Here is a 144179-nt window from a genome sequence, read left to right as displayed (position 1 = left end):
AAATGTTAGTTGATAAAGAAACTGATTTAAAGTGACCATTAAAACTGAACAGGACGTCACTGTGCCTCCAACTGAACAAAATTACCCACAAACTCAAAGATAAAGAATTTATAATCTATCAGCTAATGTTTATGAACCCGTTTTTTTATGTATACTCATCCATTTATTTACTGTCAAGCAGATTAATGTAACTCAATATTCAGTCTCATCTAAGCTCTGGTTCGGCCTCCACACTTGGTTTACTTGGGTTTTTAGGGGCTAAATGCTCTTTAGACAAACGGCTTTGTGTTTCTACCTTTTGGTGCTGGACAGTGAAGGTGCAATTATCTGGTCTACTGCAGGAAATGACTGTCTATGGTAGTGGTGCATTGTGGGATTGGTGAAGGCTGATGTCGTCTCACATTACAGTGATGCATTAGATCACCAAAAATATTGCTCAATGATGCTTAAAGTCTCAAATGAAGTAGAATCTACATAAAGCCTCAAAGGACGGTGGTCAAAGTAGGATACAATGTCCCACAGCATCATGATGAAAAAATGTAGAATCACTGGGTGGCCTCGAAGCAGCTCTGTGGTGGAAATTAGGCTAATTGAACAAACATGGTTTAAGCCCAGATGTGTTTTTCAGAGAAACACGGTTCAGATTGGCCCTATGTGACACTCGGATCCCTGGGGCTCAAGGTCAAGCATGAGCAAGCAGCTCTGTCATGGGTCCTTCTGTAGCAGTACTCAGCCGTTCAGCCAGGCCCCGTATACATCGTTTCAACTGCACAGACTGGCTCTCTACTCAGCCACTCAGATCAGGGGGACCCGCTGCAGAGTCTCACACTTGGAGCCATTTAAAAGACATGAATCAACGAATGGAGCCACTAAGACAGACTGGAAGCTGGCTGCTCGACAGCGGCCCGACAGATCACAGCTCGGTGTGGCGCCCCGCCTGGCCCAGCGGGAGAAGGTCACACTGGACATATGGTGAGGAGAAAGCTGGTTGTTGGCATAGATTTAAGGAAGAGAAAGGAGACGGGCAGGGGAATGCCAGCGATTCATTCCTGAGAGAGGGAGAAGTGTTTGCGTATAAGTGTGGCTTGTGAATTGTGTGGCTTGCGACACAAAGTCTTGCTTTTTCTCTTGGATTTAGGTGCTTGTCACAGTGTGTGTTCTCCTCGGTGCTATTTTCTGCCTTCCTCTCAATCTGTCATTGTCAGTGCGGTTTTTGGAATCTGGGTTTTTATGGCACATCGTGAAAAACTGCACACGCTTTCCTTTACTTGTGCTAAATAACTTTGAGCGTAGAAATGGTATACAGTGTGTGTGTGTGTGTGTGTGTGTGACGAAAAGGAAAAATTGAAAAGATATGAAAAGAAGTCAGTAGTATCCTGTATATACAGTATTATAGAGCAGATATCTCATGAAAAAAGTAGGTTACCTGTTCAAACCCAAACAGACCTGTAGGAAACTTAGGAGCTGAAGTGCATGAACGTCTTAACAAAGCATTTGAACTGCATTTGTGCTGTACGTTTTTTTTTAACGATTAATTCAAATTTGATATAGTGATGGTTTAACACTATTACTCGAGGCTTACATTGACTTTCACGCCTGCTTCTAAGGAATAGAACCACCCACATTTAGTCAGACAGCCCTTCATCAATAACAGAGTTTCAGCCATGTTTGGAATTGTTGTGGTTGGAATTTCTGAGTCCAACTCTGTAAAATCTTGTGTTGTTTACTTGTTCCTGATAGTGAAGATGGTGCAGCTCTCTTCACAGACATTGCTGTATTTGTTTAATTTACTCCAGGGAATGTGTGTATGTGTTTCTGAGGGAGAGAGATGAAGTGTTTGTGTCTCTATAGTTGCATAAACAGGTGTGTGAAATGATTAACAGGTTGTGTGACTGTGTGTGTGTGTGTGTGTGTGTGTGTGTGTGTGTGTGTGTGTGTGTGTGTGCGTGTGTGTGTGCGTGTGTGTGTCATCACTCAGACCACAGCCATGTCCTTTCAGTTGGTCAGTGTGTCTCTCAGGATGGACGACACCACAGGGAGCCTGTTCATTTATTTAACCAATCGTTAACTGGTGGAGAACACACACACCCGTCTGTTTGTCTGACCTCCAGGGTACAGAGGCTGCGAGCCCTCACACTGGACTCTGGGTGGGATGAACTTTGACCTCCTACGTGTTTCATCTCAGTTAGCGGCAGAAGCGCATATACTCCCTGTGACTTTCTCATGCCACCTCTGTCTTTCTGTCTCGGCCCTGTGCTGCTGTCGCCAAACGTGTGAATGTTGCAAGAAAAACTGTGCGCAGTGGGTGCAGCTGTGTTGGATCAAAGAACCAGACACAAACACACGCAAGCAATTCTTCGACAAAATGTATTAGTATTGGACGAGTTGTTATTGTTCTCTAGTGTTTCATGCAGACATGTAAACTAAGAGACGCATTCAGTAGCAACCTAGTACACACATCAATTCAAATATATTCGTAATGGAAGGAAATGTCAGTGGAGTTTATGTTTCTGGTTTCTCACATTTAAAAGTTATTGTGCACTTAGACTTAATCTAATCTCACCAACCAGGAAAAGATTAAAGCATGTTTCTTTATTTTTAAGAACCATTACGTTTTCTGATTGTTTCGCTTAATCTTCAGCACATGGTGGTCATCTGATGTCCTGCAAGATATAAATGCATGATCTGCATCTTGAGTCTGGGTTTCTCACTCAGATACACACACACACACACACACACACACACACACACACACACACACACACACACACACACACACACACACACACACACACACACACACAAAATGTCCTTAAAATGGTCCTCACAAAGTAAGAGGTACAGGAACACACACACACACACAGAGTTAAGAAAAACAAATGATACAAACTTGAACATATAAATATGCAGCGGTACAGACAGAAACCCACATAAACATGATGAAAGACATGCACATTCAAACATAAATAAAAATGCACTAAAACAAATTTGCGGACACACACACACACTAGAACACAGAAAAGAGCCTTTTCTCACAGACTAGCCTGAAGCAGTTCAGATGCTAAATTTTTTAGTAAAAGCCCCTTTTTCCTCAACACAGCAGCTTTTTTTAGATTTACAAAGTCACTTACTAAGTCGCTCACTTCCTCACAGACGTCCATTACAACCACTTTTAAGTGCTTGGATATATGGGACGCAGGAGAAAGGACAGAGAAAGAACACTCTTCAGCAGGGCCCATAGTGCAGCATTAATATGAATAAAATATGGACTAAAAATACTTCAAGCATACTGGCCAGTTAATTGCTCATGAATCACTTTTTTATTTCTCCCATGTATGTTGCCTTTGGATCAAAGCCCTACAAACTGGAGATGAATGAAACCTCTTTCATGATTATTTTACTGCTTTTCATTTTCACTCCATAATGTTCCTTGGCATTATGCATCAGATTTTCCCAGTTATGATCTCCATAACTCCTAATCTGTCCTCGTCCCACTACAGTTTACCACCGTCCTTTTTTTTCTGCCTTTAACTGTCTCCCATAATTTGTCTCAGACACTCTGTCCTTTTCTGTGTCCTCAAGAGTGAAGAAGAGTGAAGAAGGAAAGATATATATATATATATAAAGATATACAGTATGTTGTATATTTATATTTCTTTATATTCCTTCACCCAAGTACTGCATGCTACTTGATGTCTTTCTGCTGCTGGAACATTGCAAATTTCCCCATTGCGGGACTAATAAAGGACTTCTTAATCTTAATCTTCTTTAACAGGGGACAGAGATTCTCCGGTTTCCTAAAATTCAGAGCTGAGTGAGGGGAGATGGAGCCCAGCCATTATGAGCAAAAAGACCAAACACAACAGCAAGAGGTCTGTTGGTTGGTCAAGATGCCATTAAGATAAGTCCAGACTGAAGACCAGTAGACATTTTGCCATTTAACATTTTTTAAATCAAATTTGGTTTAGAGTTAAATGAGACAGTATGGACAGTTTGAAGACAAACCTCAGGGGTTCTGACAAATGATTCAAATCATTAATTTGAAAAAGGGCAGGCACACTCGTCTTCATCAAAGCATTAACAGGGAGGGAGGACAAGAAGGGAGGACAATGAGTACAAAAAGTGGATGTCTGGTTTGGTTTGTTCAGTAAGACAGAGGTCGAGAGATAGGACAGGCAGTGGAGCAGCCGCCAAGAAGCTGTTTTGTGACTGGGTTGTTTGATATGATTCAAAGTGAAAGTTTAATTCTCCTCCTCCCTGTCCCTCCTGTATTATGTTTATCTTATAAAACAGAATGGAAGGGACATTCTGTCAAGATGTCAGTACCCCAACTCCATATTCCTTCTCAGATGTAATTATGTGTAGGCTGAAAGATGTCCAAAGAGTCGATTGTAACTGCTGTCGGTTTTTAGTGTTTTATAACGGATTGTTGCTTTATAAACCTTGCTGTTCAGCAGTAACTGTTGCCAAAAGTGACAACTACAGGAAAATGGTAACTGCTAAAACATAGTGTAACTGTAGTTTAAATGGAAAGAGTCATGTATGTTTGCTAACATTACGAAACGCACAAACGCTCAGAGTCAAAATAATAACAACAAAGATACAGATATTAAAAGTCACAGACAGTCAACGATGTGTCTTAAGAAGTGAGATTAAAAGGGAAACCAATTCTGGAAGTCTCATCTCTTCTGGCAGATTGTTTCAAAGTGTAGCTGCCCTCATGGCACAGGCTCTGTCTTCTTTGGTTTTCAGCCTTGATTTTGGAATGGCTAGCAACGCCTGCAGAGGATCTCAGACTGCGGCCTGCTTGTAGAAAGAGACAAGTTCTGAAATGTAGGGAGGGGCCAGCCTTTGCAATCAATCCTAAAATAACATGCAGCCAGTGGAAGGATGCGAAAACAGGGCTGATATGGTTACACTATTTGGATTATGTTCGAAGCCCGAGCGGCAGCACTTGGAGTGGTCATATCAGACGGAGTGAGGCTGTACAGTAGCAGGAAACCTCTGTAATATGATTGTTCTGCTAATAAACTCTTGTTTTACTTTAAGAGGGAAACTGTGCTGTTGTGTCTTATAAAGGTCACTTAGTTTAATTTTGGTATCAAATGATTAGTGGTCAATATCAATATCATATAGCCAGCATTAGGTTCTGATTTTGGAGAAGGGTCAGGTTATAATAATGTAAGTTATTAGATGAACAAACTTAATGAGGTTTCTCAGTTGAATGATGCAAATGTGAATTTACAGTATTTATGTCAGTAGTCCCTTGTCTTCGTGGTTTTGTAGCAGGGCTCCTGATGTATTTAACTTGGCACAGCTGAATACAAAGTAGCTTCTCTTTCCACGTCTCCCTCTTTCCCTCCATCTCTTTCTCTCTCTCGTTCTCTGTCAATCGCAGCACTTGTGTATATTTGTCTTGGCAGAGTTTGGCCAAAGCGACTCTGACAGTCTAATCAGCTACAGGCAGCCACACTATTCCTTCAGATCATAATGAGATAACACACACACACATACACATACACACGCACACGCACACACACACACACACACACACACACACACACACACACACAGGAGAGTAAGGAGGTGATGAAGGAATAAGGATGACTAATGAGTTCACTAAAAGACGACAGCAGAGAGAGGATGTAGAGCAGAAAAAACAGAGAAGAGAAGAAAATCAGGATTTAGAGAGAATGAAAGCAATGATGAAAATGGAGGAAGGAAGGGAAAAGTTTGGCACATTTTTAAAGTTATCAATTATAAGAGATGCATTCAGTATCTCAGTGATATTAATATGCACAAAGCTATGATCCTCATCCAGGGATTTGTCTGTAGACCAATGTTGAATTTCACATTATTGCAGCGTGCAAGTCTAGTGAAACTGTCAGAAATACATCTTTATAAACTACATTGATTACAGGGCTGGACGATTTTTTCAAATCAGGCCGTGATAAGATTCAGGGCACTTCTGTAAATATCTGTCATCATGTCACAGAAAAGGTAATTAAGTATGATAGAGTGTGTAAACATTGTGCGCTTCGGTTGGCTGCACATGTTCACTTTAACATCTGTAAAAACGTATTCAAGCCTCCCTGTGTACATTCATAAAGGTACATATGGATCAAATGAAATATTTAACCATCTCATTTTATGAAACCTGTTGGCTTTGCCGATGTAGCCTATATATAAATGTTGTGGCTTTTTAACAGTAACAATTTGTTACCATGTTGCCCAACATGCATTATTACACAATGTGTTGGTACAAAGTCTAATGTGCGTGAGTGTGTGTATTGTCCGCTGTGTTTCTTTAACTATTTTTAACTCGCCGACTTCAATGTCATCATCTCCCCTGTGACCTCTGTTCAGTTGAAGACACCCATCCACTGACAATACTCCATTGTCTATTAGAGGAACAGAGACGCAGACGCACAGAGTTCACTGTGAGGACACTTTAATCACCACTGTGGACTTGAATCAAACATGAGGTCTTAGCGTGGGTCCCGTCGCCTTCCAGTCTCTTCTTGTCCCGGAAAGTCGGCTACATTTGGACCCACATTGATCACACCCAGGCAGCTCTGTCAGAGACTGCTGTCGAATAGAAAGGCAAAAAACAAAAGCCCTTTTGTTCGCACTAACCCAGCTCTGACCTGACAAATCACACAACCCGAGGATGTGGCCAGTGTTCACCAGGTGAACTTGACTAACTGTTGAGTGACGAAGAAAGAGCCACTGACTTCGTTTTAATTGCTTCCTTACTACGAAAGGGTTTTGACAGCAGTATAATATTTTTCACTGAAAAAAAAAAATCTGACACCAGACAAAAAAAAAAAAAATTCATAAAGAAGGTGTTTGTTCTGACGGACGTATCAGTTGGCGAAGTGAAGACATTCTTACATTGAAATGTCATGATTGATGACTTTATATAATTACTTGGTCAGTATGTGTTGAGGGAATTTTGACACACCGCTCATAAATAGGTCTTATATCAGCAATCAGCATTATTTTTCTGTTGATAACGTTTGGATTTTTAAGTGTAGTTTTTATTTGATAACAGTGATATGCACTGTTTTCCTTTATTACCCTGATGGTTGCTCAATATGAGAGTCGAAATACACAAGGAACGGGGGGGGAAAGTTTTCTAAACTCTGGCATCTGCTCTGATCCTGCATTTGCTTGTTTCTGAGACAGTGTCTATCTCTCACAGACAGAGAGTTCAGTGGGAGGACAAATAAATCTCCTGATCGTTTGGACAATGGGACAGTGGCCTGATGGGTAAATATGTGGCCAAACCTTTTGGAATTTCCTCACACAAAGGAAACAGCCACAACGGAAGTGAGCGACAACAGTTGTTGACAATGAAATGAGCAGAGTTACTGTGGGTGTGTTCCTCCTTTTTTGGGTGCGCCAAGCACCTGCACCATAACACCTCAAACAGACAAGCGTCCCATTTCAAGCGGTCGCTGGCTTGAACGGGTTTTCACAAACAACTGCTCACTTGACCAAAGTGGGGTGGCTTTTACGGTCGTGTTGTGGCTTTTGCATTCCATTAATGTGCTTGTGTGATAAGTCTTGTCTACCGTAGTAATGGACTCTTTAAATCTCAGATCAGGAACTAAAATGATGAAAACTAATATATGAAGAGCAATTACCTTTTAATGATCTACAGTCTTATTACTTGATTCAATGGAAGCAAAGCAAACATTAACCTGATGATTATTCACATTCACTGTAGATGTGCAGAGGGCAACATTTATATTAGGGGCTAAACTTGTATTATTGAAGAAATCCTGCTTTAATATAACCATGTGTCTCTTTCCTCTCCAGCATGTGTTCACAATGGACCCAACCAATGTGGAGAATGGACGAGGGAAAGTTCCTCATGATCCCAGCCTCTCCTTTGCTAGCACCTTCAGTGGTACGTCCCATGTTGTCCCATGTCTCCATAACTGTGATATGCATATGTTTTATTGAAATAGCTTGGATATAAGATCCAAAGAGGTTGAACCACGTGTTGGATTCTTAATGTGTGCATGTGTCCACCTTCACAAAGTAAAACTTGCTTGGACAAATGTCAGATTTATGTCGTTTCTGTTGCTTTGTGTTCTTTATCTGCCATGTTCAACTATTTAAAATGACATACACAGATCGTGTGTTTCCACACCTTTCACCCCGATCTGAGCTGGATGTTGAAATGATAATAACCCCAAGAAAAACAACTAACGTGAACTTCTTTGGCCCTGACACACGTATACATGTGCACACGCTCTCTGTAGATTAGGTTAAATAGTTCCGGGCGTTTCTCTCCAGATGTCAATAGGTATTTAGCTTTTGAAAGGATGCTGATTTATACCAGTGAATTCTCTCTCTCTCTTTCTCTGTGTGTGTGTGTGTTTGCAACCCGCCACCTTCCTCTGTCTGCAGCTGGGTGATTTCAGGATCAGAATATATCCCAATGCATAGTATTTGCCAGAAAGGGGTTAAAATGAAGCCAAAATCCTGAGTAGTTTGGACCTCAGCTGAGACGTACAGTTGTCACGTAGATACAGAGCAGTGCACACAAACCTGCTGAGGAAGGCTGCTGGCTCTGCAACATCGTAGAGATTCAGACGAGCAGTATAATGACCGATGTAGACAGATCCAAAGCTATAAGATATATAATGGTGTAAATTGCACATGAGCAGATGGTGATTTGTTCCAGGTTTTTTCACCTGCACCAGTTCACTTCGCTCCTCCAGCTACATAGTGGAAAATGTTGAGTCAGGTTGTGTAAGATGATCCGACGCCTCGAGTTCGAGCTCCTGTTACGCGACTGTCCTTGAGTCTGACAGACTTCCCATACTCCCAGTTTGTATTCTGTGTCTGACACTGAACACTGACCTCTTCATGGATTTTTCCTCTCAGGGATCGATGGGTTACAAAAAGCCAAAAGGCCTCTTTTCTGCACAATGCACTCCTATTTCCATCCTCTCATGTTATGTCCCTGACACAACATGAGCGCATCCCTCAGCCCCAAGTAGACACAGAACAATTCTGTACTTATGGAAAAATCTATTAAGTATCAACAATTGTTTAACATAAAGTAATATCTATCTAAGTAGTAATATCTAAGTGGTATATTGGCTCTAAGACTAAGGCCAAAACTATAAACAAACACATCTACATCAATAAAAAATATCAATATAATATGTCCAAATATGAACAAATCAAATTGCAAAAGCCTAAATAATCTTCCCAACAAACCAAAAACAGGAGAACACATGGTTAAAATAAAAAAAGTGACTTCACCCATAATGACTCTCAAAACCAGCACAATGCAGAATCAAAGGATAAAAGGAGGACGTGGCAGGACGTGCAGCTTAACCCCACTCTCTTTGGTCTTCTCATAGGTAGCGGCAGGCCAATCAGCTGAAGGGATACCGTACTCCACCAATCATAACCTTGCCTTGGCATAGTCCTATTTGCATGCATCATCATCACACTTTCACCATGAGGAGGGGAAAAAAAGAAAATGTGTCCACCACAGACAAACGACTGCAGGCATGCTAATAGAGACTGATCATCTCATTACAACACAAAATTAAAAAAAAACTAAGAGAAAAGGTTTTGCCAAAAATGAAACGGTAAAACCTGATGAAAGTAATTGTCATCGTCAGCTATTAACCCAGTGAGGTTTCCCACTCTGAGACTTGTCTTCAGTGTTAGGATCTTGAGCCAAAACATACAAAGCGGAACTCCCCAGGCCCTGTCACTTATTTCTCTGTCTGTTTTTGTCTGCGAGTGTGAATATGTTATCCCACAAGCTGCAAGTGTGTCTGTTGATGATGATGCGTGTGTCTCTAATACCTTTTATGCAGCTGAATGAGATAAGAAGAGTTCATTTACACCCATGAGATCGCCAGGGAGTCGTCCACGGCCAGATTCTGTTTCTACAACAGCAACTATGCCAGGAAAACAAATTAGAAACAGTTGTATTGTGTTCTTAAAAAAAAACAAATGGGCTCATGGCGAAAGACTATCTCTCATATTTCTTCATTATCCGACAGGTATTGTAGTGATTCCTATCATGAGCTGTTTCCAAGCCAGCTGAGGCTGCTGTCTCAGCTAATGACGGATAAGCGTGACTGCTAAAGGTTTTTCCAGCATCGCGTAAGAAACGTGGCGCGAGACAGATTCGGTATTTTATTTCCACTTCCAGAGAAATCTGTTTTCTCAATTGCTGAAATTGAAAGTGAGTCCACTGCTGATGGTGTCAGTCTCAGTGGAGGATGTCTCGTATAAGAGTGTGTGAGCTGTGGTTTCACATTACTCTCCCAGTTTGTTCTGTTACGGATTTGTCCAATTTCTTTTCCTCTGCCTCATTTGCCTGAACCGCAGTTTTTCTTTCTCTCACCCGTGATTTCCTTATTGGTCTTCAGTGCCAAACATTTGTATTCCTCATAATCTCCTTTCCTTTATTGCTGCTGTTGCTTTACACATTGTCTTCCCTCCTGCATTTGTATAATACTTGTTGACGCTCATGCCTCCCTCTCTGCAGGTGGAGAGCTGTATACAGGACTGACGGCAGATTTCCTGGGAAGAGACTCTGTGATCCTCAGGAGTATGGGAGGTCGCTCCACCATGAGGACAGAGACTGACGAGAAACTTCTGCATGGTAACGCTTCACTGTTTCAGTCTGTCTCTTACAGTCAACACACAAAATACATTCTTATGTTACAGACAGAGGGCAAGCTGTCTTTAATCAGCTCCTAATGTTTCTTCATTTTCAAATGAGCTCACATTTAGGTTCAGTTTACGAGTGAGAGTTTCTATAGTCACATGCTGTTTAATACACTGTACCATATACACAACTTTAATCAACACCAGACCACAATATGATGCTTCATTAAACCAGTTACATGTTGAAGAGTAAGAGAATGCAGCTGTTAAAGTCAGATTTTAACAATAAATCATAATCCACCTCCATGTGCCACCAGGTCAGATTTCACAAGAGATCTTCTGAACTGGTTTATGGCTCAAAAACAGAGCTAAAGGTTTCTTGGGGGAAACGAGTGAGGAGGAGGACTCATGGTTATCCTCATCAGTGTGCATCAAAGCAGTGAGGGGGATCTCTGTTGTTTTAGTGTCAGAGATAGGAAATGTGTTAAAATACTGCTAATACAAAGAACACTGCTGAGTCTCTGCATCCTTCCATCTCCCCCTGCAGACCCCAAATTCATCGCCGCCCACCTCATCCCGGACAACGACGACAGAGACGACGACAAAGTGTATTTCTTCTTCACGGAGAAAGCCACGGAGGCAGGGGACAGGGAGGGGGCCATACACTCTCGTGTGGGACGAGTGTGTGCGGTAAGATACTTAAACTGTTTGTGTATTTGTGGGCCAGTGCACAGCGATGTTTCCATTGAGCGTTCATCAGGCAACTTGCATTTATTGCATCTGTTTTGCAGCGACTTAATTAAAGCACATTTTCATAACTGGTATTTAGCAGTATAGAAAAGTTGGACTTGCTCAATATGTAGAGGTCTTTGAAATATGTCTCACTAAAGCAGTTTTCAGACATGAACTCATCTCTCTCTGAGGTTTGGAGGTTTTTTCCCCATGTTAATAGGGGTTTTTTGGTAGTTTTTCCTTACTGTTCCTTACTGGATTTTCGAACAAGGGCTATACAAATTGATCTATATAAATATATACAAATTTGACCGATTGATTGATAATGTTCTGAGCTTTCAGGTGAGGGGTGGTGCAGCAGGCAGGAGGCACGACGTAAGGTTTAAATTCCGTTGCGGAGATCACGTGTTTCTCTCATGAGCTCAATCGGACATTATCCCGACTGACAGGAAAAACTCCGGAGTGTCCGGAGCCTCTCATTCGGCCTTTTGTGTTCCCTTCTGGATCATGTCTGGAGATTATCCGGAGTTCAGTGCATGTCTGAATGCAGTTCAGGATTTATGCTTCAAGGAGATTAAAGGAGATTAATTTGATTAGTGGTGCTAAAAGCATCAAAAATTAACCTATGATTTTATCCATCTATGAGACATTATCCCACATGCCCAGGGTAAGACCTCAGTTACAGTATTCAGATGCACACAGACAGAGTGAGAGATAGGTGGGAGTAAGTGAAGCCAGATGGTCAGGTGAGCTGCACAATACACTTCTTTAAAACATCCTCCAGTCCCTGAGAGGAGCCATCTGCAGGGGTGTTCCACTTGAAGATGAGGTTGTAGAGTTCTGATCTGGGAGAGTCTTTGAGCCCTTTGGGGCTTTTTTGTTATCTGGAAGATCCATTAGGCATCCCAAAATCTGACTCTACAGCAGGTCTTTAAGTCTGATGGATACTGTCACACTGTGGGATTAACTTCCCAGGACAGGAGGTAATGGTTTTAATGGTTTTTCGTCTCACTGTGTCAGTTCCAAACCCTTCACATGGAAGAGACAAATGTCTGAGTCAATCAAATATTTACATTTTCCCAAAAGCCTGTAAAGGCATCGTAATATTCAGAATTATATGAATTCTTTCAACGTGCAAATTGCAAACAGCCTTCAAATTTCCCAACCATAATCCCCATCTGCTGTGTACTATAATTTTATCATGCATCGTGTTCATCGCACACAATCGCAGGTGTGCTTAGAAAGCTACAAGCAAATTGCTGCATTTCCTCTGAGACTTTTGACTCTGCCAGAAAAGTTTACACAAACTTCTAAGACAAAATCCATCCTCAACTTTCAAATAATAACGTTCTTTCAACCTGGTCTCCATCTCTGCTCCCCTGCTTCCTCTCCATCTGTCTCCCCTTCTCTCCCAGTACATATGTTATAGCATTTCCCCCTCAGCCTTATTTTTCTCCCTCAGGCGAATCTAAACACTTTTCATTTATCAAGCTTCCCTTGTGGTGATACTTGCCAGGAAGCCAATTTTCTTATCACTGTTGACATACATACACACAAAGAAGATTTCCATGTAAGGTATCATGAATATATATACTATATAAACACAGAACATTTACCATTCACTTCTAGATTGTTTCAGGACTTTTCCTTTCATCTAGAGCATTAAGTACAGAGCCAAAACAATAAAAAATGTGGATTTGAAAATGAATCTGCAGCTGTGTTTTATAGGTTTTAATCCATTTATATTTATCAGAATGATGTTGGAGGCCAGAGAGTGCTGGTGAACAAGTGGAGTACCTTCATCAAAGCCAGACTGGTTTGTTCTGTACCAGGACCTCATGGCATCGACACACACTTCAACCAACTGGGTAAGATACACACAAGTCTGTTCAAATATTCTTTTGTAAAGACACACATGCAGTAACTTGCAGCAGTGTTCCATGTGTACACACACACACACACACACACACACACACACACACACACACACACATTAACTGGCATTGTCTTTTTCTGTAAAACAGAGGATGTTTTCCTCCTGAGGACTAAGGATGAGAGGAACCCAGATGTGTATGCAATCTTTAGCACTATCAGGTAAATCCACATAAGCTTCGTATGTGTTTTATACCCAGAGACAATAATCTATTGATTCAAGGTTTGGTGGATTTTTTGTGTTTCTCCGCTCCCACTTAAAAAACAACTTGACATCAGCCGAGAATCGTGTGTGGCCGATTTCTCTTCTTGGTGTGGTGATATGAAAGTGAACCCCACCTGTCGATTCTGCCGACAGGGTTATTAACAGTGGGTGTGGTGAGAGGTGATGTGGGATCTGAAACCAGTTAAAAATTCATTAACCTCAATCCAACGATGACGTTATTGCGATTTGATTTCAAAGACACAATGTGACCAACTACTCTTTCAATTTCTATACTCTCTTCTTCAATATTTATTTCCTTTTTCTTCCTCTTTTGTCTCAGACTCTCACATTTCTTGTAAAGTATCGAAACCAAAATGTTGAGATCGTTTGTGGACATCTCTCCTTTCTCCTCCACAGCAATGTGTTCCAGGGCTTTGCTGTGTGTGTTTACCGTATGGCTGACATCAGAGAAGCCTTCAATGGACCCTTCGCTCATAAAGAGGGTCCCGACTACCAGTGGGGTGCTTATGAAGGCAGAGTCCCATATCCCAGACCAGGGGTGGTGAGTGATTTTTCACCTTGTGTAGCCTACAGTATATATAGCTTAATAAATGTGTCTGCTTGGCAACACTATTAGAAGATATAGTGTATATCCTAGCCTCAAAATGATGATACTTCATAAACAATTATCAACGACATTAATTCGTGGATGTCCAGAATGATTTATAATTGAATAAACAAGATTGGGTCCCACAAATTTGAAAAAAGAGATCATGTATTTATTCAGTTGTTTCAGAGTTGACTAGACTTTTAGAATTAGCTGCTACTACACTATGATTAGAGAGTCGTCACTGATATTGATTGATCATTTACTGGGACCAATAACGCTGATTGGTTTTTGCAACATTGCGTCGTGCTTCCCTCAGTGAAGTGTAAAACGCAAAGTTCGCAACATTCACGTCATACGCACCGTTCGCGATGGGCCACGTCTATTTGGGTCTTTGCATTGATGTTGTAATCTCATTGCACGAGGAATTTACATCGGGTTTTGTGTGAACGCACCATTTAAAGCTTGTTGCTTGGACCCAGGTTGTTTGCCGGAGCACAGGAGAGAAAAAGCTGTGTGTCATAAAAACTCTTAAAAAAGGTGAAGAAAGTTTCCATATCAGTAAAGTAAACTATTGTATGTGCTGGTGCAGCTGTGGTGAGTGTATACAGTGCAGACGCTTCTTCTGGTTTACATCCGCGCTCTCAGCGGAGATCTGTCATGTTCTCTCAACCACATCACTGAAATTCAGACTCGTTCTACACACAAACAGACGCGTGTAGGCAACACACACACAAACACACACACACACACACACACACACACACGCGCGCGCGCGCGCGCGCGCGCGCGCGAGAGAGCAAGTCACCCTCATTAGCAGAGAGACGGAGAGAGTATGGAGGCAGAAGGAATATGAATAATGTGAGAAGAGAGCAGACACCTCTGTGGTTTCACTCCACTCACTCCCTGATTAACAGGAATGTCTTGGCCTGAAACTGAGAGAAAGAGGGAAGGAAGGAGGAAATGGAGGAAGCAAGAAAAAGAGGTGATGAGTGGGGGGTAGGCAATGGGAAGAAGAGAGGGGAAGACGAGAGGAAGGAGAAGATAAAGAGGGTCCGTTAATTGTTGTTTGTTGTTTCTGTCTCAAATACACCAGACTAAACATTCAAGTCCCTTCTTATTTCTCGTGATTTTCTATGTAACAGATTTCGGCTTGATGATGCCGATCCATCATGTCTCCTAAGTCGCCTGTCAAACCTCAGCCAGGATTGGAAAATAAAAGTTCAGTTTCACTCTGAAAGGGTTATGTGAGACATTTTGTGATTGTATTGTCCCTGACGTTTGTATGGGATTGAAATATCTGAGTACATTGTTTAAACTTGTGTCAGAACTCATCCTGTAACAGACTGAGTGATGGGATATTGCAGATTTACCAGATCTTTAGTGATCCTACCAGGACCTTGGTTTAACATTTCATTCATCTCTGTACGTTGTTGTATTGTTCTGCTGGTCTCTGTCATTCATACTGACATTGTAAAACAACATATTTTCACATGTTTTCAGACACTCAAAGCACTGGGTTAGGTTCAGGGAATGTCCACGTTGACTTCAGACACAATGTGTATCAACCTTTCACCAAAACCATCAGGTTCAGAGACAGTTTTTACCCACAAGCCATCAGGCTACTGCTAACGCTGTGCACACGACATACACCACTCTACAGCAACACAATGGCATACACATACAACAACTACTACTGTTATCAAGTATATGCTGATAAACATCTTGAAACCATGATCCATTAACATGACTATTTGATAGTTTCTCTTCTATAAAAGACACAATAAATAACATCTAAGCGGTCTTATCTTTAAAAAATATTGTGTTGATATTGTAGTACACTTTTTTAAATGTCAAACACTATAAGACCCAACAATATCAATACCTGCATCACATTACTTATATATCATATTACATTATATTATATTAGTCAGCGAAAACCCTGGTATCATTGTGGTGCTGTGTTTCTGTTTAATATGAACAGGAAGTGAATAATCCCATATTTGGTGATTTAAAGAATGTTTTTGTCTCAAGTGCAAATGAGTGAAACCCCAGTCAGAGGGGTGCAGTGCATGTAGAAGTGAGCAAAGTCATTTCCCAGCCTATCAGCCAATCTCCTTCTCCTGTTCTGGGTCTGTTTGTTGAAATGGATCAACGTCTTATACGCAGCAAAGGAGGGCTTACACATTTCATACAGTGCCTGTAACACACATAAACAGAAACAGACAAGAGTAACATCCACATCCATAGTGATACTAGAGTCAAATAGTTGTCTGCCAAATATGCTCACCCCGTCTCCCTCTAATTAATTCTCACATGGCTCGAAGATGATAATTGAAAGCAGTTGAAGTGCTGCAGCAAAAGTTTGGATGAGTTGAGAATAGACTCTGGAGCTATTCCAGTTTAGGTTTTATGTGCAAACAGATAATGATGAGTGTTGCGAGTGGTTTTGAAACAACTTGACATATCAAGGATGTGCACGGGGGAGCTGCATGAGTGAGTGTGTAATTGTGTGAAAGTTGAGCAAATCTGACAAATACATGGAAAGAAATAGTCTCTTCAGTTCCAAAAAGTGTAAAAGATCACGTTTTCAGTTTTTTCTTTGTGCATGGTAAAAATAACAATTACATTGATTTTACATACAGATTCCCTACAGATTGGGAAGCACATGCGTGCTTGAACTCCCCCTTTGAATTATATACATCGCAATCTATGCACCACTTATCATTAAAAACAAATTGCAAACAAATTGCAAACAAATGTATTTGTTCAGGAAGCATTTGAAGTTAGTGAGTTGGAGAATTGAGCTCAGGTTTGCTTGCACATTCCACATCCTCTGCAATAACGTGATGCTGTGTGGTGAAGCCTACTCCGAGGAACGTTCTATACATCAAAACGTTTGTGCATATTTGAGTGTAACCTCCCAGCACAGTTCAAGTCCCCTCTCTGAAATTGAATCCAGACCATTATAGGGCTATTGTGTGGATTAGTTACTGTTGTTATAAGGCAGAGTAACAGTATTTATACCATATGGAAATACAGTCTGGAAAAGCAATATCAAGCAAATAAAAAAGTTTTATATAAATATTTAACCTGCTCATATAAGATGATCAAATGGCCAACTGCTTTCTCTTCTGCGTAAGATGATATATCTCAATTAAATGTCCCATTACTTGTCCTGATTCATATTTGCCAAAGTTCCTTCATGACTCTGACATATGCTTTCATTCTAGTCAGTCACTGCTACTTTTTATTTTACTAATATAACTTATCTCACCCAAATCCCTCTGTGTCCTCAACCTCCCTCGTCATGTAATGATCTGTTTCTAAGGTCTAACCCAAAACATCATATGGTCTCTGTTCTCTCCTGATTGGTCCTTTGTTTCTTTGAGTGAAATCATCATCCACTTGCACGGAGTAGTCAAGCTTCAAGGAGATCTGATCCTGATCAATATTAAAAGCCTGATGCCCCGTCCACACTAATGGGGATATCTTGTGAAACAAACTTTATCCTCTGCATCCCGACCACGATCCACATTCTAACTATATTTTAAGTCAAACAGCTTCTAAAGTGCAGATTTTTAAAAACTCTGGTGTCTGTGAACATGCACAACAGTGTTTCGGAAACAATGATGTCACTGCTAACTGCCCACTGTTGCTCTGTGTAATTAGCATGCACAAGAAACGACTACAACGATGGCTGATATATACTGGTTTCTATACATTTACTTAGCACTGCCAGGTCTATTTACAAGTTTGCACCTAAATTTAGCCTCACTGCAACACAATAACTGCATTCACATGCATCTGCGTACACTATTACTTGGACCACAGCCTCCTTCTCTGGTATTTGACGGATTGTTCGTGGAGACTTTATCGCCACCTACTGACCGGGCACGCTTGTTTGTAGTCGTCTGGACAGAGCTATTTTGTAAAATTAAGGTTGCGTCAATGGGAAAGTATTCGTAGCACACAAGGGCTTGAGTCTTGCCTGACTCTGATGAATCGAATCTGGTTTTGCCTATAGCTGCATCTCTCCTGTGTATTTCCTAATGACGTGCCAGAAATCAACCCTAACAGGTTACAACATCCTTTATCTGTGACAGGACGAGTAAGTGCATGAGAACCATGAATGAAGACGCAATATTCTGAAAGGAGTAAATCAGTTTTCAGTGGAGGACCAGGCAAACATCACTCATGGTGTTTTTTGCCACCAGCAGAGACAATAGAGCCATTTGCTTCTGAACAGTTGACATCTTCTTCTTCTTACCCCTGCTTCAGTTAAACATGTGTTAAACAGTTGCTGCGCAGACTGCGTGACAAAGACTTTGGCTGCTTCACAAAGAATCACTGATCTCAATCATTTGTGAAGTCAGAGGTCATATGGTTTGTGTAAATTCCTTTCGTTTGGAGAGAGTTCAGCCTCTGTAATTATTTGAGTGACACAACATCTCAGCCAAGTACGAGCACATTTTATTATGACTACAGTCACACATAAAGGGAAGATTTTTTTTACAGACAACAAGCACATAAAGTGATGATCCAAACTTTCCTGACACAATACAAATGAGGGTTCTTTGAGAAGACTTTAAGACCGTCATTAGGGTTAGTTTGGAAAGCAATGTTGGAAAATGTTGGAAATAAAAAAAAATAGAAAATACCAAGACTGTTGCTTTAAGCTCTTCCTTCTGTATCACATCCATCTATTTATCCCTGTCCTTCCTTATCTCCAGTGCCCCAGTAAAATCACCAACCAGCCTGGCAGGGAGTTCGGCAGCACAAAGGATTTCCCTGATTCAGTGCTGCACTTCGCCCGCAGTCACCCCCTGATGTGGCGGCCGGTGTATCCAGCCCTGCGCCAGCCCGTGCTCGTAAAAGCCAACATCCCCTACAAGCTTAAGCAAATTGTGGTGGACCGGGTGGAAGCGGAGGACGGGCAGTATGATGTCATGTTCATCGGCACAGGTAAGTGCATGTGATCCCTGTCCAGAGTCAGAAACTTGATCAATCAGAAAACTGGTCAAATTCTGAATTGTTATTGAAGTCTTAAATAATTATTTAAGAACATGGGGCTAAATGTGGACCATACAATGGGTCTCCTTGTCTTTCAGACGTTGGTACAGTGTTGAAGGTTATCACTCTGCACGGTGGAAACAGTCTAGAGACAGAGGAGGTCACACTGGAGGAGCTACAGGTCTTTAAAGTAAGTTTGACCATGTCTCAGTAAGTCTTTATGCAAGTCAATCACGTCTCTTCATTGTCTCCTCATTTTCAAAGAAATATCCTCAATGAATTTACTCTCAAGAGATTGGAGGCGTTTTCTCACATTGTGAAATTATTTTCACTATTGCAGGTGCCAACCCCAGTTACATCCATGGATATATCCGTAAAAAGGGTAAGTTGATATGACTGTAATTTCTTACTTTCACACTCAATATACTAGATGTTATCTTTTTAATGCCTTATTCCCTTTTTATCCTCTCCTCCCTTTAAACAGCAAACCGTGTACGTGGGCTCTCCGGCAGGTGTGGCGCAGGTGAAGCTGCATCGCTGCGAGACTTATGGGAAAGCCTGTGCTGAGTGCTGCCTGGCCAGAGACCCTTACTGCGCCTGGGATGGCTCATCATGCGCACGATATGCGCCCATTAACAAACGACGCTACCGCAGGCAGGACATCAGGCATGGAAACCCTGTTCTGCAGTGTGTGGATGAGAACCTGAGTGGTGAGTGGGACTACCTCTCATCTTCTGTGACCTCTTTGTTCATTATGCAGGGGACTCGCCTACTTCCTCTGACTTCCTGCTGTTTCAGATAGTTTCCTGGCAACCTCTTGCTGACTGCGAGAGTCTGGAATGCACCCAGCCAAATGTCCAGCCTCAATGTCAAACCACAACTTTACTTTTTAGACCAGCCTTTAGCTGTTTCCCCCTGTTTTCAGTCTTTGTGTTAAGCTAACTGGTAGCTGGCTGTAGTTTCATATTTAAAATACACACATTAGAGTGTATAAAGTGTGTAAATACATACATTTCCCACATTAACTTAATCTCCAAGACAGGTATGAATATATCACTTCCCAGTATGTTTCTTCACATTGTCAAGATTCTAGGACACAAATACTAAATATTTGACTCGTTAGACATCCTTCATGGAGAACACCACTAATACATGCTGACTGAGTTGTCCTGGTTTTAAGGTCATGTTTTTAGTATCAGCTAAAACAGATTTCCACATCCCTTCAAGGACACTACAGGTGCCGTATAGACCAAGGCACAGCTGTCTTGACATTCTATAAACTATTAGGCTATAGGTTGGAAGAAGACCAGTGAGACTCCACTCTGCTGTATACAGTATGCAATGCATGTGTGGTCCAGGGGGGAGACGTGGAAGACCTATGTTGTACTGAAGATTGTTTGTGTTTGTGTCTGTAAGGGTCAGAGCCTCTTTCTCAGGATGAAAGGCAAAGAGTGTTTATGTGAGACGTCAGTCAGTTGATCTGAAGCTGTTTGTTGTGCAGTAAATCACAGTAAAGTACATGTTAACTTTGCTACAACCTAGTACTTATTTCACATGAGATCTTGTTGGGTTTTGTGAGACATTTGTTTTTAATGAACAATAGTGTGTGCATTTGTGTATACCTGATTTTTTCATGCATCATGGTGGTCCCCACCAGTGATGATCGAAATGTTGGTCCCCATGCAACATGAAAACCAGTATGTGTATGTGAGAGAGTGAGAGAGGGAAGGAGGAGGTGAGAGACAAATGACCTCAAACTTCCTCAACTATCACACTGAGAAAGACACATAAGTGGTAGACAATTTACAAAAGTGATGCAGAGGTGAGGAAAGGATAAAGTGAGCACAGGCTAAAAGGAGAGAAACAAGGCTGCACAGAAGCAGTTCAAAAATGGGGGTGTGAAGGTGTCGAATTTGTGTTTGCTCACCTGAGTGTAGGAACGGAGAGCAGGTGATGAGACATGCCTCCATTCAAGTCTCTGGGTGAACCTGAGTTCAACAAGGTTCCTTTGTTCCAAGTGTCAGGATGTTGTTAAAGTAGGATTTCCACTTTCTCAGACAGTCACTGCCTGTAGCAAAGTCTTTCTACTACCAGCACATTTAAAGATCAAGAAGTAACACGTAATATCTGTTTTGCTACACCAAATTTCACACACTCATAGAAAGCAGTTGCAGTTTCATAGAGATCCAGGAATTATTCCCTGGACAAATTGTGAACATTTCGAAAATCACTATATCTTGCAACGTTAAAGAAAGAAATCGGACCCATGATGCAGATATGCAACAAAATTAAATGGGTTCTTATCCGACCCATATAGCATCTTTCCACCAAGTTTTGTGGAAATCTGTGGAGTTGTTTTTGTATAATCTTGATTAAAAAACAAACAAACCACCCAACAAACAAATGGACAGGGGTCAAAACTTCATTACAGTGCCATCTCCCATTCCCAGCCAGGTGTGCTTGCACTTGGATTGCAATGGATTGCTAATGTAAGGACCGATTTGCCGGGTAAAATAAAAGAATGTTTTTCTACAGTTTGCACATGAGAAGATCATCTTTAATGTGTGTAACAAGCAGAATAGACCTATTGTATTACTATCTTGATAGTGCCGCCTCCAAATAACAGTGAAATACTGACCACTGAAATGTCTTTTGTTGGTCAAAAGTGCAATTGCATACAAGCAATCCACCTGTCCGCACCTCATATTTAGATCAACATGGCAATGGGTGCTCAGTTGGACGTACGTTTGCTATGCAAACAAGATTGGCACTGGACGGAAAATGACAACTGTGTCAGTCTGAAACTAGCAAACACACAGCCTCCCTAATTCTCTCTCTTTCACCCAGAAGACCTTGACATGACGGAGGACAGAGTGGTGTATGGGACTGAGAACAACAGCACCTTCTTGGAGTGTGTTCCTCGCTCTCCGCAGGCTACTGTAACCTGGTTCGTCCAACAGCACGACCACAAGGAAGAGGTAAGACAGCAAGCAAATGGCCAAAATCAATATCAAGAAAATGTAATTGCTGCAAATCAAAAAACTGTGTATCTCTGATAGGTAGAAGGGGTGGGGGAAGTTTTGAGAGACAGGCAATGGATGATATGAAACTTCTGGCAAACAGTGGCCTGACTTACTGCCTGAAAAACTGAGATTTGTGAGTGAATTTGGCACTTGGCCGACACATTTGACAGCCATTTGACATATGGTTGAAATTGAGCAGTTATATTTCAAAGGAAAATGCACAGCCGCTCTTTTACTCTTGAATAAACAGTGAATTCTTTGCAAGCACGGCCCACATGCCACTGAAAGCTGTGGTGTCACTCAGTCGCTACGAACCTCTGTGACTTCAGCACGGTGTTGCAAAGTCCTTTTCAAATTACTTCTTTGAAAATTATGTTGTCCTGAATGTGTGCCCACACCCATAGTAATTTTTCATCTGTTTGAGGTTATGTTTTTTCAAGCTTAACTGAGTACCTCAGTGAGCCATGCAAGAATTAAGGCATTACCACCCCTCCTCATTTCCCTGCAAATAAACATGTGGCTGCCACTCTAGCTAACAGGGCAGCCATGTTTGTGTTGGCACCGAACGAATGGAGTGAGATGAGAAGGTAGGAGGTTGATAAAGAAAAGTTCAAGGGAGACATAGTTGAGGCAGGAAGAGGAAAGAAAATACAAAGAGAATGAGAGTAAAGGGAAGGAAAAGAGAGTAAAAACTAACAGTGACTGTTCCTGGTCTTTCTTTTCTGATTCTATTTAACTAATCTCCAGAAACAGATTATGCATGTGAATATGCTGTAGGAGAGGGACAAGATTTTGGAGCTGGAAACATTCTGGTTTCCGTTTCTAGTTTGACCAATCACATTTGAGCAGGCTTCGTTTGTTATGTGTGGAGAGCAAGAATTTGTATTTGTATTAAATTATATTATTGATCTTTGTGCTTTGTGTGGGGGAAATGTTTTACTAGTGTTATAAAAGAAACTAGGTGGACTGTGAATGGTGTACGGCGAACAGAAGACTAAGTCTAGGCCCAGATTTTGGCTGTCATCACCGGATGCCCCAAAACCTAGGCTATTGCCCCCAGAGGCAAATTCATTGTCAGACAAGAGCAGATGAGCTCTGAGATTGGTGGATTACCATCTTTTTTACTTAAATTTCTAAAAATGTATTTAATAAAGTTTTATAAATAATTTAGAGTGGCTTTAAAAGTCTTATTTGTTATTGCATTCATGTTATTCACTTGGCCGCTTAAAGTAATTCCACATATGATCAAAAGGCTTTGGAACATCTTCAGACAAGTATGAGTAAATGAGTGGAGAAACATAACGATTGCAGATGCCTTCACACAGGAGCACTGCATGGCAATATTAAACAGTTAACATCCAATCATGCTCACTGGCAACTGCTGAGCAGTCTCAGCTGATTCAGATTTTGTATCAAGATGGTAACAAGAAGAAATCTAAATAACTTTGAAACAGAGTTCATCGTTGGGGCATAGATGTCACCAAGATTCTCAACGGATTTATGTTGAGTCTCTGAGTCTCAGATTGTTAACTGCACATGGAGTTTTGTGACATTCACAATGTGTAAGTGAAGCAACTAAGTTTAAACATTAAAATATTACACTTGGCTTGTAACTTTGTTTCGTCAATTTTAGATGTCTATAAAATATGATAGACAACTACAGCCTAATGTGAGACAATTGTTAAGTTAAGTAAAAGCTCTCTCTCTCTGGCTTCCTTAGGTGAAGTTAGACGATCGTGTGATGTCTACAGAGCAGGGTCTCCTGTTCCGTCGTCTCTTCCGCCAAGATGAAGGTGTGTACATCTGTCGCTCCCGAGAGCACGGCTTCACACAGACCCTGGCCCGCTTCACCCTCCAAGTCCTCCAGGGGGAGACCGTGGACGAGCTCATGGCTCGTGACAACGGCGGCCTCTCTGACTCGTTGAAAGACAGATCTACAGGTAGCTACAGAGCATGGATGTCGTGCAGCTCATACACCAGGGCTGGCTCATCAAGCCAAATTGGCCAATCGCGTACATGGTTCAAAGATATCATGCAACTGATTGGGCCGTCAAACCTGCCACATGTGGAGGAGTACTGCGAGAGGATGTGGTGCAACGACAAGCTGAGGAGGAAACACAAGAGCATGCTGGAGAAGTACCGGCAGGCACAGGAGAGTGCTAGGAAGGCTCGTAGCAAGAGCTCCGGAGAACGTAACCGGACGCCGCGGGATCTGAGCGCATGGGACGAGTAATGATGACAGTACGGGGGGGCAAAAGAAAGAGGAAATGAAAGACTAAAAACAGAGAAAGTTTAAAGCGTAGGACAAGAAAAAGGGGGAACAAGGGTATCAAGACCATCGTCATAGTTGAAGCTTTGGCACTAGAATTCTTCAGAATAAGGAACCGTTTTTCCGCTTTTGCTGGTCATCAAACCTTCATCAAACAGAATAGATTTCATGAAATCAGTTAATGTGTAGGTCTGATGCTTGAGCTTGGATTTGACTGTAGCCCAAAAAAGACAAGTGTTCGGTTGTCTGAAAAGTCAGCACAAACTGAGACGGAAAAGATGTTGACGCAGATAAAGAGGAAATGAGAGACAATCGTTCACATACACTCTGAGGATGATATTTGAAAATCCTAATCACCAAGGACCCCCCCCCCCCCTCACAACTTTGCCCATGTATACGTTTGAAATTACATGAACTGTTTTATTCATACCAGTCAATCTTCACTGAGAAAACCCTCAACACAAACCTCAGATTTAAAAAATGTATGCATGTCTGTGGATTGACTTTACCAAGAGCAGAGCCTGTTTAATGTCTGCTTTTGCAGCCTTGCTGACTCTTTGATGAACCGTGTGTTGGCTCATATTATTGTGTTAATTGTCTCCTGAGACTTCAAGCTGCACGAGGCAGTTTTTTTAATGTAAAGGTCCAGTTAAATTGAAAACTGGTGCTTGGAGGGAGAGGAAAGGTACATCTACATACTGTACCTTTGAATCTTCGGACTACAGAACAGCAAATTTGTCAAATGCAGTTTGGACACACACAATTATTTACCTTTTTTTCCCCTGACAACCAGATTGGTGACATTTCACACACTGGATTAATCTCTTTCGTCTTTAACAGACCATATCTCCTCGCTTGTTCTGCTCTCGACATAGTTATACAATTCATGCTAATGCATGATTTCATTCTAAGACACATCTGCCTTTGATGTATATTTGTTAAAGGCGAATGAAGCTAATGAAGCACACATATTTAACACACTCTGTAACACACATACACACACTCACTCTCTCTCTTCTCTCTTACATAAACTGACATCCCACTAACCCATAACACTGAATACATAAACTCATCTAACTCAGACTGGAAGCTACCATGAGACGACTGTTGATAGTTCAACAGATTAAAGGCACATTGCTTTATTTTCACTGCAGTGGCTTTCCATTAAACACCATCTAGGGATCAAAATCTCTCCTCACTGACCCTTAGAGGCATATTTCACAGAGGCTTGTTTTCATGCTTTTGGTTTTCATACCATACGCCCTCTTGGAATGTACCTAAAGCTCACACTCAATGCTCAATATTCGCTTTCTTGGGAAACCTTGGTTGGATCTGTTGAATCATTTTTGAACTTCTTCAGTAAAATTTGATTGGTAAGTGTAATGATAATTTGGGTGATAAACCAACTGATGAGTCAACAAGCTAGACTTAACTAACCTCACCTCACATGTGAATCAGCCGCTGAACTCCCTTTCCCACAGTCCCTCTGTCTGCTGTAGCTTTCCAGTGACAGTGGGGGGGACAGGAAGGGTCAAATGTAATGACTAATGCTTCTTTTCTTTCTGCTTTGGAAAAACTGGTTTTAAGTAGGGTTAATGATTTGAACATATGATAATCCACCTTGCTATTGTCATCAGTTTTTATTGTGAAATATAACTTTTCCCGGTTACACAATAAACATAAGGTCTCCCTGTCCACAGGTAACAGGTGGAGCAGAACAGAAAGTGTTTACTTATAAAATCTGACTGAACAATAAGGATAAAGAAAAAGCAAAGAAACTGGTTTAGAATAAGGGGAGATGTGACTATTGTTATATGACGACATATTAAAAACATATATAACCCCACCCTTCACCCCAAAAAAGAAGAATAAATAATAAAAATAATTATTAAAGGAGGGAAGAACAGAAAAAACTATAATAAATAAACAATTATAAACTGTTCTAAAGTTACATGTGTTGTTTGAAATATATTTGAAAACAGCTACATACACAATCAGAAAGTAGCCATAGTAGGAGCCAAAGAACGGAGGATGACCAACATGGCTGCCAATGTGTTACCTCATGTGAAATCATTTTAATGGAGGATGGTATATCTTTTCTGTGAGCCCTATATATGCTTAAAACTAGCCAGGAAGCAACGCTGCACCTATGGTGACCTTTTGTGACCTTTGTGGCGTGCGAATGGCCTCTCAAGAGGTCAAATGAGCCGAGAGGAGGAACAGAGATGAAACAAAGAAAGGAGTGAGAGATTAAAATAAAGGTACTATGAGAAACTTGTGAATGCTGTATTTACAATTCAAAATAATCCTAATTAAATATCCCCCATTTCATCAATATGAAGTGAGAATGAAAAAGAGACACATTCTCCCTGGTTTGTACAAAACACAAAAAAATGTTTTTCTTGTTTTTAGTTCGGGGATTGAGAGACTGGCTGTGAAAATTGCAACTCTGATCATTTCTGTAAAAACAACAGTTACCGGGAAGAAATCAACTTTTTGATCTTTTAAAAAAATCCTTAATAAAAGTTCATTTTCTCTGTAACATTTATTATAGTTTAATTTTATCATAATTTCGTGGAATCTGCTCTGGTCTATTAAGATAATAACAAAATCGTACCTTTTATCTGTATGTTGTGGTGGTGGTACCAGATTTGTTGGAGCTTCTGCCTTTCTAGGTCCTGAATTTCCTTTGTCATTAGAAAAGATTTTAATGTAACTTTCACAACAATGATTGTGAGATGGAACCACCAATAAATGCTGACACTCTTTTTGCTGGAGAAGTCAATAACACATTTCAAGTAGTAGCAGGAAAAACAAGCGCCATCACATAACTAAATATCAAAAGCATTTCAGTACATTTGTACAAATTGTGTTGTGGTATTGCATCTGATGTTTTATATATTTACCTCTGTAGCTAGTTGTGTTCAGTTCAGTTTCTCAATACTCTTTTTTAAAGTTGTTTTGATTTAAAGCACTTGTCTTGCCTTAATGTTGAACTGCAGTATTTTACAGTGTATAATGTATAAGGACAGCTGATAGATGTGTTGTTTGTCAGGGATTCAAAAACTCATGGACGTTGTCGTACTTTTTGTAAAACTGGGGAAGTGTTTCAGTCCTGCTAAACTACAGCAGACGATTTCACTGATCAGCTGATCCTCCTGATTGTGCTGAGCTAATTCATTAATATGTGCACATGCTCTGACATCGACGGCTGCTCTGCAGGAAGCAGTCAGGAGGTTCAGCCAGTGGTAGAATAAGAGCCGCATCACATATACTTAATGCATAGCAAATAACGCTGATCAAAGTTCACCGAAGCATAACTCCAATGCGAAGCCGCGATTTGCCTCGTCACAGGAAGAAACTGTTTTAATCGCTTCCTCGCTCTCACGGATTGAAGGTAAACGGAAGGCAAAGGTTTGTCTCTGAAATATTTGCTTATGTGAGACCCGACCCTTAAGAAGAGACTGCGATAAAAACATTTGAACTTTTTAAATATTCTTCCACAACTCTGGCAGCAGTCCAACTAGCAAACTACAGTTATTATTTTGAACTTGACAGGTTGAACAAGCGTGGTTTCTGTACAGATATTTTTTTTGAATACCAGATACAATATAGAAATTAGACTGAAAGATGTAAGGACGGTTGGATCAGAAATGAACATTATCTTGGTGTAATGTCCCTTTATTGTACTGTAAGAAATGTGTGCTGGCTGTGGGGTCTCCCACACAAAGAGCCTAATTTAAGTGTGTATTTATGTTTTATTTAAGTGTCTTTCTACCATGCATGCTGTGTAGTTGTATGCTGTTTAACAACATTAAAAGTTGATTTTCTAACATAAAGATGGTTCCTGACTGAATATGTTAAATATTTAGATTAACTTAAAGTTGGGGGGGGGGTCTACTGGATAAGACTAATGGCGCCAGTGAGATAAACAGAGACCAAACAACAGCGGCCTGAAATGAGCCACTTTTATAAACTATAGCTTTTACCCCACTGAAAGAAAGACATGCTCTATTTAATACTGAATCAACAATGTGCAGACTGCACACCTGCAACAAGGCTGTTTGGTATTTAATGTCAGGAAGGAAAAGACCGGCTCCATTTCCCATGTCTACTTTAATTTAGTGTGTGTGTGTGTGTGTGTGTGTGTGTGTGTGTGTGTGTGTGTGTGTGTGTGTGTGTGTGTGTGTGTGTTTGTGTGTGTGTGTGTGTGTGTGTGTGTGTGTGTGTGTGTGTGTGTGTGTGTGTGTGTGTGTGTGTGTGTGTGTTTGTGCTAATATCTCTATGAGGACCATTTTGGCCGGTCCTCACTTTCTGACCTTCTTTGGGCTGTTTGAGGAGTAGGACTTGCTTTTAGGTTTATGGTTTGAAGAAGGCTTATGTTAGGGTCAGGGGCTATGGTATGTATACTCACTAAGACTGAAATGTGTGTTTGTGGTCCAAGTTTTACTCATGGGGACACATAATGGGGACTTGTCTTCATAATGGTGACAAACAGCATGTCCCCATAACCTCAATCATTACATTTTAAAGAAACAACAGGTTAGGTTAGGTTTAAGTTAAGTATTATTTGAAGGCCTATGTTAGACAAGTAGTAACTGTGGTCTCCAGGAAATCTATGTAAGTCAATGTAATGTCCTCTGAAGTCCCAGAGACTTACACGTGTATGTGTGTGTGTGTGTGTGTGTGTGTGTGTGTGTGTGTGTGTGTGTGTGTGTGTGTGTGTGTGTGTGTCTTTCTTTCTACATGTCAAAATATTCTTTAAAAAACATTTGGGTTAGAAAATGAATTCAGATCATGTAGGTTTAACACAAAACCTCTTGCTGGTATTTGTGAGATTTTGTGTTCAAACTAGCAGGAAGATGTGGGGGTGTGTGATTGCAGATTTACAGACCCAATTTTGGCCCATTAGATTGCCCAGTTACTGGGTCTGGTCATGCGTGTGATTGGAGTATAATTGGGTTGTAACATCTGTGGAAATGTGCAGTAACAATGGCCGCTTGTTGCTTAAACAGACCATCTCATAAAAAATAAACCTGCAATGCGACTTCACACCCTGACTCTTACTGCAGCCTCATAAACACGCACAAATATAGAATTAACGTATATGGTTGGCACACCCAGATGTGAAGAAGTACGTGTAAAAAGACCCACAAACACGCACAAATGTTCCCACACTTTGCCCTGTGTAAAAACTCCAGAATGTCAGTTGTAATGGACTTTTGATGGATGAATACACTGTGTAAACACTTTTGTTAGTTTGGATCAAGCCTTGTTAAAAGTTTCTAGTTCTCAAAGTTCTCAATGTGGAAATGTGTGTTCACTTGCTTCTCCTCACGTGAGCAAATCCACTGATCAGGGCAAATGCATTGGAATGAACTGACTTTGCCATTTTGGATGCTCATGTACGTGACCCTTTCTGAATGTAAAACCTTTCAGTGTGTAGTTTTTGATTCTTTATCACATCTCCCAGTTTGTCATGCTCCTAACAGTAGCATTACTGCTGGGGATTCCTCAGCCGGTCATGTGTTGCTGCATGTTGTCAGCTCGTTTGATCTCCCACTGTCCATGCACTCGAAGTGATGCATACACCTGTATCATTTCCTCCATAAACAGCAGCTCTGTGGTGGAGAAGAAAAGTACATAAATCAGTGGGACTTGCTGTTAACTGGAGTCCTATAAAGTGAAGTGACCTGCACCAGAAAAAACAGCAGCTGTTATTCAGACATCTGCATCTGTTCATTTATCCCAGTCACCTCAGCGGAGTGTGCAGAACCACCTGTGGATTTTATATTAATAATTGATGTGCTTTCTTTGTGTGTGAACGTGTGTGTGTGTGTGTGTGTGTGTGTGTGTGTGTGTGTGTGTGTGTGTGTGTGTGTGTGTGTGTGTGTGTGTGTGTGTGTGTGTGTGTTCGTCACACATCATTAGGCAGCAGCAGACCTCAGCTTATAGGCCTACCGGTCTTTTGGGAAGTTTTATCTTTCTTTCAGTCTCCAGTAAATTCACTTTTTCTGAGAAAACAAACACTCACCCCGCACTGCTTTTAGTTTTTTCTCACATGTCTCAAACACTCAGTGAATCTTTACTTTTAAATGTTCCATATTTTATACTTTTCCTATTTTTTATTCGATCTTTTTGTTTCCATAAGAAGTTTGCCATATGTCTGTGTTATATCTGCCTCTCAGAGTGACTCTTAGTTCCTGTTTTACTTAGAATTTAAATAGTATCTGTCGGTTGTGTGTTTTATATGTGCATGTACCTGTTCCTGGTGGTTTGATTATATGTTTTCTTTTTTTTTTTTTTTGTTTGTTTGTTTGTTTATTTTTCTTTGTAAAAAAAGCTTCTGCTAGAGCTACTTTACTGCCTGATTGTCATCCACGCTTCTCTTTGGACCTGAGGCCTGCACTACAAAGTGAGTTCAACATACCCCAGATATATTTCTCTAATCCAGCTTGATTTAACCTAACAAACGCAGTCAGGCTCAGCAGTCACACGAAGCTGGTTATCAACTCTTTAAGTCAACCTAGGCTTTCCTGCTTACGATCAGAGTGTAGGGCGATGCAGACAGTCTGTATTACTGTGAGCACATTGCTCCTACGTGTCAGGTTTGTTATGTTCAGCAACAAAGGTTTATCATTCCCTCCGATGAGGATCTATATCTTTCATTAAGATACTCATCAGAGTAGGCAAAAGGATTTTGTGGGTCTCTGAAGACCCTTGTCCTCCCTAGAGACCGTCTGAGAATCCACATCAGTAATGTCAGGAATTGATTGATCATTTCCTTTTTAAGGGATTATCTCTTATCTCCAGCTTAACCTGCTACGGAGCAGGTTAGCTGTTCGGCATGAGTTACCATGGGGATTTAGCCAGATAAGAAGTGAACAAGCTTCGTAGGACTGAAAACCCTGAAGTAAACCTGAAGTTACCCCGATAACCACAAATCCAGCTTCGTAGTAGAGGCCTGTGATCTCTGAGCCTCTCCTCTGATTGGCTGACTGACGAACGGCCAGCACAACCACATGTAACAGATTTTAGCCTTCTGTAGTGTGGTAAAATGCACTATAGACATGGTGATGGCCAACACTGAGGAAAACTGTAAATATTCCGCATGGAAATTATCTGAAAAAACTCATTTGTATTACAAAGATCCAGTATTTCACAAAACTTAAGTGACTGGTCTCTGCAATTACTGCCCCTGGGAAAGTTGTGAAAGCTGTGATTCAAGTGTGCAAGCTCCTCTTGTATTGTAATTTGAAACATCTTTTTGTGTTTGTGGGGTTTGTTGATGTGCACACAGATACTCCAACTAATGATAAGAAGATTCATACCACAACAAAGCTCTAGTTAAAGTTTTGTTGTTATTGTAAATCAATACATAGAGTATATGCAATAGATACATGTGTGTAATCTCTTTTGGGGCTATACTTGCAGGTTTAGGCATTTAGTGTGTCGCATACAATCCTTGTGTGGCTGTCCAAACTGTGAGAAACCATATGGAAACACACTTGACCAGTTTACAGTCATTAGACAATCTGATATAAACACGGCCAACAAGATCTCAGAATAAGTCTCATTCAAAGGTTTAAGGGAATTAAATAAGTCTACACGCATACATTTAATACACATAATGGCCTGACATGAAGGGACCTTAATTACTGTAATGACGCCATTTTCATTGTTTAGCAGTTGATGCACTGTGGGAATTTTTCCAATGACATGGTCTGATAAGAGGAGTGTAAGAATGTGTTTTTAAAGTGTTTTTTAAAACGCTGTTGATTCTATAGCAACCCACTCACATGCACACACAAAACATGACTGTTGTCGTCCACCTCCTCTGTTTCCTTTGCAAAGGCCAAACATTTTGTTGCATTCCCGTGTCTGCTGGGATCTCGAGATGCGTGAAGCCACAACCCTGTGTCCAGTCTTCGTGTAGATGTAATTCAGATACTTTTAACATTCAACGTTGTTGGATAAAGCAGCTTTCTAACCTCAGATTTCGGTTTCATTACAGCACCTCCCAGGAGTGTTATTGTTCGGAGGCCGTTCTCCCAGTCAGCCTGTTAACTTTATGTCCGACTACAAACAATTTCCCTCTTGTTCAGTTTTTCTGTTTTGTTCTGGTTATCGTACCCACTGGAGAAGTCTGCTGAACTCATTGATCCTGATTGGAGACATGAGGTTTTCTTTTTATGTCTGTGTTCTGTAAAGTATCAGCCTCACACTGACTGACTGCAGACCCTGCCCTCTCCTATACTGCTGTAATTTCCACTACATATGTTGAATAATTGCTCTTTGGCTTACCTCAGCTCAGTTCCAGGTTGTGAGATGACAGTGCCTCAACTATTTGCTTCTTCAGTAAAAGAAAAAGGCAATTTAAGCACGTTTTAATCCATAATTCTTTATATCTGTGGGTTAAACAGTGGGACTGACTTACTTCTGCAAAATGTTGTGTGTTCGTCTAACTTTAGAAAAAGAATTGATAGAAACAGCAAAACAATATTTACAATTGACAGTCTTATGCTGAAACATTGACTCCAAATAAAGATGGACTGTATATAAACAGTGATGCCAAAATATCCCAGACACTGAAAAGATGAACACTTGAACATACATCAGTGTGATAACAACTACCTAACATGACATCTTTTGCAAAAATGTGTTTGACGTGAGTTTATAGTTTGGCCCACGTCCCATTACTAACATGGAGGAGGCAGGTTTTATGACCTATACTGCAGCCAGCCACCAGGTGGCAATCGAGAAGCTTTGGTTTCACTTTTGGGGAGCAGTCGTGTCGTCCATCTTTATAAACTGTCTATGTGATAAATATGTAATGTATGGACTTGCAGCTCTTCTTCTAAACTGGTCGGTGAACCGTTGTTATATTGATGTTGACTATGTAGTGGAGCCAAACCTAAATTGCACCTTTAAACACAGCATTGAATTCACCATGATAATAGGACATTTTAGACAATTAGGCAAAGAGGCCATTGCTAAAATAATTGTTATATTTCTTACCAACCACTGCTTTTTTTTTTTTATGCGAGTTGGTGAAGTGGAGCTCAGAGACTCTGTGTGTGTGTGTGTGTGTAAGTAAGTAAGTAAGTAAGTAAGTACAATGACAGGCATGCCTAAGTGATCCACAGGGAGACGGCTGTAGATGTGGAGGCTCCACTTTGACTGATGATGATTAATCTTCAGAGAGGAGACTGGCTGGGATGGAGAGATTTCTCTTTAGAACATTGACATGTCTGTAGAACAATTTCTCAAAAGGAAAACTTCAGCAACAAACGGTTAACACTGCTTGCCTTGGCGTCTTGAAGTCAGGAAAACAAGTCTGAAAACCACATAATTTGAAAGAAATAACATTATTTCATCCGCTTTTCATTGTGAGTCATGTTTTCACTGCTATTGTTGTTGCGTTCACACTTATTGAGAATTGGTGGTGGTTAGATATGTTTGTACTGCTTGGCACAGCGGCTTTCCAAGGATCTGTGTGAAAGGATTTGTCTGAATTTAAAAAAAATGTTTTCAGCTTCTTTTTTCATTTTGATAAAAACAACCTTTATAAGATATATGATAAACTTGGACACTATAGGCTGACTCAAATTTGAGTTGAAGAGGTTGTTCAAACAGACTTTCATATTGAACACAGATGAGATTTTTGCCGACCGTGGTGTATGGTCTGTACATATTGTTACACTTACAGTAACGATCATTTTGTCAGTTTACATACAGTTAAGTGGAAAAAATAAAAGTAGAGAATGACAAAATTGAAACAAGATTTTTGAAAAGGACAGGAAATATATCATCTCATTGTGCAAGCCACTCATACGTTATATGTTGGTGTTTTTTATGGTGATAATGGAGGGAGAGGTTGACCCGAAAATATTTGAGTGGAAATTCAGACATTATCTCAATGAGTGGTTGTAAACAAAATGTGGCCCCAGTCATCTAATAGCACTGCATATTTTGAATCTCCTTTGGGAAACTACTAACAATGGTGGGGCAAACAGTGAGCGATACAGAGACATTGACGGAACTGAGAATGTAAAACGACAAAGTGGTAGAATGAGACCTGAGGAGAAAATAAGGGGAGGAAAAAGAGTGGAAGAAGTGGAGAAGAGGATAGAGAGAGAAGAAGAGCAAGGGGGCACAGTGCACGGTTTACTGTGATTGACGCAAGGAGTGGAAGCTGTTGGAGGGAAATGAAGAAAGTGGAGTGCGAGGGAGGCCTCGTGGGCAAAGAATGAACGTTTGGTCATTAATCTCTCATGTTGAGTCCCACGCAGCCGCTGGGGAAAGAGGAAATAAAGAATACTCAGTTTTAAGTGTCACAACCTGTTACGTGTCTGAACCGAGGATCTTAAGAAATCTATTCCAGTCCTGGTAATAAAAGTCATTACTCACGAGATAGATAGTGTCATTACACCACAATCTCTCAGGACACAGTCCACGCACACACTCAAGCATTACATGACCCACTTTGAGCCGGACTTTTCATTATTTATCTTTCAGTATTCAGACGAGTATCATTTATCACTCACTGACCCCCCCGATGTTCCACAAAACCACAGAGACCTTCTCTCCTCCACGCTGAGGCCCTGAATGTGCTGCTTCCACCAGAACCACACAGGGATTCCCCACCGCAGCTGGAAATGAGGCCTAATTAAAATAGCGTGTAAAGATTTTATGAAGCCTGAACACTCCAAGTTCATCGCGCAACAATGAGGAAAAGATGACTCATCCGTTGTTTTGTTTTCAAATGAGTCTTGCTAAGAACAAAAGATGACCAGGTCGTTTTTTAGATCCAAGATTCGTGACAGGGAAACAGACTGGAGTCAACATTTAAACACCAAGTTGGACAGAAATACCACATCAATGACAACATCAATATTTTCTACAAATGATGAAATGAATAATAAACTGCAGTTGGAATCAAACTTTTAACTTTATCTCAAGTGACAGCAGTGTGGAAAATGGGAGAAGAACATATATTGAGATCAGCCTCCTCTATGTAATAATATTAGTCCTTCAACAACTGTTCAAAATATCTAACTCCCAGTTGAATTGATGGATTATGAGATGCTATTAACTATTCACAGATATAAACACTTTGCATTAGTCAGGAAAATCTGCTTAATCGCCAACAATGACTCTTGCTTAATAATATTTTGTTTCCATCAAGATACAACATCCTCATGGCGAACACATGGTGAAGACATCTTCAATGTGCTCACAACCACAAAGACAAATGCTTAACCTTTTATTTTGTTGAACTGCAATCTCTAAGGAGAAATCTTGATTTACAACACATTAATCTCATCATCCTTTACCGAGCCTTTATTTGTGTGTGTTTTGTCACGCGAATCTAGTTTTAACAGCCACCGATCCAGGAAGGTTTTCTCCCTGCTGCTGCTGATAGTCAGTGTGTTTTTTGTGGTGAGAGAGAGAGAGAGAGAGCAAGGCAAAGAGCACTGTCCTCCTCTTGCCAGTGGGAGACATGGAGAGACCCACACGAAGTGAGACACATGGGAGTAGAGACAGGAGAGACACAGAGGAAGAGACTCAGCGGCCAGCAGAAATAGCTGGACCCTTTCAGTTGAGTTTGTTGAGTTTATGTTTGCACTGTGTGAAGAAAAGGAAATGCTGAAACCCGAATGGTTCGTCCCTGGCTGTTGTGGAAAGACCCCGGTGGCATCGGCATGTGCCACAGTCCTAGACGGAGGTAAAAACAAACTGTAGATCCCGCATTTCAGTTCAGCATTAACTATCTGATGTTTACCTGCACACACAAATTCTCTATCTGCACACGCAGCACTCTCTCCAATAGGAGCTGGGGCGACGGCTGAGAGGGGATGGCAGAATCTACAGGTTTTCAAGGGGTATACATTATTGGTCATTTCAATTTACAGGGTTTAGCTTCCCCCCTCATCACCCTGCAAATCACCAAATGGCACTACAGGTAAAAATATTGGAGCACTGAGTCTTACTCTCGAATAAAATGTGTTATTATAGATTATTGTGGTTTGTTGAAGATTCAGACTGGGTGGATTCCCTCTTCCCCTGCATGCCCTGATCATGGCCAGGATTTTACACAGCGACAAATCACCACTGGCGTCAGTCAAACAAACCATCCACTCGGTGTATTTATGTCATGTCACAGTGTTTTCAGGACCGAGCCTGTCATCAAGGACTGCAGCCGTGGAGGTTTAGGCCTGTAATTTCCTGGCATTTGCTCGATCCTTTTCAACAAATAAAAGAACATTGTCTGACCCTAAAGCAGATGTTTGTTACAACGCAGAAGAGAACATGTGTTTTCATGCTGTGTGGCTCAGAGTCATCCTTTAGGTATTAGAAACCGATTGAACCAGAGACAAAGAAGTGCTGTTTTTACCCAGAGCGGAATAAACAGCTGAGAGGAGAGGGCCGAGCACCTGGTTATTCGAAGTTGGAAGTAAAAAATTACAGCAACGCGTACACATGCCAAATGTTAATTGAATATTGCTTTGTCAATAACGCACGTAGCACAGGTTGTTTACTGTCCCACCCAACTCACTTCCTGTTTTTTTTCCTGTTTGGGGAACAAGCTGAAGCCGGATTTGATCCTTTGCCAGATTGCTTTGATTATGTCAGTGGTAATGACTAGCCTGAAAGGACCGGTGTGTGTGTGTGTGTGTGTGTGTGTGTGTGTGTGTGTGTGTGTGTGTGTGTGTGTGTGTGTGTGTGTGTGTGTGTGTGTGTGTGATAGCTGCAACAGCTGTCGGTAATAGAGCAGGCACTTCTGGAACTACCTTAGACAAAACGTTTTCTTACGCACTTACCAATTATTGTTAATGTTGTAAAAATGGGGAATTTCTCCCTCTCATTCAGTTTAATGACACTTTATTGGCATGACATTTTGATTTGAAACATGTTGCCGCAGCGCAAAAATAAATATTGATGCAATTTGAGTTTTCTAAAGTAAAAATGGTTTAGATATGTAAATACAAATAAATACACAAGTGCTCCCTTCTGTAGTCTGTTTATTCTCCATCTTTCCTTCCATTTTAATGTATGACACACACTGTAAAGTCTCACACACACACACACACACACACACACACACACACACACACACAATAGAGTCTCTAGAGTCCAGTGAAGCGAGTGACTATTCTCGCTGTGTGTTTAATTAGAGATTAACCTTTGCACAGTTTGCGTAATCAGAGTTAATTGATTCTCCAGCCAGACGGGCGAAGTGTGTCTGTGTGCGTTTGTGTTGCAGAGTGTGTGCTGTGTGAAAGGTGGTGGTTACTAAGCAACTTCCTTCCTAAAGCTGTGGTCCCACCTTGACCAGCAGGAAGTCATGCTCCCTCCCATGTGGTCTGACTGAGGTATTGTCAACAGCAGGACAAGCTTCCTACTCTGTTTGTACGTGTGTGTACGTGTGTGTACGTGTGTGTACATGTGTGTACGTGTGTGTGTGTGTGTGAACTGTTTATGAACACAGGTTATTTGTTGACTTATGCAGCTCATTGTTTCTTGGGCTTATTCACATTTATCCTGTTTAACATGATGGTGTTCAACACTTTTCATCCAGAACTAGTGAGAGTGGACAGTGAAAACATGAGGAATGGCTACTCACTGTGTTGTTTCTGTTCCTGTTCAGCTTCATGTACCTGGACTTCCTTCAGTTTTTAGCTCCTGTAGTCTTTTGAAAGTAAACGACTCCCACACTAATTTGTTCAAATGCTTAAAAGTGATTTAATATAAAATGTTCCTGACATACCACCGTTTATTTTCATCATAATAATGGCAGACCTTTCCCCAGAGTGAAAGGTAGACATAGTCATCTTCTTCTTCTTCTTCTTCTTCTTCATTCAAAAACCTAGTGTCTACTGTTCCCATAGTGAAACTCAATCCCCAGCAGTCAGAGTTTCAGGTTTATGATGCTTGAAGTCAAAACTCAAGCAGTGACCAGGAGTCAGTTACAAAGGCAAAGTTCTTACCTCACATCCTCCATATTTTGTTTCATGTCAAACCTTGTAGCTTTGAGCCCCAAATATTAACAGCAGACCTGTGTTAAATCAGGTGTGATCATCTTGAACAATGAACAACGGAGCAGTTAAAGGTGAAAACTTACTTTAACCATACGGTGTTAGAAAACTGTCTGGGTCATATTATGAGCAGTCACATGGGTCGAATTTGGAGGCTACAGGCAACAGAATTTTGTCATTTAGGCGTAAGGTATGAACTCTGCACTCAAGCCCATGGCTTCTGACATAAAGAGGTGGTTAAATGAGGTGTGATTCAGGGACACAACAGCCCCTTCACTGGCATAGGTGCCTGAATGAGCTGATTTTGCTCAGGAGACATTTCCCTTTGGCAGGACATTTACATTATTACCGTGGTCCACACAGCTCTTAACAGAGCTCAATAACGGTTTGATATTTAAACTGCCAGCTCACTGCTCATGATACGTGCCAACACCTGACATAACAGAGACATGGAGGCGCTGGCATTAGACCAGTCATTTCATTACACTCTGCTTCACCGGTACAACTCGAATTAAATCACTTTAGCCCTTTTCAGACATGAACTCCGGAGAATGTTCGCAAATTTGGGAGACTTTCTCCGGAGACTCACAACAACACAGAACTATCCATAGCTTTCAGGTGAGAGGTGTGCAAGAGGCAGGAAGTCCCATTTAAATTCCACTGTGGAGATCACTTGTTTTTGTTTACAGCACACACTCTCTTGACATCGTTCTCAGTGTCTTAGATGAATGGCACCTTGTTATCATTTTTATTCTGTTTTGTTTTTTCATTTTTGCATCTGTCGCATTTCAGAAACGCCATCCACCCACCCACTCGCTCGCATGGATCCCCAGGAGAGTCTCCTTCTCACATGGCCTCACTCTGACATTATCTGGAGACTTTACAAGGGGGCTGGCAGGAGAAATGCTGGAGAAAGTCACTTAGTGGTGGATTCAAGGAAGGGACCAGGGGGGCGCTGGCCTCAGCTAACATCTGATTGCCCCCTGTCCTGTCAGTAATCTTTTTTTTTCCAGCTGGTCCCTTACCAGCAATAATAACAATAATAAAAAATACATGTTTATTTTCTAAGCTTTTGTAAAGTAGACAATGACCGTGAACAAGGAGCAATTTTCAAAAATATATTCAATGAAGTGTGGCTTTGCTCAAATCTGTAGAACTAACATTGGACAAAGAATGACATCAATACATTAATGTGCACCTTAATCACATTTGGATGTTGGACATAAGATTAGCCACTCTGTGTAAATGATGGCTCCGTTATAGCCTCTGATTTAGAAACATCGTAAAGATCCACCACACAATTTTCTTCTTTTTTACTTTGTGACTATTCTTTTTCATGTCTAAATCTCTTGTTTTCATAAGAAACACTTTTCTGTGGGAGAATGGTAGGCTTCCATCACTGAGGTGTGTGTGTGTGTGTGTGTGTGTGTGTGTGTGTGTGTGTGTGTGTGTGTGTGTGTGTGTGTGTGTGTGTGTGTGTGTGTGTGTGTGTGTGTGTGAGAGTGACTAAGGTTAGTTAGTGGGAGCCTTGTCTCCATTGTGTCAACAGACTTTCTAACTCGCTCGGGCTAATCACTGAGGTAATTACTGTTAATTTGGCTCATTAATCATTAGACCTGTCACACTGTTTTACTTCCTGGTAGCATGTGTGTGTGTGTGTGTGTGTGTGTGTTTAGGTTGTTGAAAGGCAGGCGTGGGGGGTACTTTTGTTTCAAACATGTATTTTAAAAGAAAAATACTAAAAGCCAAATAAATTAGAAGTTTTGTTTTCAGGGGTTAAGTTTCATATAATATTTCACCAGGTCACTTTGATTGAGTCATAAAAATTAAACCTCGTATCCAACTTTTTCAGTCACTGTCACATTCGTAAAACTCTAATGGCCCATAAACAAAACTGTAACAGATGGCGTCATATGTATTTTCCAACCATCTAAATACATCAAATCATCTGGTGATTAGGGCAGTTTATTTATTCTATAAACCTGTATTTGTCTTATATATTTGTGTATTTTAGGTTCAGATTTAGTCCATTCTGAAAAAACACCCCAAGAGGGTTGTTCATATCGATTCATCAAGTGACTAAAGGAGTCAGTCAAACGGTTGTGTAACTGTAAATGAGTTGCTTGTATGAAGTGGTTCACAATTTGTTTTGAAAAATGGCAGCTTCGATGTGACTTCGCTTCCCTGACAAGTAACACTAGAGGCCGACCGGAGGAATAAAATATGTCTGTTTATTCAGAAAGGATTTATATACACCATAGAGCTCAATGAGTTGAATCACTGTCATAGCTGTAAAATCAGTGGTGTGTTAGCAGTTATATATTCTAATGGTTCATTGAAACTGCTTCACTCTGTTTAATGTACGAGACAGTGATGAAGTCACAGGGATACACATTCTCCCTTTTCTCATTTAAACAGCCCAGTGCAGAAAGAACAGTGTTTATTCATCCAGCAAATCCAGTTGAAGTTTATATCTGCAGCTCAGACTCTCAAATTGTTTACATCAACAGGTGAGTTACAGTCACAGTGCTAAAGAGACTAATAATACATTTAGAAACTTTACCTGTCATCCCCTTCGCATTGCACATTGTCTTCTGAGGCTGCTATGCCATAACAATCTAATGTTGACGTAAATATTTGAATGCAAACCAAATATTTTGGTTTGGCTACATAGTTAGGGGATTTTGGGAATTTGGCAGACCACCCCCCAAAAGAAAAATGTAACCTTTTTAGTAACTCTGGACTGTTCTATTGTTTTGCTCTCCTTCAAGAAAAAAGGAGGGAGAAAAGGTTTCTAAAAGTTTCATAAATCCATCCATCCATCATCCACACTGCTTATCCTTTGAGGGTCAGGGAAAGGAGGGGGGCAATGAAATTCTTTTCACTTTCTTTTTTTCAATATACCAGGGACTCATTCTTGAATCTTGATGAATGAAATCAGACGTATAAAGTGGACTGATATTCATGACTATGTCCACTTTGGTGCAGCTTGATTGAATTTAAGGGGGCTGTTGGGCCGTGGTGGAGGAATGGGCTCGTTGTAGCTGTTGTTTTTAACGCTGTATGAAGTTCTGCTGATGACCACAAAATGATCTGAGGTCTGGTTGCACTATAGCACACCACTTGAAGAAAGATTTTTAAAATGTCTCTGTTTGCATTTGACCAACACAAATTATAATTTTAATTCTGTGGCATTGCTTTAAGGTCAAAATGTCATCTCTTTAATCTAATTTCTGTTATGAGCTCACTGTGAAGTACTGAGTTTGACCGGCTCCTTATATGTCTATGTCTAACATTGTATTGAATGGCATGGGAATGACTTAAAAAAGCCATCTCTTTTTTTTCATTTACTGGTGCGACAAATTCTATATAAACATACCGGTGTATATATAAAGGGCATTAGAGGGAGAGTGTGTGTATGTGTGTGTGTGTGAGTGTGTGTGTGTGTGTGTGTGTGTGTGTGTGTGTGTGTGTGTGTGTGTGTGTGTGTGTGTGTGTGTGTGTGTGTGTTAGCGTGTGCGCGGGCAGTGGTCTCAGTGATATCATGTTTCATACAGAGGCCACTTTGTGCCAAAGTTACATTCACCCTGTTCTGATACATCTAACTATATATGGAAATATCTTTGCTTTAACTCAGCGAGGCACAGAGGCACCTGCATGACACACACAGTGATCACACACACACAAACACACTCAGATGAGAACACACAAAAAGAAAGACAGATCCAGGCTGATTTAGTTTCCAGAATAGTCCTGTACAATAACAGCGAGAATCACTAAACTGCTCACGTTAAGATACTGAAATGTCTGTAATGTGTGGTGTTGCAAAATTGTACCAGAGATATGTGACTGGAACAAATGATACTGACAGCAAACACAACCATACAAGAAGTCGCAGTGTCTGTGTTCAACGGCTACAGTATGTCCTTCCTTGTTCCTGGTTACCTCCACCAAGGACAATATGATTCTTTGCTGGTTGTTAGCAGGAATACACAAAATCTGCTTGGTGGAGGGTGGGGTTACAAGCGGAGGAAGAACCCAGGATGCAGGATTATTTTTCTTTAAACGTTGTGAGATGGAACATTTTTGGGAATTCCTCGAAAAGCAATACAGAAGTCTTTACAATTTGGTGCGGCTGATTGAATTAAAGGGGATTTGGGGGCTTTGGCATTGGTATGGGCCCGTTTGTAGTTTTCTCCATCAATAGTTTAATCTCTCATGTCAAACATGCACCAACTACAATGAAAAAATATCTTGATTGTAGCAATAATAAAACCCAACCTGTTTGGAAATGATTCTCAGAATCAGGGACAGCTTTTCATGAGCACAGGATTTATCTTGACACTGCTCAAAGTCACTGACTTGTCTTGGTGGGCATGAACCAGCAGAGGGTTTTTTTTGTCTTACATCTCAAACATTTTCCTGGGACACACAAACAAAATGTATGTCGTCATCTCCAGGCCTCAAGGACCCCTAACTTACTTAACCATCAAATTTCCCTTTGAGGAGGCAAGAACTCACAACTGTCTTAACTCTCAAGATCTAAGACTCAGTCCTCAGAAAGACAGAAGTACACGGACACATAAACACACACAGAGAATGGCAAGTGGTACCCAGTTAAACCAGCATACGGAAATGAACCCTCACTTTATACCCCACGGACCACTGCAGACCCACTTAAACACACATGCAGAATACTGAGGGCCATTGAAAACACGGGGGAACTAATGGGTTGCCAGTTTGAGTAATATGGACCCAATTTCATTTCCTATGTGTTTATGGCTGGTGACCACATACTGCATTCACATGTGTGTCTGAGTGAGTGAATGTGTATGCGTCATTGAATACTTACACATATGTGAATGTTTTTCATGTATAAAGGTACACAAGTGGTCTCAAGTTTGTGCATGTGTGTGTGTGTGTGTGTGTGTGTGTGTGTGTGTGTGTGTGTGTGTGTGTGTGTGTGTGTGTGTGTGTGTGTGTGTGTGTGTGTGTGTGTATCTGTGTTCCCAGTGCTGACAGGCAGGTCATGATGATATGAGTATGAAGAATGTTGGTCTCGATGTCAAAGATGGAGACACTGATATACAGATGGAACAAGGGGAATGGTCAAGGGAGGTAAGAGCCACAGTGGGGGCGGGGGCCTCAGATCTAAATCAGGTTTCTGCAAGCAACTTGCATTTCTTCTCTTTCTGTTCCTTATTACGCGTATTAGCCGCTTCATGCTGTGAAGTTATTTGTTCTCCAACAATCAAACCCTGTGTTTGTTCACTTCAGGAGGAAACTAGGGAAACGATGGTGTTTTTTTGCTCAAGCTTCTGACATCCGTCAAATGATGCTTTGGAAACTGTTGACCAAACCAAATGTCTGAGTGTTTGACGTGACTGTGTGACTACAGAATCTCCCTCCGACATTTTTAAATGAAACCAAATTAAGTAAGATAATGTTGCTTTATTTCCTTTTCTCTGACTCTCTAGCATTCCTTGCATTTTTATACAAAAATCATTTATTTTATTCTCGTGTGTCAGATATTAAAAGTCATTAATGGTTCTGTAATGGAAACAACAAAACACTAGTTTATTGATGGCGATGGCGAAAAACAAGTGCTCATCACCCTTCTACTATAATTGGAGGGCGTGTGTGTAGTATGTCTGTTTGCATGGCTGGCTACTGTAAGAGGACTAGCATTAGCATTGACCTTTGACATCTGTGTTTCTTATTCTTATTTTCTTATTTCATTTTTGATGTTGGATATATACTCAACCGTTCTACTTCTTACGTTACTTTCCAAACCTTAATTTTGAAATCCTACCTTTAACTTTGAAAACCTGAAACTACCATGTGTGGCACATGCAGAAGAGGTGTCGCCCAGCCAGAAGCAAACTGTCAGGGGAAGAAAATGGAGAACAGCTTTAGATGACCTGATGCATCACAGTAACAACACTGTAAAACCTAGTACGGGTCTTCATTTATCATAGCATTACTGCCACCATGTGGTCAAAATGCAAATGATGTAATTTAGAATCTAGAGCTGAGACAAAGGATATAAAACCTTTAATTAAACGATATGATTTTAATAAATCAGCTGTACTTTGTTTCCAGCCATCCTTCCATGGAATATGGTATTAACGAATATTAAAAATAGAAATGCAGAATATTTCCAAACGGTGATGACCATCTTTATCTTTAATAAAACCCAAACTGTCATGACTCAGAAGATGTGACTTATTATAATAATATAATAGTAATATAGTAATGAATAACATGCTGGATTGATTATTCTTTTAACAATTTCCCGCCCCCTCATTTTATTAGTGAAGCGATCAGACATATAGATTTTTAAGTAACTGCATATTTTTATTGTGTTAATCAAAAACATGACATTTCACAAAGACCTCTGGGAGAATTACAGTGCACCATGTTAACTTTGGCCTTGACCTTTGAACCTTCAGACCGCTCGACAAATGCACACTGCTGTTCCTTTGCCATTATATACAGAGCTCTGCTTTCCCCCATAATGCTCGCTCACACACACAAAAAACACACACACACACACACTTCTCTCTCGCTCACACACACACACACACACACATACACACAAACACAAGCCTCTCCTTGTGCTGTCAGACAGGGGTGCGTCACATGGCATGGGATATACAACAGGAGTGTTGATTGGAGGGCTGTGTGAACAACGAAGACTCTAATTGGACACTGTTCAGGAAGAGGTTCCCCATTGGCCATCATGTACAAAAAATGTTGAGGATGAGTCCTATTTCAGCAGAACATGAACGATACAGATGTAAATCTACATTTATAAGAAAAATAAAAATCCACCACAACACATCAGCTTATCTTTGCACATAAATACATAGGAATAATAATAATATTCAACATTGTGCTTTCTTTCTTTCTTTTGCTCTTTCTTGCCACCACACCATTGTCAAACGCGATTAGCCACTAACATCGGTCATGCAATTTCAAAAGAGGACAAAACATCAGCTGGTTTAAAAGGGAGACTCTGTCAAGTCTGTCATGACGACTGATGTAAATAATGTTTTGTTAAAAAACAAAACAAATATGCGACTAATTATGTTTAATCTCTCGACGTAATAGTTGTGTGATGAAACGCAGATGGACCAACAAGATCTGCCTTCGATTAAACTCAGTTTTGTTTTTTGTCTCCTTTTTGCACTTAATCCTTTTCCTGAATGTGGTGTCAAAATGCAGAGTGTCCCTTTTACAGGTGTCAGTCAGTCAGTTCAGATCAGTTTAATGAGTTAGTTACATCTCTCTAAAGAAGATATTTAAATAACGACGACTCAGGTCATCTAAAATCCACTCACAGGCCCAGATTGTGCTGCCTCCTTTGATCCAAAGGACATTATCATGTGAATTCATGGACAAAGCCTGATGTGGAAATAAGGACACTATTACAAAATACATTTTGTCTGCGCATACTGGAAATTATTTAAAGCCATTACTCTTGTGAGAAATGACGGCAGCAGCACAAATAAGTCCATTTATCCGTCTTTAAAATCATAATGAGATTTCGTATATGAATGTTCTATCTCACAAGGCCAGTTGCTTTCTCTCATTTCGATAGACTATGATATAATAAAGAATTGTACCATAGGTAAGCTCTTCATCTGAGCCTGTACACACAATGGACACTAGGGGGCAGGCTACAACACACCATGTTAGCACAGACAACCAACAAACAAGGTTTCTTTACAGATAATACACAGAGAGATCGGACTACAGACAGAGAGAAGGGAGACCTTATTGTACTAATTGTCCATTAAGACGAGATGATATTATTAAGCAGCAAAAGTCAATAATCATGACTGTACACTAGTGACCACAACAGTGAATGAAGTCAAATGGAAGGTGAAGGTGAAATGCATTGTGGGCAGCACAGAACCAGCTTTCTGTGCCGAGTGAGGAGTTTACAAATCTGTCATTTTCATAATATTTTGCATATATGTATTTATCACAAACAAACATATGCAAGAACAGTGAAAAAGAGCTAGGAGTAGAAGTACCACTTAGTATACAAAGAAAAAAAAAATCATATTTTCACTCATAAATATCATGCAAATATATATACTGTACTGAAGCCCAGAAACATGGGTTGTCAAACCTGTAGTCCACTAAGATCTTTCCTCCTCCTCCTCCTCCTCATTGTTTTAATGGTGTCCACCCAAACCACTGTGCTCGTCAGTCTCAATATCAACACACTAAATTTTGAACACAGTTTAATAAAAGCAATAAATATTGAAGTTTATCGTGAAGATGTGGATCTTGTCAAAACTCTTTATTTATATGCACTTTCATCGCTAATTGTAATATCTATGTATGTTAGAGATGCTACATTAAACACGATTAACTTCTTTTAGATGTAATCCAGGTTTTATAAGGACTTTTGGGCCTTTGAAGACTGACTTCTGTACTGAACTGTAAACATCTCATCTTTCGCTCACATCATGGAATGCCAGTAGTTTTTCCACCCCTCAATTTCTAGTGGTTTTGGACCAGTAAAGTAATATAATCATATCTGGCCACTTGCGTCTGCTCTCGAACCGTAACTGCATTGTGTTGTGAGATTTATTCTGCTGCAACAAAGCCTCAGTGTGCCTAAGGAAACCGCTAAGAACGAAAGTCACGATACAGTCCACACCACGCTGCTCCATTCCACAGGCTGCCCCACACATCTCTCCCCTCATCTGTGACCCGCATTGTACACCGTGCACACAATGTGCACACAAAACCATGTGAAGAGTGAGTTTAGTGGAAATATGTGCACCGGGAGGACCACAGGAAGTTGATCAATTCATTGATCTATGTAGAAATAATATTTTATAGTGTTTTATCTGCATGCACGCGTCATTGTGTGTTTCCAGTTAGAGACTTCACTTGGTTGCGTATTCCAGTTGACACGTTTCTCCATTCTTTTCCATTATTCACAACACTCAAAAGTCCACCATTTTTCTGCATTGGTATTAAATGTTCGAGTAAGAAAAGGAGATTTGTTTCATGTGAAACGTTGGGGCTGTTTGTTTTTCCAAGTGGTGTAGTCCAGAGAGGAGGTGTTCATGCTGTCAGTAAGGGTGTGTAGAGACACACTTCTGAGCTGGGTCATCCTCCTGCGCTCCATACACAGTCAGTGGTAGAGGAGATGACAGGCGAGTGTCAGTTTATTGCCCACAGATAAAGACGTGTTGACTTCCTGCTTCAACACTCAGCTATGCTAGTGAACAGTGTAAAGGGATCGTGCAGAATCAATTTGGGCAGTAAGGCAGCACATGCAGGGGCTGGCCAGAGGGGACGAGGACTCAGGGATGGGTGTACAATATAGTGGGGGCATCCATGGATAAATATACACAATTACAGGAGGTGCTGTGTGTGTGTGTGTCTGTGTGTGTCTGTGAGTGTGTGTGTGTGTGTGTGTGTGTGTGTGTGTGTGTGTGTGTGTGTGTGTGTGTGTGTGTTTGTCTGTATGTGTGACACCTCCAGAAGTTCTTGGTCTCTCAGTCTCTACCCTCTACTCCTCCTTTCTCAGTCATTCTTTTCTCCCTCCGTCCTTTCTCCTCTACGTTGTTACTCCCCTGCGCTGCGCGGTGCACGAGGGTTCGGTTTCCCATCGTGGGTCCGGCGGTTTCTCCCCTTCCTTATCTCCTGGAGATGCTTCCACTTCTTGTTGGCCGGGCGGGCGGCGGGGCCCGCGGACAGGACCTCCTTGCCGGCAGCAGGAGAGATCTTATCCACCTGGTCACCGCCGGCGTGCTTGCGCGCCCAAACCTGCTCGCAAATCTGGTCGACGGTGCTCAGGTTCGGGTGGTCCACCAGCTGCATGAAGTCCCGGTACCAGAGCTTTTGGTTGGTCACGACCGGCCCCCCTCCGCTGCGCACGGGGGCGTCGGAAGGAAGGTTGGAGGCTGGGGAGGATATGGAGGGAACCACTTCCAAGGTGATGCCCAGTAGAGTTTGGGTGAAGCCGTACTCCATGGCGTGGCACTGGTAGACGCCGATATCTCTCTTCAGGACGCGGCGAATCAGGAGGCCCCTGTCTGTCTGGAGGATGCGGTCATCCAGACGCACCTGGGAAAGAGACAGACGATTTAATAAAATGAAGGAGCTGATGGATAAATATTGATAGGATTCAAAGTTTTATTAAAAATAATAAGTAATAATACAAGTTAATATTAAATGCACCAAGAGATAGAATTACACCGGGTCACCAGGGATCTTAGGGCCGGGGGTTAAGCAAAATTTACTGATGTTTTCAATATCAAAAAATTTGGAGAGATGTATAGAAATTGGATATATAGTAACCCCTGATAAAAGATGTAGTGCGTATATGTTTATTGTTGCATTTAGTGTTTAGATTGTCAGTACCACTTATCATCAGGAGCGGTTCTACTCTCACTTCCCCCTGGCGTCAGGCCTCGTATACACACTACTGTAAAACCTTAGAAGAGAACTGTGACCCCTCTCACCTCTTCTCTGGGGTTCTGCGGATGTTTCTGGAAGGTCCAGGTCACTTTGGCCTGAAGGGACTTGGGGATACACTCCAAGAAAGTGCTACTTCCCTCAACTCCGTACAACTTCTTCTCTGCCACGCGGTGCTTGTGGTGGTCTGCAGGGGGCAGCAGAGACAAAGACATTATGGGTCTGCTGCTACTCGGGACATGTGATCACAGGACAGTGAGCTCAAAAATGGAAAAAAAAGAAAAGTGAAGGACATGGAAGACAGGACAGGGCAATCAGGATGGACAAAAAAAAAGACAGAAGGGGGCATAAACAATAATGATAGTGATAATGTGTGATATCAAAGTAAGCCCTGATCTATAATTAGTAAGTCTTAAAGGCAAATCTATGATGCTAATTATGCTCTTGAATCAAGACAAAACCCATATTGTTTGTCAGTATGGAGTGTTAGTCAACACTGATGACAATGACGGCCTCTGTGAGGTTACTGACAGCAGAGTTCAGCTCACTCACACATAACGACAGCATCCTGCACTGATGGGGGTTCATTTCTATCACATGTTTGATGTGTGATATCAAACAAGGACTTTTATTGTGCTGACCTCGGTTTGTCACTGAAACCTCAACACTCAAATTGACAACAGTGTCTGTCTTCAAAATCGGATTAGCATTCATTATAGTGGGAGCGTGTGCATTCTCACATTTCAAGAACCAGAAGTGGATCAGAGAGAATAAAGTAAAGTTTCTGGAGAACGACTGGTATGAAAAGTGCCAAACAGAGTCCTGACCGGTTCTTTGGGGCAGTGCCACACTCATCAGAGACATTACCCCGGCCTTCATTAGCTTTACACAACATGGCCTCGCATTGCCACATGATGTAATCTTATTACCCAGGAGCTCCCTCGGTTTGAGCGATTAGCCTGATTCAGTTATGTGGCAGAAAGACAGATAGCAGCAGAATGCCGCTATTGTGGTCTGGGAGGACAGGGGGTCAGCGGAGGTGGAGGGAAGAGGGATTTTTGGGGATTTTTTGGCACAGGGACAGTGAAACGTCAGACGAGTCTCAGTGAGTCAGAGCAGGAGCCGAGTGAGGCTTTTTTCTTATTTATTGAACATACCTCTGCTGCAATTCAACACTGGTCGAATGAGGGAGGAATCAAACCTTCCAGAGCTTTTCATTTGAATAAGTTATAGACTTATAATAGAAGCAAATACAAATTACAAAAATGGGATGATGGCATTTGTTTGATCTTCTAAGAGATAAGATAAAACTTTATTGATCTCATGTTGGGGAAATTCAGTCATTACAACATTTTAAGTCAAAAAGAGGAAGACAAGAGAACAAAAAAGGCAATGAAATAAAGAAAATTCTATATATATATATATATATATGCGTGTGTGTCTGTGTGTGTGTGTGTGCAGGCCTGGTTTCTTTGTCTGTTCAGCTATTGCTATTCATTACATTAATACAGTTTATCATCACTTTAGTCCACACAATACAGTGGATGCTGAGGGAAACGTAGAATTACTAGTGTGCTCCTAAAATGTTACCCCAAAAAAGCACTTTATATCAATTTTATAGATTTAAAGTTTCATTTTAAAGATATTTCACATCTTGAATATTTGAACATATTAAGCTAAACCATGGCAACATCGGAGCTGTTAATCAGTACATTGGTAAAAATGAGCTGTAAACCTCACCTCCAGAGCAGAGAGTATTGGGGTCTCCATTCCTCACGTCCTGGCGACGGAAACGTCTGTAAAATGTTGTTAGAAAAGAGTTTCACAATCTACTTTAGGATCATTTTTATTTTTCACCGTTTTTTTTGCTCAAAGTAATAAATGGTGTGTCATCAGTGTATACACGTCACAGACCTCTTGGTGTTTGGCAGATAGCGAGTGCAGGAGGTCCCGTCCCAGGCGCAGTAAGGGTCTCTGGCCAGGCAGCACTCAGCGCAGGCCTTCCCGTACACGCTGCAGCGGTGAAGGGGGACCTGGGCGATGCCTGTGTCCGAGCCCACATACAGCTGTTGCTGTGAAGGGACAGAGGAGGGACACGTTTTAAAATTCAATTTGAATCCAACAATCCAGCTCTCTGTGCATGTGACATTAGTTTGCTGAATGGTGACTCTGTATGTGCAGGAAAAGAAATACCATACACACCATTTTCCTTCAGTACGTTCACAATGGGTTGCTATTGAATTTATATCGCACCAACTTACCCGTTTTGAGGAGATCTGCATGTTGATGATAGATGATGCATCCTGAAGAGCGGAGGAGACAAATGAATAACCGCTATAGGTTGTATATCTATTATTTGTTATTACTTAAGGTAAATTATTTCACATGCACATTATCATATTACAATATACGCTACTGTCAGAGAAAAAAAATGTTTATTGTGGTCTTCTTACCTTGAAGACCTCCAGCTCTTCCAGCAGAAGCTCCTCCATATTGTTCCAGCTTTCCTTGGGGACGTTGATGACCTTTAGTACGGTCCCTTTGTCTGGAATAACACATGCAAAGTGTTTTACTGTGTTGTCTCATTATTTACATGTTTGAATGTCAAAATTAAGATGCTGAAAACAAGTCATTTACCTGTGCCAATAAACATGACATCATACTGTCCGTCAGCGGCGCTGACTCTGTCCACAGCAATCTGTGTGAAGCTGTAGTCCACGTTGGTCCTGACGAAGACGGGCCGGCGGCTCATAGGGTAGACGGGGTTATACATCAGCGGGTGGTGACGGGCAAACTGGATCACATCGTCCGGGAAACCCTTAGTGGATTCAAAGCTTCCGAATGTCTTGCTAGGACACTAAAGAGAGGAAATAAAGTAGAATTTAATTCGTAAGGTGAATGGATAAATAATCTGATTAAATGTGACATTACAGTCGTTTGCATTTATTTTGCTGTTGCGTTTTCCGCTCCACTGTGGTACATATCGAACTGATCTGCAATGGGGACTTTGGCCTGGCACTCTGTGAATGTGTGGACGTTCATTTATATTTATAGAAGGATTTAGCTGCTGAACAGTACAGATATTTAATAGCTGTAAAGGATTTGTTGTAGCTCTGCAGAACAGGACGGACTGTGAGAGTCAAATATTCCATAATGACACTTATCTGAGGAAATTTGTTTCATGCAATAAAAGGCCAGTTGGCCCGGAGAACACAAAGCCGCAGTTCAGCAGGCCACAGAGAGGTGATTATGGTGTGATGGGTCACAGGGACGTGAGAGAGATTTTCTCCAGGTCAGAGTCCAACTTCACCCTCTAATTAAAATTCCAGTCCTGCACTTTCATTCCAGGGAACCAGGATTTTACTGCAATATTCTGCAGCAAGTTTAATAATGATGTTTTCCTTTTTTCTATTTAAAATAATTATGTTAAATGATGTGGGTTTTTGTCCTGCAGTTATCATGAATTATTAAATTTTTGGGGTTTATGCATTTTAAACACCGACTCTGCTTTAAAGGCAGTTTAGCATAATTCTCTTGTAAGCAGGATGGTTTTTCTTTTAATTTCGTTTGTTCTGCTGATTTTACAACCCAGTGAGGTGATGGTGGCGTGAGCGAGGGTTTACTGTAGGCCAAGTACAATTACTATTCTGCAGTCATACAATGGGGATTGTTCTGCTGTGGCAGTAACAGCTGAAGCGCTGCATAACAAATCCTGCTGACGCTATGCTTGTGTGCTTAGCAGAATGTAAGGGCCCTAATAAGCACTTATTGATCGGGAGGATTGCGGAGGGCTTGTGGAGGAAATTAGGACTAATGCAGAGAATTGCAACTGTATGAAGCGCCACAATTATACATCACAAAGACATTGGGATTCATGAATACAGCATTTTCATAGTGGACAGTGTTCCCCACTGAGATGTGAATATAAAGTGGTTCAGCATCCCAGAGGGAAATATTAGAAACATGAGGTGCAGAAGTATTCACATCCGTTCTCTAAGACTTACAGAAAAGTAGCATTACCATAAAATTACTCCATTAAATGTGAAGACTTTACATTATTAATTCGAATTAGAACATCATGCATACAAGACTGAACTTTCTCTGTAAAAGCACAGAAAACAAACAAAACAATTATCATAGTTGTGTGTAGATTTAAACAAGTCTTCATTATGCAGAGGAACAATAAATGGTCTGTATTTATATAAAGCTTTTCTAGTCTTGATGACCACTCAAAAGGCTTTACAGTACAGTTCTGTCATCCACATCATTCATACAACGTCGGCACAGCCATTAGCGGCAATTTGGGGTTCAGTAACTTGTCCAAGGACACTTCGGCATGCGCAGTGGGGGAGACAACGGTCGAACCGCAACACTTCTGGTCAGAGGACAAGGGTAACCAGTTAACTATAGCTGTACAATGTAATATAAAAGGGTAATAAGGACAATGTTTCCCCCTTCATCTAGTATCATAAAATGGAAATATCCATGAAAGCACAGGTACTAGAAGTACAAAACCTCTGTCCAAGTACTTTCATCCTGAATAAAAACTCCTGGCTTTTATCTATTGATGGGTCGTTATTGACATACCATTCCTGGGCGGGGATAGGGGACTTTTCCCTGGAAGGGGACCCACTGGTAGTTTGGCCCCTCTTTGTGAGCAAAGGGCCCCAGGAAGGCCCTCCGGATGTCATTCATGGAGTAGAGGCACACAGCTGAGCCTTTAAATACACTGCTGCTGGGGGACAGGGGGAGCTGGGTTAGATACATCAAAACACACACACACACACACAGTATGACTTTTCCTCCGTTCTCCTTCTCTTTTGTACCCGCACACAAACAATATGAAGGGACTCTGACCTGGAAGTAGAGAAGACAGTGTACACCAGAGGATTCTTTCTGTCCCTCGTCTGCAGCAGGAACACATCGCCTGTGGACGGACATACACACACACACACACACACACACACACACACACACACACACACAGGTCAGGTTGTGGTAGTCCAGAGGTCAAAGGTTGAGAGAAAGAAAAACAAAGCCCTGTGGCCATGTCTAACTATTTAAAATAGACAATTCACTGATAACACAGGGGACAAACTCCACGACCGCTTTGTGCACTGGTATGTAAAACAAATTCTAACGAGATTTAGACCCATTGAAATAAGTCTGTTATGTTTTTCTTTCTGGGATCTGCCACAAAGACGACATATTACTGAGGCTGAGGCCTAAAATGAACAAAACACTGCAGTTTGGAATCATTACACGGTAACATGATGCAGGTGTTTCTGTAATGGTTCAGGTCAACACACATGTTTTCACAGGGAAAATGGATCTGGCCCTCAGGTGTGGTCAGAAACCTCCTGGTCAAGATAATAGACTCATTGTTCATGTGAGGGGCTGTGATGGACACATGCAGCCTGAGGTAGGGGGAGAGCCAGGACTACTTTTTCCACTTAGTTCACCTTTCAGTGCGTCGTGAGATAATGCACCAAGAATCACAGATCAATCAAAAACATGTTCAGAGCTGAAACTGCTGCAGCTGCTGTGCAAAGCACATGAGAGCAGGTTTGTTTGATAATACATCTGTTGATTATTAGGATTTCATCACTACATTTAAAGCTATAAATTTCTTTCTTTTTTAAATTCATACAAAATCCCCAAATAAACTGGCACCAGATATTTGTAGAACAATCACTGTGAGTTTAGAGTAAAAAGGTAAGTTTTAACTTAAAAAAAGTATTGTTTTAACTTAAAATCCAGACTTAAGAATTATGGAGAAAAAGAAAAGGAAACTCATTATTTATCTTTGTCATATGACGACTTAGCAGAGACGAACCTGCAACTTACTTTGAATCCACAGCAGAAATTAATGAGAAACAGAATCTATTACCAACTGCTGAGGCCTGAGTGAGCCCAAAAGTGGGCTGCGTTCAAGATAAAAAATCCTCCAACAATACTTGATGTCACAACATACTTACAGCCTGACATCATTACAGTCATAAATGAGTCGATACTGACAATTATCTGTGTGCACAGTAAACTTACGCAGCTCGTCAAAGTACGTGTCGCTGCCATCGGCTCCTGGCACCGAGCAGATCAGACGGGTCTTGAGGAATGTCGTCCACTTGTTCACCAGACTCCGCTGACCGCCCATGTCGTTCTGAAACAGTCAAGACAACTCAGAATATTACATCAAATTTAGTTGTAGTGTGAAATATGACGGTAAAGGCTTTCGCAGCAGTCATTAATCAGGCACCAGCTATTTCTACTACTACAAGTTTAAGGCCAAAGAGCATTTCTATCATTTTGTTAGGGCATCTGTAAAAGATCCAGGTTGAATGGACCTGGAGAATTCTGCTGGCTTTGTCTTTTCCACGCCCAGATCATTCATAACCTCTCACCCTGCAGAGTTGTCCGATGCGGGAGTAGGTGGATTTTCCAAGTCCCTGGGCCTCAACCGCCGTCTCACGGAAGAAGAAAAACACCTTGTCATCATCAGGGTTTTCACTCTCCGGGACCCAAAAGGAACCAATAAACTTCGGTTCTGGTACAAATAAAAAGAGAGGAACAATGTCAGCTACTGTTATACAGGTATTTTCTCTGAAGAGCAATGACCACATTCAGTGGAACAAGTGAACTGAAGTGTGACACCTGATGGCTTCTCTCACCCAAAACACACAAACACATACCGTTGAGCCAGCGTGAGTCATGCTGCTCTGTGCGGATGGAGGGGCGTTTCCCCAGGCTTCTGAAGATGGTGAAGTCGCGCCCCATTAAGTCTGTGGCCACGCCAGCATACAGCTCATCGCCTATAGGAGACAATCAATAACTCATTGATTGGTCATGAGAGCTTTGATGGTGACAGGAGTTGCTTAAGCACATTTTTGGAATGGACTAGAAAGGAACCAGTTATGATACATTTGAATTAAAAACCTGTAATTAAAGGCAAATTAGCTCATATGGATGCACATGGGTTTAGTTACCAATGAGCACAGAGGCAGCGTTGTGGCGGGGATCATACGGACTCTTCCCTTTCCCGTCCTCCACCTTAGAGGGGTCGATCCTGAACACATGGTCCTGATGGAGAGAGAAGTGAAAAGGTTTGGGTTAAGATGTCAGGTTTGCGATTTTGGCAACATGACGGACACAGTTTGAAACCAGGAACTTGATCTAAGTGTAAGTTGTGTCCCCTCTTTGCCATGACTTTGCCAAAGACTCCAGCTTTAATCAGTGTTGTTGTGTAAAGGTTTCCGAGCATGAGTAATGTCAACATTCATCTCTTTATATACACAAACAATGTGTGTGGAGATTGTTCAGATTATGTTCTCACTTATAAAGAACAGAAAGTTGGCAGTTTGGTTGGCAGAGGACTTGAGGATCACATTTTTGTGTGTGTGTGTTATTGTTGGAGCATGTGAGTGTAATAAAGGAAGTAGTCATTTAAATATCATGTATTGAAATTTCACCTTGACTAATAGCTGACAAATGTAAGTTTCTTCAATAAATTCTACCTTCATGTAGGTTTCAATATTCAGTTTTTTAATCAGTGATAAAGAGGGCTGCTGTATTCTATTACATTATTTAAAATTTTAGCTGGGTCCCTAATAAACTGGTGGATCACAGCTCTGTGTAAATGTAATCACATTATGAAAAACAAAGGGTAGTTGAGATATTTAAAGCATCTCTAATTGTCTCTGTGTTTTGACAAAGAATAAGAATGGAAGACCGCAGTTTAGGAGTATGTGTGTGTGTGTGTGTGTTTTAACTTGTAGAGTGTATTCCTCACCTCCATCCTGTGTCCCACCTCTACAAAGGCACAGGTAGGGTGGAAGGCTCCAGTCCCACAGGCGTACAGATGGGTGCGGTTATAGTGGTGCACGATCTTCACGTAGTTCACACAGTCAGACTGAAAGAAACACAAACACAGAATATCAGTTTACCGATGAAAAGCAATAAAAAAAAGTATTTTTTTACCCCACATGCATGAAACAAATACAGCTGCAGAGATTTGTACACACTCCAGGCTTGCAAGGGGAAATCAGAAATGTTATTTTTCAAATGACTGATTCTAAACTAAAAACGGATGGGGTTTATTCTGAAAGAAAACACCACATGTAGAATCCCCTTATCCATTGTCATCTATATGACAATACAACTGAAGTAAATTAACCAGAAAGCTCCAAAAGAAAAGATTTCCCTAACAAAACTCAACATTCCTCACATAGCTGCTCTCCCTCTGTCTGCCTGTGACAACACTCAGCTCCACCTCCAACAAACTGATGTGACAGCCTTTGTGTCCTGCAATGCCTGCTATGTGTGTGTGTGTGTGTGTGTGTGTGTGTGTGTGTGTGTGTGTGTGTGTGTGTGTGTGTGTGTGTGTGTGTGTGTGTGTGTGTGTGTGTGTGTGTGTGTGTGTGTGTGTGTGTGTGTGTGTGTCTTCTAAGGGTAAGAGCACATAAAAAGTATAGTAAGTGCCTGTGAGCTTAGAGGAAAACAAATTAAATGGGGGGAGGCTTACTGCTTTGTTATCTCGTGTGTAGCTACATTTTTGAAGTGAGTTTTTTATTTGAAGCGGCGAGCTGTTAAACCGTCATTAATATTTCTAGTTCTCAACAGACGTATGTTGACTGATTCAGGATTCAAATCTTTGTCAAACGTTTTTAGCATGAAGGTTGCTACAAGATTTTTCTTGTTTCTCTAACATATGTTAAAATGGTTTTCTATTCTCTCTTCACTATAATTTGTCATTTTAAAGTCGTGCCTGTATCATTATGAAAGAATGGACGTCAAGTGTAAACTGGTTTCATTTAATTATTATGCTGCGTTCACACCAAACGCCGAAATTGAATTTTCACGTCGCGTTACTCGTGCAAGTTTGGCTTCCTCACAGCACTCTCATGAGAAACGCAAGTAAACACAACCTGCAAATATCCACCCATGCTCCTCTAGGAAAGAGAAGAGGGGGACCACTAGCTGACTACTAGATGTTGTTTGTGCATGAGTCTACAAGCTCATCTGGAGGCGTACACAGCTCCGGGGGTTTCACTGTCGGATTTCGTGTCCAGCGCTATCAGAGGCTGATTAGTGACCATGTTGATGACCTGCTAGCTCAGGTCGGGGCCAGGACCTGTCTGCGGTGAGATTCATTCTCAGCACTGATCGGCTTCACACAGAGCAAATTTTTCGCTCAATTTCATATATGTTAACTTGAACCAAGCGAGTGACCTGAAATTGATGTTTGTTTGTGTCCTATATGATCGCAATCGTGTGAAAGATCTATTTTTTGTAGATCTCATCCTGCTTCTTTTCCAGAATCACTACCCCTCTCTCTCCTTTCCCTCGTGCTCTAATGAAGACAGCAGGTTATTGACCCACAGGAACATCTGTCCATCTTGGAGTCTGGTTACAGTGAGCTGGCTCTCAGGAGATTTAATGTACACTACCAGACTGGATGGTACTCCCTTTCTTTCTAACCAGAGGCGCGATGGCAACATCTGGCCTTGGGGAAGATGGCCCCTTGTCCTACTATCTCATAAGTGATAAGAACGTGGACATCATGGTTATCACTGTGATCATCAACAAGATGATCACTACGACTTGGCTTTGTGTTGTCATTACGATGAAACACGATCTTGCAGTCATTACAAACCACTGAAAACACTTTGCTCTCACATCTAATATAACTATCCTTTCTTTTGCCTGTCCTCTTTTCCCCAGACGGGACGCAGTAACATCTGTCTGTCGATCAAGTTACAAATACATCTGGATCACTGGGTGTCACTGGAGGTTTAAAAATGAATCTGTCCATCAGGTACAGATGACTGGATAGTGAACAACCACCCATGAGAACCTTAGTTAAGTGGACAGTTAGAGTCTGATGATAATTCCTAATCCAATTTGATCCAAAATAGAGCTGATTTGGGTTAATCAGAGGAAAAAGGAAATTTCTTCCGTATTTATTTTATTTTTACTTATCTATTGCTCCGGATTATGGATTGTCTTGATCTGGTTCCTTTGAATTTGTTTTTAATTTGTGTGTTTCTTTATTTTTTTTGTTATCTACACACTTACTCTCTGAAATGTCTTTCTTTAGCTGCCTGTTCTGTTTTCAGAGGGTGACAAACAGAAAGACCAGGTTGTGAAAGCAGTGACACAGGCGGAATTGTGGCTCATTAGGCCGGACACTAACACACACACACACACACACACACACACACACACACACACACACACACACACACACACACACACACACACACACACACACACACACACACACACCTAAAACAACCTAAACTCTTAACTCCCTGGTGTGTTTCAAAGGCTGGAAAGCAGGCCTTTGTTGTAAACCACTGAAGGTTGTGTGCGTGTGTGTACTTGTACGGATATCTTTGTGAGGACCATTTTGACCCTACAACCTACAGAGTGAGGACATTTTGGCCAGTCCTCACACTGACCCACTTTTAATGAGCTGTTTCAGGGTTAAGACTTGGTTTTAGGTTAAGGGTTAAAATTAGGTTTAGGTTAGGGTTGGGTTAGGCATTTAAGTGTGATGGTTAAGGTTAGGGTAAGGGGCTAAGGGATGCATTATGCCAATGTGCGTCCTCACTAAGATAGATGTACAAACATGTGTGTGTGTGTGTGTGTGTGTGTGTGTGTGTGTGTGTGTGTGTGTGTGTGTGTGTGTGTGTGTGTGTGTGTGTGTGTGCTTGTGTGTGTGTGTGTGTGTGTGTGCGTGCAAGCATGTAAAGGTGTTCAACCGATCAATGGGCTGATTAAGCCTTTGACAAAAACAGGAGCCCTCTGTTTCTCAAGAAAGAAGAGGTATACACACTCCATCTTTCACTTCACCCTGAGTCTGACACACACATTTACACCATGAGCGAAGACACACACACACACACACACACACACACACACACACACACACACACACACACACACACACACACACACACACACACACACACACACACACACACACACACACACACACACACACAACCTCAACTCCACAGTTTCAAGCACCAACATGTTCCTCTGATAAAAGTTTTTCTCTTCAATACTTTCATTAGGCTCCCCGCTGTGGCTACCTCCCCCCCAATCTAACTTCCATTAGTTTAGTTAGTTTCCGTCCTAAGTGTGTGTGTGTGTGTGTGTGTGTGTGTAAGAGGGCAGAGGAAGGTGAGGGGGTCAGCAGAGCAAAGTCAATTCTTTGATGTGACAAAAGAGACAGGCAGCAGGAGGGAGAAGAAAAGGTAAGAAGAGAAAATATGCTTGAGAGACCTTGAAAAGATCAGAGAGGAAGGAGGAGAGCGTTGGAGGTGAATTACGCCAGCAGCCACATTTCCTCATTGTGTGTGTGTGCGTGTGGTATGTGTGTGTGTGTGTGTAGCTGCCAAAAGGTTCACCGGTCAACCTTTGACCTACTACTGACTCATTAGAAGAAACAGCGAGTGAAACGCAGGCTGTGACCTCACAGCAGCCTGCAGTTTTAGGTCGGGCCCTTGTGTCTTGTAAAGCTGTATTGTTCCTCTGTGGATTTATTTTTTCCCCTTGTCTTTCTTGATCCTTCCATTCTAGAGATGATTAACAGGATCTGCTAATTTATTATATCAGCCATTATCTGTCCACCTGCTCCTTCTGCTGTTCATCTTTGTCTGTCTGCCTCACATAAACTATGTGTTATTACTAAAGCATTTGGGAAAGAAATGTTATGTGATGGGAAATAAAAATCCAGAAAAAATATGATAGGAAGTATTTTCCCACCATCAATATGTATTTACTGTTTCTTTAATATATCAGCAGCCAGTCATGGGTCATCACGAGTTGGTGAATTAGAACAGCGTGGTAACACTGTAGGTTATTTTATTCCCTGTTGTAAAAGTTTGGATAGAGACAGAGCTTTGGTTTATCTTCCTCTTTCTGTTTTGACTATGTCTGCGGAGTTCAAGCGAACCAGGAATCTTTAATAAAGTTAATGGCTGAGAGCCTTTGACTGAACCCAGAGCCGTGAACAGTAGACGACCATTAGATACACAACAGAGCCCAGTGTAATAGCACAGGAATGCCTTTGGTCCCTATTGGATCAAACAGAACAATGGATCAGCATTGATGTTTTGTCTGACATGTTCCTCCAGAAACAGACAGATCTCTGGATTCAGACCTTCCACAAGATGTCCAGATGCATTCATGTCACTGTGTAGCCTAGCGAGGCAGAGGGGCCATTTCCTTTTTGGATTGATGGAACAGAAATGTTGTATCTGTTGTATTTGTGGGTATTGTTTGTGAGTGAGTACAAAACAAAGAAAAAATGCTAAAGACTTAAATAACAATAAAATAATAACAAAAAGAACTATAATTAGAAGAAAAAGGTAAATAAAAGGACATGAAACATAAAATAATGATTCTAGTAAAACAGAAAGGTAAAATTCAAATAAGATTTTAAACAAAGATGAAATAAAAGAATGTTTAACAACCACACTTAATCAAAAGCCAGGTAAAGAGATTGTTTTTAAGCTTGTGTTTAAAGATTTCAACCATCCTGATTCTAAGGAGTCTGTCAAATTATTTGGAAGGGGGGTACCCAGGAGCATTTTGCTTCACATTCATATATTTGAATATACACTTGATAGTGAGAGCTACAGTTTGTAATATTTTAAATGTTTTATCTAAAATATGTGAAATCTATGTCAGGTATATGTTAGGTAGAGGAGTATTGTCAAAGCCTCTGTGACCCAGACTCATTAAATAGCCTGATAGTTCCTGAGTGAGCCTCGCCCCTCTGACCAATCAGAGAAGAGCAGGAGACCAGAGTCGGGAGCTCACGGTTGTCAAGCGATACACGCCTCAGGTTAGTGTGAGCTGCTGGAAAAGATGTGAATGTTACTGGACTCACAGACAAGCGAGCTTTTGATTCTTTCATTAGCTGAGAATAATGTACCTTTTGACTAAGATGTGATGATTATCAATGCGCCTCTCTTCTTTTAAATACTGGTTGATTGTTAATGGAGAAAGTATGAAAAATGGCTGCTCCCATGACAACATAAACACACAATCGATCATCTCCGTAGGTTTAAACAGGGCTCTGGCTGTACAGGGCTCTACAGTGTCGGACTAATTGTCTGGCAGAACTTTCAACTGTTTACTGTTAACTGTGTCTGTGTTTGTGAGTCTGGTGGGTGTGTGAATAATGATGTGTTCATTACACGTCTTTATGAGGGCAACCATTAGACATATCACACACCTCAAACCTATATCTAAGCTGCTTTCAGACATGCCCCTGATGAGGGCCGATGCCGGTGGTGATGTGGTGTACACAAAACAAGTGATCTCCACACTGGAATTAATACATGATACTGCGCCACCCTTATCACCTGAACTTGCCGAAAATTGGTGTTGTTGTGAAGGCACCTGATCGCAGAATCTCCTGCTATATTGTAATTTTGAGAAAGGCAAACTCCAAAGAAAGTCAAGACCCGAATGTTCTGAAAACGGCTCCACTTAGTATCTTGCCCACTTCTTTCTTTGTGTATATGTACAGCATGTTAGTAGGTTAATAGGATGGAAAAGGGTGTTCCGCTGTATTTAGATTAAAAAGACAACATTGTTTCATGGAGAGGAATAAACAAATACATACAGAGGGTAAAGGTCTGAGAAAACATATGTTTCCCAGAGACCAAATAAATAGGAACTACTGAGAGAGCATGGGAAGAGCGGAGGACTGAGAGAAAGTTAGGAGAGAGGGAGAGGAGAGATCCAGTGGGGGAGAGAGATGTTGGCCTCTTCCTCTAGAGAAACACACTTCTCTGTAATTAGGGTCAACAGTGTGAGGTCGTCTCAGTTCTCAGTGTGTGGGTGAGTGTTAAGAACAAGAGGGGAGCGATTGTTTAACAAAGGATAAGAATAATATCTCACTGGCCAGAGAGGCAGGCACAACGACTGACCAGAGGAAAACTGCTTTCAATGCAATATCTGACTTCAAAGTTTCAACAAACTTTTATTTTACTTTCTTATCGTGTTCTCTCTCCATCCCTCCATCCCTTCTTCCTCTGGAGCAATTTCTCTAATTCTCTCACCACTCGCCGTCTCGTGCTGTTACTCTCGCTTTCAAGCACACACAAACGGGACACACACACAAACGGGACACACACAAATGGGACACACGCACACACACCCAGACAGACTCCTGGTCAGGTGAAACTGGAGCCTGCAGTATTGTATGAATGGAGCTCGTTGTCTGTCTGCTACAGCTGTGTAATCAGACGGAGGGGTTGTTGTACACACACACACACACACACACACACACACACACACACACACACACACACACTGGATACATAGCTACATAAAGAAATGTAGATTACATGGTCAAACGAAAGACCGTAAACACAATAAACAGTATGGAGACAAATTTGTGACATATGTGTGCATACTGATGACAAACACACACACACACACACACACACACACACACACACACACTCACACACTCACACTCACTCACACACACACACACACACACAGACTTAGCATTGACTTAGCTAATTGTGTGTGTGATATAATCCTGGGTGGTCTATAGGCTCTTTGTGGCCTCTGCACATCGGTCATTGAAGCCACGCCTGCTCGGCGCAGACTCCATCCACATACAGAAGATCACATTTAGAAACATAATCAGCACATGCAGTATTTACTCGACGTATTCTTAGTAACTAAAAAAGTTTCTTTTCTGTAGATCAAAATAGAAAGTCTGTTTCTGGCAGCTGACACAAAGAACCAAGAGCAGAAGCATATGGCACGTGTTGATATATATACGTTGGCACTGTGCTCACAGTGTTACAGTAGGTCAAGAGTCTAGTGCAAGCAGTAAAGAAACCGGGTTACTTTTTATGAGACTTTTTAAATTCTAATTTCGTGCCATGTCTTGTATCATTTCTTTATGATGCTCCTGTGCATCATGCAACAACACCCTTAAAAGGAGATATAACCTCAGCAATGGCCTCCTTGTGAAATTAAGTTTAAACTCACTGCGACCTCATGTAACATATATTTGTAGTAAGGTGGTTATCAGATACACTTTCTATCTCTGACTTCATTTTGGAACCGAAGCTTCTTTACAGTACTTTGAGAGTGTTAATGATACAAGCTGGTCTCCTGGAATACAGATCATGTACATCTAGAAGATATAAGAAGTATTTAAAGCAGAAAAAGAACGTTGGCAATCTTGAGAATGATGTCACAACATTATGAGAAGAAAGGCACGATATTAGTAGAAGAAATTTCCAATTTCCTCGAAGTTTGTATGGTTCATCCTTGCAAAATCTTTTCAAAGTCCTGATACTTATGATAATGTGGTGCTGATGACCAAAAGATGAAGTAATGGCTGTTTGTGAAACTTATAATAAAGTATAACTTCACCAGATGCACCACATTTCTTATTTGAATGCAGGAGACAGGCTGATATCCCCCCTCTAAAATGATCCAAATCTCAGATTTTTTTCCCCTTCCTGCTCTGTCGTACGTATTAACATGACATTGAAGAAATCATTTTCCTGGATAAAGCCACTGAACAATGAGCGATTGCAAAATGCTGCGGAAAAACCCGATTGCCTCTGGCTCAGCATCAAACTGAGCAGATCTCAGTCAGATAGGGCTTAAAGCAAACAGATGAAGAGGAGGTGATCTCACCACAGGGCAGGTCCAACTGTAGGAGTGTTGCACCTATTATTACATGTTTAAATGTGGTACTTGTGTCTTGTGATGACTCCCATGACTCCAGTGGATTAAAAGGTACCATTGTGTTGGGCTGGGTAGGAGTGGACAGTTCACTTCCTCCACGAGGAGCTCCTCAGTCCTCTTATTAACACCGACCCAGACATATGATATTCACTTCCTACTTCCTATCTCCTGACATCCACAGTGCACGCTATCTTCTGCCACATCTACAGTGATATTGACTATTTTACCAGAGATCATGTATTTATCTTCAGTTGTGTATGACATGTCATTTTTCTATGTACCAATCAGAATTTGACAAAATCTCATTATATTCAATACTATAGAGACAAATTCATTAATAAATATACTGATATTATGGAATGTCTAATATAATACATAGAAAGAAGATTTGTTTTTTTATATCTTAACTTTGGTTAGTAATTTTTGAAGTCTTCAGATTTTACACTGGTATGGTTTCTCTTTTATTTTCAATCCAACATCACCATCACAAGCATTTTCAGGACACATACGCCTGCTGACTTCAGTTAAGAAGAATAACACAGAGTGTGAACTGGATTAGGGTGTAGATAAAGTGAGTAAGAGTAAAGTACAGAGACTTACAGTGATATCCTTTCCAGCCCAGTTACACTCCTCCCTCCAGTCGACAGGGGCAGGCCAGTAGATCTGGAACACAGCAGATAAGGGTCATATGATTCTGTTGCTCAAATCTGATTATCTGGATTCAATTTACTCATTTCAAATTTGCTTCATGTATATTTGGAGAGTAACTTTTATGAACCAACACAAGTGTTTGTCACTTCTAAATTGATAATGTGGCCTTCAGCATGGTACTAGAAGGATAAAGTTAGGGTCTCTTCATACTTTCATTGAAATTGCTCTTTCTCTCCCTCACCTGTCTTCTTCCTCCCCTCTCATCCACCTCACTGAACTACAGCTTTGGCTGTGGTGACTATGAACACAAGGTCATAAATCCAACTCAAACATACACGTAAAACCAACAGCGGTTTTACTTCTAACGCACCAAACATGTAATTTACTCCCCACAGCTGCACTGTATTCTGCTTCTATAGCTGTGGGTTCTCTGTGTTTCTATACAGTGAAGTGCACTTGGTGATTTTGTCAGTGTGGATCTTTCTATAAACGTCTGTTCTGAACCACAGTGCACAGACGTCTGCATGGGCGTCCTTCTGTAACTTAAAACAACTTCCACCTAGTACAAAGGCAATTTAGTTATCAATCACAGCACTTTTTGGATGAATGTTCTCTTTTCATCTCTGTTCCCCTCTTTGATTTTCTACCCTTCTCTATTAATGCCACATTTCTCTTTCTCCCCTTCTTCCACGTGAGGCCACTCGCTTGAGTAGTCTCATATGTGCGAGCATGTTCATGTTCAAAGGGGAATGTTCATAAAAAGGGCATCTATACCTTTGTATCTTTCTGCACCAGTTCACATGAAAACAAACTTGTGGGGCATGTGGTGCCTGACCGTGATCACAACAGTATCAAATGATTCATAGGAAACAGGAAATATGGCACTGATTATAAATGAGAGCCACTTCCTGATTTCCATCTTATGGTTTGAAATTAGCACAAATTAAAGTCACGAGATTATTAAATAATAGAGACACATAAGGTCACTAATAAGAGTACAGTTGAGCTATAATGTAATTCGGTGAATTGCCAAGAAAGATAAAGTCCGTTCATTATGCTTTGTTTTAATGCACTTCAATAACTGCTGAGTCACAGGCAACACCCATAATCTCGTCAGTAGATGCTGTTTGGGATCCACCTTGTGCTCCTGCTTGGCGATGTTGTCCAGCGAGAGGGACAGCAGGAAGTTCTTGGCCCCGACGAAGAGACGGCCTCTTTCTTCATCCAGCAGCAGAGCACTGAAGCAGCAGGAACGCTCGAGCTCGTACCGGCGCACACCATGGAACTGCTGCAACTCTGAAATCAGAACAGATGTACGGAACTATAAAGGGTGGGGGGGGGGGGGTTTCAGTCCTGTTAAATGTGGTACACTGACCGCTTCCAGTTTATGATTGACTTCGGATATTTCATTGTTGTAATGGTTCCCTGCGACGCCCACACAGCAGATTAGATTCTAAGTATTGGATGTCAGTGTGACTGTGAATATGCTACGGCTCATTTATGCTAAACGTTAGATACATATACACAACAGGACAGAGCTTTATGTCCTTACCCTGTGTTCAATTCGTCCATATTTGTGCACATCCTCTGAAGCTTATGGCAGCAGATGAAACAGACGAACTGGAGAGGTACCACCAGACATTGTGGGGTGTAGAACAGCCAATAGTTCAAATGAGACGACCATTGGACACGAGAATGGAATTTTAACAATGGCAGAACTTACCAACTCCCAAGAGTTTGGAAACTGGTAAGGGATTACAGGCATCTATCTGCCTGAGCATTTGTATTTCTTTCTTAAGCGGAACCGTGTCACAACCACTGTCAGTCTGGTCACTGCAGATTAATTTCCAACCTACGATCAACCTCTTAGAATCAGAAAGTCAAGAACACAATCTCTGATATTGTTTTGTCTTTACTGAAGAGACAAGTAACAGTAAACCAATGTCCTGAGAAAAATTTTAAAGAATCAGAGCTAAAACAAACTCAAGTAATCAGAGTGATCAGATCCGAATTGGCCACTGGGCTACAACATGCCATGTGGTTGATAAAGAAGAATACCGTTTCATTTGAGAGTTTAAAGACCATTTCTGATCTGTGTCCCAAGGCCAGGACAAAATCCTCTGTCAGCAATGACTATATTGGTTTCAATGGGGGAAATGGTGTCATTGCTGTTTCCAAACTGGCAAGAACAAGTCCAAGGGAACAGTGCCCAGGAAAATTCAGCTTGTATTTGTAAACTTATGCTCTAATAGTTACACCAGTGGAAAAAAAAAACAGTGCTCTTGGCCTGAGAAGCTGAAAAAATAAAGTGTCTGCATCCTCCCCTGCTGGCCTGGCTTAAACCGAGTGCTCAGGAAAGAAATGACACAGGCCTTTGCTTAGACATTTAAATGGCTTTATTAGTCTTCCATTGTTCTAATGTGAATTTATAACTTTAATTAAGTCCCAGACACCACCCAAAGCCGCCTGCATGACATCAGGGACTTTAGTTCTACTGCCCTTGTTTTATATAAACGTGCCATTTTCAGCAAATGTGTTATTACTCAGCACTGTACTGTTGTGACCATAAAATCTGAGGCCCAAAGAAGAAACATGATTAAAAATGACTTATACGCCAGGTGCCATGAGCCAAGTAAATTCTAAGTTAACAACTTCTAAATGAATTAAAATGGCTTTGTGTTTGTTAAGTTTGCTGCGATGTAAGTTTTTACAACAAAGAGACATTAGCAGGTTTAGAGATTATTTGTGGCAGACTATATTATTAAATATTTATTATTTATATATATTGTTACTGAATACCTTTAAATTAGATTATTCATGGTAACCTACACCATTATACTCTCAAAAATCTTGCTGATATAATGCTGCATAATACAATCAGCAAGGTAAATTGAACTCGTTTGCTCCTAAGCTGAATTATGCTTAGTTAGCATGTCATTATAATTACCCAGTTGTCATGTTCATAACTTCCCAATGTTGTCATGTTGATTTTTAACATGCAAAATCTAGCATGTTAGTATAGAGAGTCAAAGTCATGCCATCATATCGGGGCTCGCCTCTGTTCCATCACATTCTGTAACTCAATGCAATGTCAAATTCAACATTTCATTCATCAACCTTTCAAAAGCTATGAAGTGTGCTCCTGGGGTTTAGTGGCCATATTACAAAACAAACCAACAGCCCTTACAACTGTTTCTTTTAAGAAATTGAAGCCTTCATTAATTTAGTTAAATTAAGTTAAATGGTTCTGTGAGCAACTCTCTCCAATGATAAAACTACAGACATGGCAGCACAAGTACTTTCATCACTGTACCTCAGTTTTGTTCATATAAAACTCACCAACACACAGTTTTTTAGCTTTCAACTTTCTCGTTGTAATCTTCTGCTGTCTAATGATCGCGCTGGTCTGCTCTGCTCTTTTTACAGACATGTCACGACCCCTCAACTGATCTAAAGGTTAATCAACTACAATGGATAATAATTACAGATAGTGTCACTACTATGTTAGCAGTATAATACATGCTAATGTTTAGGATGTAATGGCAATATTTTAGCATGATAATGTTCTTATATGTATCATGTTGTTTTCAAATAATGATATTGGCATGCTTTAATGCTAATAATACAGTCAGACAGGCAGACTGTGGTTGACACAATTGTTATCCCTTAACCTGCACTGCTAAATGAGCCATACACTACTCCCCTGGGACTTGAAAGTCAATGTAAACAGTTATATTAATGACATACCCACTTGCACATTTTTGTGACATTACATAGCCTATTACTGAAGGACTTATTCAATTAAAATAGTAAATGATCCTAGAGTGAAGTTGTTGATTAACCAGGCACATCTGATGCTCAGCAGTACCGGGTAACAGACAGATGTTCTTAGCTGTGTTTCTGTTTTACTGCATAAAACCAATGTTATTTCAGTGCTGTATGATGGATCTCTTTTAGTCCTTCATGTGTCAACCAGAACTAAAATATTGTGCTGGCTTCCAAACCTGACTGCTACATGTTCAGATGAAATTAAAGGGCGCACATATCTCGGCTGGATAGATGGCCTCCAGCCTCATGTCCTTGGTGAGTTAGTTCAGCCAGTAACTGCCAGCATTCAGTGATGGAACACATCCCTGGTTTATGTGGTTATGCTTTGCACTGAGCTACATTCTGCAAACTCACAAAACTTTAGATGAAACACAATACCATTCCTCAGTGTGTACGCTGTTTGTGTGTGTGTGTGTGTGTCTGTGTGTGTGGCTGCCACAAATTACGCTTGGCTACTGTTCAGGCCTGTTTACTTTGAAAAGCGATATGGTTGAACATCTCATGAAGCTGTGTGTTTGTGTATGTGTGTAGGCTTGGTTTTATATCCTGGGGACCTGAACCTAAATACACACTGATTCACAGGGACTTGTGTCATTGTGGGGACAAACATTTAGGTTTCTACAAAAACTTAGGTAGAGGCCACTTTTTGGCGGTTGGGACTTGGCTTTAGAGTTAGAAATATTGTATTGTGATTGTTAAGGTTGTAGTAAGGAGTTAAGGAATGTGGAAAACCAACGAGTTTACTGTACTACAAGTACCTTAAAGAAATCCATAGCTTTTTTGGGCAGTGGAGACATAAACCTCTTTTACACCAAAATAAGCAGGTATATGCAGGTTTTTTAAATGCAGCTATTGGCCAGGAGAGGAGTTTGCCTCTCTGTTTTTATTCCCCCGGAGCGTCTTGCTAACATCAAGAAGGCACCGAAAGCTGAGTCTACTGCAGAGTCATTTGACCCGGGAGTGAATGCCAATTGAATCTATTCCCATTGCAGACATAAGCCAGATGTTAGTGGGTTTTTTGACCAGCGAAAAAGGGGTTATGGACTCATTCCTGTGTGCAAACAAAATTTCCCTCCTTCAGAAAGCTTTGGTTCTTACCTTTGTATGAGAGCTTCATGCGTGGTGAGGAGGATGAGGAGGAGGTGGAAGAAGAGGAGGATGAAGATGAAGTGCGGGTCGTGGTGCTGGAGGACGCGTGGGCGGCAGCCAGTCCCAGCAGGAAGAGAGAGCTGCAGGTGACCATCATGGCCGCCATCATCATCATCATGGTCATCATCTTGACACGTTGAGAGCAAGCGCCTTTCTTTCAACGGCTGCAGTGGCTGTTAGCCTGTAAAGTGATTGTTTGGTAGTTTGTAGTTTTTGTCCTTGATTTCACTGACCATTAATGTCCAATTACTTTCAGCTAGTTTTGTTTTAGTTTTTTATGTTCGACCTTTTGGAGTTTCAGTCTCCGGTCTTCCTTCTTAGCGTTCAGTGTAATCTTCACAATGGCCTCCTTGCTTCTCAAGAGTTTGTTTTGGTATATCCAGTGCTCCTCCGTGAAAGACGACCGAGTTCACCTCTCACATTCAAAATGGGACCAAGACGTCACACATGGAAATCGTAACCTAAAAATAGAGACAGAAAGGGAGAGGATTTAGAAATGGACATCACAAGCATTTGTTTGGTTGTGCCAAGGATGCCACTACGCACACACACACACACACACACACACACACACACACACACACACACACACACACACACACACACACACACACACACACACACACACACACACACACACACACACACAAACACAGACGTCTGAAGTTTATTTAGTCAGAGGCAGATTGATGCCTCTGCCAGGCTGAGTAAATGCCAACCTCCATTGTGGCAACACCACTATAATCCCTTCACATTACAGCAAGACATAAGGGTGTATCCAAAACACACACACACACACACACACACACACACACACACACACACAGACCATGGTGATGAAGACTGTGTATGTGTGATAGAGATATGCCAAGCCATGCACAATATCTGTGTCTGTGGCACTGCCAACTCAGAGTGGCTTCCCCCTCTCTCTCTCTCCCTCTCCCTCTCTCTTCTGCTCGCTCACACTCCCTCGCTCCCTCCGCACTGGCAGAAGGTGTCACCAGATGAGATCTCTTCATCGCCGAGGACTGATGAGACGACAGTGATGTGGATGGATGAGTGCATCGGCTCTGAACAGAAAGTCACTTGTGAGCGAGTCTGGCAGCACACAGCCAAAGACTGTTGGCTTTTGTAATGAGATTTGGTGTCAATATTGAATTACACAGTAATCAATAAACAACATTACAAGTTATTCAAAGGTTCACAATGTTTGTTTTTTTTTATAAATGTGGTTTACACGTGGCTTCCACTGCAGTCTCTGTTTGTGAGTGTGCGGGGACTTTTAGCACAGAGGACAGAAAAAGAATCTCTATAAAGTTAACTGAGAGTCCGATTTAAAGGGACAGATTTCTTATTGTTTCGGGAAAAATCCCCAATAAGCGGGTGTCTCTGTTGTGAGTGTGTCGCTGTAAGCCACAACTCTGCCACAGGAGCAGTAATGAGGTTACTGCCTCATAAGCCTAAATGTAATATAAACATAGTGTCATAAAAAGCTTGCACGGGGACACACACCTCTCTTTCAGTACTTCGGACTCTGCGGTCAGCAGGAACAATAAAGCCTTTGAGTAGAAACAGTCTCCTTTATTCTATTACACCTCACAGTTGGCACTGAGTCAGGAACAAGCAGACTGTCTGTTTTTCTCCCTTTTCACTTTCAGTCTGTTTCTTCCAGCCCATCTAACAATGTGCCCCTCTCCGTAAAATCAACTGCCCTGTCAAATTCAGGCGTAACTCTACCCTTTTTCTTTCTTTATATGGTATTTTTCAACCATGAGGCTTGAGAATACTGACGATGGACCAACAGCAGCCTAAATGTGCAACACTTTCACGGTCAAGGAGCTAAAACACTAGGAACAGGAGCCGATTTTCAAATGATCTCTCAAATCGGCGCAAGTATGCAACCGTTATCCACAACCTGAAACCATATGGGCTGGATGCAGTGTGCGCTTGGACCTCTGGTGACAGGAATGCACTGACACCCTGCTGCCATAGTCTCAACTGAGCTGATACTGTGTTAAACCAGAAGTTAATGTAACATCTGCAATAATATATAGCCCATTGGATGGCCCACAAGATGTCGCCTATAAGCACTGTGGCTCAGGGGGTAGAAAGGGTCCTCCACTAATTTGTTAGTTAATTGGTTTCCTGTTGTATAACACTTTGTATTTTATCCCTTGTTTTCTTGCTGTGCAGCAGCTTGTACTTTGTGTTGAAAAGTGCTCCACAAATAAAGTTATTATTATAAATAAGAAGGTCGGTAGTTCGATCCCCAGCTCCTTTAGTCTGCATTCTGAAGTGTCCTTAGCCACTGTATGAACGTGTGATTGGCTGATAAGACTGGAAAACAGCATAGCCCATTTATTAAGAGTAAAAATGATAACTGTGCATATTCTAACAATGGAGAAACTCTAGATGTCCTGACTTGGACTGGCGGTTGGTGATCGAGCTCTGACAGAAGTGCAGTTTTCATGTGGTCTTTAAAAAAAGTTTTCAGTTAAATCCCCATTCATTTCAAGTTGGCACATTTTTACACCAGTGTCAGAATTTCAAAAAACCACAGAAAGCTGCAGTGTTCACTTTTAGGCACATGCGAAACTGAAACACACAAAGATGAGAGTATATGCACACAAACTCTGCACTCACAGACCAGGCTGTTGGCACAGAGTTTTATAAATAATGGAGCTATTGAGGCGTGGAGACAGGAGAGCTCTCATAAGCTCACGGCTCCCAGGCCACAACACAACAGGACAGTGCTGAACAGGAGCATCAACTCCCACATATACCCTGCAGTATGACACACACACACACACACACTCAGGAATGGACAAAAGCCCAAATGCAAGCCTTGATGGGCACAGAACCTGCCATCCTCTGCCACAACTCACTGTTTCAGCAGCGCACAAAGAGGTGTTGTAGGGTTTGAATGGCAAGGGCTGCTGCTACAGCTCTGGACGACTAAAAAACGATCAACGATCAACGTGACAGAAGTTCTCATATCTGGACAAATGTACATTAAAGTGTGTTTGTTTGTGTGAGGTCAGAAAAAGAAGGCGAGGCTGTGTGTGTGTTTTCACGGTTCTGCACTGAGGTGCAAAGATGATGCAGTAATTTAAAGAAAAGGACGTCAGTGCTCTTGTCAGCTGCAGCGCGGTGACACACAACAGAAACACTCACGCACAATGTACGTCACAGTCCCCGGGAGTGACAAGGGCAGCAGTGAAGCCCTACACTCCTGTCTGCTGCTATAAAAGGAACGAGCGTCCCATTGTTCCTTGGAGTCTCCCCAAGCTCTGTGTGTGTGTGCCTGTGTGTGTCTGTGTGTGTGTGTGTGTGTGTGTGTGTGTGTGTGTGTGTGTGTGTGTGTGTGTGTGTGTCCTCTAAATCATCATGAGTTGAAGAGGCCATTGATGTTCCTCGCCTCATTCCAGAGTCTAAGCAGAACACTCACACACAAACACACACAGGTTTGTGCAGCTTAGGATTGTGCACTGACTTTAATTTATTGTGGGCAGCCTAGACAAAAACCTTATCCTTAACCTAAACCATTACCAATTTATACCTAACCACAATCCACATCTTACACCTAAACTAAACCAGGAGCTCTAATGAGTTTATCCTCATCAGGACTGAACTACTGGTCCTGACAAGGTCAGTGTTTAAGACCCTTAAGAGGTAACACAAATTAGTGCACACACATTAACAATATATTCATGAGTGCAATAATCCTCACATAAACTGCTGTACCTCAACACTTAGATCAGCAAGGAAGCACACACACGCACACACACACACGCACACGCACACACACACACACACACATCCAAGAATACACAAACTCCATAATGCATCTTAATAAAAAGCCATTGGACCCGCTGACACTTGCATTCAGTTCAGCATCAATAGACACAGAGCGGGGCATGCCAAGAGGGAGTGGATTAAAAATAAAGAGAAAGACAGAGAGAGACAGATTCCTGTGGGGGGGGGGGCATACAAAGCGTTCCGCCTGCAGGGTGAGTCGGGCTTTTCAGAGTGAGGTTAGAGTGCAACACTGCAGTACAGCCTGCAATAATGAGGGAATGTATATCAGTAGTTTAACCTGTAGCCCTCCACTACCACAGGTTAGAGAGAAGAAGGGAGATAAAAAGACGCTGAGGGCCTGATGGGAATGACCCGTCAGAGAGAGAGATACCCAAGGAGGAGAGGAGAGAGAGAGGAAGGGGTGGAAGAAGCCATAAAGAACAGTGCTTTGAGGAATCATTGGAGGGTGATGAGGGCACTTTGGACAAAAAGAAGGAAGCAAGAAAAGTTAAATAAGATAGCGAGAGAGAGCAGAGACAAGGGCATTAAGAGAGTGGGAGAAGAATAGGGGAAACCACCCAAATAACAGAAAGAAAAGTGGGAAAGCATGAGACAATGAGATGGAGAAAGAAACTGTGGAGTGGTAAAAAAAGGTGCACGAAGCATCCCTCCATCCTGCACCTACTGATAAAAGAGCTGCACCAGAAAGTAAGAAAGGGGGACATTGGAAGGGAGGGAAAGAGAGGATGGAGAGGAAGAGAAAGCAAAAGGTTACGGCAGGAAAGAAAAGCGGGAGGGAGGACAAAGAATCAGAACAGGAGGGAGGGAGGACATTGTACAGTACCACTTCAGCTCTGCAGCTTGCCTGCATGCATACAGTCCCACGGAAGGAGAGAATGTATAGGAGGGAGGGATGGAGAAGAAAGCGAGCCAGGCGAGAGGTGATGGAGAGAAAGGAGCCAATTGTTTTGCCTGCAGGGAGAAAAGAGTTTCCCTGGCCTTCGACCAACAAGTCTGAGCCTCCCTGCGATGGAGAAATGAAAGTAAGGGAGGGAGGGATAGATTGAGGGATGAAGAGGAAGAATGAAGGGAGGGAGGGCTCGCAGCTTTACAAGAAGAAGAAAATGAAACAGAGGGTTGCTGGTGGCTTTCGCACCGGATTGTCAGGTGGGGGGGGGATTTGAGGAGAAGGACAATTAAATTTCATCATCCAGCACCTCAGGCAAAGTCCTAACATTGTTCTGCCCTGCTGGTCTGATTAAGGGGCGTTTTTGATGCATCTAAATATAAAATTACAAGCTGCAGAGCATTTCCTACTCTGAGACTATTCGTGGGTGGACCATTACGAGTGACCGACACAAACAGTGGAAGGAAAAAAAACACTTAACTGGCTAACTGGCAGTGTGTTTTCCTTTGCCTTACGTCATTTGCCTCGGAAGTTATAGCAGAAACGGGCAAACCCACAGCTAAAGCGGATATGACACAATTTAAGGGTGACCAAAATGAGGTTGAATAAAAATTGTGGATTTGAACATTGTTTGAGTCGTCTTTTAGATGTCTTGCTGAATAATTGTTCGATATTTTATCTGTTAATTCAAGTCAGCTCTGAGGGTGAGCCAGGTTACAACAAGCAGAGACAGAGAAACAGAAGGGAGGGTGAGATGGGTAATTTAATCACCTTTTGAATCCTTTTTAGATCCTTTTTGGATCCATTTATCAAATTATGTCATTTAAATAACAAGGGATGTCATGTGAAATCACTGGAACTGCACACATGAGTTTCACGCCACCAACAATTTTTGTAATTTATGGCTATTTGGGTTTAAGTCTATAAGTGTCTTTCTAAATCTGATGAGTATAATAAAACATGATTGTATAATATACTGTGTATCAAAATGCAAAGGCCTAATGTGAGCTATGAACAGTATTCATCACAATGTCAACACTGACCAGACGAACAAGCACATATTTTTAAAACGTTTGTGACACATTCATCTCAGTTTTAAGAATTTTACGGTCAAGGTTGGGAGTAACAACTAGTTTACTGTTGAGGAAAGTGCTGGTGTTCAGCATGTAATTGTGATGGGTAAGACTGGAAGGAAGAAAGCGTCCAGGGAATAAATGTGAGACTGTTCTCCACCTTAACATTTAAAGTATCGTGGAATTTTGATTCGTCTGTGATTTGTCAGTTCGCTGGCCTGATTTCCCCAAAAAAACAAAAAAACTTGAAAACAGAAACTTTTGATGTCCAGAGAAGAGCAAAAGAGAGATGTAGGTGATACTGGGAAGTGTGGCTGCACGTCAACACACTGCAGAGGGTTACTGACAAATCCGAGATAGGAACAGCAATAAAAAAAAAAAAGTAAAACTGAGGCACATCAAGCAAAGTCTGATTTCTAAAACAAATGCAGCTGTGACAGGATTATCTGCTCGAAGCATGAGAGGGTTTTGCTTATGTCCAGAAGAATGAGCTGAGCTGTGCCTCTGATAACTAGGAGAAGAAGCAAATGCTGATTGGGACAGACCACCAACTGAGGGAAGTAAGTACAGGGTCATATTCTATATCATGACTGTGTTAATATAGAAAGAACTCATAACTGCATTCATCATGCGAGGCAGAGCACAAGACTGAAGGTGAAAGTTGGAAACAAGCCTTTAAAGTGGTTTACACATGGAGAACATGAAGGTAAAAGCTCAGTCATATGAAGGTTCAGAAAAGAGCTCAAGAATAATCTCAATATCCACTGTAATGCAGCTTATAGATGTATGGACTTTTTTCAGTGGAGGGTCTTATGACAAAGCTATGGAGTAAATGAAAGTCACACACACACACACACACACACACACACACACACACACACACACACACACACACACACACACACACACACACACACACACACACACAAAGGAAAGTGACACAGCTAGAAGTGACTACAAGCCTTAATGGGATTTAAGGTAGAAAAAAACAAAGTGAGAAAGGGAAAGCAGAGACTCGGCTCTGAAGGAGCTGGAGAGGCTACAGCTCTCTGCTGGTTACTGGTATCCAGCCATCTGGCCCAGCATCATGAATGGAAAGTTTCCCAGCCTGCAAACCCATGGCTATAGCATTTGTTCTGTTTGGCTGAAATAATTTCAGTGGTCAAAGTCTGAATGGGGAAAAATGGAAGACGTGGAGTCAACCAGACTCATACTGCGCTGATGTCCACAGTGCAAAAGTTTCATCTGGATATCTCTTTGTCCGATCTTTATGTCAGTTCTGCCTGCACCGAGTGGAGAGAGGTGATTTAACTACTATTATTGTGGACATCTTGATATATTACAAAGAAGAAACATAATAAAATCCTATTGGAGACCTGCCTCACAGTGGTCATGCAGCCTAAACCTCTTGTCTGCTGTAGTAGCCATGGGAAGAGACAATGAAGGAGCCACTAAGGCGATGTCAGCCTGCTGGTATCTGGTAGACGGCCATTTGGCCGTGTTAAAAGCAGAAGCCGCGGTAAGTCAGGACCTTACAGAGCTGCCTCTGGTCTCCTGACTGGAGCTGCTCCAAACAGCTCTGTGAGGGGAGACTGCTCACTCTGCTGTATGGAAGCAACAGAGGCAATTCAAACTGGTTCTCTGAGGAAGGAGCCCACATGTCATCGGCATGATTTGTAAAACGATACGTGGGTTTGTAATGGAACTGCTCCGCAATGTGAGCTCAACAGAATCAACTTTACGCCTGAGCAGAAGTTAATATTTCATAGTTGTGCGATTCAGTTTTCCAGCCACATCAGAATCATCTTTTGTGTGCACAGTCATACAAGCAAGTAATTTAAGTGTGTACCACAGAAAAATGTTTTTAGCACAGTTTTTAGCACACTTTCAAGTCAGGATGAACTCACCTCTCCATCCGTTTCCAGGGGAACCAAATTCCTAAAGAGTTTAGAACATTCCAGGTCGGGATCAGCATCCACCTGAGCCCAAAGTGCCTCCAACAGCACTGACCGTTTCCATAGTTACAGTCCTGCTTATTGCTCTTCAAACTCTCAGTTTTTCCATTGCAATGAAAAAGAAAACAAAACGTCCATATGAGGCAATACCTCTTGATTTCTCACTCACATTAGAGAGTGCTTCACACACACCTACACACACTCACTGAGCTCTTTCTATGTGCTTGCAAAAGAGCCATTCTCAAGCTTGAGCATGTCTGAATACAATGTGAATGAACCAAGAAGTTCATCTGGCATCAGGTGGAAATAACTCCTCGTGAAGCTTCAACTCCAGAAAAAGTAAGGAAGAATGAAACAAAGTTCGAGGCAGGTGGAAGTCACTGCAAAAATGTGAAAAAAGTGGTAATTCCGGTGGTGGCGATGGTGCCTGGAGGGCAGAAAAAGAGCAGCAGCGGAGTCACAGTTTGGTGCAAAAGAGTCCAGTGAGACTTTTAAAGAAAGAGAAAGTCCAAAAGGCAGCCGGAGTGTAAGTTAAACGGCAGCGCAGTGAGATCTGAGTATTCCCCTGTCTGCAGTCAACTCCACTGATGAACAGCTCCACTCCAGCTCCACTTAGAAAAACACACAACCCTGTGCACACACATAAAAACGCCTCTCAACACACACGCGCGAAGAGTTCGCACACACACAGTTTTCACTGGAGCCGAGCAGAGAAGTGCTCAGAGGGCGAGCAGGCAGGAATAATGGACTTAATTCAAGAGGGGAGAGAGAAAGAGAGAGAGAGAGGGAGGGGTTGAAGGGAGGAGGGAAAGGTGGGAGGTAAGAGGAGGGGAGTGGAAATGGGCAGGGACATGTACAGTGCTGTTCTCAGTGTGTTTATGTGCTACTGTGTTGGTACCTGTGTACATTTTTTGTTTTTATAATCCATGATTGTGATCGGTGACTTTGTTGTGAACATGAAACCTTGAGACTTGTGATGTAGCCTCGAGTCAGTTTAATGAGACTGTGGGTTATCATGAGAGAAATGTGGTGAAATTCAAAACCCTCAGTCCTGGGTCACACTATCATTTACTGTACACCCAATGCAGCTGATGAAGGGTTTTGGAGACTAAAGACAGTCTGCATCAAAGCTTAGGCCCTACTTCTCTCAATGTGATTGCTGCCATGACCCATGTGATGCAGAACTGCAGAATTTTAATACAAAGAAGAAGCTTCTTTACATTCTGCATTTAAATTTACAATTGAGAATCAAAACACCAGCTACTGACAAATGAGGCAAATCAGTAGGTTTTTATATCTCTTTTTGTACATATTTTCATTTAAAAGCAAAAGATTTATGGAGAGAAAAAAAACAAAATAGGAGAATTTGACTGTTGATTATTCCTGTGAATCTGTACAAGAAGTATGTGACTCAAACGTCCACTGAAGTTAACGCTCCACTGAACAGATGGAATTTGTGCGAAGTGACGAGGAGACTGTAATGTCCTTATTGATTAATACACGCAACAAACTTGTCATATATTTGATTTCCACATAGACTATAAAATTGGACGACATGAAAGCTCCCCAACAGTGGAGCCAAAGCATCTCGATCACCACCTGGTGGCTGGCTGCAGTGTAAGGTCATAAGTCCCGCCTTCTCCATGTTAGTGGATGGGACATGGACCAAACTAGTATTTGATGCTATAAAAACTGGGTGCAATATCATGATTGACAGCTGCTTTGGCATATGTATTGTTAGGACCTCGCTACCGTGGCTGAATGCCCAGACTACTTCTTTATGTGGACCCATCTCAGACAGTGCAAAATGTGATGAACCAGGACATTGTTGTTTGCACAATGTGTAGTTGCCTCAAGTCACAAAAAAAGGTTGAAGACATGACTTTTTCCACACAGACTCATGACTCGCCTCAAACAAACGTAAAAATATTGTTGGCATAGAAAATCCTGATGCATGAAGATAACAGAGTAGTTTGGATAAAATCACTGCAAACACAAACAGAGAGGGATAAATGTGCAAAGAGAGAGATTTTCAGATACAAGAGATGAACTGTATGCTGGTGCGGATGACATAAAGCCTGATGAGCTACTGTACATCCAGTAACAGGGTAATTGGTATTCAATTATACTATATGAGGGTTTACATCACCATCTGCTCTTATCAAAGTTGAAGTATGGGTCAGCTTTTCATGACGAGATTCACAAGTGTAGGAAATCCACCAGGAGAGAAGTTTTTTATGAAAGTAACATGAAGACGAGATCTTGTTGGCTGGACCAAAAGACTGTGGTTTTCACACTCTCGCCCCAGTAGACTTGAAAGCTGGTAATAAAAGTTTGGATTTTCTATTATTTTCTTTCAGAGAAAATTTGCTTTGGTTTGCATCAGCACAGTTTCAGTGCAGCTGAGTTTTCCTTTGATGACAAGTTTTCACGAGGGTAAAAGTATCAAAGAGTCCATTCAACTTGCAAAACAGCTCCTGCAGCATAAAACGCTCCTCCGCTGTCCACTGGTACGGCATGCTCAAGCTCCAGACACTGGCCTCACTATGACTTCGCAGAACAATAAAATATCCTCAAGGAGCTCTAGAGCTGTGAGGAGGATGTGGTTTGTCTCACTACGGCGTCGAAGCTGCACGCTGTCGACATGGTCCATACATACTGCACTGACTGTGTGGATGTGGCAGGCAGATGTGCACCTGGTCCATCAAACAGTTGGGCCTTAATAAACTAAACTCAAAAATTTGTCTTTAATAAGTCACATAGTGTAACACTTATTATTCTATGTATGTGTGGGTGTGTCTCTGCCTATCTTTTATTCCCAGTTGCAGTGCTCCTTTAATCCTCATTCCAATGGCAGGTGCGGCACTGCGCCTGGCAACTGACACACACACACACACACACACACACACACACACACACACACACACACACACACACACACACACACACACACACACACACACCTAGAAACCCACTCTTACTGGGTATGGAGAGGTCATGGGTCTCACATTAGGGGTTGTCCGTGAATGTATTTTTGTGAGCGTGTGTGTTGTATCCAAGTATGCCTGCATTTTTAAACACAATGCACACTTGCCTTCAATCACTTAAACACGTTCATGCACATGAGCATGTGCACAATGAATCTTGCCGGTGAGTGAGGGTGTGTGGGTGTTTGTGCTGTATGTTTTTCAGCCCGTTGGCCGCCCTCCTGCTGACCTGTCTGTCATAAAGCAGTCTGATGTCTCTACAGGCTGCAGTGTGAGCACTGTGATCCCGACAAAGGCTTTTGTCTTAGCTGAAGCCTCTGTGCTATTGAAGCAGATGAGGGCTTAGCCTTCTAATAGCATCTTTGTGAATCTCTGTTTTATTGGAAGTCGATGAACCGAAATGATCTTTAGATTGTGCTGAGACCTCATTCAGACCAGCGTCTCCCACGTAGGGATCTCCCACTGTGGTCTTTTTTTGTCTATTTATGAATGAATTTAGATACATGAATATATATTTTTTAACAAAACTCACTTGAGTTACTGTGTAGCCTACAACAGGTCGGCAATTACATGAGTCAAGTAATTCCACAATATTTTACAGATAAATCAAGAATTTCTACTGTGCTTTGTATGGTGTTCTGCATTGATCTGTATGATGTGAAGGAGGCAGAGTCAGTCTGAACTGATATTTGTTGCAGAAGGGTTTGGACATTGGGAATTGATCCTACACATTAGGAGAGAGTAGGGGAGTGGGGGGTTGTAGGAGGATAAAAGGGAGGTGCCATCCACTTAAACCAAAATACCAAAACTGTATCCCCCTTGCTAACCTGTTAATTCTGCCATCCCCTCTTAACCACCCTCCCATCCCCTATGAGAAAGAGTGCTGCGTGTGCAGAATTTGTATGTGCATGTGAGCATCATATAATAAATGCTACTAAAAAAAAATTGCAGGATCCACAGTTTATTTTTAAAAGTTGAAATTGCCTGCTCCTGTGACGCGGAACAGGAGGTCAGAGCAGAAACATGGTCAGAAGCACAAAGTGGATACTGATGGAGACATCCAACCCCATTGGTGACAATAAAGCTGTTATGGTCTGTGGCAGGTGGGACGGATTCAGTATGAACTAAATAGATATAACTTTGTGACCGCCCACACACCCACCATGACGGATCAGCTCCAAGAATTGATCATCTGGAGATAATGTCTAAAGTTATATTCACCCCAAGCTTGGTAAAAATGCATCCATCCTCCCTGGTAAAAACAAAAAACATATATAGCCTAATACCTAAACAGAAACATTCTATAACAGGTGACTTTGCAAAGTGTGTCGACTGGATTGGGTTGTATTCCCGTGTTCAGTGTTCACTGATTTCATAAAATGATACTATTGTTTTTCATCATGTGTTTTACGTTGTGTAACCAGACGAGCAGTGATGCTCACATGACTGGACTACTTATTGAACACTATATAAGCAATGCTAACTGTGTACTTCCAGAATCTTCCATTTTACCTGTCATAAGTTTATTCTATACATTTTGATGATGTTTTTTTACACCAAAGAGCATTGGTAGTTGATAAGACAATTAACTTATACACTGAATGTGTTATTGTATAATGCTAAGTACGTATGTATATTACACAACGTCATACACCTTGACCACACATGGTCTCACACGATTTCAACTGTCTTACCAAAACCCAACTGTTTATTTAATTCCATAAACATGTCTCTATAGCACTTACAAATTCCAGGGGATATACTGTCCTTGCTGTGTTATTATCTAATCAGCAGCAACAGTAACACTAACGTGAGGGTGAATGCACAGTGGCAGCTGACAAGAAACTCGTCTACGTTCATCTTATGTCACTGAACAGAAATATTTATTCAGGCAGAAAGCTGGCTTCTCACGCTAAGAGCCAGATCTTTCTTAGGTATTTACAATGAGGTATTCCAACTTCCAGAACATATTACACTCATATTTACGTAGCCTTGAATCAATTTTGAAGGTAACCTGAAACAAAACACCCACAATACAAGAACAATACAAGTGCTTCAGTGTTGGAAGGTCATGCGTCATTGAAATCAATGGTAGTTTGTTAACTTTTAACACTGTGCCTATGAACACAACTGTTGAGGAAGCAAAGTATTATGGTTGGAAGAGAATCACTCAGGGAAATATTTAACTCACATTGTAATGTTAACAACTGAAGATGTGTTTTGGATTGTGGCCATGATGCTCACCAGCCTCCAGCTTGAGTTCCTACTCTCCGGTGTAGAAGAGCACAGTGTAGCTGTGTCTGGTTTCGGGAGAGACCTCTTTGAAAGGACCTGGCCAGTGAATGTGTTTGTAACTAGGTGAGGGGAAATTTCCTATGAAGATGGACTACAGATAATTCAACATAATCTGATCCTGGGTGCTGCTCCTAACGTCGGAGTCAAGAGTCAACATGAAATAACGTTTGGGTTTGGCTTAGGAAGACTTTGAATGTGTTTAATGTACTGTGGCAAACCTGGGTGTTCATTTCTCGCAGATGATGACATGGGTGAATGACCCATTCAGGGGACGTCATACATTTTGGTATTCGCTGCTGTTGCCCTTCATTCTCGACCAAATTGTCTGAGTTACTCTTTAAATCCAGCTGCATAGCTGAGAAGACTACATGGGTCTATATTACATATACTTTATTACATTAAGGGGTGTTACATACTGACCCAACATAAAACAAATCAACCATGCAAACTTCTGCTTTTAACCCATCCGTAGGTGGACATAGCCCACTGAACATGGCACAAGGGCAGTGACCAAATGGCAGCACCTGGAGAGCAGATGTTAGAGGGGAGCAAGGTGCCTTGCTCAGGGGCACTTAGACAGGGAGAGGAGTGTCTCTGTGTCCCTCCTCTTGGACTTGAACAGATCCATTGTCTGGTCCATCCTCCGGTCCAGTTATCATGTTTACCGGTCCGTGGCCCTGAACCAGTGACCTTCCAGTCCGATGTCCCTCTTCTCTAACCACTAGTCCACAGCCGCTCCCTTTGTTGCTCATAATGATACTAAAACCTCCAGGACAAATGCAGTCAGGCGGATTCTTCAAAAGCGCAGTCAGGACAATGAATAAAGTTTGCGTGTCTTTGCAGCCGGACAACCGGTGCAGTAAAGTGGGTGTGATACTGAGGTGGGGAGGCACCTGCCAACATTACATGTGTTGCATTGTGAACATTTGCTTAACAGATGCAGAAATCTCTAGGCCTGGATGCCAGGGCTGTAAAATTAGCAGCATGAATAACACTGAGAGAATGCTGAACCTTTTTTTCTTTCCCTGTGTGTTCTGGAGGGTGTTACATACTGACCCAACATAAAACAAATACCAGTACTAAGTGGATCATTAGCATCATTGCAACTATGGAGCCATTTATACCAGCATTAACACTATACTTATCCTCATTGTGCGTGTGTGTGTTTGTAAGTGCGTGCAGGGAATTTTAATAGAAACCACAGCAATGCAGCAGGAACTGAAAACAAACTATTATGTTTGGATGAGGTTAAACAAAAAAGCCATTCGGGTGGTTTTGTTGGGCTTTCTGCATGAAGTGACAACAGTAATGTGATGCTGCATCTGTGCAGCTGGAAATAAAAGAAAAAAAACTGAAAGTGGGAAACGAGGGATGAAGGGTAGAACTGAAAGAAAGAATTTAATGAAGGAATGAAGGAGAACAGATGAGAGAATAGAAAAAAAGGAGAGGAAACTAAAGACACCACATGGAAACATTAACTACTCTTTGTATTCAGGCTGGCTATCCATATCCAGTTGTGCTTTATGTGTCCTGACAGGTCGTCCATGACACGGTCCCCTGACCTCCTGACACCACAGGGATTATGGGGCCTCAGTGGAGAGTGACAGGAGTGGAAAAGAGAGAGAGTTACAGTTAGAGGGGGGGGAGCGAGCGAGAAGGGTTTTGCTTGGGAATCCTTGGGGCTCAGAAACCTGTAATCCTCCCTGTTTCACTTTGATGTGATCACACCCAACTGAAAGGATGGAGGATGCAGGGGCTGTTGGGTTAGCGTGTCAGGAGGGCAGGGTGGGTGGGGGGGACCGACTGTATAGTGCCAGGAGGCTCAGAGGTGGGACACACAATCTCACACACTCTCACAGGCATGCAGTCACACACCATCTGGCTCCGAGGGTCGGCGGGTGGATAAGACCACCTTCAAATATAAGCACGGCTTTAGTGACACATTTCCACACACACACACACCTTAGACCAGGTTCTGAAGGTCACCCAGTGGATTACTGCACCTTGCATGACCGCGGCTTTGTCTTTCACCCCCACACACACACACACACTCACACACACACACCAACTTGCAATAAGAAGTATTTCCCAGTGGAATGCACATTGCTCCACCAGTTCCCACCACTATTAACTCTAGATGGCTGCTCACCAGTTGATGAAGGCAAGTTTCTACTAGCTGTGGATAAGAAAGCAATATATCGACAATGTCTGAATTTTCCTTCTTATAGTGATTTATACGCACAGTGTTTTACTTTGATAGCCGCATGTCTCAATTCTTACCTTCACTGTTTGTTGGTTGGTTGGTTGGTTTGTGTGTTTGTTTGTGTCAAAGCAAGTTTACACAAAAAAAGATCAGGTGGCGGATCCAGGATTTTTGTTTTCACTTTCTCGACCGTTTCAAAAAAAAAAAATGTATCAGGTATATTTAAGGTACTGATACCAATGAGTAGGGCTATCAATATCACGATTATTTCAAACTTTTGTTAAATGAGTAAAGCGGAATCCCAAGAGTTTGTGAATACACGCATTGGGGAAAGTTAGCAAGATTGAATTGGTTAGTGGTTATACATGTCTGTTTCGGTACATGGGAAATTTGGTGCAGCTTGATTGAATTTAAGGAGACTGTTGGGCCTTGGCGGAGGAACGTGCTCTACTGAGTGCCATATATTGACAAAGTTGTTGGTTTGTCTTAAGCAATGATACAGTACACAATACATCTTTACATGGAGGAAATCAGACTAAAGAATCTGATTTACAGGCATGAACTGGTTTCGAGCCAAAAGGGCTGCACCAAACCCTGTAATTCTGAGCTTCACTTTAATCAGACCTGTGCTGTTGGTTCTGTGCTGCCACTCTGAGAGACCTTCAGCAAAGATCACAGTGAGGACGATGAAAGACAGAAACCAGGGAAAACACCTACTAAAATATAGAAGCTTTAAACATCAGCCTTCACAGACAGTAAACTCAGATTTACAGTTTTTAGAAGCCCACACATGCGTTGAACCTGCATGCTGCGAAGGATGTTTTCACACCTGTACATCCTTTGTATAGTATGACAAAGACAAACAGACTGAGAAATTCCTCAGTTATAGTTCCATAAAGGATTAATAATTATAATAATAATATTATAACTAATTATTATCATGACTGATACTTTCTTTGTGAGCTCTTTGTGCCACCACAGTGCAAGTGCAAATAACAATGTGCCACTATGGTGGTTAAAGTCACTGAATTCATATTTCATGGGGACATTTGTAAGTTAAGTATTATAATAAGGGTTAAAGCAACTCAGTGGTAACTAAGTGATGAAGAATATCAGTCAGCAGCTCCTCGACCTGTATTAGTATCTGTGTTGACTCCTCATCTTTAGTTACACTGTGCGGGTTAGAACAGAAAATGGATTAAAAGATATCAAATGTGAAAACCATATCTACAAATCCAAATTGTGGTTGAAATTTTTCGATATGTAAACATTTTTTTACAAATACTTGTTATTGGAAGACATTTTTGCTGAAAAGCACACAGATACAGCAAATAGAGTTGCACGTGATCGCACATGCACACACACACACACACACACACACACACACACACACACACACACACACACACACACACACACACACACACACACACAGTGAAGTGCTGCTGTGCTCCCTCATTAAGGCCTGAGATGTGATAGCAGTGAGCAGACCCAACGAAATGATTCCTGATCCTGATGGGCACTGATCCAACCAGACAGGCTGCTCTCAGCACCAGCATGGATTAATAATACACACACACACGCACCATATACACGAGTACATTCCTCTCAAGGGGTTGTTGAGACACCATATTGTGCAGCTAGTGTGTGAGTGTGCACATAAACTCTCAGGGGAAATCTGGGGCGAGCTCAGAATGAGCAGATTTCTCGGGAACATCCTGACACACACACACACACACACACAGGTGACTCTCCTTGTCACAACATGCAACATACATGAACACACACACACATATGTGCACTGTCTGCCACTAATTTTGCAGCACAGTAGTCTTATAAATCACAAAATATGAAAACCTGTTATTTCATTTTACGCACACTTTTGACAAAATGTAATTTTCTTAAATGTACCTTTCTTTCTCTTTAGCTTTTCTGATAAATCTTAAACCGTCGAAGTAAAACTTGTCATGTGTCATATAAAAGTCACATTCCTCTCATAGTAAGGTGCTATGGATGGAAAAATTACTCTGCTATTAAAATTCTTTTTTAAATGCTGAATGAAGCTCACATTCATTGTGGGAGACACAGAATTAGCTGAAAAATTAGAATCTGTCTGTGTCTGACCAAACTGGATTCTGATAGAAACATGTTTATGAACTGTTATATCAAAGCAAATCAATGTTAGAGCTTAGAGTCTCAAAGGTGAAATTGAGAACTGCTCTGCCTTTATTAAACACTTCTATAGCTTTATCCATACTATTACGTTTTAGTTTGGAAATGGCGTTTTTATCATTGTAAAACTCAGAATTTAACTCCACAAAGACAACAGGGTCATTAACGCTTGTAAAAAAAATCCTCCATGTTGCGTTCTACACTGGCAGCGGAGGCTAATGCTGGTTGTTTTCTTTCGGAAGGTCATGTGATCATGAATCAGTGAAGGCTACTTCTTGGCAAACAAAGACCCAATCACCAAGCGGTTGTGTTTTCGTCCTTGTTACCAATAATATCTGTGTCTGCCCATCCAGACTAAAACGCAGCCCTGGAATTTTCTAATTAAAATGGGATCAGCAGCATTTCCAAACTTCTCAGTTTCTGTGTAGAGTGGACGCCAGCTGATCCGTAGCGGAGTCACTGCTTTTTCATATGAAAATGTAGCAGTATTGATGTAGCACATGCAACCTAATCCAGTCATCTATCTGGTCTATTCTGCACTCTCCTTAAATGTTTAACTAAGACATAAACAAATGATTTCGATAAGGTAAAGACTTCAGGTTTCACGATTGAATTTTTCACTTTTAAGTGTCAAAACATCATAGATTTATCCCATTAAAGGGAAAAGATTACAACACACTCTGGATTCTTTAAGTAACAGACCATGCACACCTTCATCCAGCAGCTCGCTGTCCTCTGACAGACATGTAGAGCAGCAACAACACAAACAGACACACACACACACACTTAAACACACAGTCTGTGATCATAACTGCTGCAGCAGATTACATGAGTGGTTAAGGTACTTTCAGCTTTGCCATAATTGTGATTTCACTTTTAGACATAGGCTGTGCAAAACAGCTGCTCAGACACAAACACTTAACTCCCACAAACACACACACACTCACACATGCCCATATTTCTCAGGTGCATGAGCGCTGTCTGTGTCTGGCGGGCCAGAAATCCCCACCATCAACCGGTAATTGAAGACAGTCAGTGATGGTGGGAGAAAAAAGGGGATGAATGAATAAACAGCTATGAGAGGAGAGGGATTGATGAGTGAGATGTGAGATGTGAGATGATGTGCAGGAGATTTTGTACCATCAAATGTGGATGCTCATTGCCCTAAGTGCATCTCTGGCTACACTGAGTTACAGACAGCAGCTGAGGCCACCCATAGTGCACCTGGAAAGTTATTCCTTCACAACCAAAGTACAGGCAGAGAACAGGGAGGGTGATAAAGGAGTGGAACAGGAACTCCAACTAAAGAAAATGATTAGATGATGAGAAAAGAGCAGGATATAGAGAAAACCACAGAGCCCACACACACTCCTACTCTTTCCTTTTTCCTTTTCTATTAAATGGTTGCAGATTTCTGTCCCTCGTTTGTTCAATCCAAATGTCCACTTCCCTCTGGACGACAGCTCTGGTCACTGCTAGACCTGTGCTCTGTCCATGACACTTGTCCAAGATCCACCCACCACTGGGCAGGTGAGTCGTTTTAACTTTTTTAATGTTCTGTTGACCCACGGAGAAGGAAATATCTACTTTTCCACTGGAACAATGGGACGTTTATCACAAAGCATGATGCGAATTTGGCTCCGAAAGAGGAAAATTTGACATGTTTGGACTTTTAATGCCGCTTAGACCTTGTGCAAAATCCTGACTGGAGAACAAAGGCTTTTTAACAACGGCACTCAGTGCAAATGGCAAAGCTATTGGAGAACACTTGAGTTCACATTTATTCCAGACGAAAAGGAGTCTGTCGGCCAGTTTGACACACACACACACACACACACACACACACACACACACACACACACACACACACACACACACACACACACACACACACACACACACACACACACACACACACACACACACACACACGAACACACAAGTGACACAGGGTGTGATTTCAGGTTGCCGCGGAAACACGGGAAATCACCTCGTTATCACAGAGGCAACAGCTGTCATTAACATAGCCCCCAAATCACAGAGACCGAACACACACACACACTGAAAAAAAGGTCTAAACGCACTGAAATGAAAATCTGGAGTCTTGTTTTTAAATAAGTGTGCAATGAGTTTCATTTTCATCCGGAGCCAACTTCAGCCTAAGACAGAAAAAGCCTGTTCTGCTTTAGACAAGCACACCGAGCTCAAGATGTCCAGTCACAGCAGCTGGCAGTCAGGAGGAATATTCGTGGCCTCGCACAACAACCTGGAGCTTTTCTGTTAAACGTTGAATTTGTATCAGTGTGTCTGCATCAGGAAGTAATCTGTCTTCCCCAGGTTTAAAAAAATAAACCTATTTTTTCATCTGTAAATGCTGCCTCACTGGCGGCTGTGCGTCAACCTATTTTAAGGCTAAAAATTATGGAAATAATGTGCTGTCACTATTTCAAGCAGAACCTGGTAGTTTAGGCTATTTCTGGTGCTAAATTTGGTCAAATATACAACTTGGTCCACAAATATCATGAGGTCATTTCTCCACCGCAGCCTCTTTCTCCAGGCTCCCCCAGGTAGTCGGCCAAGAGGACGAAGATTAGAGCGCTCTAAGTAATGGGCTGTCCTGACCAAACAAACTGTCATTTCCCTCTGTTTTGGCTCAGCCCCTCTTTCCTTCCCTCCCTCCCTCTCTTTGGAGCCAACGTGTCAAGGGGAAAAAACAAAGCTGTTTAAACTGTTTAACTGTGAGCAGCGTGAAGCCCCGAAGACAGATGGAGGTTGGAGAAGGAAGGATGAAAGACATGCTCAGACCAAACGTTAGAGGAGAAACTATAATGACAGATCTTTACATTTCAGCTGATATAGCCACACGTTATTTACATGGCAGATATGCGGTCCTCAAGTCAGTTTGAAAAGTTACAGGCCATATTTATGTAAATCCCAAAATCATATACTGGGACTAACGTCCACATGCAACATCTTGATATAGAGATATATAACTCTCTGTGGATAAGTTACTATATGTATGTTTGAAATGTTCAATACTAATAAACTGCCACTTTTAGATTTTCATAAAAAAAAAGCTGCCACCAGCATCACCACAGGCCAGACAAACAGCCCATTGGGTTTAGACTGGGCACTACAGTACTGATCAAACTCTGGATTTGTCTTGATTCATGTATTTCATGAGATGCATGAATTCAGCCAAAAGTTAAAGACATCCTTACTTCCTGTAAAACCGTTTGCAGAGATATCATCATCACCATAAAGACCATCACAGACTCTGACATAATCAAACTTATGTCTGTGACATTACATTAAAATCTCTCTTCATAATCAATAGCTCAACTTACGTTTAAAGTGATGCTTCATTAATGTCCTACAGTAAAATTGTGTCTCCACAGGAAAGGCTTCACATTAAGAGCATAATGACAGGAAGATTCTATATGGTTCAAAAGTGAAAAGGGAATTTGACCTGAAACTTTCATCTCGACTGTGACAGTAATAAACCTTTGACCCGATCATCATTATCTACATCTCATCTATTAAAGAAAACAGGAGGAGAGGATGAGATAAACGAGAACCTTTTTGAACTTCATTACATTCCATAAAGCAAAAGGACAGCAACAGTAAATCCTAATCTACCGCAAGATCTTACTTTGGATGTTCGCACTTAACTCTCGGGTGCATGTGAATATGCAGAATCCATATCCAAGGAAAAGATTATCTAGTTTCTGTGTCTAGTTTGACCAATCACGTTTGAGCAGGTCTTAGTTGCCAACAGTCCATGTGGAGAGTAAAGGAATCAGAACACGTTGACAAATCCATTGGCTATCGACATTCATATGCAGAGAGCTGTTAGAGATCAGCCAAAATGTCAGCTGGAAGTAAAACACCTACAAAAGGATCACTGTTTGTGTTTTGACAGAAGACACTAGTTGGACTGTAAACAGTGTATGGGAAATGGAAGAAAAGAGTTTTGACCCAGATACCCATTGTCTACACTGGAAGGAATACCGGCCCCTTGCTCCAGAGGCTAATTAGTCGTCACTCCAGGATTGTTCAGTTGGGGACTTATGTCCGTTACACATAACATGCACCACATGAAAACATCTTCCATGTTGCATCATACAAAATGGCTATTATAAAGCGTCATCCTGGACCTGAACATGAAGGAAACATAAGTGGGGATAAAAAAACACTGAGGAAAGGAGACGAACAGAAAGTGAAACGACAATGAACAGTTCTGATCAACAAGTACGGTACATCCACACCAGGACGGGACACATTCAGCCCGACAGACAGAGCAGACAGAATGGTTTGAGTTAATGCTCAGCCAAGTAACACAGACACTGTTCTTTGCTTTGCTCTTAGGTCTTTAAAATGATTAATTACACAGTTGTCATGACTTGAACTTTAAGCCTCAGTGTTCTCCCCGCACTCCCCGAAGACGTAGCTCTTCATGTGTCTCTGAACTTACCGAGGAGCTTTTCTTCAGCTGCATTAAAACTATAAATTGATTATTGATTTAGTTTTATCCTTCGAGGAGGATGTGTCAGAAGACAAAAGCAAAGTAAAATAAATTAGTAGTGATTTGCTTGTGTGTTTTTTTTGACATAAAAAAAAACTAAACATCAACATCCCCACAGGGTCCCTGCTACACTGGATCAACCACAGATCACATGTCAACAGTTTTTAAAGGAACTATTAAATTTGTGGAAAGAATCTTCCATTGAAATGTTTTACTCTTGAAATGAACGTTTCCATTTAAATGCAAACCTCCTTTAGTCCCAAATCCTCTGAAGTAAAAAGGATACTTTAGCTGTTGCTCCCTCCGATCGACGCCTGGTTTCAAAAACAGATTGAGATTAATCAAGAGGCCTGAGTGCTGATACGCCTCATGCAGTAACTGTGTGCCCTGATACACAGTCCTTCTCTCTGTAAACGAAACCACAAAAACATTAACGCCAAGACGCCACAGCCAGCTTGGCCAACGTGACTACTCCCGAACACATTAAGTACACAGCCTGCAGCCTCCTCGCTCTGACCGCAGCAGACCCGCTCCAATAAAAAAGACAACTGTGTAGTGCTTCTCCTCATGTGTTATTACTTTAATGTGATTCCCCAAGTTGGCTGAATTACACCATATATCTCCTCCAAAACGTGCCAAACAGTTTGAGTGAAACAACATGAGAGATAGAGACGATGACGTGGGAAAGAAGATTTGTGAGATACCTTTATGTAGACTTCTAAGGACATTCTTGGAAAGTGGTGTTATGGTTAAGGTCAAATTTAATTCAGGTTAAGATTTTGGCAATAGAGGGACCTCACAAGTTTATAAAAAATATATAGATATATATGTACAGGTATGTGTACTTGATTAACCACAGTGTAGGGACTCATATCTTAATGGATGACAAAAACGTGGTCCCTCAAAGTTAATCCTCATTTTAGGTAAAAAAAAAAAAAAAGTGTGTGTTTGTGTGTGTGTGTGTGTGTGTGTGTGTGTGTGTGTGTGTGTGTGTGTGTGTGTGTGTGTGTGTGTGTGTGTGTGTGTGTGTGTGTGTGTGTGTGTACTTGTGTTTGTTGCCTCTTTAGGACATTTTTGAATATAAACACCAACCTTGTTAGGACCAGTAGACCGCATGGGGACCAGAGCCTGGTCCTAATGAGGTACAACTTAATTTCTGATGTCCTGGTTAGGGTTAGGGATAAGATGTGAATTGGGGTCAGGTTAAGGTTAGGGTAAGGCATGAATTGGTCATGGTTAAAGTTGGGGTTAAGGTTTTGGTTACACTGTCTGGAATGAGAAAGGTTCTCTGTGTGTTGGCCCTGTGAAATTAATGAAAGTCCTTATAAGGATAGTTACACAAGCGTGTGTGTGTGCGTGTGTGTGAGTGTATGATGGATGTGACGTTAAACCTGATGATTTTCTGTTCACTTGAGGGCAACAGAAATACAACATTGAAATATAATCACTCTCTAAGTAGATATGGTATCCTTTTTATCAAACTGTTTTTTTATATATATACCCAGAAGATACTGACCCACATTAGCACTTATTTAGTAATTTAAAACTGATGTAAATTATTCACAGTGACGTTTTTGCTTTGTTTTTCTTCTTCACAAACTCCTGAGGGAACTATCTGGTCTTTTAGCTGCTAACTCTTCACCGTGTAGTCACCAATGTCTGTTTGCTATTTGGTTCTGCACGAGAGTAGTGTGCATTGGGTTTTTAGCACAGTGAGTTTTTTAGTTGAAAACAGCTGCCTGCTGCACCCAAAGCCAATGCTGATGGAAGCAGTGACAGTGAACAAAAACAGTCAAGTTGTGGCCCAGAAAACCAGAGCAATGAGCCGAGAGAGGCTGAAACCCATAGAGCCGAGGCTAACTGCTGAGTCAGGGGGCCAATATCTGAGTTTGTCACCAGAAGTGACCTCTTCCACATACGAGTGGTCCTCCGTTGTTAACATAATAAACTGACGGTCCTCGGTCTAAAGCTGAAGTGAGGCCTGTGTGATTTGTTCATCTGTTGATCATTAGTCAGATTCTGCCTTTGAATCTCTCTCTGTCCTGCTTTCTGTCTCACTGCTCGTTCCTCGCTTTGTTTATAAGTTGTTATCCTAACTTTCCACTTTGGCATCTGTTCTTTACCGTTTATCTTATTTAAATCACTTAATGTGTTATTAAAGTGTTAAAATGTTCTCTTTTCTTTGTGTTTCTTTTTTTTCTATTTGCTCTGACTTCTTCATTTGTCCTCTGTCCTTGTGTTCTGCCCAAACCCTCTGTTGTGATACGTTTATGAAAGGAAGTGCACTAAGACAATCAGGACCAAAGTTCATAAAAATAAATTATTCAATACAGGTTTCTTAGAAATGTTTGCTGACAATAAGAGGGATACCATCTTACAGCTGCCTGGTGTAGGTAAACGCACAAAGAAGGAAATGTAATGTACAAAGTGATTTCTCAGTTGTTTTCACTTGATAAAGTATTGGCAGAAGCCGAGACATGGTAATTTTCAATTTTCCACTCAGGCTTTCAGAGAATATTATGACATAAAAGACACAGCTCTGCTCTCATAAAATCGATTCTACCATAAAACAAGTGTGTGTGTGGTGTGTTTGCACTCCAGGTATTACTGATATTGTGGGGACCTTCTGTTAACTCAGTCACAATATGGAGACATATTTTCCTTATGACGACAAAAATGTATTAATAAGTTACGATTTTGGTTAATTTTAGGTTCAGGGTTAGGTTTAGGCAAGTAGTAACTATGGTCAAGGTTCGAGTAGGTCTCCAGGAAATGAACGTTAGTCAGTGTAATGTCATCTGAAGTCATGGAAACACAATTTTGCATTTGTGTGTGCGTGTGTGTGTGCGTGTCGGCAGCTCTCATTATAACACAACCGATCCGGAGTTTCCAGTGACCAGCAGTGTGTGTGCAAACTGTACGTTTGTTCTGTCGTTGAAGTGTGTGTTGCATGTAACCTCATATAACCCTAGCATGGGCTGGTCTACCAGTGTATTAGGATATTGAAAGAACATAGCCTGTGGTTTACCAAAGCATGGCCAAGCTCTCGAAAGAAAGATTCTGAGTTTTGAATAGAGAAGTAACGAGCCAACATGTTGTAAATGTGCCTTTCACCACGAACTTGTCATGTTATGCAAAATGTTCACGCTGCTTATTTTCACTTGCTAACGTCTTTGGTTTTCTTTTCGCTTCTTTTTTTAAAAATTTCTACTTTTACATATGTTTGAGGATTTACATTTGCAAGCAGACACAAGTGGTGCAGCTCGTTGATTATCCTTCAAACAGTGAAAACTGACGCTAACATGTTCACGTGTTAATGTTTTTTCAGATTCTTTCTTGCAACTCAAAACTGTAACTGTAGCAAAAACAACACAATGGGCTGATTCCTAATGTAAGACAGATGCATGGAGGGAGACGTCTATCAAGGCCACCACAGCGAACCCTGCAGCATGTCGGTCAACAGAGAGCCGCCTCTCTTGCCATGTGTTTGAGGAAGAATTGTAAAATAGGTGGTGCCGTTCAGCATTGTAAATACATGGTCGGGACTTCACTGAGTGCCGGTTAGGGGAAAAAATGAGGGAGTAAAGCTGTGAATAAGTCATCCACTGGTGAGGGAAACCATACACACAAACACACACGCACAGTCTGGCAGCAGCTCATGACCACAAAAGCATGATGCCATTTGGAGGCACTTAGAAAGGGATTCTCTCTTCTCTTCTTTTTCTTCCTGCTCCTTGTTGTTCTGTCCTCCCTTTACCGCCTCATTCAACGAGATTTTTATCTTTATTTGCCTCATCTCGATTAATTGTTCCATTTCTTTCCTCCTCTGCCTCCTTCTTTTTTCTTCGTCCTCCCTTCGTGTTCTCAACCTTCCAACCCACATGATTTTGTATCTCCTTCTATTTCTTTTCCACTAAAAACATAATTGTAAAATCTGATAAAATAAAACTAACTGTGAAGGCGGCCCATACCCATTGTGGTTCATTATTTTTGTCTTTCTCATTTCAACTGATTTTTTCCAAATGCAGCCTCAGTCCAGCACATCCACTCCATCCCTCAGATGGGAAACCCATCAGGCACAATAGGATCTGCTCTCACTGACTACCAGTCGCAGATACGACATCTGCACTATGTCCAAAGCTGGATAAACCCGCTGCACCTGCAACAGAGATCAACAGGAGATGGAAAATCACACTGGTTTTTAATAGGCTACTTCATCTCTAATAAGGCTCTGATTTTGGGACTTTCTCACTTGTTTTACTTTTGGCCACAAATAAATCCAATCATATTAGGAGAATAAATCGTACGGCAATTGGAACGAGTGCTGATCTGCTTATGTTCTATATGTGAAGGCCAGACTAAACACATATGGTATAATAGTCCAGGGGAGTCCGCAGGCAGTAGCTTTCACTTAACTCTTTCCCATATCAACTCTCTGACCCAGAGCCGAGCTAAGGATAACGATATATACACTGTCAACACTGAAAATTAGGACAGTTGTGTATTCTGTCATGGTGCAATGCATTGACTCAAGTGCAAATGGCCACTGCTAGTGTGGAGAATAATGCAGGTGGCTCTTCTAAAACTGTGTTGTACTGTATGTGCAGGGGTATTGTTCCATTCCAGCAGCAGCTTATTACACCTCCTCAAACTCTTCTTTGTTCCTCAAAATCACATATTCAAAATGTTTGTCGTGAAGAAATTCCCCTGTGACCGCGCCCCCATTCCCCATCTCACTACCCTCACAGCTCACCTGCAGCTGAGGAGCTCCAACCACAATTTGACAGGATGGTTCCTTAGGTTTGTGACATCTCAAACCCAGGCTGATTAAATCAGTTTTTGTCAGACTGGAATTTGTGTTGAAGTAGAAATACTCCATGTCAAAATATGTCTTTTATGGGTTTTTCCTTTATAGTCTGAAAGCAGACGTGTCATGTGCCTACCAAAGCAGCGTGAGCTGAAGCACAGGAAACACGTTAACATGTTTGAAAACCAGATTTTCACCAGCGGGGGACTTTCAGGAGACAAAGAGTCGAGGGACTGATCTCCTAGTAAACTTCTGTCAACTCCAATATCTAGTGTCTGCAATTCATCCACATCCACATCCGCCCTTCATGAAAATCTCAGAGTACAAAGATTTTCACATTTTTATGTGTCACAAGAATAAGCTCAAACTCTGCTAAACTGTATTATTCCGTATGTGGGATGTTGTGATTTTGAATTGATGCATTCCAGAAGAACTTCTTTCACCTCTGCTGCATCTTACTAACCATAGCTTTCCTCTGTAATCTGATTACTGGTGCCTGTTTGGTAGTGGCTGGTGGGTGATATAATGGAACTTCAGTGACTCCTCCATGAGAGTGTGTTTCAACAAAAATCGGAGCTGTAGGGCCAGACACACTTAATTAGGTTAGTCAAACAACATGTGCACTATAGACAGAGAGCAGCAGCAACAAAAACACGGAGCTGGAAGATGAGACGGAGCGAAGAGAGATGGATGATAAAACCACGAGAGGAAGAGGAAGAGAGAGAGAGCGCAGAGGGAGGCAGGACACAGAGGAAGGAATAATACTGCAAACTCATAAACCGCCTTGTTTCTTTTTTTCCTTCTCTCTTCATGACACTTCTCACTCCTCTGCCATCCTGCTGCTCTCATCCTGCCAAATACCAGGGTCCCACTTGGAACGTCACAGAAATACATCAGTCAGAGTAACGACCTGTGACATTTTACTGTATATCGTAAATGTCTGGATTCCTGCTCACTCTAACCACCAGCACATATGGTGTAACAGCAGCTGAATGTACACCCGTCTATGACAGCTTCTGTTTGTCTAATGTTGGTTGTGAGACTCACAGTTTATTATTTTTGCTGGCAAGTGAAACTCTCACACATTGTCAGACTATTAAAGAAAAACAACATTTGTAATTGAAGTAAAACAACAAGCTGTAAGTGCAGCAGTCGCCAAGTGTCTTCTACTGGTTAAGCTAAGGGGGGGAAAGTACGGGAAGAAAACCAGTAGGTAAGAGGTTGTGCCACTGAGTTCACCCGTGTAGAAACACCTTTAATCAGACTACTTTTATGTTCCAGTTTCTTTTCTTTTGTCCCGAGTCAACACCAACCCCAGTGGAGTGTTTATCCCAAACACTCAGTGCCAGGCACAGAGCGGAGAAACCCCACGATGACCTGGTGGCTGAACTGTTGAGTTGACCAACCCCAACTTGAAACTAATTAAATGTAGTTCACACACACAGAAGAGAGCAGAGTCACACATCTTTCTCTCAGATCTCCACATGAGTAGTTCACAAAAGATCCAGAGTCCAGAAACATGGATTTGTCTGTCAAATCACTCAGGTCAACTAAGTACCTGTCAGGAGACCCAAATAGAAGTTAACATTTTTTCGGATCAGTTGGAATAAGTAAAGTCCAGGTATTGTAATGTGTATTGGAAAGGAAAAAATGGATACAGTCTTGGAGCAGATATATCAGCTGCCCATAGAAAAGTATTCACTTTATACTGTACAGAGCATGTACACAGACAGAGAGGCCTCAGCAAAGTGTCTGGTTCTCAGGCAGACAGAGCAGTGGGAGTGGTACACCATCCACACTGCTCCCCTCGTTCACCCCGCCTAATTAATTAACACACTTAACGAGTTCATACTTAACGAGTTCGGCCTCAACACTGCCACTAATTGGCCATGTCAGAATGCATGTGTCCCGTGCTAATTGGCTCTTTGATTGGGGCTTCATGGAATTAATTAGCCAATTAACCACTTCAGTCTGCCAGTTCAGCCTCACTGTGGCTTATGCTCCCGATTTGGGTTGGATTAGTCAGTGGTGCAGCACAGATTAGAAAATACACCACTGTCTGTCTGCCAAACTCAAGCTATAAAAAACACAGTGGGGAACTGTAATGTCGTCATGTTGCTGCTTTAGATTCTGAGAGCATCCCGAGTATGGTTAGATATAGTTTGGGTTGTACAACGATAAGAACGGCTGTTTTTGTTTTTAGGGCAAATTGGTTGTTAAAATTTAACATATAAATGGTGTTTACAGTATACTCCCTGGTCCGGGAGCAGCAGCTGCCAGGTTCCGAGGCTGTCGGCTCCCCACTCTCAGTTATTGTTAGGACATTTGCCAAATGCCCTAGTGTTGTGATTCTTTTATGTTTAATGTAGCCACACTTTAGACCATTTAGCTTTGGAGGTTTGTTGTTGTGTTCTATCGAGTTTGAGCTATCTACTGGCTAACTGCAGGCTAATGTTACACACTGCCATGGCCATGTAGAGAGTGAGTTACAACAAGAGTTTAGTGTAATGCTAACTAGACTCGTGTGGATTTGTACATTGCCTGTCAGCAGGACAACTGTTTCAGTACAGAGCTCAGGCACCGAAATGAGACACCGAGATCTGTGTTGTGATTCGGTCCAGTTGGCACCGTCCATGTAGGAACCTTTCAGCACCAACCCTAAACCTGAAACACCAGGAACAGAGACACAGCTAAATATTGACTGTTGAAGAGCATGGCACGGTAAAGGGAATGGAGCAATCTAAAGGTGGGTCAGATGGTTAGACAAACTGTCCTCGTTCTATGAGGTTTGTAGTTTACATTCTCAAAGCAGCCCCAAACTTCTGAGAGGGAACAGTAAGTATGTGTCCAGTTGTTCTCATGCCTCCCTTAAACATTATCAAGATTCCTTGTTGAAAACAAATGGGACAGCTACATAGACACAACTGTCTCTGTGGTCCCGATGAGGAATGCTATCAATGAGCTCAAGCCTTTGTAGGCAAGCAGAAGGTCAACTGTAGATATGTCTGGCTGTAAGTGCCACAATGTAGAAACACAATGAGAAATGTGTCTGATCTCTTTCACACCCAACAATCCCCTGCGGTGAATTCTTTTGATTCTGCTGTCAGGGAAAATTAGTTTCCCAAAATCAACTCTTTGGAAACAGGGTGTCCAATCAATTTTATTGCCATGTGATACTACACATGTTAAAGCATCAACAATAGAACCAGGTTCCTAACTTCACTAAGGCATAAAAGTGTAACTGCTTCAGAAAGGATTCAGATATTTGAATCTGAAGATAATTGAGAAGATGACAGATGGGCTTGGTTACAAATCCAACAGCAGCTTTGGCTCATTTAATTGACTAAACTAACAACATGTTTAAAATATTTCCGTGGTGAATTAGGAATAAACAACTGTGCTTCAAGTTAATACTCTCTCCAGGCTTTAAAGAAAAACTGCCACTGAATTTACCTGGACACTATCGTGGATGTAATAAAGTACATTCATGTTTTTGTCTGTGTTTGTTAGTTAACAGGATTATGCATAAAAACTGCTCAACTGATTTCAAATGAAACTTCGTGGAGGGGTGGGGCATGACCCAATGATGAACCCATCCCATTTTGGTGTGGGTCCAGATCAGTGGGCGGATCCAGGATTTTTTTTAAAACTCTTTTTAACAGTTCAAGATCGAGCGTTTCTCTGCATTTTCGTTGATTTGTCAGATCTTGATGGAAAAATAGGAAATGTTTAGGGGACTGGTGCAGATCCAAATAAAATTTCAGATGTAGTGAATGTTGTTTTTTAAGGAGAATGTTGGGCCTTGGCAGATGAATGCACTCTATTGAGTGCTATTCTAGAGTTTTCATTGATGTCTGTTTGTTTGTTAGTTACTTAGCAGTATTACCCATGAACTACTGACCTGATTTCCATGAAATGTTATGGATGGGTGGAGCATGATAAAAGGATCCAGATAAAAGGGCAGATCTAGAAACTTTTTTCACTTTCTTTAACATGGTGAGATAAAGCGTTAGCTTTAGTGTAGGTATTTGTTCTCCGAGTGCCCTTCTACTCAACAGATGCTCTACAGCTGAATAGCTGATGTACTATAAAACCACTCTTAAACAATCCCTTGTAACAACTGCTTAGGTGACGAGAAATAGCTTTAGTTTAGGTTATTAGAGCAGTGAATGGCTGTCAATGGCTTCAGTCCTAGAGTAGCTCATCATCCTCTCAGAAAAAATAGTGTATAATCCAACGGTGCAAGCTGGGATTTGAGACCACTTAGGAAGATGACAGATGGGATTGGTAACAAATCCCCTTATCCCCAGCTCACTTCATTTCCATAAGTGTCAACACGCCTGGAGTCGCGTAGAGAGCAGAGAGCAGAGAGAGATGAGTTTTGTGAATATGCAATAAAACATGCAACTCTCATTGCCTCATCGGTTAAAGTTGCATGCTGGGAAATGCATCCCACAGTGCAACGTTGCTGAGTCTCAGCAACGAGACAGGGTGTTTGCTGTCAGCAGTTTGGGAATATGCAGGGTGCAGATGAGCATGTGTTAAAAGATAAAGTCTCTTTAGTATGAGAGTGTGAAGGGATTTGAAATCCCCCGCTAATAACACTAATAAATTCACACACACACACACACACACACACACACACACACACACACACACACCAAGGCAAAATACATGAGCAACACAAGACACCAAAAGAGGTAAGCAGCAAGCTTCACTGTGTGAGGTGTATTCATAGTGAGAGGTTTTACACACACACACACACACACAGGAATGGATTAGAGGATTTGGGGAGTCACATCTACTCTCTCTCTCTCTGTCAAAGAGAGTAGATGTGATACGGTTGCTCACTAAAAGAAGCATAGCAGAGAGTGTAAGACAATGATGGAGATCATGAAACAGGGTGACAGCATAATTGGTCGAGGCAAGAGAAGAGTGTGAAGGTGTGAATGAAAGAGTGAGAGAAGAAGGGAAGAGCGGGGAGGAGAGCTCCACCAGCAGTGTTGTGTATGGGAGGTTTTCCTAGGAGAAGGAATGCAGTCGGGGATTCTTTTAATTCTCCAAACTCCGCCTCAGTGCCCAGCCTACTCAGCCGTCCTCACACACACACCGACACACACACACACACCGACACACACACTGTAGTTACATCCACATACCAGTCATTCTCTCTGCACAATGCTCCATTGCCAACCACCAGAAGGTCCCTTGCTGCTTTTCCTTGCCAACCTGCAAGCTCAGCTCAGGCCTCTATTAACAGAAATGACCTCATGAAATATTTTTCCGAAGCCACGTCCAAGTCCAGTCAATATGATTTATTTAACCCTCCAGCAGCACGCTCATCATAAAACTCAGGAAAGGACACCGAAATGTGTCTTTATTTGTTGGGTTCTTGCCGACTGCCCATCTTCCCTCCTTCATGTGGAATAGAGCTGTTGTGTCACATAAGGTCAGATACCTAACAGCGTGCTGCATGTTTCAAAACAATATCCACTCATTAAATTAACTGAGCTTTTGTCTGGTTGATTATTATTTTGTATTCATTACTTTATATTTTTTAATGTTACAGCACTGTTTGAGTATTATATTCAATGATGTTTAATAAGTGAATCTTTATATGCTGTGGGAAAAAGAAGTGAAAAAGGCTTGCAGGATTGTTTGCAGTCCGACGACATAATGTTTGAACGACAAGGACGTTCATTTTGCTGGTTTACAACGTGAAACTAGAACTGATCAGATCAAATGTTAATGTGCAACACAGACATGAACCTTGGATTGGACTTTCCAGTGTAAAAGAGCCCCTCAGTTTCTTAAGTTTAGGCATTTCCGAATTTAAATACTGTTCATTTTATACAAATTGGAGTAATTCACACGATCACAACTCAATTTTACTTTGGTAATTGACTTTACTTTTGGGTAACTGTAATTGGTACCCCATTTGAATTTTCTGTTTAAAACACACCAGGTTTCTGATTCCTTTATTTGATTAAACTCTCTTTATTCCACATGACAGCCTCCTCCATACTGCTTGTAGCCACAGGGAGCCCAAGGACATTGTTCTGTATTATCAACCATATGACTCAAGTGCGTCTGAAGAACACGTACCTTCATAATGGTTTGCATTGTTTTTACTATGGGCTACGCAGTCGAGCATCTGACTCCTCAGAGACACATGCATGAAAAGACAAATCCACCTCCATGAAAAAAGAAGCCTCTCCCGTTATGTGATGAACATAAAGCACATTCTCGTACCTTATATCAATATGGCAGCGTTGGCCAGGATATGTTGGTTTAAAGCAGTTGCCAATACTGTCTTTTTGATGGTAATATATCAGTGTTGGAGTGATATAGATTCCCTGAACTGTATTTACCATCTGTGATCAACTGGAATCAGTAGCAGTCATCTGGCTCTGATTAGCCGCCACACAGTAGCGCTGCAGTGCATTAGTTTCTAGTTCATCTCAGCCTCCTGCCCCGCTCACAGCTGTGCTCCTTTAAAGCTGCCCTCAGGGTAGGATTCACTGTGCCCAGGTGTGTCCCTCTGTGGGAGCATGTTTGTGTGGGTGGGTGTGTGTGTGTGTGTGTGTGTGTGTGTGTGTTATGTATAGGGTTACTGTGGGGCCCTTGAGTACAGCTGTCTCAGATCGTGGGGTGAATCAATGAAACGCAACACTGGCAGATAGCTGACACTTTCTGTTGACACACTGTCATTATACACTCAGCGTAATGTACAGCAGAGCTTATACATTTCATACTGATGTATGATAACATTGACTTTGTTCAGCACAAGCATGAATCAAAAATATGTAGTAGAAATCAAGTAAAAACATACAGAGATTCACGCACCTGTGATTCAGATACACACACACACACACACACACACACACACACACACACACACAGCCATCCTTATTACGACTTTGCCTTTCAACTAAATGCCTAAACATAAACCTTTAAATAGACCTTGACGTTTGTCAGGACCAGCTGAAATGTCCCCACAATGTAAAAAAGTCCTCACAATGATGGATTTGAACCAAAATTGGCCCCTCAAAATATTAGAGACACACACACACACACACACACACAGACAGACACACCCACTGTAAGAATACAGACACAGAGGCGGCAGTCACAGAAACCTGACATCAGATGTCACCTTGTGATGTCTTTCTGTCCTTTGTGTCTGTCTCCATTCCATTTTCTGCTATATACCCCCCCCCCCCTTTCCTCTATCGCTCTCGCTTTGTGCAGCGAGTTCCTGTTTCAAAAGGGGAAATTACCTTATTCATACACAAGACCCACAATGCCAACAAACCACCAGTTATGCCCTACAGCGCTACTTTTCCCTCCCCATCCCCGAACCTCCTCTTGCTTCCATAATGAGGAGAGCTCTGCTGATGCTGCTGCAGCTTGGCACTGATCACTGACAGCAGCTGAGAGGAGGAGTGAAGATTTGTATTTAGGAGTAGAGGAGAGATAACTCAAACCCAGCAAGGAGACTCAGAGGAGAAAGTGATGTCTCGAGTTTTAAAGTTGGACAGGCTGCACTTTTTTTCCTCATCAGCTCTATCCTCTTCTCTCCTGTCTACTTCTACCACTGTTTTCTCCTCGCTCTTCTCTGCACATCTCTTTCGTCTATTCTTGCCTTCCCTCGTCTTCTCTTCGTGTACTCCGGTCTTGTCCTTTCCTCTCCTCTTACTTGTTCTTGGTGCTTTTATTATTTAGCCCCTGTCGACCGGAGAACAGGAAACCTTGTCATGCGAAACCGTCTGACGTAGAAGCACGCACACGCAAAAGGAACACACACATACACACAAGACAAACACACTCACAAGCAGCAGTCCTGCCGGAGTCACACACACATCCTAATGCTGACACACACCGACCTGCGTAGCAAGGTTCCAAATACTGTATACATGAACACGGCACACACACATGCATGCACACTCCTGACGTTTCTGATGCACATTAGCTAATGTGGAAAGACGGCTGGGCTGAATTACCACTACATCTAATGACTATTTCATGTCAGGATGAGAGAAGGAGCAGAGACGGAGGACGGGAGGCCAGAGACTGAATACAGGGCTGGGTTCAGCAGATTTGCTTCTGTCTTACCTCCTTTCTTTTTCCTCCTCCGTTCTCTGTCCCTCCTCATATATCACAGTGTATAGATGAAGGTTGTTTCTCTTCTGGGACACTGACCGACTGACAGGCTCAGTGGTGAAGCTGCTCATAGACTTTGCCAAATGAGACACAAGCTAAACTAAATCATTTTTATTTCATGATTTTATGTTTAAATCAATGATTAAAACTGGTTTCAGTTTATGTATATATTGTATATATTTCACAGTTTAAACTTCTGTTTATATTCAACTGGATTATTAACTAGAGATTAATCCCTTTAAACTTGGCATGAAGTGTCAACAAAGATTCACACGTATGGTTCCCACATACAAAATGTTGCCTCGCCTATCGCCTTGAAGGATGGCAAGGTGGCAGAGCAAGAAGGTTCCTGGTTTGATTCCTGGTTTGGCCAGGGTTATTCTGTGTGTCTGCATGGGTTTCTTCCGGGTACTCTGGCTTCCTCCCACATTCCAAACATATGCATATTGGGGTTAGGTTAAGTGGAGACTTAAATCTGTAGGTGTGAATGTGATCGTGTATGGTTGTTTGTCTCTGTATGTTGGCCCAAACAAACGCTGGCAACCTGCCCAGGGTTGTACCCTACCTCTCAGCGCTCAGCAGGGATTGGCTCCTTCCCCCTGTGACCCTTAAAGGATAAGTGCTATGGAAAATGGATGGATGCATGGACTGAGTTTCACCTTTAAGAGTTCTCTGAAATATAGAGTTGTTTTCACATGCTGTCAAACATGGGAACGTGCTGCTCTGTTTACACTGCCCCTTATACCAGTAACCCAAAGTACAAGGTTTAAACCTGTAATTTGGAGGTGGAGGGGTGAGATGGAACAGTGGTAGAAGGACACGCTCGGGCTGTAGTGAAAATACACTGGGAGCTAACACACTGGGAGTGTGCTGCGTCGCTAATCTGCTGCAACAAATCTTCTGAGGACGTCTTGAGGATACATCTGCAAAACCATCATAACCACATGGACAGGACTGAGCGGTCCTCAATGGTAACCATTACCAATGGAGTAAACTGGACTAGGCAGTGGTGACAAGGTATAATACAGCCTCTGTGACCCTCATCAGCCATTTCACTGAGCTTCTGGGAGGGCAGGTTGAGGGAGGAGGTTGTGGGAGCAGCCAGAAACCCTGCAGGACTTTTGGAAAGACCTCACTCACCACCTCCCGTGGGCTGGGGATCACCTGCAGCTGCTCCGTCAGTCTCCTGCCGTACTCCTGAGCCAAGTTAATAATCTTGGGATTTCAAAACAACGAGGGATGACCTCGGGGGGTCTGAGCAACCACCCGGCTTCAAATTCAATGTGTCTCATATTCGTGCTGTTGTTCAGCTCCTCGGTCTCGAGCAGCTTTGAGCTCATCAACAGAAAGATCAGCTGTTACCTGACGAAAAATAATGCAAATCTCCAACAAGTTCATTTTATTGCATTCCCACAGCAGTTATCATAAGGACTCTGCAGTAGCACCACTTTTGGAGAACTACTATTTCCATGCACACCCACGCTTTTTTCCTTTCCTCAACCCATTCGATTTCCTATTCCATTCCCCCCTTGTTTTAAATCCATGTGTGCTAACTTTTGTATAGTTTCTCTTTAGTTTGATGGCATGCTTTAAAATAATGTGCAGATTATGACCTTTAGAGATACCAAATTCTGGAGCCCTGGAACCGTTGTTTGTACTTGGATGAAGCACTTCAATAGTTCTCTACATTATATTCATAACACCACAGAAACACACAGTTCCTTAGGCTGATTGTAATCAGTAAGTAAAAGTCAGCTGCCTCAGTCACTATACGCATTTATTCAAACTACATTTGGCTTAAGGTTTGTCATCACTGGGTTGTGCAACAAATTTTAAATATACCAATATGAAATTTAATGTAGAATGTACCTTGGTAGTAGTGTTACCGAGATGATCTGACAGCTTCACTGAGTCTTTACAGACCCTCAGAGTTCACATGCAGATGGATGACAGGACCTCACATAAAGCTCACTGAGAGATCATAACACACAGCATGGGATGGAAGTGGTTTCACTTTTACGCCCCACGGTTCATTAGCTTTCAGAGGGGTCGCGCGCACTCGGCTAATAACTGAGCTTGACAATTTCATTTTGCAGGAAGTGAGCATCAGTGTGCAGCTGTACCCCGTTGTTAAAGCTCCTCTGCCACACAGCAGCTCCGCAAGACTGACAGCTGGGTTTTAGGACAGAGTGTGTATGTGTGTTTGCTTCGTATATATATCACATGACGGGGAGAAAGCGAATTTAAGAGAATGCATTTAAAAAATATATGTATGTTCCAGTAGGTGGGGAGAAAAGTTTCCTCCTAGTGATGAATAATAAGTTCAATTTTAAGATTTGGGGATCGCACCAGAAATATATAGTGTATACAGTCAACAATCTTTTCCATTCTTTTCCTATTTCAAATGCGTATGTATGATAAGAATAATAATGTAATGCTGTACCAGTTGAAAGCCTGTGTGAACTAAACTCTCTCTGACATTTTATGGCCATTTTTAACCATCACAGCTTTTTCGTGTCATGATCCAAAACACTTTTAGCTTTTGCCCCTCTCTTTAGTACTACTTTCAAACATTTAAATATTAATGGGACGTTTCAAAACAAGATTTCAACATCAGTAGTCTAGAAAATCAAATTAACAATGAAGACCTCAAAATCTGATTTCCTTGTCCTTTATTTTTAAATAAACTAAAAAAATAATTAAAAGTGCAAAACTCTACTTTTGTTAACCTTCTATGCCTTTTACTTTGTTTTACTTTTCTACAAATTATATGCTTTAAATGTGCTATATAAATAAATCTGACTTGGTTTAAAAAGCAAGTCATGCAAGGTTGTAAATGGAAAAGATGGTTTGAGTAGAGATGCCATCAAGTCTTACTAAAAATAGCACACATACTGAATTTGAATGTTCAGTATGAAACTTTCATGTAATTTCAAATGTTAAACTTTCATATACACATACAGATCCCTGCTTTAGGGATACACTTTGCATCATATGTGTGTGTAAAGTAAAGATGTGTCCAGGTATGTGGGTAAAATCAGCTGCAGCTCAACAAGTCACAGCCTGTTCTTTTCTTTTCTTTTCTTATACGAGCAGCTCACAGACTAAACTACCAGCAAAATGCTGGCCATTCATTATTTCTCTGACTTTCATCTATCACCATTACTGTCAACACACAGACAAAGACACACACACACACACACACACACACACACACACACACACGCACACACACACACACACAGTGCATACCTCATAACACCAAAAACAGATGCTTTTCAGGAAATAATCTTCCGTTCTTTTTCGTGCATTCTTAACTTTAAACTTCAGTGTGTCTGCCAGCTGTTTAATGACAACAGTTATTTTCAAGAGGTTACCATGACAAATCTTTGCTAATGTGGATACTACGTCTTAATCTCCATCATATGTGCAGTGCCTGCACAGAAAACAGATACAACTGCATAATAGACTCATTAAAAGGCAAACTTGATGTGTATATAAAAAATGTAAAACTTCAGAATGTAGCGTTGAATGATCATTGCATGCCCTGCTCAAGTTAAAGCAAAAAAGTAAAAATATAGATGATTAACAATGTGTCCACTTCAATGTCTGAACAGCACTGAGACAGCTAAAAGCTTTTTCTTGATGTGCCATATGCACGCAAGACTCCTGAGGAGATTCAGAACTGATGTTGTACAGCTGAAGCTGCAAGACATAGAGGTGCTTAGGATGCTTATGTGTCTAATGTGTATTTGCATTAATATTACAGATAACATTTTGCTCTTATGTTACACATCTGTACTAGTCCCATCCGCAATAGGCCTATCCTTTTTTTTTAAGTAATTGTGAGGAGCAGACATTTCTCCGGTTGTCTCCTATATTCTGTAGAGACTCTTGGATATTTGTCTTTAGGCAAATCGGTCAGTTTTGATTTCATTCAGACAACCTCTCCAGCATGGGCAAAATACAGTTCAAATCAAGCTCAAACATTTTTATACATCATATATTCTGATATTGTGTCATGATGCTGTAAATGTGTTATTATTGCGAGGGCATTATGTAAGTGTTTCTATAAAAATTAGCTTTTTGTGTTATGTTTTTGTATTTGTTGTCATTTATGTGTAGGTCTCCTGTAGGTCTTGAGACACAAGCGATAGTAGATCAAATTGACATCACAAGAAAATCACATTGAATCATAAAATATTGTGAACCTCATAAGGATATCAGTCATTTCCTTCACTTTGAAATCCATTATCGTTGCAATTAGTATGTAATCTTTCACCTAATAATGATCTAGATGACGAAATGGACCTGAAGTTAAACATATAGAAGTTTTCTCTGTATAAGGTGCTGAAATGATAAATGAGGTCGTAGGAAGTGAGGTGGGTGTGTTTATGTTCCCCTCAGGTATGGGTGGTCATCACTTACTGACCTTTGACATCGACCTTATTAGCAAATGGGTAAATGAAGATTTGACCTGGGTGTACCTGCTCATTACCTCTCCCTATTACAATATTCTTCTGCTGCCATCCATTCTCCTGAATCCTTCCATCTGTCATTCAGGGGAAAAGGTTGCATATGGAATGATGAGTGGAGGACAAGAGGTGGGGATTTGAGAAACAGACAGAGAAGGAAAACCTAAACGTGAAAGATAAAGTGACACAATCTTCTCTTTTCTGAGATAAATAGCTCTAATTACGCAAACCCATATATCCCATCATTCAAACAGCTAGAAATGCAGAACCAGAGGAGACCTGCTGCAACACATTTCACATTCATTCATCAATGTCTTCAAAAAACGATCCCTTTCTCTTTTTGTTCTCCTTCCTTGGAACTCCTCTTTCAACAACTCAACACAGCAGTCCCATATGGCACACGAGTAATCAATCAAACATTATTGTTCCAAAACTACAAATAAAAGGCAAGAAAATGCATATATGCAGGAGGAGATTCCTCTTTTTTAATCTACATGAAAAATTCACAATTTGGTCAGTCATTAAAAGGCGAGCGAACACACACACATACATGCACACACGCACAAATCCAAGCCTAATGAGGGATGCACAGAGCGGTATATGAACATAGGGTATGAGGCATGAAAGACTCTGCTGTTTGAAGCCCCCTCACCCCCTCACCCCCTCACCCACACATAAAACACCAGCCAGTTCTCTTTTCCAGATCCATAGACAGTGGTCACATTAAGGACGGTCAGCTCTGTATTTGAGGATGGCAACTTCTCATTGTAGCCAGTAAAAACAGGTATATGGTATTTCTGTCTAATGTGTGTTTATTTCATCACCACTCAGTCGAGATATTTAATGGTATTTCCAGGTCATTACAGCAGAGGCGGAGAAAAGGACAGTGGCAGTGTGTGCAGTTGGTCAGGGGGCAGACACATCCTCAATAGACCTGAATATACTGAATGTATTTAAAGGGACTTGTCGCTTTATGTTGTTTTTTATACTGGTTCTCTGATTAGTGAGGATTTTACAGAAGGTGTAAGTCTCTTGTGTTGTTAGAAAAAACATTTAAATATTGGTTTGTGTTAGTTTTTCTTATGAATTCTGGAACTGATGGTGAATTCAGAAATGTTATCTCAAGTTCACGCTCAACAAGTAGCAGGTTTCATCTCTTAAACTTCCTCTTTTATCTTTACAGTGGATAAAGGAGGAGACGCATCTGGGGCCCATTATGTTTCTGTTATGGAACATGTGTGATACATTTAACACAAAGTAAAAAGGTATGTATAGTCGACGAAGCCAGAACTCTCTGTCCAAGCAGCTCTCACCTGTTATTTGGTCAAGTCAAGTTCAGCTCATTTATATATCTATGACAACCATACACTCCTAATGTGTCTTAAGATAAATTCTGGATAAACTGGAGTTATTGGGAGTTTATTTAATACCTGCTTTGTCAATCCAGCAAAGTGCATTACAGTCGTCCAGTCCACTGGAAATAAAAGCTAGAATCAGTTTTTCAGAGTCAAGCAGAGACAGGAAGCATCGAACTTTGTATTCAGGATCAGAATTGTATTTTCCACTTTCCTACAAAAACAAAGAGCAGTTGTGAAGTATTTCCACATACTGTACTGAAGGTAACAGCTCTCTACGTGTCCTGCAGCCTCAAGCAAAAATACCTTATCTGTCCATCTGAAAATGCCATTTCACTAATGGCCACAGCTACTGCCACATACCAAACATGCTTCCTGCACCGAACCTGTCAGGATCCCAGACCGCTGTGCTGCTGTGTGTACATTCAGCGTGCATGAGTGTATTTCTTTAATTTCAGTCAATGGGTCATAAAAACTCTCCACAGGTCAATGCTCCTGAGGTTTTTTTCCACCCCACTGTTATGAGATATAACACACAGCTCCGTAATTTGATATTCCTACTACACACAAAAGGCACAAAGACACACACACACAGAGAGAGAGGGTCTGTATGCGAGAATGCAAATGTCCAAGCCAGTGGCTCCAGACATTATGTGTGGGCGTGTTGATGGCGTTTACAACACGCGATGGGGGAAAAAGGCCTTGGATGACAAAAATGTGAATCTCTGGACATTTTCTTCTTGATATGAAAGTGTCTGATCCGGACCATCTCTAGCTGCGTTCTTCCAATGTGAAAGAGAAACTCTGGAAAGTGTCCGAAACATCGGATCCGGATATTTTTTCACAAAAGCTCATCTCCGACAGTGGCTATATTGATGCATTCTAACAATAAAAACACTTTAGTACCACAGCAGTGCAGCATAAACACTAGATGTCTCTAAACGTTCACAAATAAATATATATTCTGTTTCTGGATGTGCACAAGATCAAAATCTCAAATTCCTAACCTGGAAACAGGGGAGACTTTTTTGATTATTTCTTCTGATTCTAAAGTGTGATACAATCAATAACAAAAAATGTCTTTGTTCTCCATCTGCCTGCTTGTTATTTGGGTGAAGCTCGGTTTATACTCACACCCCACACACATACACACACATGGAGACACACCCACTGTAGTCCCCAGGTGCGGTTTGTGGAGATGGAGGCTCTCTGAAGGTGAACCCCATGGTGAGCAGAGGCGGGGTGCTGTGCTCTGTGAGTGTTGTGCGTATCTGTCCTTTCATGTATTCAGTTGCCTGTAATGTCTGTATTTGGGGCTGGCAGTCGTGGTATCACCGGGCTGAACAAAGAAAAGAAAGGAAGATGTCGAGGGAAGATACAGAGAAGCAGGCGAACTAAAGTAATACAGGTTTTTTTATGCACTTGAAAATGCTGCTCGGTGGTACAGTAACTGTAAAGAGAAATTTGACAAAAAAACAAATGAATTCGGGGGTAGATTGATGGAGACCGAGGGGATGAAGAAGGTGGTGGGGGGGGGGGGGGGGGGGGGGGGGGCGTTGGAGGATGGAGGGATGTAGCTTTTATCTGGAGGAGGGGAAGCCAAATTAGAAATGTGGCATGATCCCCCACCTCCTGGGACTGAGTCAATTAGCCTGCCTGGAGGAGCTGCCAAGAGGCTGGGGGATGGTGACGGTAAAGAGGGTGGTGGTGGTGTTGGTGGTGGTGGGGGTAACTGGTGGAGACAGGAGAGGCCAAGGGCGTCGGCACGAGGGTTTTCACTGGGAGGGCGGAAGGATGATGGGGGACAACTGGTAATATAGACAGGAACGAACATATTGTCATAATTTGGAAACGAAAAAACTGTAAAAATAGAATATATGAAGGTTCCGTAGGTGGTTGGGACGCGAAGAGGGAAATATGTGAGAGCCATTAGAGTGAGCATCACCTGACCATCCACAGCTGTAGCCCAAAGATTTTTATCTTCATGTAACTGAACATCAGTAAAAGAAGATGTCAATGCGGGAATTTTGACAAATGTTGATCAAACAAAGGAAGTTTACAGGGAAATATGGGGCAATACTAAAGTCTTATTGGCTAACACGTGTCATTTCTTGAATTGATGGGGACACTATGCCATACATAAAAAAAATGTTTAATGGTTAAGTTTGGAAATGACTCCAAGATACTGATCACTTTTCACATTTCTCCCAATAGTCAGGCCAGCCTATACAAACACATTATATACAGCATTTACTATTTGATGTATATGTTTAAATTATTATCCCGACATGTAGGACATTTCTTTCCTTCTCAAGTGTCAAGCAAAGCAGAAATAACATTACAAATATTCTCCTGCCATTACATTTGTCTTGAAACACCATAACCTTGCTCTGATTGCTAAAATGAAAACTGGGGTTGATTCTGGGACTTACTGGAAGACTTAAGAAAGAAGCAGTGAAAAACAAAGAGAAAGGAAGAGCTGTTGGCTGACAGCAGCTGTACTGCAGAATTAAGCAGGAGTGGATGTACAGAGGATGGTGAGAGGCTGGAGGTGCTGGCAAGACGCCATTTGCAAACCAGGCAGCTCGTCCATGGACCAGATCCATCATTACTGCACCAAATCTCTACTGGCAACACCGAGTCACCTCTGGTCAAATCAATGAGAGTGGTGGTGATGAAAAGAATACTGAAAATCTGCAGCACTGGTGAAAAACAGACCCTTGCAAAATGATTTCCCTCTCGCTCTCTTTCTACTTTTTTTTCCATCTGTGATCGTGAGCAGCTGCAGAACAGCGGTAAGCAGATTACAGGTGGTGAGAGGAGAGGGAAAAGGGGGAGGGATGGAGGGAAAAGAGTAAAGGAGAAGAGGCGATAAGAAGGGAACGAGGGAGGAGGAAAGGAGCAGGGCCAGGCCGAGGAAATGAGAGGGGAAAGGGAGGGGAGATACAGAGGAGTTGGAAGCTGTTAAGGTAACAGAAAAAAGAAAGAGAGTAAAAAAAAGGAGAAAGCAGTCCAAAGTGTTCTACCTCAAACTACCAATCATTCACCCACGTTTTAAATCAAATATTGACATCAGGACTGTTTCGGATGTTAACGCATGATTCAGGTGGATACTCTCCAGTGGCTTTCTCATAACAGCAGGCCAGTCCCAGCCAAACCAGCCTGACACATAAAGAGGGCTGAGGGAACTCAAAAGAAACTCAGCGGAAAAATCTCAGCGTGTGTTTGACTGTGTGTGTATGGTTAAGAGTCTACCAAATGAGATACCTGACCCTCCCTGTGTGTGTGTGTGTGTGTGTGTGTGTGTGTGTGTGTGTGTGTGTGTGTGTGTGTGTGTGTGTGTGTGTGTGTGTGTGTGTGTGTGTCATCACCAGTGGCAGCGAAGGATGGCAGGTGGTTAAGTGACAGGCTAAATAGGGAAGGGGAAGCAGGGGAAGCTCAGTAGCGTGTCACCAGGCAGGCCTGCGTCTCCTTTCTTATCTGACAGGCACACTGCAGAACAGCAAAATCCCCTGCGTAAGCCCCTCGAGCACTCCTCTGGGACGTGTGTGTGTGTGTGTGTGTGTGTGTGTGTGTGTGTGTGTGTGTGTGTGTGTGTGTGTGTGTGTGTGTGTGTGTGTGTGTGTGTGTGTGTGTGTGTGTGTGAGGCGAAGACAGTTTCTGAAACTATTAAAGCTTGTTGTATAAGTGCAATTATTTATATGTGTGTGTGTGTGTGTGTGTGTGTGTGTGTGTGTGTGTGTGTGTGTGTGTGCGTTTGTCAGAGATGGTGAGAATCTTGTTATCTTCCTGTGTAAAGCCTCCTAATTTCACATCACCTTGAACACTGCATGACTTCTCAAGGTGATAGGACGAGACAGTCCAAACTCACACACTCTCACACACACTCACACACACCTACACAAATCCAGAGTGCAATTACAGGTCACTCTGGCAAAGGAGAAGCTGTTCTGCAACAGCGATAGATAGACCGGAGCATTCAAGGAAGAAAGCAGAAATTAGGAAGGACAGGGAGTGTGTGTGCAAGTGTGTGTGGATGTGTGCAAGAGGGGGGAAGTGAAGGCCAGTGCACTGGAAGGACAGCATGTAGGGTAAAATGGCAGCACAACGATTGTTGGAGAAAGCTTTAGCACCTTGTTTGCCATAATGACTCCCTGTAATACATTGGTTAATTATGTAATAGTACATTCACCAAGGGAAAACTACATAATACTCATATGTTGCCGCATTAAAAAACTGTAAGGAGTAATGAGCAGTTATTGAAACTGAACTATGTTAGGGTCCAGTTTCTTTCTGATCTCGGTTTGACACTGGTAAAATACTGAATACTACTACCATGTTCCGCATTTGAAGTATGGTCCATGTCCAACCTACAAACATGGAGGAGGCAGGATTTATTCCCACATGGTGGAGATCAAGACACTTTGGCTTTTAGGGAGTAATGTTGTTGTCCATCTTTTATAAACAGTCTATGTAAAATACGCAGGTTAAATATTGAATCTCTAATAAAAGAGATACTAAATACGTTTTCTTTTCTTTTCAAAGAGCAATGTAAAAAACATGTTAAGTCAACGGTGTCTTACTACAGCATTTGCATTCACACATGCAGATCCGTTAGAGAAACAGCTGGTAAATTTAGCTACTTATAAAATGTGTGTGTGTGTGTGTGTGTGTGTGTGTGTGTGTGTGTGTGTGTGTGTGTGTGTGTGTGTGTGTGTGTGTGTGTGTGTGTGTGTGTGTGTGTGTGTGTGTGTGTGCTTGTGGTGACGGCACAACACAAGCTCTGAAGAGGAGTGTGACTCTGGTCCAAGTCAGGCAGCGAGTGTGGTTTCGTCACGTGCCAAAAGAAATCACAACCCAAACTGCATCCAACAAATCATGTTGTTTCTCTTTGCACTGCACAGTTGTTCCTGTTTTGTAGTACAAGACGAAAGGCGGGAGGAAAGTTGGAAGGTGAGAAATATGTTCATCTGATAAGAGCTTTTTAGAATACACATGATCATTATCATTTTCTCAGGCTTATCTTGACACATTACACCTTTAAAAACTGGCCCCTGGGGGTTAAGATTGACTTACAGAGCAATTATGGATGCACAGCAAAGAGAGCAGGCAGTAGTTTAATGGTGACTGTGCACAGTAGCAAGGCAGGGGAGTCCACAAAGTTAAAAGGGAGGACACCTTCAAATCTGGCAACACTGATTCTGTTCCAATTCGTGGCCAATTTACAATAAATAGTTTTCTCATTTTTTCTATCTCAACATAACCATTAGCTAGCTCAATAGTATATTGTATATAATATAACATTATATAGTATATAATTAATTTAATGTAACAGCATTTTTAAAAAGAGGGGTTGTGTTTGTGCTGTTGTAGCATAAACTACTGAAACAGTTTTATATTGACCCCTGACTGTGGCCAGTTTGTGAGATGTTCTGCTCGTTTTGTCTTTTTTTTGTTATTTTAAAAAACAACTTACTCAAAAACCATTGAACCCAGAGGTCTTACATCCATCCTCACCATCCAACCATTCCCTCTCACAGTCCACTGATGTTGAACTGAGATTAACCACCCTGTCCTCAGCCTAACCTTTACTGCAGGTCCTCAGCCATGTTTTAGTGATCTTCTTTTATCTGATGGCGTGGAGTCATGCTACAATTAGCCATTCTACAATCTACAACTCCTGTGCAGACACTAAATCCTAATTAACCTCATTACCTTGTTTTGGGGAACAAACATGTTTAGGGGTAATATCTGAGTGTGTTCAATTTGGTGCAGGTTGATTTGAGCAGAGGTATACGCTCAAATTCGAATGGATAGAAATGTGTATTTATTTGAATTGAAAGTACTCCCGGCCCCAGACTTTTTCTTCTTTCTTTTTCTCCTGAGAATGTTCCACTGAATATCCTTTTCCCCTTCATTAGCCACAACTACTTTCTGTTTATACTCATGACACCTACAGCTGTTTAACAGTTGACATCTGGGTTCAATATAAATATCTTTTCTTCTGCTGTTGATTATTTCATGACGACAGAATATTAGTCTGGGTTAATATAAATCAATATCTTAACCAAAGAAACCTGCCATCCTGATGCATATATGTGTCCCCTCTCCCATTTTCTTTGTTGTTGTGTTAAGAAAGTCACCTTGAAAGGATGAGCTTGAACATCACTTATCTACACATTTATCTACATGACAATACCTGACATCCTTCGTCTACCCTTTTAACACACTGATGAATTAGGTTAATGATCTTCACTGACCTCAGGTTAAGCCCTTTTGTTATCCAGCCATCCATGTGTTCAGCTTATCTACACATATCAAATGACACCTTAAAACCGTGAGATCTATAATCTTCTGCCTTATCCCATGTCTTTTAAATGGCCCAAATTACTGCTTGTTGGTTAACATGCACATGATTTACTGAATGATTAGAATAATGAAGTGTGATTATGTGAACTGCAGATAAACCTTAAACATACAGTGTACATACGAATTTAAATAGAGAAACTGGTGATAAATATATAAAAATATTCTGTACTTTGACCATTTATTTGAAATACTCCAGATTATTTGCATCACACTGTATAAAATGCAGATTAACAGTTTAATGTAGAAGGAAAGATACTTTTGTGAAAGCATCGTATCGGAGCGAAAATCAAATTAAAACCTGTTTCAGCGTAAAGTGTAGTCTTTTGGAAACCTGTAAAAGTCAGTCTACAATCAACCTCACCTTTAACATCATGTGAACTTGAAAAGTGTAGCATTTGCAGACATGTATGTGTACATACACTCAAAGCTGCACACATAAACACACTTGTATGGAGACACATGCTCTCATATATTTTAGTGTCACACAAACCCTCTCTCTCAAACACACGCGCACACACAAACACACACACACACACACACACACACAAACTCTCATTAGCCATGACTTCCAAATCAAGGGCAAGTGTCATTTTTTGCTTTTGTTTAGCTTTTTTGTCTTTTAATCAAAGGATTGAAGAAAAAATAAAACAATAAAATGCATAAATAAAATAAACTGATGAAAGTTTGATGTTAACAGCCTTTTGCTTTTTATTCGAACGAGAGAACAACCTACGCTCCCGACTGTCCCCGCTGGCTATATGGGAAAAAAGTCAATATTTCAAGAGAGCACAGACACTCATTAAATATTTCAAACAAAGGAAAACTGACATTGCTGCCCAGTCTCTCTTTCGTTTTCTTTTTCTGTCCATCTCTCGCTCTACACCTGGACTCATCAGCTCTCTGTAGCGTTTCTTTTTTACGGTTTTCACCCCATATTTCTACAAATAAACCATTACAGAACTAATAGACCAGCACTGGTAGTCCGAGAAAAGATTAATTTATTCTGTGGTCTGTATACATGCACACTTTAAGTGATGAATACTAAATCTTTGTGTTTCGGCTTTACACCCGTGTTCACTATTTTCTGCTGATGTTGCAGATATATTTCAGGCGGTAGAAAGGGTTAAAAGCAAGGTTAATGGGTTTTCCCACTGAAGAAGGGTTGAAATGAGGGTTAATGGGTTTTTTAGGTGTGGCAGTGGATCAGTGTGTAGTCACCTTAACCATAAAGTTACCTCAGTGGGCGATTCATCACCAGGTAATCAACAGACCCCACCTTGAGCCCACAGGAGCTGTTGTGTTAAATAAACGTCTACTTTGCTGATCTCCACTGTAAAATGATGAACACAGAAGAGAATACAAGCTGCGACCCTGCAGGTGGTGAAAGCTGCTTTATCTGTGCAGTTCTACACATTCCGCCTGTGTATGTCCCGAGGAAACATCTTCTGACTCACAGGAAGTGATGTGTTTTAAAAGGCAGGTATTTTGCTTGAGTGGCAATAACCACAAGGACTGAACAAACAAAGCCAAGAATGACACAGACAGATACTCGAGAACATCCAAGAAAGAAGACGGAGTATTGCCTCATCACTATATCTTGAAAAATGAACAGGTAATCGACAAATCTTTATCAAAACTACAATCTTACTACAGCTCATAATGAAAACTTTACCTTTTATTTAGAACTTTGTGGCTTTTTCATCTATTTTGGAGTCATTTCTCTGCCTAAGTTATGTTTTTCTGATTTGCACATTTTTATTCACTTCCTGATTTTTAGAAACCTCTGCCTGATTTGACAACCTGTATACCAAAGCTGTAAGTCAAAGTAAAAAACGTTTTCAGTCAAAAAGTCAAAATCTCTCCAAAGTTCCTCACTGGGTTTATACCATAAACTGTTTGTAAAGATGAAGGACCAAAGAGTGAAGCCAAAATGTCTCAAACACCTCCCAGAGGCTGGCTGCGGCATAGGTCATAAACCCTGCCTCCTCCATGTTAGTGGACCTAAATTAAAAAATCAAAGTACATCTTGAATACATTTCTATCAAAGATTGTTTTTTCACACTGATGCATGTTCAAGTGTCCATTTTTCTGGTAAGTTTAATTTATATTAGTTATTTGATGCTGTAAAAACAGATTGAAATCTCATGATTGACAACTAAGATTGACGATTTGTCAAGGACATATATCGACCCCATCCATCTTCATGTACAGTCTCTCGTTAATACCAGCCTCACTGTCTGCTGACAATGTGCGAGGAAAATACAGCAGATTTAATGTTTTGTTTACATAATAGGGCCTTCACTAAAAGGTCCCACTGGATTTTTTGTTACGTAGACTTGCATCAAATTAAAGTTAACTGAAGGGGTGGAGGTAAGAGAAAGCGGATCATATTATGTAACTATACTAACAACTGAAAACCTTACATCATTGTCAGCTAAGCAAATCTTACATTTTCAATTTGTACATTTCTCAACATTTTAGACTGTGTTTCTTGTCTTCTATTTCTTTTAATTCCAAAAAGGATAAGCAGTATGGTGGATGGATGGACTTACGGGCAGCAACACACACACACACACACACACATGTACACACAGTCAGCTGAATGGCTCCATTAAAACCGTCAGGCGCCATGTCCTCAAGCCAAAACCAACCCCTATGCTTCTAGCCTAAGATATTACCAAGATGACAGACCAAGACGTTTGTTTAAAACTACAACACAACACACAATTACTAACAAGTAACACCTTGTACAAGCGTCCACTGCATCCTCCCAGCAAAGGTAAATCAAGGGTTAATGTGTGGGTTCAACGGTATGGTAATGGAAGGGTTGGTGCACAGGTTAAGGTGGGTTCTGGGTGGAGGTCTTATAAAGACCTGTGAGACCTGGGATTACACGACTGAAAAGGTGAGATGACAGACAAAACGCACACCTGTGACTTTGAAAACACATTCACACACCCACTTCCCCACGGAACGTACTGGTCATAATGAAGCGACTGAAACTCTGCGTGATAGTGATAAAGAGTGAGGGGAAAAAAAGAATAAAAGAGGAGAGAGCCTTAAAGGTTCATAAAGGCAGACAGATGAATAGTCAGAAAGAGGATGAGGAGGACAAAAAAAAGAAGGGAGGGAGAGAGGATGACACTGAGGCAGAGTGGCATGGGATAAGCCTCTGTCATTAGTCGAAAAACCCTTCAGAATAGGCAGAAGTAAATGAGATTAGAGAACAAAAGTGGCAGAGTGTGGCGGGATGGAGGAGTGGAGGGATGAGGCACACAATAACCACAGGTGTAAAAGGACCAAATACTTCTAATCTCCTGTTTGGCCAGTGTTTTCTTTATTCACCGCTGATTTTAAAGTCAAGTTTAAGTTTACATCCAAATTTATTGTTGCAGATCAAGGCTCCATTCCTTGGACACAAGCTTCAGAGCCCGACCGATATGTGCCGATAAAATACGCCACTATGAGCCTTCCACAGACATCATTGTCTATGTTTGCCGCTATGGAAATTATCTTTCTGAAGAAACAATGCATACAAATGTGAATATATTTATTTTCTTAATTCAAGTTCTGTATATTTGATTGTATTTGCATTTTCTTTTTATTTATAGTAATTTATAACAAAGTTTATGGTTAAACTGTAAAATAACAAGTCTTAATTCCATTTCCTTGTCATAAAGGCTTGATAATGACAACTTAGAGTCTTTTCCAAATTATTTTAAAATTAATTTATATCTATCGATAATTTGGCTTTAGAATTGTATAACTCCCTGTTATGGATATCGGCCCCAAAAGATCCATATCGGCTCTGAACTATAGCAAATAAAAACGTACATAGACATTATGTTCTCCAACTGAAAATATGAATTCAGCTTTACTTCTCATTACCAATTGAAAAAGACAGATTCTCTGCAAAAGCAATAATAATTCACAACTTCCACTGGTGGACCATCAGGAAATAAAACATCCCAGACACACACACACACTCTCCCACATGCCTGCCAATTCGTTCTCCTCTCCTGTTTTATACTTTGATGAATCACCCACTGATCAAATCCACTTAAATAAACCAAACCCAGAACATTTTCTCACTTGTAGTTCCTGTAAAAATAAAAAGTCCACTCATGCTCTGTTCAGCCTTGTTGCTCAGGGAAGTCACCCTAATGATCAACACAGATATGAAACCACAGTTACAGCAGAGTTGACACGCACACTCAAGTGCATCATCCATTCCAACACAAACATCTACACAAGGTAATTCCCCAGCGTTCAAACTGAAATCATTCCACAGTTCCAAGCGCAGCATACACATTCCACTCTTGACCCACAGACAAACACACAACTTCCTACATCAGTTACTCATTAAATTAAAACCTCTTCAGGTAGAAGTGGTAATATGGACAATGATCCTGGACAAAAAGACAAAAGAAGAATGATCAAATTCTCACCTCCATCAGCAGCGTCCTCCGCCTGTTTTAGTCCTCAGTCCCTCCGAGTCACTTTTCCCTTGGCAGGTGCCATCATGGTCAAATAGTCCACAGGACAAGGGCTGGAAAGGGCTATTCTCAAGTGTTCTCTCTGTCTCTCTTTCTTATACTCCCTCTCTGAGTCCCGGTGAGATTTGTATCACCACAAGAAAACCAGCATGTGTGTGTGTGTATGTGTGCGCACACAACTCCAAAGGTCCTGGAATTCCTGAGTCCTGCGCTAAAAGAGCAAGCGTGGTTGAGCTCCCTCTCTGTCTTTCTCTCTGCACTCCTTTCCTTTTTTTTTCTCCCTCTCGGCCGGGCAGAGAGGAGGGGAAGACAGTCAGTGGGTGGGACGGGAGACAGAAGCTGCTTTCAGCCAACTCTTCCCCAGCCTCTTCTTTATCCCTCTCTTTCTCGTTCTCTTTCTTTTCTCCCTGTGCCTCTTTCTTTGAGGACAACTTTTCTGCTCTGTCTTTTGGCTTGTTTTCTTTGACACAGTCTGTCACTGCTCAGCATTAAAGCAGAGCACCCTCTGTCACACACACACACACACACACACACACACACACACACTCACACCCTCCTCTTTCTTTCTCCGCCACTCCCTCTGCCACAGTCCAGAGGTAAAGTCACTCCCTCAGTCTGTCACCCAGCCACAGTGTCTTTCTCCTATTATGATTCAGCGTGCTTTATCCTCAAAGGTTCAGTGATGTGTCTGTGTATGTGTGTGTCTCCAAGTGACCCAGCACTTTTCTTGGTTGATCTAGCCGTGATAAGGATCAGGGTAAGACCGGGATAAGGGTGCACTTAACACTCCAGTTTGAAGTTCCTTCACAAATTCCTTAAATGTCAACATGAGTTCATTGATCAACAGCTAAGGTGTTGATCCTTCTATTTTATTTCCTCTTGAAAAAAATTGAAGTTGATAATTCATAAAAATAACTACTTCCAGATTTGTTACCTGCATTATTGACAAGATATTGAGGAGATATATTCAGCAATACTGACCAGAGTTGTGTGTTTATTTATATAAAAATATATGACTAAATTGCCATTCATCCATGCATTGGATTTTAATTGATGATTTTGTGTAACATTACATTATTCATTGCAGCATTAAATGTACTAGTTGTACTGCTTGTTTATCAATTTCTTAAACTAAAAATTTTTTTTTTTAATGGAAAGCTCAGGTCTGTGTCTCCCATTACTTAACCACTGATAAACAACAAAAAACTAAATAAACATTAGGGAAAGCTTGTTGTCATCATTAGTGAGAAGGCTATTGTTCTTTTTACATCCTCGATAGTTTGTTTACTGTTTCACACAATTTCGCTCATTAACACAAATACTAAAGAAAGAAAATAAAACTCGCCCTGCTAAAGGGATTGCTTCATATCAGTTAGCAAACGTGTTAGCTTGTTAGCTTCAGTGGCGGACTGCACATCAGGAGCACCAGGACATTTAGGCCTGAAGGTTGTTCTGGTCTGCCTTGAACAGTCAATTTCATTATCGATAATATAGCTAGCAGGAATGAGTTGACGGACCTTATCTGTCAACTGACGTACAACATCATGTATCAGATATTACATGTCTAAAATCTTCGTAGCAGCCATGTACCCGCTTCTGATAACATTGCTCCTAAGCTTATGTATTTTGTAATTTGGATAAATGTCCTCCCTGCTGAACATAGTGGACTAATTTATAACTGCACCCATTTGTAACTGTTATATATCAACAAATAAGGTTAGCCTACAGAAGTCTGGTGCTTAGCGTGAAAAGCGTGGCCTGGAATGTAATTCAAATCCTCAGCCGGAATTATTGTCCCAGTCCACCCCTAGTTAGCTTCGTCACCTATGTGACAAGGTGCATTCAGTTCATTTAGAAGACAGATGGTACTGATACAATCGCTCGACATATTGCAAATCAGTCTCAGTTGTCAATCGTGATGTTTCCACCTGTTTTATAGCTTCAAATAATGAATTAAAACCAAACTTACTGAAAAAGAAACATCTTGTACTTTTTGGTTTGGTCCAATCCACTAAAATCAAGGAGTTCTAATGGTTTATGGCAAATACTGCAGCCAGCCACCAGGGGACGATCAAGATGATTTGGCTTCATTTTTGGGGAGCTGCTGCTGCTGTTATAGCTATCTACATTTTGACAGCCATTGTGATGCCCCCCCTGCTCCACACTGACATAGGGGTGCAGCCTGCCATGCACAGACTATAATTTCCGTTTCTACGATAACGTTTAAAAATATATTTATTACTTGTTTGCAGGTATTTCCTCTTCGCCAATCAAAGGTACAGGTCACATCGGCCTTATCCTATCACGTGAATCACAAATTAACAAATGTTCTGCTCCCTCACAATTTGCCAATGATGTTTCCATTAGCACTGCATTTAACACACAACTAGACTAAGAAGCTTCACTAAAGCAAAATTCTAATTTTAAAGTTGTTGAACAGCAGCATTCCCTGAATATACAGCTGATTTCACAGTAACCCTGCATCATGTGATGTTTTTTGCCCATGTCTGAGTTTACATTGTACAGTACCTACACATCTGCTAATGATTTACTTATATGACACCAACACTGCAAAGCAATGTAATAATATTCCTACAATGGTAAATGAATGAGAGCAACAGATAGACTGATAAGGTGAAGATAGACAGTACAGAGCACAAGGTTAAAAAAAACATACACTTCATGAGACTAATTTATTGTATTTATTATCGGGTCCCAGACAGCAGGGCGGGGCATGGTATCAGTGACACACACACAGGCACACGCACACCCACACCCACACACACACACACACACACACACACACACACACACACATACAGACACACACCTGCTGAAGGTACATTCGTACAAAAAAGCATGAAAACACAGTTGCTTACAGAAAACACACACATACACACACATGAACACATTGTGCGTGTGCCGTCTGTCTGGCGTCTCACTGGCACCATCCAGTCAGCCGTCTCTAGAGGCTTCAGAGGTAGCCAATCACAACTGCCAGTCAGCAGCTTTCATTATCACACACATATATATACACACACACACGGTAGGTCCTTGGAGACTCCAGACTGGGAGAAGAAGCATGTGTGTGTGTGTGTGTGTGTGTGTGTGTGTGTGTGTGTAGACAACAGAGAATCTGCTGCTGTATGTGTGTCTCCCTGTTAACAGAGTGTACAATAACACTAAAACGAGCAAACGAGAGCAGAATAAGGTGAGATTAATGAAAATTAAGCATTACAACGATGTAGCATCAACAGATGTTCTCTCTGTTAGATGCTGATGATCATCTCTTTCTGCTGTAATCACTTTTCATCCAGCTGTGAAGATGCATCATCATCATCATTTGAAAAGGACAGTTGAAGCTTTTATACTTTTTGCACTGGAGGTAACCTCCAGTGTGTTATTCTCAGTCCAGCATCAAACTGCCAAGTTTTTCTGTCAGCCTTCCCTTTCCAATTATTATGTATCTCATCATTTCCTTTAAAGAATATACCATTTCTGTTTTGCATAGAGCTCTATTTTACATATTTTCAAGTATTTATTTTGAAATAGAATCTAAAATATCAATGACCATTGGTGAAAATTTGATTTAAAAAATACACTTTGTATTGATAAAACTTTAATAATAGCATGCATATTATTCGCTGGGCCATCACCATTTTATTTTCCTTGCCATCCATTGGCTTCCACTCATTTGCCAAAGATGACTATCTGGCTTTTCTTATTGCTGTAGAACTTGTATACATTTGCATTACATTTGTATCATATATGCAACTACAGCCTGTGTAAGCATACATGCCAGTATGAGGTGTTTTTTACATTGTGCTGATATTACTGAACGACAATGGCCACATATGAGAAAGTAAAACGTGTTCAGAGGATGTAAGGCTGAGTGGCCACAAATATTAACAAGATACAAATGTTTGTATCAGTCGATATTAATGACTATCACAAAATATGTTAAATTGTTATTCATTCCAAATTTGTGAAGGTTGTGTTTTTAAACTCTTCTTTATGGACAGAGAATGACAACCACTTGATAAACAGTAAAACATTTTACACATTTGAGGTATACAATAAAAACTATTATACTGCCTCACTATACTTTCAAAATGCATTAGCAATGCATCAATACTTATTGAACTTTTGTTAAATTAGTATTAATGAAAATTATAATGTGATAATTATTGTTATCAGTTCATGGCCCAGCCCCACGAGAAAGTCGGCACTAGTATAAAATGTGTCATTGGTAGTCGATGGGATAAATATCGATTGTTGTCAGGGTAACATGACATTTCTATACATTTATCAAAAATATTTGTGGCAAATTTAGTGTAAGTCAACGATAAAGTCACATTTCCCATTTCCTTGCCATTTGTTTTCTCCTCCTCCTCACTGTTATATTCCCTCCTCATTAGTTTGACCAAAAGTTAACATCTGTTTGCACTGGAAAAACATCCCCATCCCATTTTATTGCCATTAAATAATTAAGCAGATTTACGGAATGACACAAAACAGGAAATAGATGATAAAATAGCATCTTCTTCAGCTCTCCAACAACATGATTTCCATCATTTTGGTGGTCTGCTGTGTTTCCCCCCCCCCTATATACCTTCCATACTTCTGTCTCTCTCTTTCTTTAGTCTAGGTTATTCTCAGTACACAAGGTCTGACAAGCCTGAACCAAAACCTGATGTCATAAAGCGTGAAAAATGTCATGCTCCACAACTGAGCCGCCACACATTTTCCACAGCAACAACTGAAACACAAACATAAATCCAACCCACAACAAACGTGCACACTGACTGCAGTTCCCCTCATGCAGCCCAAATCATTTGTTTTTGCTGGTCCCTTTTGAAATTTTTGTGGCTCATAATTTATTCATCAGTTATTGATTTATTACTCCTGCTACACCCTCACACACACACCAGCCACACCCCCGTTCACTCACAGGTTTTCATTCACACAGAAACAGGGAGGCGAGTGTGAGGCAAAGCAAAATCTCTCTCTCTCTCTTTGTGTTTCTGTCTCACACACACACACACACACACACACACACACACACACACACAAACACACGCACACTCTCTCTCTCTCTCTCTCTCTCTCTCTCTCTCTCTCTCTCTCTCTCTCTTGACCCTGTTGCCTCCATCTTCCGTCACAGTTAACCTTTATTCAGAGCAGCCTGTGGTTTTCCTTTCTATTTCTTCTTCTTTCATCTAAAATAACATCCTCCCTTTTAAATCCCTCCATTATCGATCCAACCGGCCAGTCCAGGTCTTCTCTCATCCAACTCTTTCACTCTCTTCACTCCAACCTTCTTTTGTCTCCCCCCCTCTCTGCTCCATCCTTCCCTCCATCTTTAATCATTTAGTTTATTCTGAGTTTATTTCACCCCTTCATGCCTCTCCTCCCTCCCTCCCTCACTGCCTCTCTAATCCCTTTCTCTTCCTCTTTGCCTCCAATTAGTCTTTGCTTCATTTATCCTCTCTTTCATCAACCTCTAGTTCCCTCTATTTTTACATCCATACACCCCAACATGAGAGGCCTGTTTTTTTCCTTCCATAATCCCCATGACTCTATACATCCATATTTCTTTCATTCGCACATTTTCCCTAAATTTCCCTCATTTCTTTCTCCCTCCCTTTCTCTTACACCCCACCAACCACTCCCCCCTGCCTCCATCCCTCTCTCCCTCTCTCCCTCCTTTCCCTCCTCTATCCTTCCGTCTCTATTCTCTGTTTGTTCAAGGCCTCTTTTAACGAAGCCAGTCTCCTCCCAGGTCTCAAACAGGCTATTGTCAATGTAAATGTCTGGCCTAACACACACACACACACACACACACACACACACACACACACACACACACACACACACACACACACACACACACACACACACACACACACACACACACACACACGAGAGAGCACACACACACAAACCCGCAGGCATGAACCCAAAAGTACACATGGCTCTCTATAAAGGTCTCAGCCTCTCCTGTCCTTTGTCCTGTCGAGTAAATTGCTCAGTTTTACCCTTTAACACTCCGACACCACACACACAGATGCATTGCCAAGTTCACCAGGTTACTCGATCTGAGCAGTTCACAGGTCTGTATTCATTGTATGTAGATGTAATTAATGACCAGAGGAACAGGAACAATATGAGGTTTCTACATGCCAGTGGCAGCGTGTTCCATGAGCTCTGAGAGGAAACTTGGCCCCACATGTCCAGACTAAAATGAAGCGTTTGACAGGGAGGGTCTGCGTCTGCGATGCTCCTGTAAAATCTAGAAGGAAACTTGTGGTATACTGTCTCTGAATTTACAACCCCCTGGCAGAGCCTAAGATAGACAACCATATTGTCCACTATAAGCTTATTGTGTGTATTTTTATCATTTTAAACACATCTTAAAGCCAGTGTGTTATTCGTACCCCTTATTTGCGATAGAGGACCTGACCAAATCTTTTTCAGGGCGATTGAATAATGGATTGCTCTAAAAGACGCTGTCGATCTTTGCTTATTTGTTGTTTAAAACAAGAGTTAATCCCTCTTTCCTCATCACTCTTTCTCTCACCTCATCCTCCCAAAGCAGCACTCCTGATCATATAAATATTTCACATCCACAACTTAAAAAGGCCTGTTACTTTACACTTCAAAGACCCCAGTGTATGCATCACTCAGTCACACACACACACACACATGCCGTGCACACGGCACCAAACACAGGCACAAAGACACATGATAATGCTCACGTTCATGGTACATTTACAGTAACATTACACCAAACTCATACCCAGACATATGACACTTTTCCACACATGCAAGCACAAAATGGGATTTGCACACAAACACACACACACAAACCCACACAGACACACTGCTCTGAACTGCAGGCCGGGGCCGGACCAGGGAGAGGTGCAGGCAGTAGCAACACACTCATCAATGATTTATGCCATGAGGATGAGAGAGCTGATAGATTCTGCTTTTCAAAACGCTCCTGTAGCTTCTTGCTTGACCAAAACACACAGACGCTGCAGAGGGTTTCATGTATATTCATGTTAATATTAAATGAGGCCAATGTATCAAAAATATCCAAGTATCCTGTAACAAAACTCTACAGGGTTATTTATATTTTATTATTGGACGAAGAACATAAAAGGATTTGACCCAAATTTAAAGCACGAATAAATTTTGGATGGCTGTGTATGGTTGTTAAGCCAAAAAGGTCCAAAATGACCAGTGGTATTTGGCATACCAGTTTCATATTTGAAGCCTCCATTAGATAAGAAAACCAAATAAACAGGTTATATTTAGAGAATGAGACTGACTTTGGAGAGGAGGCCAAACAGTCCGGAAAGAATTCATTTTCTTCCATGACTATCCTATAATTATACAAAATGATTCAACACATCAGCACTGGATGAGGAACACTCCCTGACTGACCATCCAACCGGGTTTCCAGTTACATTAGAGGTCTTTTTTGGTTGTAGCATACTGGTGAAAATGGTGACTTTCTTTTATTGTGTGCAACCCACACAAGGTACAGGTCAGTCTTACAGGAGTAATGCCATTGACAGTGTTTCCCCCTTCGTTCATTTTACAGAGCACTGCAAAATGATTGCCGCCGCTGCTTCAGGATCAGGACACACGCACAGTATGAACACAGTATCCTTACTACCGTAATAACCGTGCGTAATAAAGCAGGCTGGCTTGCCCACTGCCATTGCTAACAAATCCTAGTGGAACACTACAATGATGCCAATGGTATGCAGATAAACCCAAAGAGGGTTTGAAATTTGCCTAATAATGATACTTTCTGAAGAAATTAAGCAATCATCCGTGTTAGTACAGTTTCATCCTGACACAAACACAAACACACAGACACACACAGGACACAACACAGACACACACACACACACACACACACACACACACACACACACACACACACACACACAACTCTAGCAACTCTCTGGAGCAGCTTTGACTCTATGCGAAAAAGGCCAGCAAATCAAACCTGTTCTGAAAACAAAGTTTCAGAGGTGGGTGTGAAGCTGTGATTGCCATAGCATGAGGTTGAGATTTATTTTTAATGTTATGACATTTCAAACAAAAATATACTGACTTGGCGTACAAAGACCTCCTAAGAGTCATTTTTGAAATCCTGGATTCTTTGGGATTCTTCCTCAGGGTAACTATGAATATGTCTGCAAAGAATGCCATGGCAATCCATCAAGTTGTTTTATATTACCGTCTGAGACCAACCAAGCAACGATAAAAAATGGCATTGCCATCCCTAACAAGTGTACTGCTAACCGTGGAATAAAATACACTTTTAACACACTATTGAAACCAAGATGTTCAAATACAGTGTCATCTTAATTTTACCTGAGAGACTTGAAACTGATTTGCAGTTTCTTTGTGTAGAGCTGTGACTGTCTTTCCAGCTATCGTTTATTTTCAAAAACGATTCAAGGCCTTATTTTGCTTCTCCTGTGGCCAAGGAAGGACATTTTCAAGCCAGTGGGAACCCAGTCCATTCTTCTTTGTACTCTTATCTACTATGGCTTGTAAATCTATAAGAAAATGTGTGTGAATCAGTGTGTGTGTGTGTACTCACACACATCAAGCAGGTGCAGTTGCAGTGCCTATTAACAGTCAAGCTGCTGTCGGTCAGAGCCTTTGTAGGCAGATAGAATGCACCAGGACTCAGTGGTGTGTTAGACTCATCAAAGCCTGCCAACACTGGACCTGAAATCATTTTACTGCTCTGGAGAGCACACAGCTGTGTTGATTGAAAAAACACCTGACCTCACTGAGTGTGTGTGTGTGTGTGTGTGTGTGTGTGTGTGTGTGTGTGTGTGTGTGTGTGTGTGTGTGTGTGTGTGTGTGTGTGTGTGTGTACAGGCATCCTTGAGTGACAGGTGGCAACCAAAAAGTGCGCGTGTGCATGTGGAAATTGTGACTCTTTCAAAGCATGAGTTTTCCTGCAATCTGTGTAATTGCCGGACTTGACTTTCTGATATTTGAGCCACAGCAGTGTCTCTCTCTCTCTCTCTCTCTCTCTCTCTCTCTCTCTCTCTCTCTCTCTCCCTCTCTCTCTCTCTCTCTCTCTGTGATAGGAACAGAGATCCTGGGGAAAAAGACAAAGAACGTGCATTTGTTTGAAAAAACGAGGGAGAAAAATGAAAATGAGGGGAGGGAAAGAGGACAAACTGTTCCCTGTCCTCCGTTAGGAATCCCAGAGCTCAGTGCGATTCACCCTGGATTGAAGGGTCAACCAAGAATGAGAACCGAGAGCCAGTGATCCACAGCACAGGACTGAACATCATTGAAACTTCTGGTAAAATACACATTCCCGGGAATAATGTCGGTCAAAATAGCCAGAGCTGAGAGATTGACCAGGATTTCCTGCTGAAGTCTGCAGATGAAATAGATTATTTATTATTGGAAATTATTTAAGCACAGATGCATTACAAAATAACTTTTTCTGCGTAACAGATGCCTGTGGTATTTTATTTCACATTTTCCACTATCTCTATGTCCTCCAATGACTTCCATCCTCCCTTTCACAGGAGGAGGGGAATCATGGGAACTCACGAAGGATCCATAGGTAAACATACTTGGCTTCACTCCCTCCATCACTCACGTCACACAGCCCTTCTAATTAGATGAACTGCCTGTCCAAACAGTGTAATCAGCAGCTACTGTATCTAAACTTCACCCTTCCTCTGTCCTTAGCTCCTCTCCCCTAAATCACTGATGTGTCTCCAAATATACTCTTAAACTGTCTCCTCAGATCCTCCTCTAGCCCCTCATCTTCCGTAAACTGCCCTTTTCATCATACATCTTCTCATTTGTTGAGGGACTCCCTCTCACCCCAAGAGCAATAAATACAATACATTGTATTCAAACGATTTGGGTCCCTGCATATATTTAAGATAAAAACATACCACACATCTTTTAATAACTTAATTGAACCTTGAATAAAAACTTTCATTGGGTTTTACATTTTTTGGAAATGTGAACTTGCATGTTCCTCCCCTTCCCTACTGACTTCCACTGTGTTATCTGTTATGTTTCCAGCTCTGTTAGACTGAACGGCTCGCCTCTGTCCATCACAGTTCACCTCTTTATCTCCACTTACACTCCCTCGCTCATCCACCCCGTCACTGTGTGTCCTCTTCCCTGTGCCAACACTTTGGCTTCCTCTCTCTATAGCTCTGTCCCAACTCAGGAGCCGCACCCTTCAGAGAGCTCCGTCTTCGAAGGCCATATAGCGAGTAGTCCACGAAGGCCGAGCTGAAATGAGACGGTCTGGTCTACAGAGGATTTCCTATTTGTGTCACCAGCTAGTCCCGATCTGACCATTGCATCTTTAGTTACTTTTTGCGGCTGCACCTACGGCAGCTCAGCCAACCGCATAGCTAGCTCATTAGCTTTTTCACCAGAATGCACTGAATCCTGGGATAGATGGGAAGGATCTGCCTGCTGGATACTTTGTTGCTCAGGAATAGAAAGACGTATTAATCAAATGGGAACCTGTAGAATAAAAGCCTCCATATATACATCCTTTTAAAGATAGCACGGCTGCAACATCTTTTATTACCATTAACTAAGCCACTAGTATCTAGAGTTTTCATAACTGTGTTTGCCATGATCCCATATTTTCCCAGACATATCATAAACTTTTATAAGTTTTAAGGCCTGACTGAAACCAATTTTGATACATTACAGATTCTACTCCGTCCCTTCCATCCTCCCAATTGGTGATCTAAATTCCCTCTGTGTTTTGCAGGAATGCTGACCGGGTATCACTGCCAAGTAGGACCTGACAGTGCAACATGATCCTGTGGTTTTTCACCGCCATCACTCTTTCCTATGAGCTTCATTTTACATCCATCCTCACCTGCACCGGTTTCTGAGGTCATTTAAACACACGCAACCACCTCCCTCTGTCTCTTCCTGTCATCATGAATTGTTGTTCACCCCTCTCATCTTAAACTGGATCTTTCCCCCAGCTCTTGTAGGCTCAGGGGAGAGATAGAAAACAAGGAGCTGAATGCAGTGTGAAGTTGAGGAGAGAAGGAGTAAAGGAGACAGGAAGTCATCCGTCACCTCAGCGTAGGTCACATCCTGACTGCTCTCCCATCAGCTAGCAATGGCTGCTGCCTTCACCTTGACCTAGAAAGGATAATCCATTCTATGGTTTTAGTATTGTAACCATGTGATGCAAGAGCGCGTCCAGTTGGATTGATATTGTTCTCCTAAATTCTATGTACAAAAAATACTATGTAACTTCTAGTTGTGCTGTTTTTTTTAAAATTATTTTGCATGAAGTCCTCTGTCCATTTTTTATTAATAAACGACTCAAACACAGATTTCACTTTAAAAAACAAGTGGGTATAAGTATTCTGTTAATGCAATGCTGTCCAGAGACATTAAGTCTACCACTGTGACCTTGTAGATAACACAGCTTTGACCACTGTGACCGCTTTCAATGGAAAGTGACCTTGTTCTCTCGGTGTAATGAAGAGTGGATATAGGATTGTGTTACATTGCTGACACAGAAACCCTCTGAAATACACACGAGGCATTTACAGGGGAAAATACATCCTGCAGTAACATAAAAGTTATAACTTCACTCAAGAAAATTCAAACTACACCATTAATCAGTCTTGACATCTCACAAGCTGGCATTAGCCTAGTCATGAAAATTCAGTGTAGTCAATTTTGGTAAAGTTTTTGGTAAAGTGTGTTCAGAAGTAAATTTCATATTTAAAATTATAATTTCAGTCTTTCACGCAAATTTGATTGCTGGACCATTGGCAAAAAGACATCTCTACAACTGGTGTTAGCTGTGAGCTAGCTGGTAACGTACACACCAACTGTGTGTATTTGCCTGTGTGTGTGTGAGTGGGACCAGGCTCATTTCTGCTGCCTCTACATACAAAAAGAGACATGTCCATTTAAACCGATGTAACCGTTACTGCCCACTTACTTCCGTGCGTCATTTACATTGACATGTTGCTACATCCACTAGGGGCAGCAAAGAGTCACAGGTTTCTAACAACAACAAACACGGCAACAGTGGAGGAGGTTGTGATAATGTACCTCCTAAGAAAGAGGCAAAAGCATCTTATGTCCCTTTGCTTGTGTGAAATAATATCATATTGGGAATGAAGTCAAAGCGTGTGTGTGTGTGTGTGTGTGTGTGTGTGTGTGTGTGTGTGTGTGTGTGTGTGTGTGTGTGTGTGTGTGGTGTGTGTGCGTGCGTGTGTGTTTGACAGTCAAAAGGTCAAGATGTGTTGCTACGAGGTGTTGCCACTCTATCTGCTGCTGTAAAATTACTTCCTGTGTGAGGCCATTTTGACCTTTTGTATAGGGGCCAAGTGCCCAGGCTTTTTGGTGTGTGTAAGTGTGGGTGTGTGTGCGTGCGTCCGTGCATGTATGTACCTCGCCCCATGCATACCACACACAAACAGAGCTGTTATGACAGGACAGACAGATAAGCCTGGCGCTCACAGACCAAATACACTCGCACTGCACCGTGGGAAACACACACAAGTGAAACGAGAGAGAGAGAGAGAGAGAGAGAGAGAGAGAGAGAGAGAGAGAGAGAGAGAGAGAGAGAGAGAGAAGGTTTGTGTGTGCGTGTGTGTACGTGTTGGTGCGCACGTAAGTGTGTTTCAACTACCTCCATATGTATGCATCTTCATTTTACAATATTCAACCAAAATGTCTTTGCGTATATCTTTATATATCCTAATACACTTCCAATCTCCTTATTTCTTCATGGTTCACCTGTTTTTACTACTGAAAAATGCATGTGTCAAATCACAACAATAAATGGACACAAACATGTTGAATGTGTGTGTGTGTGTGTGTGGGTGTGTGTGTGTGTGTGTGTGTGTGTGTTATCCAAGGACGCTTAAATGCTGATAAGTGGCACGACACAACAACCTGACATCTACAAACCTTGAGAGCACTCAGCCAAAGTGTCCCACACTGACGTATAAACACTCACACACATACACTATGGTTGCTATTGGAAATGTAGGATGATTGGAACACACAGGAATGGACCAGATGTGACACATCAGTATGTTGCACGGTTCATATAATGGTAAATGAATACAAGTCATAATGAACACATCAAATTTCCCAAACAGTAATATTGTGTGATTTCTCTCATTATCTTCCCTCTTTGTTCCATCTCTCTTCTCTTTCTATCTCCTTCTTCTCCATCCTGTCCTTGGGTTTTATCTGTCCCACCGTCTTTTCTTATATCACATTTCCTTCTTTGTATCTCTCCCTCTCTCCTGTCCTTTGCTCTTATCCCTTGTTCTGTGTTCAGTCTGCTCCCATTATCGTCCATGGTTTGTTTTTTTATATCTGTGTGCCTTCCCAGCTTTATCTTAGTGTACAATTGCGATGCACACTGACACCGCACTGTGTGCTGATTTATTATAGCTACAAAACAATGAGATTCCAATACTTAAGTTAAAAAATTGTAAAGAGAGGAGAGGGGCAAAGGTATGTATGAGAGGAGAGAATGTAAGGCTTGAATTACGAAAGGAACTTAAAATAAAAAAATGAAGGACTCTCATTTAATACAATAACAAAATACCTAGTTTGATGACTTCAGGAAACACGTGGGAAACATGGAAGTTATCTTCACCAACATTGTTGTTGACAATCTACCTGACGTGACTCAGACAGAAATCATGTAATGGATGAGGTAATATAATAAAGTTCTATTTACATTACGCAGCAAATGGCAATGAATAATTGTATCCATACATGACCAATACGATCAATGGAAGGGAAAAAAACTCTGATGAGCTAACTTAGGTAGCCGTGATTTTTTTCCTTTTCACACGTTGTTTGTCCACAGTAGTTATAAGCAGAGCCGGGACAAAGCCACGAGGTAAAACAGATGTGATGCAATCAAAAGGCGAGTTTTAACATTTTGGATAATGAATGTGCACAGCTCAACAAAAAATAAACATAGGTCTAGTATTTCCATAATGAAGTTTGTTGCATATTATCTATTTAAGAGTGCCTGGTCTTAGATTGTAGCCCTGGGACATAGTCGACTGTGGACCTACACAACTAATAGATTTTTGTTTTTCTGATCATGAGAACCTGCAGGAATATGTGTAATTCAGAATTAACAACTGCAGCTGTCTTGTGAACTGATTTAACAGAGTCAGTTTACAACATGAGATAACACTTTGTGAAAACAGGCAGGAATAAAGTTGCCATTGATTTTGCTTGTTATTGTTCCTGTTATGTCTGCAGTTGTCAGTGTGGAGCTTGACTATCTTCATCATATTTTCTCTGATGTACTGTACTTTTAACAGCAACAACTTATCTCCCAGCAACTGGTTGGTTTTACTGTGACATAACAATGGGATACACTTTAAGAAGATCCTTGTAACATTGTGTCTATGCCTTGTACTTTTTTTTTTGCTAAACTAGCATTCAAGTGTCCAAACAAAAGTAGATTCAGTATATTTGAAAAGGTGGGGGGGCATGATGAGGAAGTGACAGAAGGAATTTATTTATCACTGATCATTAGTTAACTAATTAAAAATGTATCCGCAAACATTACGACAATCAAGAACTTGTAATCATTATTCAAAACATGTCCGATGTTACTCACATGTGAGAATTTACTTCGTTACTGTATAGGAAGGAAATCATCATTGGCATAAAAGTGTAAACATTTTAAACAATTCAGATTAAACGTTGAATTGATTTAGTTAGAAAGTTATCAGTAATCAATAATAAAGTAAATAATATAGCAGCAGCATTGGAAAGAATTAAGACATTTATGGAACAGGAGGGAATAATGGATCATGGCCGAGAAGGTAAAGTGATAAGAACATTTTGTTTTGTAGGAAAGTAGGTAATAAATATTGAGGACACATGGAGGGATGGGGAACAAAATATGGAAAGTTAAGAGAGAATGAAAAGGAGCGTGAGTAGGGATTCACACGATCCCAAAGAAGGGAGGAAAAAGGGAGGAGATAAGGGAGCAGCTGGATGGAGGGATTGAATGGGGGCTGCCCCAGGGAGAGGAGGGGTTGGAGGGATTGAGTGTAAGTGCTGGAGGGAGAGGAGGAAGGTGAATGCTGGGTGCTGGGTGAGAGGATAGAAGCAAAGGTGGGATGAATGGGGTTTATGGAGGATGGGAGGACTTGAATGTGTGCAGACAGGATAAGATAAGTGACCCCATGGGGAAAGGAACGGGTGCCAGGCGGATCGGATGAAAGATTGAGATAGGAGAAGAGATGTGGAGCAGAGAGACACAGATAGAGAGAGGTCCTGGGGATAGACATCCCAATTGTTCAGAATTGTGAACTTGTGCCAGACGTGATTACAGACTTAGCCCAAAAAAAATCCTTAAGCATGGGTAAAACCTTTGCTGAAGTGTGTGTACTAAAGGATGAGTGGGCGAGTTGGTAGGATAAGCGAGAATGAGAGGAGGAAAGAGGAGGAGGGAGGAAGAGATGGAGAGGTAGGGAAGATGAGGAGGAAGGTGAGGATCCCCTTAGGAGGCTAAATAGGCTTATGTAAGGCCCCTGGAGAGACAGTCGAGAGTCAAGGCGGTTTACTTCTGTTTAAATGCACTCAAACTCACATACTGTACACACATGTGAGGTGCTGGCCTGTGTCCCAGACATCTCGCCTGAGTATATGTACACAATAACACGCTCAGACAAAGACCTGGATCTGCAGACACATTTTCTATCAACACAAACTCAAACGTTGATACAGGGGGACAGTGGAGAGATGTAAGTTAAGGAGAAGATAATGGCACAACAACATGATATATTGGAGGAGATTTCCATGTATGGATTAACCCCAAACCCCAAGATTTACATTAAATGAAGTCTTAGTTTGGATAAGGATTTTTTAAGATAATAACGTATCCGAGGGTCAGAGAAGAGGTGAAGAATAACAGAGCAAGCACAAACAGAATCGTATTCACTACAATTATTTACACTGACTAGAGAGTTGAGTAAACATTTGAAAGGTTAACAACTCAGCTGCGTAGAAGAAGCCTTCTCAGTAAAATGGATGTTAAGGTTTGACAAAATATGATGTTTATTATTTTCCATTTATTAATTTAAAGACATTTCTGCCACACCAATCACACTTTAAAGGTTATGAGCCACAGTGACAACCAAAAACACAAAACAATAAATATGATGTTTTAAAGACATTTCTGCCACACCAATCGCACTTTAAAGGTTATGAGCCACAGTGACAACCAAAAACACAAAACAATAAATATGATGTTTTTCTGGTCCTTGTCTAGCAACTGCAATTTGGCTCCTCATCAGAAGTGAGAATTTCCTCAATACCAGGATATTGTTTCCATCATATGTTTTAAAAGCTTCCTTTGTCAGCTCCCTTTACTAACTCCACTACCTAATTTCCTCTCCAGCACACCGGACATGAGGGTTGAGACAGAGCCACAGTTAAATACTTTTTCCTGTCATAAACTCACAACACCTGCAGCAGCATTACAGCAGAAAAAGAAAGAGAGAACAGTGCAGGTGCAGCTGGTAAGAGTGGGCTTTACTGACGGCCTTGTACTGGAAGTTCCACATATAATCACTAACTGCAGCAACTGAATTCACATCAGAGTGATTCCAAAAAGTGTTTTATCCATGTAAAGGAGAACAAAGAGTTCAACAGACAAGGTGAATTATTACACTTAGTGAGGCACCGTGGAAATAGCTTTCTGGCAAAAGTTGCATAATTTCAAAAGGTTGGTTGAAGACAAGAATGTTTAAATAAGTAATGTGCTTGGGATCGTGGTGGGACTTTAAATTTTAACTTTACTACTAATAATTTGTGTGTATGCCCAGTATGCACTTTGTTTATAATTTAGGGGGAAAAAAGAACTTATTGAAGATCGGAGTGAGGGTTGATTTGGTTCGATGTGGGCCACTTCAGGTTCCCTTTGTGTGCCCCCCCCCCCCAAGTTCTTTGCAACTCTCCACACCCTTGGCAGGGAGCAGTCATTTTATAGACTGTCCTGGGTCAGCTGGGGACCTGACAGTGAAAACAAGACTCAGAAAGACACTTCCTCAGACCAATCTTTGTACCTTTAGCTCGGCTAGAGGAACAACAGCGAATTAGTCTCTGCTTTTCATCAATTCAACAAATTTGTATACTGGAATGTAACGTTACTGCCTCAGTAGTCTTGTCCAATCAGAAGTCACAAGAATAAACTGAGTTGACAGCAGGATGGAAAATCAGATGATTCAATGTGATTTAATTAAAAACTGTTTATTTAGTTAAGTGGCAGCTGTGCAACCAAATATTCAATCCACTTACCGCTTCAAAATGCAGAGAGAAAGTTTCCATCACAGAGAGAAGCAAACACCAACGTATTTTCCACATCAAATGCTCCTTTTATACACACACATAACCACACGAATAGCAGGTCTCCAGCAGAGCCACAAAAGGAGTGAATGATGCCATTATAGATGTGTATCAGAGAATGATATTCATTAGCCACTAAGATCTTAAGATGGTCCATGTGGATTATATGAAAGACAAAGGCAGTAAGATCATCATCAGCAACGGCCATCACACTCAGATGTGTAGCTACAACAGATGGAAAAGACCAAGAAGAGAAAGTAATGATCACAACAAACAAACTTTAACTAAAGAACTTCTGTTGTCATGGTCATGTGCGGCAATGAGCTCATCCCTTTACTGAACCATAGACAGACACTACTGACACTACTGATGTCATCTGGTAATACACAATGGGACCATAGACTGTATATGAAGATGGACAAATCTTCTTCACTTCTTCCCACAATCCAGAAATGAGTAGGAGTAGCATTGTAGGAATTCACGCACTTACCAACCGCAAGTCAGTTTCAGCTGTTAATCACGAAGTTTCAGCTCATTTTCATTCCACTAACATGGAGGAGGCAGGGTTTATGACCTACACTGCAGTCAACCACCAGGTGGTGAAAGCACTTAAACTTTACTTTTGGGAAGCAATTATGTCATCTATCTTTATAAACAATATATGAATAGAATAACTGGCTATAATATAAATTATTTAAATGATTAATAACAAGAAATATCACCAGACTACATAACAAATGAAAACTAGAAAGCCAAGGCCTAATAGCCCTCTTAAATTCAATGAAGCTGCACCAAATTGCACATGATTAATAAATATCACTTCCCTTAATATGCAAGATTTTTCATTGATATCCATGAATTATTCCCTGGGATTGGTAAAAAAAAAAGGTCTGGTTCCAAGTTTAATGGAAATCTGCTAACAAAAAGAGTAGAATGGCTGTCAATAGAGCGCTTAACAGTCCACTAAAATTCAATCAAGCTCATCCTTTCTAACTTGTATTTTTGATCAGTGCAGCCAGTTCCTGTGAACACAAAGACTAATTGCCAAAGAGGCTATAAATCTGACGTCTTTTCACTTCATTATCAGAGAAGATCAAGTATTACAAAATCCTACAAATATCAGTACAGGAAGCACATGTCACTGAGGTCTAAACCAGTTATTAGTCAGAGACACCCACCTCATTCCTGACCAATGAGACTTCACCACGTCCACCACATCTTCAGAAAATGAAGGGAACAATGTTGCTTTGATAGAACGTTGCTCTCTGTTTCTGCTCTTGCTGCAATTCATTTTACGCTTCCTTTATATTACCGTTTACTTCCCTTCATCTCTATAATTCGATCAAGGTTGCTCTTGCCCTGCCTGCAGCCTGACATGCACATGTGTCATATTAACCTCACCACATAAAGTTAAAAGCAGCTTTTAATTCTAAAATGCAGCAGCAGATGACAGATTTGTAACAGCTTAACAAGGCCCTATAATGATAATTTCCTTTTTGGAGTTTGACAGGCCTGAAAATTTTATCCGGAACACCAACACCTCTTGTATGAGTCTGTGTGGCAGCCCTCTGTTTTTAATGAGCCCCAACCAACGAACAAAGATCCACATAATGTCATTTCATTGCATTTCTTTTGACATTTTCAAACATGGTATGTTCATCAAGTTAGCAAAAAGCCCACCTGCAGAGTACATTAGCACAGGAACTGTATGGAAAACTGCAGGAAGTAAGGGATAGTCACACAGTTCTTAACCAGCAAAGTACTGCAGCAGCCCGACTGTCAAATGCACTAACTCAGAAGTCCTAGTGGATGTCACAGGGAATGGGCATCAGAAAGAGGAAACTTTCTAAAGCTTAAACTGTAAACTGTGTCTTAAGTAATGCTGGTTTTTCCTATCATTTATGATAATGTTTTTCTCACCAAGGTTGTAGCCGAGATCAAAAATTGGGTGGCACTACCACAGCCGTGTAAAAGGATATGGGTAGTAAGACGACACGCATGTTGTAAGCAAGGCCTCGAGTTCAGCCACATGACGGACGGATGGATGGATGTCAAGCAAATTTCTTGATGCTGACACTTGATATATATTCTGTAATTATTAGCAAATTAAACACACGCTCTGATTCCTTTAGAAATACAAGAGTGAAGCCAGCGCGTCTCGATCACCACCTGTTGACTGGCGGCAGCATAGGTCCGAAAAGTTGCCTCCTCCATATGAGTGGATGGGACATGGACCAAACTAAGTACATGTCAAAAATATTTTTCTCAGAGATGGTAACTTTGGTTTAAATAAGTTATTTGATGGGAGGAAAACAGGGTAGAATGTCATGATTGACAGCTGAGACTGATTCACGATAAATCGAGTGTGGTTCCGTTCTTAGATTGCAACTGCGTAGACTCTGGCTCCGCATGCGTGTGTTTGTTTGTATCCGGGATATTTTGGCCTCATTTCTGGATAGTGGGAGGAAGTGGACATGAGTTACGACAAATCTGGTGGTGACCAAATTTTGACTTTGGAATTTCATGTTGTCATCCCATTAACAGTTTGTTCTCTCTGCATCCCAAATCTATTGTTTATGTCTACTGCATGTTATCCTTCCATTTGTAGCCTACTCTCCATCCTCTGCATTTTTGAACCCCCCCCCTGCTTCCCTCAGAGCTCTGTTCTTTCCATCTGCTCCTGTAGTTTTCTTTAAATCCCACCAGTTGTTCACCTCTTCTTGCAGGTAAAAAGGTCTTTGGCCCTGTAACTTAATAAACCCATGCTGTGACCTTTCCTCACACCTAAAGTCTTCTCCCTCCTTCATCCACCCTAACCCTGACTCTTTCTATCCTCACCTCCCCCTTGTTGTTCTTTTTCTACTTGGATTCCTTTCCTCTGTCAAACTACCGCCCTGTTGCTGCACCCTTTTCTAAGCACTCGCCCTTCGCTTTTATTGCTTCTTTTGGTATCTCAAGATTTTTCTTCCCATTTTCTTCTTTTATTTTCTTTGATCTGTTTTCTCTAATGTCTTCCAGAGAGGATTTGCTGGCTGGTTTACACTGTTGGAGATCTGTAAATGGCATCCTAACCCTTGCACCATTTTTATCCTTGTTTCTTACAGCATGGTTCAAATTGTATTTATTGAATTTAGAAATTGGAAAATAATCTGCACCAATTCTATCCAGGATTTTTTAATGACTACTCAGCCTTTTAGTAACAATGTAAGTGGTTCCCTGCTGTGTTACTGCTTCTTCTTTTTTATTGCTTTTCAATCGTCGAACATTCATATTCCCAGTTATGTCAACCTGTAAAGACTCTGTGCAGACTAATGTCTATTAGTATTTTATCCCTTTTAAATAAATTCACAACATGTTCATCACCAACAGGATATAACCACAGCAATACGGAGGGGGAGCACAAATTTTACCTAATGATGAATAATTCTTTTAAAGAGAAAAACAGATCAGACTTTACATGGTCTGTCTCCAGTCAACAACGCAGCAGAAAATAACCCAACAGAGGAAGTGATGAGGTCCCCAGAGCCCGTCTGTCTCAGGTGTTTCAGGTCCGGTGTATAATTGGTTAGTTCCCCCCTCATGATGGAGGAACTGATTTCACCTAAGGGAGGCTTTAAGAGCCAATACTGCTTCCACGCTCACTTTCTCTCCCTGAGGTCTTATGCCCAGGCCACACTGCCTGCATGAGCGGCGCGTGACAGCTGCGCCGCACAGATGCTGCATGTCGCTGGTGTCTGTTGTTCACACAGGCACTGTTCCTGCTAGGTGTCTGCAGTGGAGCTGCAGTGTGCGGTTTCTGATATGACTATTGTATTTCCTAGAATAAAAGTACAGCTATACATGCAACTAAATGCCAGAACAATACGTTTGAAGCTGTGTATCTTTCCGTCCTACAATAACAGTAAAAACCTTGTTAAAACAAATGAATGGAGTCAGTTACCAGAAACGCTGGAGTGCTTTTGTTGCAAATATTACTTTGTGACATATTCAACAGATAGACATTGAAAGTGTGGTGAAAGGTGATTGTCACAGTCTATTTTGCTGTGAACTGCGAGCAGTATGTGGAGAAAATATGCGAGACCTCGCATCTCTAGAAGAGCGCCTGAGCCAAGCTGTTCATGCACGCAGTGTGGCTGTGGCGTTAGGCCTTGTCCACACTACCGCAAATACATTTTTGAAGAGATATTTACTCTTCAGTTTTTACTAAAAATCTCCGGTCACACAACTTTTATTTTTCAAAATATCTTCGTCCAGACGAGAAAACAGAAACGACAACAAACGCTCAGACAAGCATGCCAGGCCAGCAGGTGGCGATGAAGTCTCTATCAACAATCCGTCAAACACTAGGAAAGTACAATGTCAGCATACTCAGTGAGCTCCTTCTCCTGTCAACTGATGTATAGATGCCAATGTTGTTGTAGTTTCTGGTGCATGATCAGTACACAAAGCAACAGTGGGCATGTGGAAGTTAAGCTGTGATGTCATTGTTTCCAAAACACTTTGGAAGACATTTACAAAAAATGTAATCTACACTTTGGAAGACATTTGTAAAAATCCCTGTTTTAGTGGCTTCGAATTTGCGTGGACAAGAGGCCAAAACGAAGGGGGAAAGTTTATTTTGGTTGTGTTTACATTTTAGCTTAATTTAGTCCTTTCTTTACAAATAAACACTGCCGTCAACAGGGAGAATCAATACTCGGTGATTTGTGGAAACTTACATGGTTGAGAGCGAAAGCATTTGCACAACTATATCCAGCCTTTATAGTCTCCAACAGCCACAGCTCCATGTGATTGTACAACAGCTGGATTATCTTTCCTTTGTAGACTGTCTTGAGTAAACTGTCTCAGAATAGCTGATTCCAGCCTTCATCATTGTTGATTCCTGTGGGTGGTTTG

General features: G+C 41.3%; 2 protein-coding genes across 4 annotated transcripts in view; one reads left to right on the top strand and one right to left on the bottom strand.

Annotated features, from left to right (window-relative positions):
- The window catches only part of sema3bl (sema domain, immunoglobulin domain (Ig), short basic domain, secreted, (semaphorin) 3bl), a 65307-nt gene extending 38486 nt beyond the window's left edge, over positions 1-26821 (top strand). Inside the window, exons 5-16 of one of the 2 annotated variants that reach the window (XM_034590491.1) lie at positions 7825-7915; positions 10535-10651; positions 11204-11346; positions 13142-13256; positions 13413-13482; positions 13943-14087; positions 18866-19097; positions 19244-19335; positions 19486-19527; positions 19630-19855; positions 21996-22123; positions 23889-26821. In XM_034590491.1, the coding sequence (XP_034446382.1) occupies positions 7825-7915; positions 10535-10651; positions 11204-11346; positions 13142-13256; positions 13413-13482; positions 13943-14087; positions 18866-19097; positions 19244-19335; positions 19486-19527; positions 19630-19855; positions 21996-22123; positions 23889-24401 (1914 nt within the window). In that variant the 3' untranslated portion in view covers positions 24402-26821. Of the gene's footprint in view, positions 1-7824; positions 7916-10534; positions 10652-11203; positions 11347-13141; positions 13257-13412; positions 13483-13942; positions 14088-18865; positions 19098-19243; positions 19336-19485; positions 19528-19629; positions 19856-21992; positions 22124-23888 lie in introns of both variants that reach the window. The other variant, XM_034590490.1, reaches the window with a different exon arrangement.
- A 17989-nt stretch (positions 26822-44810) lies between these two features.
- On the bottom strand, positions 44811-122320 carry sema3b (sema domain, immunoglobulin domain (Ig), short basic domain, secreted, (semaphorin) 3B). Of its 2 annotated transcripts, none has more exons than XM_034590641.1 (18): positions 121824-122320; positions 70241-70752; positions 66453-66610; positions 65264-65326; positions 56712-56831; positions 55909-56002; positions 55615-55734; positions 55327-55469; positions 54971-55085; positions 53783-53852; positions 53513-53657; positions 51563-51782; positions 51379-51470; positions 51187-51228; positions 50840-50997; positions 50666-50721; positions 48973-49112; positions 44811-48574 (listed from the first exon to the last, which is right to left on the bottom strand). In XM_034590641.1, exons 2-18 carry the CDS (start codon positions 70416-70418, stop codon positions 48074-48076), a joined length of 2415 nt encoding a protein of 804 aa, XP_034446532.1. In that variant the 5' UTR covers positions 70419-70752; positions 121824-122320; the 3' UTR covers positions 44811-48073. The 2 variants fall into 2 exon arrangements, with proteins under 2 accessions (XP_034446532.1, XP_034446533.1); XM_034590642.1 differs by lacking the exon at positions 121824-122320 and adding an exon at positions 77977-78760.
- Positions 122321-144179: the final 21859 nt, after the last annotated feature.

This window comes from Hippoglossus hippoglossus, chromosome 7, assembly GCF_009819705.1.
Source record: "Hippoglossus hippoglossus isolate fHipHip1 chromosome 7, fHipHip1.pri, whole genome shotgun sequence".
Classification (NCBI taxonomy): domain Eukaryota; kingdom Metazoa; phylum Chordata; class Actinopteri; order Pleuronectiformes; family Pleuronectidae; genus Hippoglossus; species Hippoglossus hippoglossus.
The sequence above is the reverse complement of the archived record's forward strand: the minus strand, read 5'-3'. Positions and strand labels throughout refer to the sequence as shown.

Coding starts and splice junctions, on each gene's coding strand:
- sema3b (XM_034590641.1), bottom strand. CDS start 70,418: ATGATGACCATGATGATGATGATGGCGGCCATGATGGTCACCTGCAGC. Junction 65,327..66,452: donor TCGCCAAGCAGGAGCACAAG/GTGGATCCCAAA, acceptor GCTGTGTTCCAG/ATCTACTGGCCTGCCCCTGT. Junction 51,783..53,512: donor CCTATCCCCGCCCAGGAATG/GTATGTCAATAA, acceptor TCCTCTCTTTAG/TGTCCTAGCAAGACATTCGG.